We start from the raw sequence: 111,448 nt of genomic DNA on the forward strand, positions 1-111,448 counted from the left end.
ATGCAGAGTATGTTCTGTAATCGCAACAGAATTAAATTAAGATTTACAATAGAAAAATGCCTAGAAAATTTACAAATATTTGGTAATTAAGCATTATACTTTTAAATAATCCACAGGTCAAATAAGAAATCGTAAGAGAAGTTAGAAAATATTTAAAAAGGAATACAAATGAAAATACGGGGGAGTTGTGGCTGACGCCTGTAATCCCAAAAGCACTTTTGGGAGGTTGAGGCATGATGATAGCTTGAGGCCTAGAGTTTGAGACCAGCCTGGGCAATACAGTGAGATCCCATCTCAACAAAAAGTAAAAAGCTTAGCTGAGCATGGTGGCATTTGCCTGTAGTCCTAGCTACTCAGGAGGCTGAGGTGGAAGGATTGCTTGTGCCAGGAGGTCGAGGCTGTCATGAGCTATGATCACGTCACTACACAGCAAGACCCTGTTTCTAAGGGGGGAAAAGGGGAAAAGACAACAAACAAATTTTGGGGGTCAGGTAAAACTAAAATATTTATATTAGAAAAAAAAGAAAGGTCTAAAATCAATTATTTAAGCTTCCAGTTTAAGAAGATAGCAAAAAAAGAAAAAGTATTAAGATGAGCATAGAAATCAACAAAATAGAAAATGGACAATCTTATATACATAAATCAATAAAATTAAAAGTTGGTTCTTTGAAAAGATCAATAAAGTTGGTAAAATTCTAGCTGAATGATGAGAGGGAAGTGGGTGGAGAGAACACAAATTACCAGCGTCAGGGATGAAAGAGAGAACATTACATATTACAAGGCCATTAAAAGGATGACAGAATAACCTAAAAAACAATGTACCAATAATTTTGACAACATAGATAAAATAGAAAAAAGCTTTGAAGGACAGAACCTACTAAAACTGTGTAAAATAAAATAGAACATTCAAAAAACTCTTTTTCAATTACAAAATTTAATTTATCTCCCTTTCTTTTTGAGACAGGATCTTTCTCTGTTGCCCCAGCTGGATTGCTGTGGCATGACCACAGCTCACTGCAGCCTTCACCTCCTGGGCCCAAGTGATCATCCTGCCTCAGCCTCCCCCAAGTAGCTGCATTTGCCACCATGCCCATTTAAGTGTTTTTGATTTTGTAGAGACAGGGTCTTGCTATGTTGCGCAGACTGGTCTTAAACTCCTCATGCCTCGGCCTCCTAAAGTGTTGGCATTACAGGCATGAGCCACTGCTCCTAGCAAAAAGTTTAATTTCCAATTAAGACCCCCCACAGAGAAAATTCTAGGCTCAAGCACTGAAGAATAAATGATACCAATTCTACACAAACTCTTTCAGAAAAGGCATGCAGAGGAAACACTTCTCAACTAATTTTATAAAATCAGATTATGCCTGAGGCTAGGTGTGGTGGCTCATGCCTGTAATCCCAGTACTTTGGGAGGTCAAGGCGGGAGGATCATTTGAGGTCAGGAGTTCGAGACCAGCCTGGCCAACATGGTGAAACCCTGTCTCTGCTAAAAATACAAAAATTAGCCATGTACACAACTGTAATCCTGGCTACTCGGGAGGCTGAGGCAGGAGAATCACTTGATTCTGGGAGGCAGAGGTTGCAGTGAGCCAAGATGGTGCCACTGCACTCCAGCCTGGGTGACAGAGCCAGACTCCATCTCAAAAAAAAAGAAAAAAAAAAAAAAAATATATATATATATATATCTGATACCTAAACCAGAGCAGTTTGTAATTATGCTTAATGACATAATTAGAAAGAAAAATATGAACCAATATCTTACCTGTACATAGTTGCAAAAATCATCAGCAAATATTACCAAATCAAATCCATTAATATGTAAGAAGGATAATATACTACGACCAAGTCAGACATATAACAGAAATACAAGGTTATTTTAACATTTGAAAATCAAACAATGAAATCTTCATATTAATCAAATAAAAAAGAACTACTCTATGATTATCTAAATAGATGCAGAAAAGTCATTTGATAAAATCCAACATCTAATCATGATAAGAATTCAACAAACTGGAATAGAAGGAAACTTCCACAATCTGAAAAGGGCATCTACAAAAACCTACAGCTATTAGTGCTGAAAGACCAAATGCTTTTCTTTAATATCAGGAGGACAAAAAAGATGGGGACTCTCATGACATTTATTCAACACTGTGCTTGAGGTCCTATCCTGTGAAAATAGGGAAGAAAAATAAATAGGAAGCACACAGGTTGGAAAGAAAGAAATAAAACTGTGTTGATACACAGATAACATGTAGAAAATACTAATCAACCTACAAAAAAGCTACTAGAACTATAAAGAGATGTTACAGGTTCAATTGTGCTCCCTCCATTCCCCTAATGTATATGTTGAACTCCTAGTCCCTAGTATTTCAGAATGTGACTTTATTTGGGGATAGGGTCTTTACAGAGTTAAAATGAGGTCATTAGGTTGGGCCCTAATCCACTATTTCTGGAGTCCTTATAAAAAGGGGACATTATGAAATAGACATGCATACAGGGAGAATGCCATGTGAATGTGAAGATGGCCACCTGCAAACCAGGGAGAGAGGCCTAGAGCAGATCTTTCCCTCATAGCCCTGACAGGGAACCAGTCCTCCCAAAACCTAGATTCTTTTTTTTCCCCCACAGAGATGAAGTCTCACTCTGTTAGCCAGCCTGGAGTGCAGTGGCATAATCTCGGCTCACTGCAACCTCCACCTCCTGGGTTCAAGTGATTCTCATGCCTCAGCTTCCTGAGTAGCTGGGATTACAGGCGCCTGCCACCACACCCGGCTAATTTTTGTATTTTTAATATAGACGGGGTTTCACTATGTTGGCCAGGCTGGTCTTGAACTCCTGACCTCAGGTGATCTGCCTGCCTTGGCCTCCCAAAGTGCTGGGATTATAGGAGTGAGCCATTGTGCCCAGCCCCAGAACCTAGATTCTGCACTTTTAGCCTCCAGAACTGTGCGACAAGACATTTCTGTTGTTTATACAACAACCCTATCAATGAATACAAGAGAGTTTAGCAAGCTTAAAAGATAGAAGGTCATTTTACAAAAATAGATTTCTATTTACAAGCCACAAAATGCTGAAAAGTGAAATTAGAAAACCCACTTACAATGGCAAGCAAAAACATGAAATACTTAAGGATGAATATAACAAAATATATATGTACACTGAAAATTACAAAACAATGCTAAGAGAAGTGTTTTTTTTTTTTTTTTTTTTTGAAGAGTTTTCTCTACAGGCTTGAGCCACCGCGCCCGGCCAAGAGAAGTGTTATTCAGAAGACTTAAATAATGGAAGAGATGTATGTTGTCTGGGTCAGAAGGCACAATATTCTTAAATTCTCCAAATTGATCCATAGATTCAAAGTAATCCCTGTCAAAATCCCAGGAGGCTTTTAGGAAAATTAATATTCTCATTTTATTCTGAATTTTTATGAAAAGTAAGGGCTCTAGAATAGACAATACAATTTTGAAGAAGATCATCATTGGAAAGACTTACATTACCCAATTTCGTGACTTATCATTAAGCTACAGTGATGAACACAGTGTGATACAGATGTAAAGATACGACATATAGATCAGTGGAACAGAATACAAAGGCAAAAGTAGATCTATATTTATATGGTCAATTAATTTCAACAAAGATGCTGAGGTAATTCAGTGGGGAAAGGATAATTTTTGTAACAAATGGTGTCAGAACAACTAGATCTCTGTATGGGAAAATATATAAACTTTAACTTTTATTTCACACCATACACAAAAATTTACTCAAATAGATCATAGACTTAAATGTAAAAGTTCAAATTATAAAACTTCCAGGAGAAAATATGAGAGAAAGTCTTTCCAAACTAGGCAAAAGTGAAGATTTATGTCTTAGATAAGACACACAAAAAGCATGACGCATGAGAGAGAAAAGTGAATCATTAGAGTCCATCAAAATTAAGTTTGTGTTTTATGAAAGACATCACTGAGAAATTGAAAAGACAAGCAATAGACTGGGAGAAAATTTTTGTAAAACATATATGTGATATAGGCCTTGTATCCAGATATATGAGAAATCATAGAAGATAACAACTCAGTAAAAATATAGGAAAAGATTTTAAGACACTTTACAAAAGAAAATCTATAACCAGCCAATAAGCACATCAGAAGATGTTCAACATCATTAGTCATCAGAGAAATAAAACTAAGTTCACTGTGAGATAACATTCACATCAATTAGATTGGCATAAATTGAAAAGACAGACACACCATGTGTTGGCGGGGATGTGGATCAGCTAGAACACTCATACATCATGGGAATGTAAGATATTGAAAAGGATTTTGGACATGTCTCAAAAGTTAAATATCCACTTACTATTTGTTGTTTTTTTTGTTTTGTTTTGTTTTGTTTTTGAGATGGAGTCTCACTCTTTTTTGCACAGGCTGGGATGCAGTGGTGCAATCTTGGCTCACTGCAACCTCTGCCTACCAGGTTCAAGTGATTCTCCTGCCTCAGACTACGGAGTAGCTGGGATTACAGGTGCGCCCTACCATGCTGGGCTAATTTTTCTATTTTTAGTAGAGATGGGGTTTCACCATGTTGGCCAGGCTGGTCTTGAACTCCTGACCTCAAGTGATCTGCCTGCCTCGGCCTTCCAAAGTGTTGAGATTACATGTGTGAGCCACCACACCTGGCCCCCACTTACTTATTTGACCCAGCTATTTCACTTTATGTGTTTCCCAGGATAAATGAAACCTATGTCAATGCAAAGACTTGCACATAAAAGTCCATAGAAGCTTTATTCATAAAAGCTTCAAGCTGGAAACAACATGAATACAAATCAACAAGTGAACAGATAAACCAATTTATATCCATGCAAAGAAATACTACTAAGAAATTAAAAAAACACAGTTATGTGCAACAACAAGGATGTGTCTCTAAAATATTATGCTGAGTAAAAGAAACAGATATAAGGCCAGGCGTGGTGGCTCACGCCTGTAATCCCAGCACTTTGGGAGGCCAAGGCAGGCGGATCACGAGGTCAGGAGATCAAGACCATGCTGGCTAACACGGTGAAACCCCATCTCTACTAAAAATACAAAAAAATCAGCCGGGTGTGGTGGCGGGCGCCTGTAGTACCAGCTACTAGGGAGGCTGAGGCAGGAGAATGGCGTGAACCCGGGAGGCGGAGCTTGCAGGGAGCCTAGATTGTGCCACTGCACTCTAGCCTGGGCGACAGAGTGAGACTCTGTCTCAAAAAAAAAGAAAGAAAAAAGAAACAGACATAAAAGAGTACACACTGTAATTCCACTTCTATGAAACTCTAGGAAAATATGAATTTAATGTATTAGTGAAAGAAAACAGATCAATGATTGCTTGTGTCTGGGAGTTTTTGGGGTGCATAACTGGAAAGGAGTATAAAGATACTTGTCAAGAAATGTTTATATCCTTATTTTGGTGGTATTAATAGAGGCGGATATATTTGTCAAAATGTATTGCACTGTACACTTAAAATGAGTGTATTTTATTTTATGTAACTTCTATCTTTTTAAAGTTTTTTTTTTTTTTGAGACCTAGTCTTGCTCTGTCGCCCAAGCTGGAGTGCAGTGGTGCGATCTCGGCTCACTGCAACCTTTGCCTCCCGGATTCAAGCAATTCTCCTATCTTGCCCTCCCGAGGAGCCTGGACTACAGGCATGTGCCACCACACCCGGCTGATTTTATTTTTAGTAGAGATGGGGTTTCACCATGTTAGCCAGCATGGTCTTGATCTCCTGACCTCGTGATCCGCCTGCCTTGGCCTCCCAAAGTGCTGGGATTACAGGCGTGAGCCACCGCGCCTGGCCCTAAAGGTTTTTTTTTTTTTTAAAGATACAGATTTTCGGCCAGGTGCGGTGGCTCACGTCTGTAATCTCAGCACTTTGAGAGGCTGAGGTGGGCAGATCATGAAGTCAAGAGATAGAGACCATCCTGGCCAACATGGTGAAACCCTGTCTCTACTAAAAATACAAAAATTAGCTGGGTGTGGTGGTGTGCGCCTGAAGTCCCAGCTACTCAGGAGGCTGAGGCAGGAGAATCGCTTGAACCCAGGAGGCGGAGGTTGCAGTGAGCCGAGATTTGCCATTGCACTCCAGCCTGGCGACAGAGCAAGACTCTGTCTCAAAAAAAAAAAAAAAAAAGAATAAAGATTTTCAGGTCAGGCACGGTGGTTCACAACTGTAATCCCAGCACTTTGGGGGCTGAGGTGGGTGGATCACTTGAGGTCAGGAGTTCGAGACCAGCCTGGCCAACATGGTGAAACCTCGTTTCTACTAAAAATACAAAAATTAGCTGGGTTTGGTCGTGCGTGCCTGTAATCTCAGCTGCTCCAGTGGCTGAGGCAGGAGAATCGCTTGAACCTGGGAGACAGAGGTTGCAGTGAGCCGAGATTGTGCTACTGCACTCCAGCCTGGGCGACAAAGCCAGACTCCGTCTCAAGGAAAAAAAAAAAAATTTCAGAACAGATAAAAAATAAAATCGTGTAATTATCAAATATTTACAGTTCTAATAAGCTGAAAAATGAAAAATAAACTGCTGCTTAAAATAATAGATTATATTGTCTTCATGATGTAGCTATAGAGACGGCTCTCATTTATTGAAAGTATTCGTGGGTTTTTTTGGAGAAAAATAATTGATGAAAAGTAGTATCGCAACTTATTTAATCAAATCTAAAAAGGAAATGGAATGTGAGGAGAGATATGATGATTCCTTCAGGGGATCATGAGATTGAGAAAATATTTCTTTTTAAAGGGAAATATTTGAGCAGTTTAAGTGCTACTAGGAAGACTTAGGAAGGTAGAAGCAGTTAAAGATTCTTGTTTACAAGTGCATAACTGGGAGAGTGAAGTTCCTGAGAAGGAAGTTGCCTCAAAACACAGTATGACTGTTCAGTTTTAGGAGTAGTCAGAAAGACATTTCCCATGGTTGTAACAGGAAGAAAGGAGGTAAGAATGGGTATAGATGTTCGCGCATTTGTAGATTTGGGTCTCAGAAAGTTGAAGGTGTTCCTGTCAGAAATCTTATGTTTTCTGTGAACTAGAAAATAAGGTCATCTTCTGAGAGTAAGAATGGAGATGTTTGTTGGAGGAGATTACAGAAATCCTGAAACTGGGAGAAAGGGCTGGGGAGCAGCACTGAGGCCCAGTTAGACGTCCTACATTTAAAGTATTTGCACAGTGCTGGGATTTTTTTCCAGCCCCATTCTGCAGCAATAGCGCATCAAGGGATGATATGGACATTTGCACACATACAAGTTTGGGAGATAGAACAAGAGGCAAGGGAGTTGAGGAGACTGGCAAAAGAGTGATTTCAGTGATGAACCTGCAGTTTAATCTGTAGAAAAGACGGGAAGACTCAAAGACACAGGCAGAATATCGAGGTAGTGGATGAACAGTCCAGAGAGAGTAGACTGGCTCACTGAGGGAAGGGACTTAAAAAGAGGAGCAGAGAGCCAAAAAGGGACTCTTAGAGGACATCTGTGTTTGGTTGGACGGGATCTTCCCCCTACAAAACAAGCAAACCGGGGGAAAAATAAAGGGAGGGGAAGGGAAGCATAAAATTGAAGTCAGAGAAATATCACAGGAGTTACTAGAATAGTATCCATCCTATTTCCCTTGTTCAAGAAGTGAATGTATTTCTTTATTGTTCATTGTAGAAAAATGAAGCACAAGACTTGACTATACAGTGGCCACTCAATAGATACCTGCTGAAGAATGACTGAACGAATAGTAAATGCAAATTTCTTATTCAAACCTTAAAAAAATCCTCTATTATCTGTCTTTCTAGCTGTTTATTTTTCCTTAAGCAGCCCATACATAGTTGAATAATTACTCTGGGAAGCAATGGAATTGTAATTTGTGTTGAAGCCAGACACAATTTGGTTCAAATTCTAAAACTACCGGACACACTAGACTGATCATGGCAATGTCTGACAAAAGTTTTCCTCCCCTACCTGCTCTCTCCCCTCCCTTTGGGGATTAGAAGGTAGAAGGTAGTAAGAACAAGGCCTTTCCCCAAATAGCAGTTTTATCTCCCAAGATGATCTGGATTTTAAATTACTATGTGCAAAGTTACTAGGGATGCAAAAATGAATTAAAACAGATTTTACTGTAAAGGAATTTTTGAGTCTGATGGGGGAGTCAGACGTAGACATAAATACAAGACAAGACATGGCGAAAATCCTAAACATGAAGTTTGCAAGTTCTAGGAAAGGTCTAGGAAATAATTATCTCTAAGGAGTGGGTGGGATTAGGGAGGTTTTATAAAAAAAAGTGACACTTGAATTGGGTACTGCAGGAACAGTCTAATGAAAGGTAAAGGCAGGGGGCTGGAAAGTTTGGTACATATCGAGGAAGACAACAGCACTAGAGATCTATTACTTTAACAATTAATTGTTTTGCTTCTGCCTTTAGAAGCTTATTTATAGTTTAATAGGGAAATAAAACGAGTATATAACATACATAGAAAACTAGTGGGCTTCACGAAAAGCATTACACCCCGTTTTGAAGATTCTTCTGAATTTTAAATTCTGATGCAGTGTCCTCCCCCCACACCTTAATCCCGGAAAATAAGTGTTCAGAATCACCTCTTAGAAATATGATCCATAAAGGACAGCATTTAAGAGCGACATCCTGCATTGCCTAGATTCAATTTCAAATTACTGTACTTAGCTTCTATGAGCCTGTTAACTTTTTAATAAAATGAGGATAATACTTCTCTCAAAGAATTGTTAAGAATGACAGCGGATAAAGAACGACACTGGATAAAGAATGCATGACAAACACAGCACCTAGATACTATGTCCTAAATTTACGTTTAATAAATAAGTAGATTGGTATGTGCAGTTTAAAAGAGGTTTCACCAGGCAGCACCAGTTCCCCTGGCTGTAGGCGATAGACCACGCCTTCCTAATCAGCGGGCGCATTCCCTGACTTTTGGGGAAATAGCGGTCCAAAACCGCGTCTAGCATTAGCAAAAGCACGTGGTCTCCGTCTCCCAGCAACAAAAAAAGAACAGTAACTCCGGCGCAGGCACCTCCAGTAGAGGGCTTGTTTTTAAAATCCATCCGAAAGGGCCAATCAGAGGCGGCAATCTGAGTGCGCAGGCGCGGATTGGTCCGCAGCTACTTACAGTGACCAATAGGCGTGGAGGTAAGTTTGGTTGAGACCAGAAGCGGGCGAATTGGCCACCGGTGGCGGCTGCGGGCAGTTTGAATTAGACTCTGGGCTCCAGCCCGCGGAAGCCGCGCCAGAACTGTACTCTCGGAGAGGCTGTTTTCCCGTCCCCGATAGCAAGGTGAGCGTCCTGACTGGGTCCGGATCCTGGCCCTGGCGGCGGACGGTAGGCGGCGGGCGGCGTGGGGTGCCGCTGGCTTTTTGCCGGCGGGTACTGGGCGGGGAGGCCCCTGGGATCACTCTCCCGGCCCTGTAGGCGCCGGGGACCGCCCCCTCCCACCCGACGGAACTGGAGAATCGGCCCCGGGATGTGGTTCGTAGGGGTGTCGGCGCCCCTCTGCTCGGGTTCAAACTGGTCTCGGATTAGTGTCCCAGACCCTAGTCGGTCACGGACTCACACTTTAGGGGATCATTTTCTTCCTCCGTAAAAGAATTGGAGATGACTAGGTATTTCCAAGCCGTCTTCCCAGTCCCGTAACCAACCTTACTGAAATTCGGGCCCTGGTCCTTTGTTTTATTGAGTAGATGTAAGCTTGGGTTTTGATCTGGTTGGCGACGTGGGGTGCCTATGGTTAGTTACGCGAGCATTTCTCTTCCCCTCTCTTCTTCCTCCCGTCCACATTTTTTTTTTTTTTTTTTAAATAGAGATAGGCCTTCCTATGTTGCCTAGGCTGGTCTGGAACCCCTGGGCTCAAGGGATCCTCCCGCTTTGGCCTCTGTTAAGTGCCAGGATTACAAGCGTGAGCCACTACGCCCGGCCCTCCCTTCCGCATTTATTTGGACGCGCCTGTGTGCCTGGCTCTGCTGTGTAATGAGGACCCAGAAATAAAAGGCATGGGTCGTGCCCTTGAGGAGCCTGATCTAGAGGAGAAGGCAGGGTTATCATTCTCAGACCCAGCCTTGGTACAGTGCTCAGGGACTCTGGCTTTTTCGAGGAGGTGGGGAATTCTGACAACGGGAAAGCGGTGGTGGAGGTGGGGCAGGAGGAGGTCACACAAGAGCTTCCTTGGGGACTAAGGGACTGGGTAGTTCGGGCATGAAGAGTGCCCTCCACCTATTTAAGATAGAAAGATACAGCATTTTCTGGAAAGGACAATAGTCCTGCAAATCCTCCGTGCAGGAACCTTCATCCGGGGCTTTTCTTCACTCCCCACCTCGATTCCCTGTTCCTCAAAAGTAAACTTCTGAGGTTTATTTTTTTGTTGTTCTTTTGCCCCAGTGGCCCAATACAGGTGGCTGATAGCTGATGCCTTAGTGGGCCAAAATCTGCTCTGATAACAGTTAGCTTGGTCTACATCTATATTGCTCTCTCTCTTAGACTTTGGAATGGAAAAGCATTCAGCTTGCCAGTCTTCTTTATGTTTATTCCCCTCATTTTCTAATCGTCTTTCTAAATTGCTCCTTTTTATATTCTGTTGGCTATGGCATCTTGATGTATGATTTCAGTGGCTGGCTGAATTGTTTAGGGCAATTACAGTTGTGTATCTCTGGGTACAGTTCTCTGACTCCTGACAAACTAGATTGGAATGGAGGATATTGAGACAGGGTCAGTTGTCCTTTGTTGGTTGAGAGGCATGTGACTCCTTTCAGTAGTTTTGGGATAAATGGGAGTGGAATATAAGATGCTGTGTTCCAAGAACTGAGACCAAAAAAAAAACAAAAAACAAAAAACTGGTAGCAAAACACAGCTTTCCAAGCTTCGATATCCAACTTATATGTTGTCTAAGACCTTTGCTTCTCCCTCTTCATTTTTTTTATTGTTCTTAGTACTTTCATGAACTGCTTATTGTTTTGCTAAAAAGGTTCCTTGATAAAATCGATTGAAAAAAGCCATTAAAATGGCCATTAACTTTATTTAGTAAAAAACAAATTCTCAAACTCTTGCCTAAGTAACTGGAAAATGAATGATTTTTCTTTTTGTTTATGTTCTGAAGGCTAAAATAAAGGATAGTTGCCATATTTTCTTCCAGCTTATTTCTATTTCCTAAGATGTGGCTGAGAAGGAGCCCATATTTCAGGTACCATAGGCTGAAATATACAAGTGAAAAAGTGTTTTTAAAAAGTATCTAATAGCTAACATATATGGAAAGCTTACCAGGAAAGCTTACTGTTTCTAAGGCCTTAGGAAGTCACCATCATTATTATCCTCATTTTACAAACAAGGGAAACAAGGCATAGAGCAGCTAAATAACTTGCCCAAGGTCATACATCTTGTAAGTGCCTGAGCTAGAAGAATCCACTTTCAATCACTAAGGTTGTACTGTATATGTCTTTCCTGGTCAGTGTCTGTCTGGAGCCTGACTTTGCCACCTTTTGGAATGATTCTAGTACTAATATGGCATTCACTCTTCATACATGCATGCATTCATTATTAAAAAATGATAACTGCTTGGAAGGAGATGGGCTACCTGTGCTGTGAGTAACTATGATGGGAAACTATGACCGGGTCGGGAATCTCAGAAAAGTTTCCTAGAGGAAGAGGGACAAAGTATGAGTGGTAATTAATGATGTGAAGAAGGAAAGAGAAGTATTTGCAGAATATCTTGTCATGCATTTTCTTTGTTTATAGGACCTATTTCACCTGAAAACCTTACGGCAAAATATTATTTTTTTCTTAGCTTTTATTTTTGGTTCAGGGGTACACATGCAGGTTTGTTATATAGGTAGACTCATGTCAGGGGTGATTGTTGTATGGATTATTTTGTTGCCCAGGTACTAAGCCTAATACTCACAGTTATTTTTTCTGCTGCTCTTCCTCTTCCAACTCTCCACCCTCAAGGAGGCCTCAGTGTCTGTTGTTCACTTCTTGGTGTTCATTTGGTTTTCTGTTCTTGCATTAGTTTGCTAAGGATAATTGCCTCTAATTCCATCTATGTTCCTGCAAAAAACATGATCTCATTCTTTTTTATGGCTGCATAGTATTCCATGGTATATATGTACTACATTTTGTTTATCCAATCTGTTATTGATGGGCATTTAGGTTGATTCCATGTCTTTGTTATTGTGAACAGTGCTGCAGTGAACATTTGTGTGTGCGTGTGCTTTTTTTTTTTTTTTTTGGTAGATACGGGATTTCGCCATGTTGCTCAGGCTGGTCTTGAACTCCTGAGCTCAAGTTATCCACCTGTCTTGGCCTCCCAAAGTGTTGGGATTACAGGCATGAGCCACTGTGCCTGGCCATGCATGTGTCTTTATGTTGAATGATTTATATTCCTCTGGGTATATACCCAGGATTGAGATCACTGGGTTGAATGGTAGTTGTTTTTAGCTCTTTGAGGAATTGCCGTACTGCTTTCCACAATGGTTGAGCTAATTTACACTCCCACCAACAGTGTGTAAGTGTTCCCTTTGCAACTTGGCCAGCATCTGTTATTTTTTTAACTTTTTAATCATAGCCATTCTGACTGGTGTGAGATGGTATTTCATTGTGGTTTTGATTTGCATTTCTCTAGTGATCAGTATACTGAGCTTTTTTTCATATGCTTGTTAGCCACATGTATATATATTTTTTTTTTTTGGAAAAGTGTCTGTTCACGTCCTTTGCCCAGTTTTTAATGGGGTTGTTGTTTTTCTCTTGTCAATTTGTTTAAGTTCCTTATAGATGCTGGATATTAGACCTTTATCAGATGTGTAGTTTGTAAATATTTTCTCCCATTCTGTAGGTTGTCTGTTTACTCTGTTGAGTTTCTTTTGCTGTGCAGAAGCTCTTCATTTTAATTAGATCCCATTTGTCAATTTTTGCTTTTGTTTTGATTGCTCTTGTCATCTTTGTCATGAAATCTTTGCCCATTCCTGTGTCCAGGATAGTATTGCCTAGGTTGTCTTCTGTGGTTTTTATAGTTTGGGGTTTTACACATTTAAGTCTTTAATCCATCTTGAATTAATTTTTGTATATGGTGTAAGGAAGGGGTCTAGTTTCATTCTTCTGCATATGACTAGCCAGCTATCTCATCATTTATTGAATAGGGAATCCTTTCCCCATTGTTTGTTTTTGTCAGCTTTGTCAAATATCATATGGTTGTAGGTGTGCGGCTTATTTCTGGGCTCTCTATTGTGTTCCATTGGTCTATGTGTCTGTTTTTGTACCAGTACCATGCTGTTTTGGTTACTTTAGCCCTGTAGTATAGTTTGAAGTAGGGTAATGTGATGCTGTCAGCTTTGTTCTTTTTGCTTAGGCTTGCTTTGGCTATTTGGGCTTGTTTTTGGTTCCATATCAGTTTTAAAATAGTTTTTTCTAGTTCTGTGAACAAGTCTTTGGTAATTTGATAGGAATAGCATTGAATCTGCAAATTGCTTTGGGCAGTATGCCCATTTCAATGATATTGATTCTTCATATTCATGAGCATGGGATGTTTTTCCATTTGTGTCATCTCTGATTTCTTCGAGCAGTGTTTTCTATTTTTTTTGAGATGGAGTTTCACTCTTTGTTGCCCAGGCCGGAGTGCAGTGGTGCGATCTTGGCTCACTAAAACCTCTGCCTGCCAAGTTCAAGCAATTCTGCTGTCTCAGCCTCCCAAGTAGCTGGTATTACAGGTGCCCGCCACCACACCCGGCTAATTTTTGTATTTTTAGTAGAGATGGGGTTTCACCATGTTGGCCAGGCTGGTCTCGAACTCCTGACCTCAGGTGATCTGCCCCCCGCACCGGCCTCCCAAAGTGCTGGGATTACAGGCGTAAGCCACCAGGCCCAGCCTTCTAATTCTTATTGTACAGATCTTTCACCTCCCTGGTTAGCTGTATTTCTAGGTGATTTATTCATATTGTGGCAATTGTGAATGAGATTGCATTTTTGATTTGGATCTTGCCTTGGCTGTTGTTGGTGTATAGGAATGCTAGTGATTTTTGTATATTGATTTTCGTATCCTGAGAGTTGGCCGAAGTTGTTTATCAAGTGAAGGAGTTTTTGGGCCAAGACTATGGCGTTTTCTAGATGTAGGATCACATTGTCTGCAAATAGGGGTAGTTTGACTTCCTCTCTTCCTATTTGGATGTCTTTTATTTCTTCTTCTTGCCTGGTTGCTCTGGCCAGGACTTCCAATACTATGTTGAATAGGAGTAGTGGAAGAGGGCATTCTTGCCTTGTGTGCCAGTTTTCAAGGGGAATGCTTTCAGCTTTTGCCCATTCAGTATGATGTTGGCTGTGGGTTTGTCATAGTTGGCTCTTATTATTTTGAGGTATGTTCCTTCAATACCTAATTTATTGAGAGTTTTTAACGTGAAGGGATGTTGAATTTTTAATGAAAGCTTTTCTGCATGAGATAATAATGTCACTTTTGTCTTTAGTTATGCTTATGTGATGAATCATATTTATTGATTTCCATATGTTGAACCAACCGTGAATCCTGGTGATGAAGCCTACTTGATTATGGTGGATTAGCTTTTTGATGTGTTGCTGGACTTGGTTTGCAAGTATATTGTTGAGGAATTTTGCATCGTTGTTGATCAAGGATATTGGCTTGAAGTTTTCTTTTTTTGTTGGGTCTCTGCCAGGTTTTGGTATCAGGATGATGCTCGCCTCATAGAATGAGCTGAGGAGGAGTCCCTCCTCAATTTTTTGGAAACTGGGGATGCAGACAAAGTACCCTGTACACCCAGCAGTAATCCCATAGGAGAAGGCAGAGGCCCCAGGCCATTTAATTAGCAGCAAGGTGATTATGTGGTACGTCTTTTCACAGTTGAGTTAGATGTACTCCACCAGTTATGATGGGAATCAATTTAAATATACTTTCTTGATCCCAGAAATTCAAGTATGTGGACAGGATGTTACACATGGTAGGATGATTTGTTATAGCACAACTAACATATTTCAAATGGACAAAAAATTAGTATAATTTACAGTATCTTAAGATAAATTTCCTTTGAATGGGAGCTTCCTTTCCAGTCCTTTGAGGTCTACAAGACATATCTAGAAAATTTACTACTATGGAAGATGAAGACTGTTTAAATCGAATGGGGGGCGGGAAGGGGAAGGGCCTATGGTTTTTCTTTTTGATTAACTGCTGTAACCCTGTCCTTCAGGCAGCTGAAGGAGTTTCATATTTTCTTTAGACATCGTTAGGCACCAAAGCTCTTGCAGGACAACTTTGATGCTACATGAATTCTGCCATTTTGTTAGCACTGATATGGCTCTTTGGTCCACCAGTCCATTAGAACTATTAACCCTATTTATGTTAATTTTTGTTAAAAATCTTACAAAGGCAGGGTGCTTCTGGGCATTTAGGCTACATTCTATTTTAAGGCTGTATACTTGACTTTCACAAATCGTTCTTTGAGGCTCAATTATCATCCCTGTCCATCTTGTGCCAGGTCTTCATCATCTTCTACACCCCAGCTAACTATGCCATCTCCTACCCCTCTCTGGCCTTCTTCGAGTTCTTCCAACAGCTGGAAACTTCGAGAGACTTTTACTCCTGATCCCATAGTGACTGCCATCTTGCATTGCTGTTGCCCCATGTTTTGTATAATGAAAAAACTGAGCAATAGAAAGCAGGTAGTGATATAAGAAGTCAACACTGAGAAATGAGAAAAACAGAAAGCAAAGGGAAACCAAGCAGGACAGTATGTACTTCAAAATCAATTACTGGTTGCCACCTTTCAGAGGATGGAGAAGATAGATATTATACTTTGCTATCTTTTGAAATGTGGTCTTGAAACTTGATTCTTAGGGGTGGTTAGACAGATGCATTAATTTCTGAGACTTTGTTTCCTTTTGCTATGGTAAGACCAACAGTCTGGTTATTCTTTTCAGTTTATTTACAAATGTTGGAGTAATAAAGAAGGCAGAACAAAATGAGCTGGGCTTTGGAAGAATGGAAAGAAGGCCTGCCTACAAGAGCTCTTCAGAAAATTCAAGAGCTTGAAGGACAGCTTGACAAACTGAAGAAGGAAAAGCAGCAAAGGCAGTTTCAGCTTGACAGTCTCGAGGCTGTGCTGCAGAAGCAAAAACAGAAGGTACCCCTAAAGCACTCATTATTGCCACAGAACTGCTGGTATTTAAAACTGTTCACTCATTTTTGGATTAATTATTTCATCTTCTTTACATTTAGGGAAAAATGATTTTGCTATCTTCAGGTGGTAATTCCTCTCCCCTCCCCCACCCCCGTCCCAGGCCCCAGTCCCCTTCTTTTTTTTTTTTTTTTTTTAAGTCATTTTTATTTTAATTGCTTTTAATTTTCTCCATTTCTGTCCTCATTTCTGCTTACCTGCTAATATTTAGGGCTACTGAGTTCCATTTCAACTTCCATGTGGGACCATGAATTGGGGATTGCTTTTGCACTGCATAGCAACAAGGCAAAAGGTGTCTGCTCCTAATCTGGGGACAGTATTAGAGCATTTTGCGGTTAAATGGATGTGGCTTTCTTAGACTGGGCTTTTTACCTTGGTATTCCTTAACCTTTTCAGGTCTAGTAAATGAAAACTAAACAGTACTTTTTAAAAATTACCTCTCTATTAGCCAACTAAATAGTGATACAGTCATTGCTTCTAAAAGGATTTTGCTTGTGGGAGAATTTTCTGGTTTCTAACAATAACTGGTTTTAGCAACCAAACTTGAAAATGAATTGTTAAGGGAGATTTATAGGATTTATTTCCTATTTTTTAATTTTTGAAGGGATAGTAAAGACTCCCTTTCTAGGATGGGTATGTCTGGCCAAAGATGATATAGTTCATGACTTCAAAGAAGTTTCCTTTCTATTGGCTTCAAAGTGTGATCATCTGAAATTTCTGTGTTCATATGGCTTATTGCAGCTGTGTCTCAGGAATCTAGTAGTCAATGTTAGACTCAGGTTTACCAATAATACTTGGTAAATTCACGAAATAAGGGAGTTATTGTCTTCTGAACAATCCTCATTAGGTTGAAAATGAAAAAACTGAGGGTACAAACCTGAAAAGGGAGAATCAAAGATTGATGGAAATATGTGAAAGTCTGGAGAAAACTAAGCAGAAGATTTCTCATGAACTTCAAGTCAAGGAGTCACAAGTGAATTTCCAGGAAGGACAGCTGAATTCAGGCAAAAAACAAATAGAAAAACTGGAACAGGAACTTAAAAGGTAATATTTTGGGATGGTAGTTATAGGGATGATGTTTGTATGTATTAATCAGATGCATTTGTCTTTTCCTTTAACAATATAATTATACTTTGCAATTTTTTTCCTGGTGGAATAAGTAATGATTCGGTCTCTGTACTGTAACTTGAAAGAGTGGAAGATTAAAAACAAACAAACAGTGATTTGGTTTTATTATTGCATAGCTCAGTATGATAGAAATTTATCAAGTGTTTGCTCCATTACTCATGCATTCATTCAGTATATGTTTATTAGGCTGTACCATGATTCAGACACTGTTGGTCACTGGGTAATACAATAATAAATAGTACTATCATACTATCAAGTTATTTGATAGTATGATAATACTAGTTACGTAGCATTAATTGATAGTATGATAGTACTTGTTAAAATAAAACTATCGACAGTTGTTACTGAAAAGATGGAAATTAGTTGGAGCATACTGATGGCTCGTGTTTTCTCTGGGTGGAAAAGTTGCTGTAGAGAATGAGAGGGAGAACTAGGGAATTATAAAAGGATGGAATAGCATGCAGGGCCCAGTTGAGATTGGAGACAGAATATAAGCAGGCCCAATCTACAAGGTTGCGTGATAATTTTAAAAATGTTTCCTTTTGGCTGGGCGAGGTGGCTCATGCTTGTAATCCCAGCACTTTAGGAGGCCGAGGCAAGTGGATTACCTGAGGTCAGGAGTTTGAGACCAGCATGGCCAACATGGTGAAACCCCCTCTCTACTAAAAATACAAAAATTAGCCAGATGTAGTGGCGGGCGCCTCTAATCATAGCTACTCAGGAGGCTGAGGCAGGAGAATTGCTTGAACCTGGGAGGTGGAAGTTGCAGTGAGCCAAGTTCGTGCCATATCCTCATAGCACATTTGGCTTTAAAATATTCTTATTATCTAATAGACTACAAAAACTACATGGTTTTAAAATTTTCATTGCTAACTTTCAAATCCATTGCAGAAACTCATTTTTTCCATCAGTTGCCACTGATTAGGTTTCTTGAAGGTCTCCAACAAGTGAGGTTGAACCATTTGGAATGTTTGTTAAAACTGGAGATTGACAATCTCATATAGTTCAACCTAGTAGAAAATGCTTTTAGCTTTGTAGTGCTTTTTTGGTGATGGTGCTTGTGTTTTTCTTCTTAGGGGGAAGGAGAAAAAATGGTTTATGAAAATAATAGCAGGGTATACTTTTGTTTGAGTAATAAATAACTTTGTTTAAAATGAAAGGATAGGGAAAAGAGAATAAGATACGAATTTAAAGTGGAAAAGAAACACTGGTTTTGCAAGGTTCTTCAAAATTCATCTCGAATCAGCGATTTGTGACACCTTTGCTAATCTGTAGACCTGCAATGTCCAATATGGTAGTCACTGGCTACGTGTGGCAATTATGATGTACTTGAAATGTGGCGGGTGCAAATTGAGATGAGCTGTAAGTATACAATGGGTGCCAAATTCTGAAAATTTAGTATGAAAAAATGTAAAATACTAGTAACTTTCCTATTAATTACAAGTTGAGAGTATCTTGAAAATAGCAAGTTAAATTAAATATTAATTTTACTTATTTCTTGGTGCTTTTTAAATACTAATGGAACATTTCCATTGGACCTTGCTGTTTCCCACTGTAAGCTCAGATATGGTGGTTTGATTTGCTGAGAAGTCATTTTTAGCTCATACATTGCCTCTTCTCAGATTGAATTTGGAGCTAGATGGAGCTAAGGGCTTGCTTGCTTGCTTGCTTGCTTGCTTTCCTTCCTTCCTTCCTTCCTTCCTTCCTTCCTTCCTTCTTTCCTTCCTTCCTTCCTTCCTTCCTTCCTTCCTTCCTTCCTTCCTTCCTTCTCTCTCTCTTTCTCTCTTCCTTTCTTTTTCTTTCTCTTTTTTCTTTTTGACAAAGTCTTGCTCTGTTGCCCAGGCTGCAGTGCAGTGCTGTGGTGCAATTTCAGCTCACTGCGACCTCTGCCTCCTGGGTTCAAGCGATTCTCCTGCCTCAGCCTCCCAAGTAGCTGGGACTACAGGTGCACACCACCATGCCTGGCTAATTTTTGTATTTTTAGTAGAGAGGGGTTTTCGCCAAGTTGGCCAGGCTGATCTCAAACTCCTGACCTCAGGTTATCTGCCCGCCTTGGTCTCCCAAAGTGCTGGGATTACAGGCATGAGCCACTGGGCCCGGCATTACTTTCTTTACTTCTGTTTTAAGTAATATGTCATGGCAAAGAGACTGTGCATACTGTTAGCCATTCTAAAAGAGTGTTCATTTTATTTTTTATGTTAAACTAAAGTCAGAGACATTAGAGAGTTGGAAGAATTGAGCCCTCTTTTAATGTGGGTTTTTTGGTTTTGAAAGGTGTTCAGAGCTTACTTGCATGATAGTTCTGGATACCTTTATACAGGGTATACATATATACAATATATAACTTATGTTTCCCATTTCTTGTAACTATTTCCAGCCATATCTTTTCTAGATGCATTATATTGATTTAATTTTTATATCTGTGTTTTAAAAATGTCATATAATATATGATCCGTATAACAAGTCTATGTTTTTGAAATAACTGACTATCCTAAGTAATGTCATCTGTTCTCATGATTTGAGCCCATGCTTCAATGACACCACTTTCTTCCCGTGTTTCTGAAGTTCTAGGTTCTTTTATATCCCTGTCTTTGGCTTAGAATATGAAATTTGCTTGGAATATATTCTAATCCTCCAACTCTTCTTTGCTGTCTGTATTAGTCTGTTCTCACACTGCTATAAAGAACTGCCTGAGATCGGGTAAATTATAAAGGAAAGAGGTTTGATTGACTCACAGTTCCACAGGGCTTTTCTTTTCTGCTGGGAAGCTTACAATCATAGTGGAAGGGGAAGCAAACACACCCTTCTTCACATGGTGGCAGGAAGGAGAAGAATGAGAACCAAGCATAGGAGGAAGCCCCTTATAAAACCATCAGATCTTGTGAGAACTCACTATCACGAGAATAGCATGGGAAAACTGCCCCCATGATTCAATCACCTCTCACCAGGTCCCCCCACCCCACCACACATGGGGATTATGGGAACTATAATTCAAGATGAGATTTGGATGGGAACACAGCCAAACCATATCACTGTCATAGTGATTATTATAGATCTTCCTTATAGCCTTTATAACGTTGTACTTATTGGTTTATATTTCTGTTTCTTTTACTAGACTGAGTTCCTTTGAAGACACAGGACTGTGTTTATGTCTGGCACATAAGTTAGACCTTATTAAATGCCTGTTGGATAAATGAAATGGTTAAGAATTCTTAGTGGATGGGTTTCTTTGTAAGTTTATTACTCTCTGGGAATGTAAGGCATTGGTATTCTGTAGCCTTTGCTCTAACTGATTTGTCTGCCTCTTGGGTCCTTTTCTAACAGGTGTAAATCTGAGCTTGAAAGAAGCCAACAAGCTGCGCAGTCTGCAGATGTCTCTCTGAATCCATGCAATACACCACAAAAAATTTTTACAACTCCACTAACACCAAGTCAATATTATAGTGGTAATGCATTTTTTTCCTTGGTATAGACAGCTTTTTGTTTAGCTTGAGATTTTAATTCTGCAAAATAAATGAATTAATTCAACTTTGAATTAAACTTTTAATGTATATGTTTAAAAACTGCAGCCACTTGTTACATATCCATTTGCATATCTGTTGAATTATGTTGAGCTACTGGATTGAGCTTTTAAGCTTTTTACTTTATCCTTCTGTAGTATATTTTCAAAGAAATTCAATTTCAGGATATTTAAAACACTTATGTTTTTATGTGTATTGATATGAGTAATTCGATCAATAGTTTGATCTATTTCCCTAAACAAAATGTTGTTTCTACTAAGATACTCATTTCTAGACTATCAAAATCATTGTTGATCTGTGAATTCCTTCATGGAATCAATGATTGAAAGAAAACTGTATTTGATTGTCTGTTTCTAGGTTCCAAGTATGAAGATCTAAAAGAAAAATATAATAAAGAGGTTGAAGAACGAAAAAGATTAGAGGCAGAGGTTAAAGCCTTGCGGGCTAAAGTAAGTTAATTATAGGCCCTATAATAGAGTATGCAGTTATAGAATACTTTGATGTAGAATAGAACAAAGTTAGAGAAAAATCTGTTTTACATAGAGCTGGCCTTTTTTGTGTGTGTGTGTGTGTGCTGAGAAAAGATTTTGGGCTCAGTGGAGGTGATTATTTTTTAGTTTTAAAAAAAGGGTGGAGTGAGTAAAATAGAGTTGGGAGGTTAGTTCATCCCTAAATATTAAATGTTCATATAATGTCCACTTAATTATTTCCCTATGAAGACCTAGTGATCAGGGCTATTCTTGGAGACAGTGGGGCCAGAGAATTAGTCGTGATGCTCCCTGCCTGGCTTTATCACCTGGAGGCAGTTGCTTCCTGTATAGTCCTTTTGACCTATTGAATTTTACCTCTACCATTTTTGTTCACATGTTATTTGCTGAAAACAGTTTCCAGTTTGGCACTTACTGGTGGCTTTCCACTAAACATAAGGACTTGACGAGATGGCACAATTCAGCAAGCCCTTTAAGGCTGAATTTATAAGTAGGTACCTTAAATACTGAGAATGCAGAAGTACCTCTGGCTTAGAGCTTTAACAATTTTTATTCTTTTCATGACTTTAACCCTCATTTTGATGTCATTAGGATTCTGATATGTGGCAAAAGCATTGCTTATCAAGATGAATAAAAATTAAGTACTCATTCTCCAGTTTGTCCTAGAAATATCATGTGCTTTGTCATCCAGTTCAGTCATTTGTATCAATTCTTCCCTTGACATTGATTCCTAGAGATATTTTATGAAAATTTGAGTCTCTAGTAAACATTAACCCTCTTCCTATGGCAGAAAAAGTGCTTGCTGTAAAAATCTAATGCTGCATTCACCTCCATGTCTTGATATTTGTCAGAATGGAGGCAGAGAGAAGCATAGAAAGAACAATGCAAAGCGGTAGATCATCCACGAATGTATATTATATAATATTAAACACTTGATGTGACTTTTTTTGGGTTAGTGATATGGTGGAATGTGAGATTTTTGAAAGAGTTCTTTAGTCTGATGTTTAACTTTGATTCTCTTGGGCAAAGCTATAGGGGGAGGTAACCAAGGACAGGCAAAGAAAAGCCAGCTTTGGAATTCAGAATGAAAGTGAATACTCACATATGTTTAATGGGTTCTAAGAAGGATGCAGAATAAATACTAAGACTTAGCCTATTTTGAATAGGTTGGGCATGAGATGGTGGTAGCTTATTCCTTCAATGCTAAGAAGTCAAGCATTAGAACATTCCATCACTGGGTATTAGACTTATGGTTTACTTGATTGATGAATGTTCTTTCTTGGTATGCAGTTTAACTGTTAACTTCTTGGGATTATGGCTTTATATTCTATCTGAAAATAAATAGCCTTGAGTATATAAGATCTTTAAAGGGCTCTAAAGAGATTCTGTTTCTACAGAAAGCAAGCCAGACTCTTCCACAAACCACCATGAATCACCGTGACATTGCCCGGCATCAGGCTTCATCGTCTGTGTTCTCGTGGCAGCAAGAGAAGACCCCAAGTCATCTTTCATCTAATTCTCAAAAAACTCCAATTAGGAGAGATTTCTCTGCATCTTACTTTTCTGGGGAACAAGAGGTGACTCCAAGTCGATCAATTTTGCAAATAGGGAAAAGAGATGCTAATAGCAGTTTCTTTGACAATTCTAGCAGTCCTCATCTTTTGGATCAATTAAAAGCGCAGAATCAAGGTAACATTGAGCTAAGTTAAGTTTAAATTCACTTTGCTTGAGGTAATTTCACAGGTGATTCCAGATATTTTTAATCCCATAAAGAGCTCATGTGTTTTGTTAGGCACGTCGGTGTTCAACATCGTAGACTGGTTATGTGAAATATACTGTCTTTTCAATAATGATAAGAGGCATCATAGTGTTGGAATGTACTTTTATTTGTATTGAAAAGCTGGTGCCTGGAAGCCTCTAAAGTAGGTTGAGAGGCTTTGACTTATCTTTCCAGAAGCAGGGCAAGTGGGTTGGTTACAGTTTACACTCCTCATGCTTCTCATCTGGCTCCTTTTGTGACCCACAGAACCAGGCTGTGGTCTGACCAGCTTTGGCCAGAGGTTGTGTGTGTGTCTGCAGAACAGCTTTGCTGTGCCCTGCCAGGTTGTCCATATGGGAGCAAACCTGTAACCTTGGCTGCTGTGCCACGCTGCAGCTGACAGCCAAGGGTACCAGGTGGTGTTTTGGAATCTACTCTGTAGAAGATGATAATTTCCAGTGCTGTGATATATTGAAAATCACTGTCAGTGTTCACTGGTGAGGGCTGTCACCTAGCCAATGCCATTGGAACCAATGTTGTGCGTATGTGGGAAAAAAGTGGAAAAAAATCATTGTTAATTTTGGCAGTATGGGAGGTTCACACTGTCTTGATGTTTACTGGAGGTAAAACTACCAGAGAATATAGGAGGGTGAACTTTTCACTGCTTAGCACTGATTTGCATTGATATGGGCACAAAGCAAATATAGTTTGCTGTTGTGTAAAACCAAATGGTAATTTTAACAAAGGATGTCATATGTGATGTACTTTTCACAGTCTCAATAAGAAGATAGCGTTTCTGATTTTAGAAAAGCATTTCCCCCACCAAGTTTCTTTGTTAAAATGTAAGAAAATCTGTTTCTCCTGCTTTCTATAGAGTATTTGAATGCAAATGACAATAGAAACTAACTATTGAAATTCAATCCAATTAAAGTAGCTTCTATGTTTAGTGTAAATATTTGTTTCGTCAGAGATTTCAGAAAAGAATAAAACAAATGATAAGTTACGTACATTTTGGGAAGGATATATATGAATTGGAGTGTGATTTTTATTTGTGGCTTAAGAGCTAAGAAGCAAGATTAATGAGTTGGAACTACGCCTGCAAGGACAAGACAAAGAAATGAAAGGCCAAGTGAATAAGTTTCAAGAACTCCAACTCCAACTGGAGAAAGCAAAAGTGGAATTAATTGAAAAAGAGAAAGTTTTGAACAAATGTAGGGATGAACTAGTGAGAACAACAGCACAATACGACCAGGCGTCAACCAAGGTACTTGACTTTTCGTGAATTACTGGAGAAATCTTCATCTTTTCATATAATTATTTAGAAAGAGTATTTTATACATAAGTTTATGAAATAAATGTCAGTAGTGTTCTTTGTTAATATATGTTAGGCACTCTTGATGCAATTGAACTAGAAAGCTGTTTTGAGTTGGGCAGATCCAGGATCAAGCCTGGTGCCGCACTTTCCCAGCTGAGTGATGCTGGGCAAGTCACTGATCTCTTTTATGTTGCAGGAGGTAATAGGGAATAAAGAAAATGTATATACAGCATCTAGCATGATGTGTGCCACATTAGAATAGGTACTTAATGGCACTTTAAAGGAGTTTTAGGACATTTGATAGGATTTAATAAATCTGCTCTTGGGATTATATATATATATATGTATATAGTTGGTCCATTGTACCCATGAGTTCTGCATTCATGGATTCAACCAACTATGGATTCAACCAACTATTTAGGGAAAAAAAAGGCCAGGCACCCGTGGTTTACACCTGAATCCCTTCACTTTGGGAGGCTGAGACACATGGATCACTTGAGGTTAGGAAATCAAGACCAGCTAGCCCACATGACAAAACCTTGTCTCTACTACAAATACAAAAATTAGCCAGGTGTGGTGGTGCACACCTGTAATCCCAACTACTTGGGAGTCTGAGACACAAGAATTGTTTGAAACTGGGAGGCAAAGGTTGCAGTGAGGAGAGATTGTGCCACTGCACTCCAGCCTGGGCGACAGGGTGAGATTCTGTCTCAAAGAATGGCTTTGTCTGTACTGATCATATACAGAGCTTTTTTTCCTTGTCATTATTTCCTAAACAAATACATTATTACAAATATTTACATAGCATATACATAGTATTAGGTATCATAAGTAATCTAGAGATGATTTAAAGTGTGTGGGAGGATGTGCATAGGTTATATGCAAACACTATACCATTTTATATCAGGGAGTTGAGCATCCTCAGATTTTGGTATCTGCAGGGAGTCCTGGAACCAGTCCTTCATGGATTCTGAGGGAATGACTGTACACCCACCACCGAATCTTCTTAAGACTCCAACGGAGGCCAAGCTTCTTAGCCTGTTATTTTGTTGTTGTTGTTATTCTTGTTGTTGCTTTGGTCCCAGCCTACCTCTCTAGCCAGTCTTTTCTTCTTCTCTTTTTTCTATTACTCATTCATTTACTGACTCATTTCACAAGCATGTATTGATATTTGTGCCTGCTATATATTAGGCACTGTTCCAGACCTGGGGCTGGAACCGTGATAAATAGACAAAAATCTCCAGATCTGGGGCTGGAACAGTGATAAATTGACAAAAATCATTGCCTTGGGGAGCTTCATCTTAATAGAGGGAGGCAGAAAATAACAATAGTAACATAGTATGGTATGTGGTAATAAGTATTGTAGAGAAAAATGAATTATCTTCTAAGACCAACCATGAGGATTTGGTGTTGTTTACTGACCCTACCCTTTCTCTGGGTCCAATGTTTTCCTTATATTTGCCTTTCTGCTTGAAATGTCCTTCTTTCCAGGTCTGGCTCTTTATAGCTTTCTCATTCTTGTGAGCCTCTTCCCTCATCTCTTAATGCAGTAAGATATTTTCTCCTGGCATCCCCCTTATGACTTTTTTATTACTGTTATTTGTGTTCTAGCCCTGTGGTTCCCACACTTGGCTAATTTCCAGTATCACAGAGAACCTTGAAAATTTAATTCTGTTAGATTAGATCTATGTTTGGGTGGGGCTAAGGAATTGACTTTTAATAAACTCTTTAGGTATTTCTGAGGCTTTAGGTAAAAACCATTGTAGTAGACATACTTCTATTATTTGCTTTCTTGGGGCAGGTTCTTTCATTTGTTTACTTAAAACTTTTATTTTAAGATAATTGTAGATTCATATGCAGTTGTACAAAATAATAGCTTGTTAATGTGGTGGGTTACACTGATTGATTTTCACACATTTGAATGAGCCTTGCATATTTGGAATAAACCCTAATTTCTTACGGTGTATAATTTAAAAAAAAATATTTCTGAATTTTTTTTTGCTAATAACTTATTAAGGATTTTTTGTGTCTATATTCATGAAGGATATTGGTTGGCTTTCTTTTTTTCCCCTGCCATCTTTGTTTGATATTTGTATCAGGGTATCCTAGTTTCACAAATTAGAGAGTGTTCCTTCCTCTTCAGTTGTCTGAAAGAGATTGTGTAGAATTTTTTTTTTCTTTCTTTATATATTCAGTAGAATTCTCTAGTGAAATCATTTGAATCTGGAGATTTCTGGGAGTTTTAAAATACAAATTCAATTTTTAAAATAGTTACAGAACTATTAAAATTATCCATTTCATATTGGGGGAATTAGAATAGTTTGTATTTTCATCTTAGTTGTCAACTTTATACATATAGAGTTATTCACTGTATTATTCTTTTGATATTTGTAGTGATATTCCTTGTTCATTTCTGATGTTGGTAATTTGTGTCTTCTCTCTATCTCTTTGTCAGTCTTGCTAGAGATTTGTCAGTTTCGTTGACCTTTACTGATCTTTCCAAATAATCAGCCCATTGGTTCATTGATTTTTTTTTTCTCTGTTTTCAATTTCATTGATTGCTGCTTGCTTTAGGTTTATATTGCTCAAAAAAAATGTCATTAGAACCTGTTGGTTGATGATGTTGTTGAGTTTGTTAATATACTTGCTGATTTTCTGTTTAGTTGTTCAATTCATTGTTGAGAGAGGATGTTGAAGTCCCCACCTATAACTGTGATTTGTCTGTTTCTCCTTTGATTTCTTCCAGTTTTTGCTTCACATATTTTGCAGCTCTGTTGGTGAATGCATATACATTTGGGATTGCTACGTCTTGGTGGATTGACCCTTTTATCACTATTTAGTGTCCATGGTAATTTTCTTTATTCTGAAGTCTACTTTGTCTGTTATTAATATAGCCACTCCAGCTTTCCTTTGACTGTTAGCATGATGTATTTCTTCCTCTTTACTTTCAACCTATTTTGTTATATTGAGGTGACTTTCATGTAGACAACATATAATTGGGCCATGTTTTTCAATATACTTTTTCACTATCTGTCTTTTTTTTTGAGACGGAGTCTGGCTCTGTCACCCAGGCTGGAGTGCAGAGGCGTAATCTCAGCTCACTGCAATCTCTGCCTCCCAGATTCAAGTGATTCTCCTGCCTCAGCCTCCTGAGTAGGAGTAGCTGGGACTACAGGCACCCGCCACCGCGCCCGGCTAATTTTTGTATTTTTAGTAGAGATGGGGTTTCACCATGTTGGCCAGGCTGGTCTTGAACTCCTGACCTCAGGTGATCCACCTGCCTCGGCCTCCCAAAGTGTTGGGATTACAGGCATGAGCCACTGCACCCGTCCTCCACTGTCTATCTTTTAATGGGTATATTTAGGCTATTTATACTTAATGTGATTATTGATATATTATGACCTAAGTCTGCCATTTTATTTTTTGTTTTCCGTTTCTTTCTGCTGTTTCATTTGTTTTCTTTTTTTTTTTTCCTGCCTTTGTGGGTTGCTTGAACATTTTTTAAAAATCCATTTTGCTTTGTCTATATATTTTTCAGTGAATCTCTTTGTAGAGCTTATAGTGATTGTTCTAGATATTACATTATTTATACACATTTTATCACAGTCTATTGGTGTCTTCATTTCACTAGTTGTAGTGAATTTTACAGACTGTTTTCTTCCTTTTCATCCTTTTACCCTCCCTCATTTATAATAGAATTGTCTTAAATGTTTTCTGTACATACATTTAGAACTACATTTTGCTTCAACTCTTAAACATATTTTAAAAAGCTGAGGAAGAGAAGGAAAGCCTATTATATTTGTGTGTGTGTGTGTATGTATACGTGTGTGTGTGTGTATGTATACGTGTGTGTGTGTGTGTGTATATATATATATATATATAAAATCATTGCTAAGCTTGTTCTTCCTTCCCTCCTAGATTTCCTTCCAGTTTCCTTTATTTCCTTTGTTTAGAGAACTTTTAGCCCTTCTTTTAGGGTAAGTCTGTTGGCCACAAATCCTTAATTTTCCTTTATTTGAGAATGTCTTGATTTTCTTTTCATTCCTGAAGGTTATTCTATTGGGTATAGGATTCTGTGTTGACAGTCCTTTTTTCCCAGTGCCATAGTGTTTTTCTTCAGGTCCTGAGCTCCTTAGTCAGTCTGCCTTCTCTCCACCTTTCAAACTTCTTTGTTTTACTATAATGTCCAGGGTTTTTATTTGTTCTAGTTAGGAGGAATAGGGAAAAGTGTGATTATTCCATCTTCCTGGAAGTAAAAATCAGGTTCGTTTTTGTATATTCTCCTAGTGCAGTGCCTTATACGGAGAAATTCTGGAAAAAGATTGATTAGATATATAAAGGAACAATGGCGCTTCAGTGGAACTATGACCACCTTTGATCCATACATTTAATATATTCATGCAGTCTCACTATGTAATAGTAATTTGGTCTTTTAAGTTAGAAGGACTTGGATTTGAACCTGGCTCTGCCCCATCTCAGTTTTATTGCTTTTTGAGTTATTTAATGAACTTCTGAGCCCCAGTTGTCTAATCAATAAAATTGTATTAATAATGCCTGTGTCATAGGTTGTTGTAAAGATTGAGATAATTTTTGTAAAGGCTTTAGCATAGTACCTGGCACATGGTGAACTTATAATAATATTAGCTGTTATTATCATGGCTTATTTTCAAGTTCCTAGTTAATTAAGCTAATTTTCAGTTGCATTTCTGCCAAGCTAGGCCTTCCTGTGTGTAAGAATTACATTTCTCATTTTACACTTTACTTCTTTGGTTTTGGAGTGACAAATTCACCAAATCCTTGTTCTGTCTGACACATATAATGAAGTTTCTTTGCATAAAATAATGAATTAATATTTTTGACTAGGATAGTGCTGAGAATACAGCTCTGGCTTTCTATTAGAGTCTTCCCTCCAGGTTCTTGTTTTTTGTTTTGAGACACGGTCTCACTCTGTCATCCAGGCTGGAGTGCAGTGGTGTGATCCTGGCTCACTACAACCTCTGCTTCCTGGGCTCCTTCCACCTCAGCCTTCCTAGTAGCTGGGGCTGTAGGCGCCTGCCACCACACACCTGGCTAATTTTTGTATTTTTAGTAGAGTTGGGCTTCACCATGTTGCCCAAGTTGGTATTGAACTCCTGGGCTCGAGCAGTTTGCCCACCTCAGCCTCCCAAAGTGCTGAGATTACAGGTGTGAGACATTGCACCCAACCCCCTCAGGCTCTTTTTTTTTTTTTTTTTTTTTGAGATGGAGTTTCGCTCTTGTTGCCCAGGCTGGAGTGCAATGGCGCGATCTCGGCTCACTGCAACCTCCGCCTCCTGGGTTCAAGTGATTCTCCTGTCTCAGCCTCCTGGGTAGCTGGGATTACAGGTGCATGCCACCACGCCCAGCTAATTTTTTTGTATTTTTAGTAGAGACAAGGTTTCACCATGTTGGTCAGGCTGGTCTCAAACTCCTGACCTCAAGTGATCCGCCCGACTTGGCCTCCCAAAGTGTTTGGATTACAGGTGTAAGCCACTGTGCCCGGCCCCTCCAGGTTCTTAATACTTGTTTGTTCTGTGCTTTTTGGGTTCCTTTTTTCCATTGAGCTAGAAATCCATGTAACTGAAAATTCAGTCTACTCTTTTCTGTCTTGTCCCTAAGGATAGTATGTCCTTGTCAAATGTGTAACTGAAATAAAATTATGCTATGTTTATGCAGTTTCCAGATCTAACATTAGACTTAGCTGTTAAATAAAATGGAATTACTGTAACAAAAATAAATACCGTGTTCTTAAGTGAACATATGCTGTTTTTAGAGTGTCTTTTCCAAGTATTTACAAATTGTGAGATACAAGGCTTGAATTCATGGAGAAACAGAGTGTTGAGCTGGCAGCAGACCTGGAATTCAGCACCCACAGTTCACAGATAAAAAGGTCCGGAGTGAGTGCCCAGGGTCGTGTGCTACATATTTTCAAGGACTTGAGCTCTGGGCACTACTTTACAGTATTATGGAGCATTCATGACACCTAGTGGTCAGATACTCTTATATGAATTAGGTATCACTGATAATAGAATGTTGTTTAAAAATTTTTTAATAAAATGTAAGTACCTTCTAAAGACTCTTTCAACCTGCTGTGTTTAGTAGAAAAGGATTCTTGATTCGAGGACCCTTCTGGTGGACTGCATTACAGTTTGAAGGAGTGCCAGTAGAGGGCGCCACGGGTTCATTCATTTACTCCGTGCAAGGTTTTTTTTTTTTTTTTTTTCCTGAGATTTGTTAAACTTTGAACCATCATTTGAGCAGTGACTTTTTGTTTCGTTTTGTTTTGAGACAGAATCTCGCTCTAATTGCCCAGGCTGGAGTGCAGTGGCACGATCTTAGCTCACTGCAATCCCTGCCTCCTGGGTTTAAGCAATTCTTCTGCCTCAGCCTCCTGAGGAACTGGGATTACAGGCCTGCGGCACCACACCCGGCTAATTTTTGTATTTTTAGTAGAGATGGGGTTTCATCATGTTGCCTCGGCTGGTCTCGAACTCCTGACCTCAAGTGATCTGTCCACGTCGGCCTCGCACAGTGCTGGGATTACAAGTGTGAGCCACCGCGCCTGGCCTGAGCAGTGACTTTTGTCTGAGTTGTTTGCTGTTGTATCCCCAATGCCTAGAACAGTGTGTGACATGTATAGTGGGCTCTCAATCAATATTTGTTAAATTCATATTTATTTTTGTTATAAATAATCTCCGTAATGCTTCTCTTTGGGCCTTTGAAAATTTAAGGACAATAAAGATAATGACAAGAATGTCATTGAACATCTGGCCCAAAATTTTAACCTTTTGAGTTTGGTCTTTTTAAAGTTCTGATATATGCAAAGTCATTTAGTCATGAATGACCAGCGTGGCCCCTTTCTTCTTCGGTTAGTTAATAGTTGGTGATTGACTGGTCACCAGGATTTTTGAGTGAATTCTTTGTAGCGATTGAGTATTACATAGTGTTTTCTTTTCCTCCAAATTCTCAGTTACATTTCTAATATTTCTCATAATTTTAAATCAGACTTTGGAGAATCTACTTTACTAGAGCTGTCTGCCAACTTGGGACACATTTCTTTTGTAGTGGAGAACTCTTCCCCACCAAGATGAAGTTGTCTTTTTATTCCCTGGTCTTTTATAGAGTTGTTTTGTAGGGCAGTTTAAGGATTCGAGCCCATGGGGAATGTATAGAGGAATGGCTTTCAACACTTAAAGAGTTAAAACCATTTTGTTCCAATCTAATTTTAGAGGAGCATCCTAAATTTTCATGTAATTCATGTCTTAAAAATTACTTAAGGGATATCTGGCTTTGTGAAAAGGGAATGGAATATTCTCTGTGCTGCTTATGGCAGCATGATTAAAAACCAGTTGTGGTACTCTCTGGAGTCCTGTGAACCTCCTGAAATTTAAAGTGGCATAGTTTGGAACATTGTGGAAAGAAGCATTTTAATATTTAAAATTTCCCACAAAATCCATTATGCTTGAAACACACTATCATATGAGGGTAATGGGCACCCTCTGATGATTTTACAGCTTTTAAATTACATAGGCTAACACCGTTGCATTTTAACCTCTCATTTCCATGCAACAAAATGTTAGATGAGTCGTTAGACATGCTGATCTTTTTTTTCATGGCACAAATTAGGAAGTATTTATTTAAGTGGGCTAATGCTTTACATCCTTCCTAATAGTTCCTAAACATAAATTGTGGCTAAAATAATTATAGCAGTTTTTCTAAAACACAAAATATTTGTTCATTTACGTGAGTAGTATTTATTTTGTCTTGAACATTTTTATTCGTTATTAGTATACTGCATTGGAACAAAAACTGAAAAAATTGACAGAAGATTTGAGTTGTCAGCGACAAAATGCAGAAAGTGCCAGATGTTCCCTGGAACAGAAAATTAAGGAAAAAGAAAAGGAGTTTCAAGAGGTAAGGTAAATGGATTCATGAGGTGTTTGTCTGAGAAGCTTTTTATGGGCTTTTCATAGTTTGATCACTTGGAAAGGGGAGTTGTTATCACAATTTGGGAAATTCTATTAGGGGGAAATGCTTTGTGAGCTAAAGGTCACCTTATTTTCTTTCACATCTTCACTTTTGTGCTTTTTTTAAATCTTTCAGTTTTTGATTAGAGAAGGGAATTAGTATTCAGAATACATCCATGTTTTCTGATTTGTTTGAGATTTGATATTCAGTAGGAAAGGATCACTTTTCTTCTTTTGGACATTTTCTGTGCTGTGAAGGAAATTGTATTACATTTTCCAGTAGGCTTTAACATTTTTTTTCTTTCACTCTATTTCCTTTATAACTCCAGTTTTTTTTTTTTTTTTTTGAGACGGAGTCTCGCAGTGTTACCGAGGCTGGAGTGCAATGGCACAATCTTGGCTCCCTGCAACCTCTGCCTCCCAGGTTCCAGCAATTCTCCTGCCTTAGCCTCTCGAGGAGCTGGGATTACAGGCATGCACCCACACCTAATTTTTGTGTTTTTAGTAGAGATGGGGTTTCACCATGTTGGCTAGGCTGGTCTCGAACTCCCGACCTCAGGTGATCTACCCACCTTGGCCTCCCAAAGTGCTGGGATTACAGGCGTGAGCCACCATGCCTGGCCAACTCCAGTTGTTTTTAAACCTGTGGGTTGGCAAATAAATTAGGAGGGTAGTTGATGTGGTGGGGAAAGCGGTTGGCAGAAGAGTGAGGGTGGAAGGTGCCCTTCCATAAGTATCTGCCAATTTGGTTCTTTCAGGTGATTTAGCCTGAAAAAGTACCATACGGATTAAGAGTCTATAGATTTTAAATAAGAATGCCTGGAAATGTTAGCTGGTGTCTTTCTGTGGTTATTAAAGTTAATGGGTAGCATATATTTCCTGTCCTTCTACATTTAAGCCTATTTAAAGTGGTATACAGTTTTTTGTGTTTTAAACGCCGTTTTTGAGTATGTTTGGTTTCTTAGTTGAGCTTTGACTGTTGTAGTTCAGTTCTTCTCTCTTGCCCCCATCCTTCAAAGTAGAGGTAATTAATTTAAGACTGAAGATGAGGTGGAAAACAGGCTAGTTTCCACGTGGTCAACTGGTAGAGTCCTTCCCCTTTCCCTCAGAGACCTGGATTTGATGCCTGGGCCCAGCATGGAGCATCGAGGCTGACTATGTTCATTGTTAAGCAGACAGTTGGCTCAGCTCCCTGCTGTCTGCTGTGCTCTCTGTGCAGTCACCCGTTAGGATGCTCATGCCTCACCCTGGAGTCTCCCTAGTGAACCATCATCAGGCTGATGCACCTGCCCTTTGTTTTTCAGGAGCTCTCCCGTCAACAGCGTTCTTTCCAAACACTGGACCAGGAGTGCATCCAGATGAAGGCCAGACTCACCCAGGAGTTACAGCAAGCCAAGAATATGCACAATGTCCTTCAGGCTGAACTGGATAAAGTAGGGGCCGTGTCTCTCTCTCTCTCCTCAGTCATCCCTTCTTGTTCCTTGTACCTGTTACTTCTCTACCATAACTGACATATGATACTTTCAAAGAAAAAGCGCTCCACCTTCACTTTCCCTATCCAAGTGGAGAATGTACAGAACCATTCTGGCTCTAGGTTTCCTCATCTAGAGAAACAGTGGGGGTGAGTTAGGGTTTCAGATCCGAAAGTCTATGGAGGTCTCTCATATTCTGTTGGTTCTTGGTTCCATGACCAGGTGGGAGCTGTCCCAAGTAATTTATGCCCCCAAGTAGTTAAAGCACTGAAAATTATAATCACTTTACTTATTTAAGACTCACTCCCAAAGTGGTCTCATCCAGTTTTGTGGCTTTACATATCATCTATGTGATGATGACTCTGCCCAGCCTGGATGTCTATTCTGGACTTCAGATGTGTGGGTGTGTGCTTGACAGTCCACTCGCATGTCTAAAGGCACTTCGTAGTAACATGATAAGAATTGAACTCTAGGTTAGTTTTTCTTTTTCAAAACTACTCCTCCCTTAGGCTTCTTTACCCTGCTAACTTGCACTTCCATTCCCCACATTGCTGGGACCAAAACCTCCATGTCACTACTATTCTTCTTTTTCTCTTACACTTGAAACTGCTGACTCTACTGATGGATACTTAGGTTATCAACATTTTCTTATTCCCTGTGGCACTGTTGGTAACATCACGGGGCAGGTATCTGTGTATGTGTGCTGATGTTTCTGTAGGTCAGATTTCTGCATGTGAAATTGATAGCCTAAAGAACATATGCATCCCAATATTTGTGTTTTTTGTTTGTTTTGTTTTTTGAGATGGAGTCTCCATCTCACCCACTCGGCTCACTGCAACCTCATCCTCCCGGATTTGAGTGATTCTCCTGCCTCAGCCTCCCGAGTGGCTGGGATTACAGGCACCTGCCACCAAGCCTGGCTGATTTTTGTATTTTTAGTAGAGACGAGGTTTCACCAGGTTGGCCAGGCTGGCCTCAAACTCCTAACCTCAGGTGATCTGCCCATCTTGACCTCCCAAAGTGCTGGGGTTACAGGCGTGAGCCGCCCTGCCTGGCCAGCATCCTAACTTTTGACAATTACTGCCAAATTGCCCTGCATAAAAGCTGTAGCAGTTACTCTCCTACTAGGTACAAGAGAGGGCCTGTTTCCTTTCATCCTTGCTAATTGGAGGTAGTCTCGGTTTTTAAAATTTTTGCCAATCAAGGAGTGAAAAATACTGTCATATCATTGTTTTAATTCACACTTCCTTGATTACCATTGAAGCTATCTCTTTCAATAGCCATTTGTATTTTTTGTATAACGTTTTCTGTTTCTACCCATTGCCCTTTTGTTCAATCATAGAGCGCTGTATATGTTGTATTACAGATATACTGTCTTTTATTCTGTTATATATATTGAAAGTGTGTTCTCTTAGCCTGTTTCTTATCTTAACTTTTTTTCCTTTTGGTTATTTATTAATACCTAGCTGTTTTATTTTTTGTGGTTAAATCTTTTTCCTTTGTGGTCTCCTTGCCACACCCAGCCTCTTTCATCTCCTATATGCTGCCGCTGAGTGACGTTGCAAGGTCACATTATGGTATTTTAAGACATACTTAGCTGTGATGTATGCTGTATCTCAGCCAAAATAAATGGCATCCATTTTTATATTCCATGACCATTTTATTGTTTAAGAATACATGATTAATGAAAAAGTAAAGAATATAAAAATGAAACTTGGTCTCTTTTTCTTTTTGTAGGTCACATCAGTAAAGCAACAGCTAGAAAAAAATTTGGAAGAGTTTAAGCAGAAGTTGTGCAGAGCTGAACAGGCGTTCCAGGCGAGTCAGATCAAGGAGAATGAGCTGAGGAGAAGCATGGAGGTAAGGGAGGAGGATGCTGAATTTTCTCCACTTATGTACAGGACCAAGTGCAAGGGGAAAAGAAAATTCCTATTCCATTCGTCAGTTGCTTATCATGACTCTGTGCCTTTTTCTTTTCTATTTGCCAGAAGTATTACAGAATGTTCTGTATATAACCCATGACAGAATATGATTGCTTATTTTTCTACTCTCTATTCTGTATATAATTACTAATATGCATCTAGCAATTATAGCCTATCTAGAAATATGTGTCTACAACATGACTTGTATTAAGAATATGTGTACTCCTTCCTTAAAGATTATTTTAGACCCCTGGGGAGGTGGAAAGATGGGAAAGGAAGGAAGGGATTTTTTAAATGGAAAGAAATTGGAAGTATCATCTAAATCCCTTTTCTAAGTGTTGGCATTTGTGTCTTTCAATATTAAAAACACGTGGAAAGTCATAGATTTAAATAAAAGTAGTGACAGATGAAGAGTTTCTAGATTAAAAATTCTTATAAAAACATCAAGCAATTGTCAATTATATGACTCTGGCTTCAAAAGCGGACACTGACCTTAATGTTCAGCCTGTGCATGCCCTGGTTGACGGTGTCTTTGGAGACTTTGTTTCGTCCACAAAGTGGTGGATGAGGGTTCCTGAATGGCATGGATACCCTGATGGGATTTTATGCATACATACTTCAATTTGGCTTCTCTCTGAATTTATTTAGTGGCCTGGATTTTATTTTAAAGGGCTTAATTAAGAACCATTCAGTGACATTAATAGACTGAAATAATTTGAAGAGAGCCATAAATCAACATTGTAATTTTAAGAAGAGGAACAACACAAGAATCGTAGAAATTTCTTCTCCATCAAACCCCACAGGAAAGAATGTTTTTCTGTTTATTCTTTAAATGTTCCATGGTCACTTTTTAGGCTGTAAAGATTAAGAAAACTTTCTCCATAAAGAACAGTTATTTGTTCAGGTGAGGAAAGTCTAAATGTATTTATCCCCACCGCTTTGCAGAGTGTATCATGATGGTAAAATCAGAACATCTGTCAGTAGCAGACAGGCGATTGTTAAATCAGCTAACCCCAAAGGGGCAATACTGCTGGAGATAGGGGGCTGCAGCTCCAGCCACCAAAGTGGAAGAAAACTTCAAATCAGATGATAGTTTCATCAGCAAACGTTTTCAAATGGAAGTGTTTGTTTCAGCAAAACAAATGTTTGCCTTTTGGCCAGTGGGGACCAACCAACAGATGCTTCTGCTAACGTTTCCACAGGCAGACTGGCATCGAACTCTTCCCTCTGTGAGCTTCCCTTTCAGCCAGGAACTCTCCCGCGACTCCACTGGCTGCCTGGTGGAAACATTTTGTAAAAGCAATCATCTGGTTAAGAGAGTCCAAACACTTTAAAAACTGCCTGCTTGGCCAAGTCGCAGTAGTGGGCTGGACATTGTCTTGCAGGTGTTTCTGAAGACTCGTTCATCCCCACAAGGTCTGGTCTGTGAGCTGTAGCACTGTCCTCAGTTAACCCTAGCCTGTACTGAGGTGCATGCATCACATTTCACTGGTATTTCATTGATGTCTGTGTCAAATGAGGGCATCTATGTGAAAGTGTCTAGCACAGGGCCTGGGGATGAAGTTAATATTTGTCTTAATTTATGGTTATGTTTATGTATGTGTCATCTTTTGAGGGCGATAGCAAGATTTCAAAGAGTTTGGCTGGCTCTTGTGTTTTGCTTTGGGATTGGGACCAGATAACTGATGAACCCAGTTAGAGTGGTGATGTAACTCAGTGGGAAAATGGCAGTGGCTTTAGAGTGAGCGAGATCTGAAATTGCGTTGCTTTTCTGCCACCCACCGCGATGTGACCTTGAGACGATGGCTTACCCTTTCTCGGTCTGACTTTCCTCATCTGCATATAGGGACAAATCATTCTCCTCCCTTTTCAAGGCTGTATTCTTGGTTAAGTTAAATATTGCATGTAAAGTGCTTAGCCCAGTGCCCAGCACATAAGTGCTCAGTCAGTTATTGCAGTCCACCACCTGCCCATTGCTTGGTCTTCATCACTGCCATGACCTTTTGATGTGAGCATTGTTTGCTGTCACCTACAGGCACAGAAAGTGTGATCAGGGGATAGTGCACTTGAGATTTCTCATATTTATAATTTTGCCTGTTCTATTACTGTGTCACTCTGGGTATCTTTCTGTGTCTAATTATAAGTAAGCACTAACAAATTTAGGATGCTTATAGGTTTTGGATGCCGAAATAATGTGACAGTTGTACTGAAATTTTCCTTGTCCATGTTTAGTAAACATGCTGCTCACAATGAGAAATGATCAGTACTGGAAATGTGATTTAATGGCCCAATCAAGGGTAAAGTTAACATTTAGTATCGAAGTGAATGGAGGGTTTAGATAAGCTGCTCGTCCACTATCCAGTGCCAGCCCCATAGCATTGGGGTTAGGCAATAAAATACCATCGTTTGATAGTCAAGATGAGGGAACACTTGCCTGGGGACCTTTCCAAGCATAGGGATCTGTCTTACACTAGGTCCTCTAAGGAGCTGGCTCTGGCAAGCAAGAGAGATGAGGAGGAAAGGGAAAAACACATTCTTTGCATCCATCCCTTATCCAAGTATATAGGCTTCGCCCAGCAGGGGACGTATTAAGCTATATTCATGGATGGGATCATGAAATGCCACACAGTAGCTGAAATTTGTTTTGTCTGGCCCTAGGAAATGATGCCTCCCTTGCTGCTCCTAAAGCGAAGTTGATCTGGGTGGAATTGCTTGCTAAGCTCTAATGCTGGCTTGTGGTTATAGGGATTTTTGTTGTGCTTTTCCAGCGTAGTACCCGATTTTGCAAATCATGTGAGGATGCAAGAGATGCCTAGGAAAATATATCTTTGTATGCTTAACTCATTGTTGATAATGAGATACCCAATCAAGTCTTAAGTGGCTGTAGCCTCGTGGAAAACTAATTGCTGATGGATGGCAGCTTGCACATCCATTTTCAGATGTTCATTTTCTAAATTCTGGCCTTTTAAAATTCTTGGGTTGGTCATAGCCATAGCATTATAAGCCTGCTGGGTCCCAGGATTGGCTGAACATTTCTTCGTTAGAAACAAATATTTACGGAGCTAATGCCAGAATAGAGAAAGTCATGTTAATCTTTCCATTGAGCTTACTATTCATTTAAATGTCTCCAGTTATGGACAGACATGGATCGAGACCAACAAACACATAAACATAAAATTCCCCCTCTTTCCCTGGTGCCCCCTCTCTCTTCTTTTTTCCTTCCTTCCTATTGGGACACACCTAGTTTTGCACAGTGTCTTTCCAACTTTCTTGTCAAGCCTCCAGATGCAGGTGTCATTTGATTTGATTAAAATTTTTTTTTTCTAGAGTAAGAAAATATTTTTTCGTTTGCAAAATAAAAATGCTAAGTCGACCCAGGTAATTACATTCTAGTTCCTCTTCTATGTTGACCTCATTCAGCTGATCTTAGCATTGATTACAGAGATCTGGCTACTGTTAAATTTTGGGAAAAAATACTACTAATAATGCTACATTGCCCCTGTCAAAGTGCTTTAAGATGTTTGTCCTTTCACATCTGTGATCTCATTTGAGGGGTGATTATTCTGAGTCTGAAGAACAAACCAGTCATTATAGGTTCCATAGTTTAATGATGCTAATTTAAATCAATAACATTGTTGCACATTAATGATCGTGCTTTGCAAAATTTAATGCTGACTAGTGTGAATGTTAGCCTATCAATCTTGAGATCGGTTGGAGCTGCCCTTTAGTTCTGATTGATATCTTAATTCGATAGAGTGTCAGTTCAGCAGCAGGGAAGCAGGATCAGGACACGGTAGATGGGAGTATAATAACTACAACAGGTTCTGTCTTATTTTAATGATGAAATGAACGCATATACATGAACAGGGCAGCTGCCAGCAAGTTTTCAAGTACTTTCTACTAGCCAGATTCTCCCTCTTCTTGAATTTGGCTTTGCTACATCGGTACCCATCTGCTGTTAGTAACCAGACTGATAATTGAAGGCAGCCTTCCAACACAGTATTGCCACAGCCATCTGTTTTCTAACAGTGCAGTAGGGTTTTGGAGGATGGGTCTTAATTGTTTCTTTAAGATTCAGAATTTTTCCTCTACTTCACAAAGGGGTAATTTTGGTAGGTTTGAAATGAAGTTTAGAAAAAAGTTAGCTTTATATGATTTTTCCCCGCTTAAGGATGTGAGGTGCTTGGTTCTCTCAGTTTGTAATGATGTATGCCAATTCCCTGTGGTCCAAAGGGTGGCATACAGTATAGGTTGAGATACTTGTTTGTTATGTGAGTCTTATGTGGTTAATAAGCAATAAAGTTTTTCTTTGGCACGTAAATATTGCTTGCTTTTAAGATTCAGAACATATAGGCCTCCCTAGGTAGTAGAATGGAACTACACATGTACCTATGTTACTTTATTGCATGCTGTTGCGTGGATATCTCTTCAATCAGATGCCCAAAGAACCTGTTTTCACTGTGAAAGCTCAGAAGCTAGAATTAATTCTTCCTCTGTGTTCCAGCCCTCTGATTTCCCATAGCACACTCAATGTCTCTTTAGTATTTAGGATATCCTATTGTGTATTAAATGATTAGTATCACATCTTCCCCCACTGGAGGATGTCTGCCCCAAGGACAGAGACTCTCTTATTTATATTTGCATTTTTTGTAATGCACATTCCAGTATCTTGAATATTGTTGGTTTTCTTGATAAGCATTTATTGAAGGTAATTTTTCCCACAAAATCATTCCTGTAACAGCAAACCTTAAGATGGTTTTGCAATGAAAAGTAAACATTTGTGCTGAGATTTTTTTTTTTTTTTTTTTTTGGTTTATTAACAAATCAAATGTTTGCAAAGGTATATTTGGCCATTCAGGTGTGATAGGAACTTGGAGGTTTTGTCTTGAGGATCTTGTAGATAGGATTTTCTTTTTGAGCTTACTTTTTAATAGGCATATGAACAATGAGAAAGTTCAATGAAACTTCTTGAAAGAAAAAAATTATCTTCAGATTTGGGTTTGATGCTGTTGTCTTCTGTTCATAACATTATTTAAGTAAGAATGTCTGACTTCATTAGGTACTCAGACGGGGAAGTTGTGATTCTTTCCCTAGTGAGATACACAAACAGTTCTGCTAGGGACCTTTATTAAGGCAGAAGTCATAACTTACTTGAGCATTCGTTTTGGCTATAACCAATTAAATGTGTGTTTTAGGAAATGAAGAAGGAAAACAACCTCCTTAAGAGTCAGTCTGAGCAAAAGGCCAGAGAAGTCTGCCACCTGGAGGCAGAACTCAAGAACATCAAACAGTGTTTAAATCAGAGCCAGAATTTTGCAGAAGAAATGAAAGGTAAGTAAACTTAGTGTTTTAGAGTTAACTTTCTAAGCTACTATTCCCGTGAGAGGGGATGGATGGCATTAACATATTAGAGAAACTCTTTGGATTTTTTTTTCATATATTCCCTCAAAAGGATGTGCACAGTTGATGTGGAAGAGTTTTCCCTCTTCTAGTTTTTAGTTTCCAGAGTGAGAGTGGGACTTTTTTTAATTGGAACATATTGAGTCCCAAATGCCTGATGCTCAGCACTTTGAAACCAGAAGGGTAAATATTTTCCACACAAAGCTAAATTGTCAGTGCTGTCTCTCACCCCCGAGTGCTATTCTCTGTGTCTCAAGTGTGCTTGTTAGTTACATCCAGACAGCTCATCTCCTGACTCATTACCATTTCCCTTATAATGGAAAAGCCCTATATTAAATGCATGTTTTCCAAGCTCCTAATGACCATTGTTTTTTGATGACTTACTTGACTGAATGATTTTATTTTCTTATTTTAAAGCCAAAGAATTCTGCTCTACACATCAAATGAATCCACTCTTGGTTTCATATTTGTATGTTTGTGCCGGATGTCTTCTACATACCCTTATTTTCTCACCTGGGGTGTTTGCATATCTAGGATTTCTTTGAACTCTGTCCTGTGGAATGTGTGTCACACTTCTCTGTGACTATTTTCTTTTTAAAACTCCAATCTTGGTGTGGTGGCGGGCGCCTGTAGTCCCAGCTACTCGGCAGGCTGAGGCAGGAGAATGGCGTGAACCCGGGAGGCAGAGATCACGCCACTGCACTCCAGCCGGGGTGACAGAGCGAGACTCCATCTCAAAAAAATAAAACAAAAACCCAATCTCCCCAAGACAGCTTTTAGTTTTTCCACAGCAGCAGATAGAAATGTCAGTCTTCAGCTTTCTTGAAGGGAAACTGTAAGAAAAGGAACAGTTGGGGCATTTTTCAATGTTGATCACCCAGGTGATTGTTTGAGTTGCTCACAGCAAAGTGGGATAAAGCCCTTGTGGTGCTGTCTACATAAGCCCTCAACTATAAGTAGGTAGATTGAGATTGGCAGCTTAGAAGTTCGTACTGCTTTCCACTTGATATGATGTCTGAGATTGTAATACATGTTACCTTTATCATCTACTGTGGAGGTTCTCAACTTTCAATCTCCCCTAACATACTTGAGCAACTTGAAGCCTTCCCATCACTGTTTAATGAAAACATCGTGGTTATTCCCAACCAGGAGGGGCCAGTACGTATAGATGAGTCATTGGGCAGAAGACAGGAGGGTAACGGAGTTTGAAGAAGCTTCCAAATGACTGTCACATTCATAGACACTGCCACCCTTACAATGAGGGGCTGGGATGGGGGTGATAATGTTCCTCAGGAATATTCACATATAGGCCTTGAGAATTACTGATATATGGCATCATTTGCTCTTTTCTACTTAAGTCTAATCCTGTGGATGTTTTGGCTAAAATGGTGAAGTACTTATTTACTTTTCTGAGACATCAGAATTATTCTACAATGAAGTGGGATGTTCCCATTTCAGTGCTGTTCTTGTCCCAGTTTTCTCTCTTGGAATAAATGTTTGAAAAGATGGTAAAAATACACCCATATATAAACACATACAAAGAAAAGAAACAGTGCTTAGGAAAATCATCCCTTGGTATTTTATTCAATAACATGTTCTTAAGCTGCTAGAAAGAAGATGAACAAATGTGTTACTCTCCTTAAGATGACCATTGTTCTCATTGTTTTTATATAAGATAATTACCAAGTGATCCACTTTCTAGGAGGTACCCAGGCAATAATGCCAGTTTTTCCAGGGCTTGAGTAGTTGTTAGTTTGTTTGGATTTTGCCGGGGGTGGGGAGGGGTTAGCATTTCTGTAGAATAAACATTTATTACAAACATTGACAACTTTTATTTATTTATTTTTAAATAGCGAAGAATACCTCTCAGGAAACCATGTTAAGAGATCTTCAAGAAAAAATAAATCAGCAAGAAAACTCCTTGACTTTAGAGAAACTGAAGCTTGCTGTGGCTGATCTGGAAAAGCAGCGAGATTGTTCTCAAGACCTTTTGAAGAAAAGAGAACATCACATTGAACAACTTAATGATAAGTTAAGCAAGACAGAGAAAGAGTCCAAAGCCTTGCTGAGTGCTTTGGAGTTAAAAAAGAAAGAATATGAAGAATTGAAAGAAGAGAAAACTCTGTTTTCTTGTTGGAAAAGTGAAAATGAAAAACTTTTAACTCAGATGGAATCAGAAAAGGAAAACTTGCAGAGTAAAATTAATCACTTGGAAACTTGTCTGAAGACACAGCAAATAAAAAGTCATGAATACAATGAGAGAGTAAGAACGCTAGAGATGGACAGAGAAAACCTAAGTGTCGAGATCAGAAACCTTCACAACGTGATAGACAGTAAGTCAGTGGAGGTAGAGACCCAGAAACTAGCTTATGTGGAGCTACAGCAGAAAGCTGAGTTCTCAGATCAGAAACATCAGAAGGAAATAGAAAATATGTGTTTGAAGACTTCTCAGCTTACTGGGCAAGTTGAAGATCTAGAACACAAGCTTCAGTTACTGTCAAATGAAATAATGGACAAAGACCGGTGTTACCAAGACTTGCATGCCGAATATGAGAGCCTCAGGGATCTGCTAAAATTCAAAGATGCTTCTCTGGTGACAAATGAAGATCATCAGAGAAGTCTTTTGGCTTTTGATCAGCAGCCTGCCATGCATAATTCTTTTGCAAATGTAATTGGAGAACAAGGAAGCATGCCTTCAGAGAGGAGTGAATGTCATTTAGAAGCAGACCAAAGTCCAAAAAATTCTGTCATCCTGCAAAATAGAGTTGATTCACTTGAATTTTCATTAGAGTCTCAAAAACAGATGAACTCAGACCTGCAAAAGCAGTGTGAAGAGTTGGTGCAAATCAAAGGAGAAATAGAAGAAAATCTCATGAAAGCAGAACAGATGCATCAAAGTTTTGTGGCTGAAACAAGTCAGCGCATTAGTAAATTACAGGAAGACACTTCTGCTCACCAGAATGTTGTTGCTGAAACCTTAAGTGCCCTTGAGAACAAGGAAAAAGAGCTGCAACTTTTAAATGATAAGTTAGAAACTGAGCAGGCAGAGATTCAAGAATTAAAAAAGAGCAACCATCTACTTGAAGACTCTCTAAAGGAGCTACAACTTTTATCTGAAACCCTAAGCTTGGAGAAGAAAGAAATGAGTTCCATCATTTCTCTAAATAAAAGAGAAATTGAAGAGCTGACCCAAGAGAATGGGAGTCTCAAGGAAATTAATGCATCCTTAAATCAAGAGAAGATGAACTTAATCCAGAAAAGTGAGAGTTTTGCAAACTATATAGATGAAAGGGAGAAAAGCATTTCAGAGTTATCTGATCAGTACAAGCAAGAAAAACTTATTTTACTACAAAGATGTGAAGAAACCGGAAATGCATATGAGGATCTTAGTCAAAAATACAAAGCAGCACAAGAAAAGAACTCTAAATTAGAATGCTTGCTAAATGAATGCACTAGTCTTTGTGAAAATAGAAAAAATGAGTTGGAACAGCTAAAGGAAGCATTTGCAAAGGAACACCAAGAATTCTTAACAAAATTAGCATTTGCTGAAGAAAGAAATCAGAATCTGATGCTAGAGTTGGAGACAGTGCAGCAAGCTCTGAGATCTGAGATGACAGATAACCAAAACAATTCTAAGAGCGAGGCTGATGGTTTAAAGCAAGAAATCATGACTTTAAAGGAAGAACAAAACAAAATGCAAAAGGAAGTTAATGACTTATTACAAGAGAATGAACAGCTGATGAAGGTAATGGAGACTAAACATGAATGTCAAAATCTAGAATCAGAACCAATTAGGAACTCTGTGAAAGAAAGAGAGAGTGAGAGAAATCAATGTAATTTTAAACCTCAGATGGATCTTGAAGTTAAAGAAATTTCTCTAGAGAGTTATAATGCGCATTTGGTGCAATTAGAAGCTATGCTAAGAAATATGGAATTAAAACTTCAGGAAAGTGAGAAGGAGAAGGAGTGCCTGCAGCATGAATTACAGACAATTAGAGGAGATCTCGAAACCAGCAATTTGCAAGACATGCAGTCACAAGAAATTAGTGGCCTTAAAGACTGTGAAATAGATGCAGAAGAAAAGTACATTTCAGTGCTTCATGAGTTGTCAACAAGTCAAAACGACAATGCACACCTTCGGTGCCCTCTGCAAACAGCAATGAACAAGCTGAATGAGCTAGAGAAAATATGTGAAATACTGCAGGCTGAAAAGTGTGAACTAGTAACTGAGCTGAATGATTCAAGGTCAGAATGTATCACAGCAACTAGGAAAATGGCAGAAGAGGTAGGGAAACTAGTAAATGAAGTTAAAATATTAAATGATGACAGTGGTCTTCTCCATGGTGAGTTAGTGGAAGACATATCAGGAGGTGAATTTGGTGAACAACCAAATGAACAGCACCCTGTGTCTTTGGCTCCATTGGATGAGAGTAATTCCTACGAGCACTTGACATTGTCAAACAAAGAAGTTCAAATGCACTTTGCCGAGTTGCAAGAGAAATTCTCATCTTTACAAAGTGAACACAAAATTTTACATGATCAGCACTGTCAGATGAGCTCTAAAATGTCAGAGCTGCAGACCTATTTTGACTCATTAAAGGCCGAAAATTTGGTCTTGTCAACGAATCTGAGAAACTTTCAAGGTGACTTGCTGAAGGAGATGCAGCTGGGCTTGGAGGAGGGGCTCGTTCCATCCCTGTCATCCTCTTGTGTGCCTGACAGCTCTAGTCTTAGCAGTTTGGGAGACTCCTCCTTTTACAAAGCTCTTTTAGAACAGACAGGAGAAATGTCTCTTTTGAGTAATTTAGAAGGGGCTATTTCAGCAAACCAGTGCAGTGTAGATGAAGTATTTTGCAGCAGTCTGGAGGAGGAGAATCTGACCAAGAAAGAAACCCCTTCGGCCCCAGCGAAGGGTGTTGAAGAGCGTGAGTGCCTCTGTGAGGTGTACCGGCAGTCCCTCGAGAAGCTAGAAGAGAAAATGGAAAGTCAAGGGATTATGAAAAATAAGGAAATTCAAGAGCTCGAACAGTTATTAAGTTCTGAAAGGCAAGAGCTTGACTGCCTTAGGAAGCAGTATTTGTCAGAAAATGAACAGTGGCAACAGAAGCTGACAAGCGTGACTCTGGAGATGGAGTCCAAGTTGGCGGCAGAAAAGAAACAGACGGAACAACTGTCACTTGAGCTGGAAGTAGCACGACTCCAGCTACAAGGTCTGGACTTAAGTTCTCGGTCTTTGCTTGGCATCGACACAGAAGATGTAAGTACCTGGGATTTAAATGCCATTTCTTGGTTTACATGACTAGTAGACACTCAGTAAATGTTTGTCTAATTGAAATGTACATTAAACCTAAGTTAAAATATTTTTAGGGTTCAAGGAAATAAAATATACCAAAATGTTTTCAAAACAAACCAGAACTTGAGGAAAATGAGTAAACTTTATTTGAGGAATAAATTTCTATAGGGATTAGATTTACATAGCATTATACAGAATATTACTAAAGATGTTTTTAAAGTCTGGAGAAAATTATATTATGGAGTCAAAGTCTTTAGAATGTGTGTTTCCACCCTTTGTGCATTCATAAAGTATACTTAAATAAGAACTTACAAATGGTAATATGATGTACATTTTTAATCTCTTGCACTTTTCAGATTATTTTTGATGTTATGGCATTATCGTCATGAAACTAAATACAGGAGATTCTTTATGTATTACTAAACAGTTTTCTCTCTAACAATTTACTGTGGTACAAAAATATGATTTGGTATAAGTCATTTAAAAGGACTTTTAAAAAATTGAATACATATTTGTTTAATTGCTTGTAACTTTGTCCTTTCTAGCCTGCTAGCTTAATTAATAATGCTATATAGTGTATGCATGTCGCTTGATTTCTTCTGTCTATCTCTGTGAGGTAGAGAAGGCAGGTCATGGTGAGGTGATGGCAGGTGTAGGCACAACAGCAGATCCCCAGTTTACAGATGAGAGGAAAGTGAGGCTCAAATATGTAATTTATCCAATAATGTACAGTAAGTGCTGGATTGGGGATTAAGTCCTTGGACTGGGAATCTGGTTATGAAACTTTACTGCCTTCTTAAAGAATATCATAAATACTAAAGGTGGAAGCTGAGCATTTTGTTAGCCTCTTATTTAATAATTACAAAGAGATTTCATATTTAGGCTACCTGAATATTCTTAGCAAGGAAAAAATATGAAATTTAAATACATTACAAATTGTAATTGAGCTGAAGGGTTTGTCTTCCAGATAAATGCCTAACCCCAGTGTCTTGCCCATAGGGGCCACTTATTGAATGTATAATTATGTTGAGCATTTGAATGAAGAGAGGAAGACGTAGTGGGAAATACACCACTTTAAGAGATGTGTTTAGCAGAGGCCACGCATCAATTTCTAAAAAGTAATAACTAAGTCTATTCTATTTTGATTCTTTTTGAAAAATAAAATGCATGCTTGTTATGTATTATAATTACAGGCTATTCAAGGCCGAAATGAGAGCTGTGACATATCAAAAGAACATACTTCAGAAACTACAGAAGGAACACCAAAGCATGATGTTCATCAGATTTGTGATAAAGATGCTCAGCAGGACCTCAATCTAGACATTGAGAAAATAACTGAGACTGGTGCAGTGAAACTCACAGGAGAGTGCTCTGGGGAACAGTCCCCAGACACCAATTATGAGCCTCCAGGGGAAGACAAAACCCAGGGCTCTTCAGAATGCATTTCTGAATTGTCATTTTCTGGTCCTAATGCTTTGGTACCTATGGATTTCCTGGGGAATCAGGAAAATATCCAAAATCTTCAACTGCGGGTAAAAGAGACATCAAATGAGCATTTGAGATTACTTCATGTGATAGAGGACCGTGACAGAAAAGTTGAAAGTTTGCTAAATGAAATGAAAGAATTAGACTCAAAACTCCATTTACAGGAGGTACAACTAATGACCAAAATTGAAGCATGCATAGAATTGGAAAAAATAGTTGGGGAACTTAAGAAAGAAAACTCAGATTTAAGTGAAAAATTGGAATATTTTTCTTGTAATAACCAGGAGTTACTCCAGAGAGTAGAAACTTCTGAAGGCCTCAATTCTAATTTAGAAATGCGTGCAGATAAATCATCACATGAAGTTATTGAAGATAATGTAGCCAAGGTGAATGACAGCTGGAAAGAGAGATTTCTTGATGTGGAAAATGAGCTGAGGAGGATCAGATCTGAGAAAGCTAACATTGAGCATCAAGCCCTCTCCCTGGAGGCTGACTTAGAGGTCGTTCAAACAGAGAAGCTATGTTTAGAAAAAGACAATGAAAATAAGCAGAAGGTTATTGTCTGCCTTGAAGAAGAACTCTCAGTGGTCACAAGTGAGAGAAACCAGCTTCGTGGAGAATTAGATACTATGTCAAAAAAAACCATGGAACTGGATCAGTTGTCTGAAAAAATGAAGGAGAAAACACAAGAGCTTGAGTCTCATCAAAGTGAGTGTCTCCATTGCATTCAGGTGGCGGAGGCAGAGGTGAAGGAAAAGGCAGAGCTCCTTCAGACTTTGTCCTCTGATGTGAGTGAGCTGTTAAAAGATAAAACTCATCTCCAGGAAAAGCTGCAGAGTTTGGAAAAGGACTCACAGTCACTGTCTTTGACAAAATGTGAGCTGGAAAACCAAATTGCACAACTGAATAAAGAGAAAGAATTGCTTGTCAAGGAATCTGAAAGCCTGCAGGCCAGACTGAGTGAATCAGATTATGAAAAGCTGAACGTCTCCAAGGCCTTGGAGGCTGCACTGGTGGAGAAAGGTGAGTTTGCATTGAGGCTGAGCTCAACGCAGGAGGAAGTGCATCAGCTGAGAAGAGGCATCGAGAAACTGAGAGTTCGCATTGAGGCCGATGAAAAGAAGCAGCTGCTCGTCGCAGAGAAACTGAAAGAACGCGAGCGGGAGAATGATTCACTTAAGGATAAAGTTGAGAACCTTGAAAGGGAATTGCAGATGTCAGAAGAAAACCAGGAGCTAGTGATTCTTGATGCCGAGAATTCCAAAGCAGAAGTAGAGACTCTAAAAACACAAATAGAAGAGATGGCCAGAAGCCTGAAAGTTTTCGAATTAGACCTTGTCACGTTAAGGTCTGAAAAAGAAAATCTGACAAAACAAATACAAGAAAAACAAGGTCAGGTGTCAGAACTAGATAGGTTACTCTCTTCATTTAAAAGTCTGTTAGAAGAAAAGGAGCAAGCAGAGATACAGATCAAAGAAGAATCTAAAACTGCAGTGGAGATGCTTCAGAATCAGTTAAAGGAGCTAAATGAGGCAGTAGCAGCCTTGTGTGGTGACCAAGAAATTATGAAGGCCACAGAACACAGTCTAGACCCACCAATAGAGGAAGAGCATCAGCTGAGAAATAGCATTGAAAAGCTGAGAGCCCGCCTAGAAGCTGATGAAAAGAAGCAGCTCTGTGTCTTAGAACAACTGAAGGAAAGTGAGCATCATGCAGATTTACTTAAGGGTAGAGTGGAGAACCTTGAAAGAGAGTTAGAGATAGCCAGGACAAACCAAGAGCATGCAGCTCTTGAGGCAGAGAATTCCAAAGGAGAGGTAGAGACCCTAAAAGCAAAAATAGAAGGGATGACCCAAAGTCTGAGAGATGTGGAATTAGATCTTGTTACTATAAGGTCAGAAAAAGAAAATCTGACAAATGAATTACAAAGAGAGCAAGAGCGAATATCTGAATTAGAAATAATAAATTCGTCATTTGAAAATATTTTGCAAGAAAAAGAGCAAGAGAAAGTACAGATGAAAGAAAAATCAAGCACTGCCATGGAGATGCTTCAAACACAATTAAAAGAGCTCAATGAGAGAGTGGCAGCCCTGCATAATGACCAAGAGGCCTGTAAGGCCAAAGAGCAGAATCTTAGTAGTCAAGTAGAGTGTCTTGAACTTGAGAAGGCTCAGTTGCTACAAGGCCGTGATGAGGCCAAAAATAATTATATTGTTTTGCAATCTTCAGTGAATGGCCTCATTCAAGAAGTAGAAGACGGCAAGCAGAAACTAGAGAAGAAGGATGAAGAAATCAGTAGACTAAAAAATCAAATTCAAGACCAAGAGCACCTCGTCTCTAAACTGTCCCAGGTGGAAGGAGAGCACCAACTTTGGAAGGAGCAAAACTTGGAACTGAGAAATCTGACAGTGGAATTGGAGCAGAAGATCCAAGTACTACAATCCAAAAATGCCTCTTTGCAGGACACATTAGAAGTGCTGCAGAGTTCTTACAAGAATCTAGAGAATGAGCTTGAATTGACAAAAATGGACAAAATGTCCTTTGTTGAAAAAGTAAGTGACTATATCTGTTTATGTTTAAATATGTAGTCATGAGGCAGGAAACCGTATTTTCTTCTAGACACTGTGAATTATATTTACTTCTAGACAGTGTCTGCTATATTGGACCAAACTTTGTAAAGGCTTTATGTTTACTGGGTCTTGAATTGCAGAAACACTGAGTTGGCTCTGGCAGTAGTGACTATTCTGGCTGATTCTTTGGGGCATGTTCATGGATTGGACCAGGTTTTTAATGTGGCACCTACATATGGGCAAAGCTTTGGTTTTTGCACAGTTCCTTGTTCTAATTATATTTCCTTTTCTTAGAGTACATCAAAATAGTGGCCTCCCCATATCCAGTTGAGACTCACTGCTATAGAGAGTATAACAGACATTATCTAGGATCAGAAAGGATCTGCCTGCCTTACTGTGTCTTTTTTGCCTTTAGGACAAAGCACTTTTAAAGATACTGATAGATTTATAACCAACAGAGCACTCATGGCTTCTAGGGTGTGTTTTGGGGATTTCGTGCTTTCAGTCCCTCTTTTATACCTTCTCTTTGTGCGGTCTTCTATTGTATTGGTTGATGATTAAAGGGAAGATCTGCCATCAAGAGGCTCAATTATTAAAGAAAAATTAAGTTTTGGCCCAGTGAGCTTAGTGATCTAGGACAGTGATTTTGTCACACTTAATTTTTGCTGAACAAATATTAAAGAAAAAAAGGAGTATTCACAAAATGCAATTCATCTCCGCCCTGTATTTTCTAAGAATTTTGGCGTTTTATATACCTTGCAAGAGATGGCAGTCAGTATAGAGATGATGAGACAAACCATACCAAGCTGTTTCACTTCAAGGGGCAAATGCAAACAATAGCTTTTTAACTGTTTTTCACTAATCGTAAGCATGTTTATTGCAGATTAGTATGGCACTGGGGGATTAGTAGAGATCCAAGAACTGATAAGATACTGCCTGATATGATAATCTCTGATGTTTAAGTTTAATTCAAATTAATACCTTTGTGAAAGATTTTAAGACTTAGGGATATTATCTTCCCTTGTCATTCCTTCCCTTATTGCTATTCTTCTGTTCAATCTTTTCTGGGAAGAAAAGGTAAGCTTACTGGTAGGTTTTGTGAATGTTGAGTTGAGTGGATTAGTAAAGGGGGGATTAGCCAGCTTTCATTTTATGATTGAAGGCTAAAATAAATGGCATGAATATGCTGTATCAGAGTGATCAATCTGATCAAAACAGACCACCAAAAAGCAGATTCTAATGAAAGATGAAATTTCAGGTAAACACAATGACTGCAAAGGAAACTGAGCTGCAGAGGGAAATGCATGAGATGGCACAGAAAACAGCAGAGCTGCAAGAAGAACTCAGTGGAGAGAAAAATAGGCTAACTGGAGAGTTACAGCTGCTGTTGGAAGAAATAAAGAGCAGCAAAGTAAGTTTCTTTGTGACAAATGTTATTATGATCTGTTAATTCATTGTGCACACTCTCCTTATTGGTTTCTGTAAGACCTTCTGTTGTTTACCTAACTTATTTTTAGCTCTTGAAAAAAATAACCCTGTGCTTATGTCATAATCAGATTTGTAGTAATCTCTACCATCCAGCACTATCATGAGCCCACAAGGAGTCGTGAGAAGCCTCTGAACACATGAAAATGTCTGTCTCAGAGCCCAAATACGTTTTCATAGAAGAGGACCCTTGTACCACATTAACGCACAACAGAAGTAGATCTCATGCCGCTTTCAGCAAGTTTATCTGCCTTCCTAGCTTGCCACAGATTACAGGGCTGGAATGTTGCTAGAAACACATTCATTAATCTGCTAAGAACTAACAAAGTAACAGGACTAAAGTCACAGTTTTAGGCAGGGTTAATGTGGCCCCTCTATAGCACTTGGGCTGCCACTGCCCACTGCCATTTCCATAGTAGATATTACTAATTCATACCCTCCCCTTTTCCTGAGTCTCCTAACACTGTGTCCTGGGTAGCTGCTACCATGCAGGGAGAGCTGGCAGATGAAATGAAACCTGTTTGTCATACCTGATTAAATTATAAACGTCCCTATAGCTGTTTAGTCCTCATGCAACTTCATCCCTGAGTAGTATTTAAAGAACAGCAAAATAAGATAGTCATGATTGCAACCCTGAATAATCAAGAAATTTGAAATGATATATGTAATATTCTGTATAAAGAGTTGGAGAAATTTGTTCTTTTCTTTAAATATAGTATTTATGAAAATGGAAAGGTTTTGGCATTGAATCTCAGGAATGGACTCAGACAATATTCTGGCCATACTGCATGGAAGAAGTTCCTCTGAATGATATTTGTGTATTGCGTCTGCTGAAATCTCTTTTGGTGTTGAGTAGCTTGGGAGTCTCCCAAGTGCGTCATTATTGTATTTCATGTATAGGCACTACTGAGAGGAGTAGTTTGGCCTCAGGCCCCTACATATGAGTGTGTTAGTTTGCATTGGCTTTATTCATTCATTTATTCGTTCTGTAAATAATAAGTGCTTAGTAAGGTCGGGGATAGACTGTTGAACCATACCTATCCTGTGTTTCCTGCACTCATGCAGCTTACAGTCTAGACACATAATAAATCATGAAATAGGCAACATGTAACAATCATAAGCGGATACATACTATAAAGGAAACAAATAATATTCTTTGCTCTGGAATAATTGGGATGTGGGGGTGTCAGGGTAGGAAACAACCTAATTTAGATAGGGTGGTCCGCAGATTTAGATAGGGTGGTCAGCAGATGTCACCTGCAAGAGGACGAGTCAGCGATGCAACGACCAGGCAGAGCGGGGGAGACTTCTAGGTCTAGAGAGCAGTGTGGTCAAAGCTCTGGGACTAGAAAGATCTTTGTATTTTTTTTAGAAATTGAAAGGAAGCCATTATGGCTGGAGCCAGATGGAAAATGACATGCACAAAGATTGGAGGGGTAGGAAGGGTATGGAGGGAGTAGGAAAGGTTTGGGGTGGGAATATTCACTTGGCTAGTTCAACATATAGGGAGTATTTAGAAATTATGGGAATGGTAGAAAATGATGGAGAAGAGAAGGCGGCTCAGGGCCTAGCCTGGAGGAACTCCAGCACACAAGGTGAGATGGAGGAAGAAGAGCCAGCAAAGAAAACAGAGAGAAGGCTTGATGAGGCAAACACCCAGGGGGGTCTCATGTTCTGGAAATCAAGAGGAAGGAATGTCTCAAGAAGGAGGGAGTGGCTGGGTATAGTGGCTCACGCCTGTAATCCCAGCATTTTGGGAGGCCGAGGTGGGCTGATAACTTGAGTCCAGAAGTTCAAGACCAGCCTGGGCAACATGGCAAAACTCTGTTTCTACAAAAAAACAATAAAATTAGCCAGACATGGTGGCACATACTTGGGAGGCTGAGGTGGGGGATCACCTGAGCCCTGGAGATTGAGGCTGCAGTGAGTCATGATTGTGCTACTGCACTCCAGCCTGGGCAACACAGTGAGACCCTGTCTCAAGAAAACTAAGCCAAACCAACCAACCAACCAACCAAACAACAACAACAACAACAACAACAATAGCAACAACAATAATAACAAAAAACAAAAGGAAGGAAGGAGTGGTCAGCAGCCCCAGATACTACTTAGAGGTCAATTGAGATGAGCTCATAAGAGTGTGCCTTTAATTTGCAGCATGGAGGTTGATGATGCCATGAAAAGCTTTTTTAGGAAGAGCAGGGACGAATTGATTGGAGCAGGTTAAAGAATTGAAGATGAGGAAGTAGACACTACACATACAGAAACACATACAGAGATAGCTACTCAGGGTCAGGCATGGAGAAGACAAATGCTTCCAGGGTTAGAGTTTGGCCAGTTCTTCACAGTGAAGGGACGGGGCAAAAGATTGGAGGGCATTTGGAAGGAAGTTCTTATAGTGACAGAACTGGAGTCTAAGCTGGTCAAGGAAGAAAATGCAAGTCCGGAGGGGATTTGATGTGAAGATGGTAGTGGTTCTGTTGATGAGGTCAGAAATTATTGCAATGGAAGTACTTTAATAAACAAGGTTGGAAGCATAGGAAGGTGTAGTCCCACAGTGGTTTAGTTGAATTCAAGGTTTCAGAGTTTCTGTGGTCTCTGGATATGACCTGGCGAGGTGGTTGGGCTGGAGCAGAGGAAAGTGTCGTTGGAGGTGAAGTCACAATTAAAAGTGAATACATTGCTAAGGATTATAGCACTATTCTGTACAGATTTTATCTTGCCCATAAACAATTTTTTTCCACACAGTACTCATTATTTCCTAAAAATATTTCCAGGTTCTTAATTATGAGGAAGTGGTATTATGATTTTATTATTTTTCTGTTTAGGATCAATTGAAGGAGCTCATGCTAGAAAATAGTGAATTGAAGAAGAGCCTCGATTGCATGCACAAAGACCAGTTGGAAAAGGAAGGGAAAGTGAGAGAGGAAATAGCTGAATATCAGCTACGGCTTCATGAAGCTGAAAAACACCAGGCTTTGCTTTTGGACACAAACAAACAGGTGAAATATGGGGTTTGGTTACTGGGGGAGCTGGAGAGTGTATTTTGATCATGGTAAGGCTTTTTTTTTTTTTTCCAAAAAAAAAATCAATATTCTGGGTTATTACTATGCTATATAATCTTATAAAAGGTCTCACATTAACTTCACGATCTTTTCCCCAGGTCCCTCTCTTATTTTATCAGTTGATTTTTTTGTTGTTGTTTTTTGAGACGGGGTCTCTCTCTGTCGCCCAGGCTGGAGTGCAGTGGCACGATCTCGGCTCACTGCAAGCTCCGTCTCCCGGGTTTGCACCATTCTCCTACCTCAGCCTCCCGAGTAGCTGGGACTTCAGGTGCCCGCCACCATGCCTGGTTAATTTTTTGTATTTTTAGTAGAGACGGGGTTTCCCTGTGTTAGCCAGGATGGTCTCGATCTCCTGACCTTGTGATCTGCCCACCTTGGCCTCCCAAAGTGCTGGGATTACAGGCGTGAGCCACCGCGCCTGGCCCAGTTGATTTTTTAAAAAGGTGTATTTCCGTTTTGGAGTAGAATAATAGGAGAGTTGCAAAGTCGAAATAGTCCTTGGAAAGGCAGGGGTTTTTTTTGTTTTTGTTTTTCTTTTCTTTTTTTTTTTTGAAACTGAGTCTCACTCTGTCACCCAGGCTAGAGTGCAGTGGCACAATCTTGGCTCACTGCAGCCTCTGCCTCCTGGGTTCAAGCAATTCTCCTGTCTCAGCCTCCCGAGTAGCTGGGATTATAGGCGCCTGCCACCACGCCAGCTAATTTTTGTACTTTTAGTAGAGACGGGGTTTCACCATGTTGGCCAGGATGGTCTTGAACTCCTGACCTCGTGATCTGCTCACCTCGGCCTCCCAAAGTGCTGGGATTACAGGTGTGAGCCACTGCGCTCAGCCGTTTTTTGTTTTTCTTACAATTTTTTTTTAGCTGTGCCTCCTGGCTAAAGGAACATTTTGTTTTTTTTGTTTGTTTGTTTTGCTCTAGTATGAAGTAGAAATCCAGACATACCGAGAGAAATTGACTTCTAAAGAAGAATGTCTCAGCTCACAGAAGTTGGAGATGGACCTTTTAAAGTCTAGTAAAGAAGAGCTCAGTAATTCATTGACAGCTACTACTCAGGTTTTGGAAGAACTGAAGAAAACCAAGGTATATTCACTTTAATTTGCTTCATGATTTCGAATGGTTTATACAGGTGGTAGTGATTTTAATGGTATAGCATTAAATGTTTTCATTTTCATTTTATGAAAATAGTAGTCAAAAATGATGTCATTCATCAGTTCTCTGCTGAGTTATCTTTAAAAAAAATCAGTGGGTCATCTACAGTCTCATAGCTTGAGTAAGCTATCCGTTGCCTCATGCATCCTCTCAAACTAGAGGATATTAAAGACTTCTTGAGATAGATTTGAAGATCCAGCCACACAGCAGATGAGGGCAGGCCTCTTAAGCTATAGAAAACAGTCTGACAGGCAATTCCAAAGTCTTGAATGAGCTGTCTTCAACTTCACTGTCACCATACTCACTCTCCTGTGGCTTATGGGGAGATCAAAGTGTGGCAGAGCACCTTGGTCAGGCAGATGAGTGTGGATATTTTCCTCTTCCTCTTCACGCAAGGATCATAGAACTTTTTTTTTTTTTTTTTTTAGGAACAATAAAGGTGAACCCTAGTCTCAGGATTGCTAGTCTCAAGATGGTATTACTGTAATTTTACTTGGAAAAGGAGGTGTTTTCATTCTTACAGATATTTTTCATAAGATAAATACCCACAGTGTGTAATAATGAACCTGGATAATAAATATCTTCCAGCAAATATTTTACTTAGAAGATGATTATATTTTTAAAATTTTGACATTAATTGAATATATACAAACAGAAAACTAGGTATAAATTTATTATGTTTATGGCTCTTATACAACTATCAAGGTAAAGGAAATTTACCAATTAAATACAAGTAGTAAAATTCAAAATCACAATAATTAATAATGTTCTGCTGCTACGAAATGAGATGTTGGGTTTAATAATAGAAAGAAGTAGCACTGTTGAAATAGAATTAAATGGGTCTTGAATTCATTTGTGATTGGAATCAGAAGTAGCGAGTTCTGAAAGGGTAAGGTTTACTGCAGCTTTACTAATAAATAATTTCAAGATGAAATATACAAAGATGAGATCCAAGCTCTAACATCTACTTGCAACATGAGTGTGGTACTGGGTTCTTTTCCATCCCCCATCCTCATTCCCCCTCCTCCTCCTGCTGCCGTTTGGTCTTCCTTTGGAAATTCATGATGCCATATCAGATGGTTTTAGAATTCTGCATTTTAATAATATAATCATATGCCATATATAATATCCCAGTGGGATCTACTATAATACTGCATAATCAAATTCATATTTCTGCAGTAAAATGTATGGATACTGTCACCAGGCAGGATAAATAGAGACTATACATACCGGGCCAGGTGTGGTGACTCATGCCTAGAATCCCAGCACTTTGGGGAGGCCAAGCCAGGAGGATCACTGGAGGCCAGGAATTTGCGACCAGCCTGGGCAACATAGTGAGACCTCATCTCTTAAAAAAAAAAAAAATAGTTGCTTGTGATGGCACGTACCTATAGTCCCAGCTATGCAGGAGGCTGAAGTGGGAGGATTGTTTGAGCCCAGGAGGTCACACAGTGAGCCATGATGGTGCCACCGCATTCCAGTCTGGGTGACAGAGGGAGATCCTGTCTTAAAAATAAATTAATTAATTAATAAAGACATAAACACCTTTATATCTGTTCAGGTTGGGTTTTGCCTCTAAATCATTTTCATAGCTCTTTTTTTTGATTTGGGAATTGTGAATAAGAATGTGAACTTGTACTACTGAGAAGTGTATGAGGACACAATTCTCCCGTCATTCTGTTGTCTTTCTACTCGAGCCACAATGAAATTTAAATTTGTATAGTGAGCTATAATATCATTTGGCTTTCACTTGGTATGGCTAAAATAAATACCAAGGCAGGTATTGAAACTGTAACAGTGTGATTACAAATGGGAACACAATTCTGTCATTGAGAATTTTGGACTCATCAAGAATATGTTCCTTGTCTCCCTGCCCAGTAATCCAGTGTGATTCCCACTGGATAAATACAGACATAGTGGGCACTTAATAGACATCTCAGGAACCATAGTTTATACTTGTGATACTAAGAAAGAGAATGGCAAAACCACATTTTCAACTGGGGGGACTTAGGAAACTGAGTAGAGAAAGTGAATGGTTTTGTGCATCTTTAGATGTTTTGTATTGAATCTAATAATTCTTAAATTTACAATATATGAATCTTATGTCTCATAATTATTTTTCCATATGCTTATCAAAAGAAATTCAAGGTTTTAAATGGAATTACTTTTATTTTGTAGATGGATAATCTAAAATATGTAAATCAGTTGAAGAAGGAAAATGAACGTGCCCAGGGGAAAATGAAGTTGTTGATCAAATCCTGTAAACAGCTGGAAGAGGAAAAGGAGATATTGCAGAAAGAACTCTCTCAACTTCAAGCTGCACAGGAGAAGCAGAAAACAGGTGGGTGTTAACTGAGGCACATCAGCTAGCCAGAACTCTTTTCCAACAGTGAAATAACACATGGTGTGTGTGCATAGGAACTATTTTTAGTGCTGTGTTCTATTACTGAGTGCTGATTTTTTACCATTAATCCATTTTCCAATTTCTGAATTTTGTGCTTATCTTGGGATCATTATAGGACTCAGAATGAAGCCTTTTTTTCATTTTTGAGACAGGGTCTTGCTGTGTCACCCAGGTGGGAGTGCAGTGGTGCCATTATGGCTCATTGCAGCCTCGACCTCCAAGCGATCCTCCCACCTCAGCCTCCCAAGTAGCTGGAACAACAGACAGCCGCCACCACGCCCGACTAATTTTTGTATTTTTTGTAGAGACAAGGTTTTGCCATGTTGCCCAGGCAGGTCTTGAATTTCTGAGCTCAATCAATCTGTCCACCTCGGCCTCCCAAAGTGCTGGGATTATAGGCAGGAGCCACCATGCCTGGCCTGAATGAAGCCATTTTGAAATAGAATTATCGCATCTTCTGTTCTATAAAACATGGAAAAAAACTGGTGGTACCTTTTGCTAATGAGCCATTCTAAGAAGAGTTTTTTATGTTGATGTCCAGTTACGTGGTTTCTTTGTCAATAGATTGGCATCAGAATTGGCTTTGGTAATTTATAAGTAGCTGATTCTGGTTATCCTCAGTCCATTCGTATGGGTCAATTAAAGGGAACAGGTGAGGGTTGGAGGCATATTTTTAGTTGTGCAGGCAAAATAGAAAAGGAAAGAAATGATAACTCTCCTTGTCACTTTTATCCACTTATGCCCCTGGAGTGGCATGTGCTTACTGTGTGGATGATGACAAGCATAATCTGACTGGCTTCTCTGGTCTGTAGTGTGGCAGGGTGTGGGTCAACAGTCTTCCCTGTTGGAAACAGTGCTCAGGGTAGATTGGGGCTTCAGGGGATTTTTCTAATGGATTTAATACATCCATGGCAGCTGCAAGTTGACCAAGATTCCCACATTTATAGTGTTCCCCCAAACCTTGTTCATCAGACCCTCCATTGCTTTCAAATGCTTTCAGAGTGTTTTTTTGGATTTGCCTGGTCATCTGTTAGAATCTTGTCTCCCAAAGCCATACAACAGAAGCTTCATAATCTTTACTGACTTCTGTTCATCCACTTATGGTAGACAGAATGGACTGGGGAAAATAAGGATGTAAAAAATGAACTTATTTGGTTGCATATAAGTGGCACTACAAGAACGTTTAATGAGTTGTCTGAAATACAAGTTTGAGATTTTGGTGGATTTTATTTAAGCTGTCCCAATGAATGTCACGGGACTAGAATATCTACCTTGATCTGATATGATACCTCCCAAACAAGAGTTGTTTGAACTATAAGAACATATACAGATATATCTCCCCCACCTCTTCAAAAAAATCAAAGAAAGAACACGTCTAAGATTATCTGCTTCACGATGCCTGTCGTTAACTAGAGAAGCATCAAGTTGCACATGATGTGTTGCTTTACTTTGGATAGGTACTGTTATGGATACCAAGGTTGATGAATTAACGACTGAGATCAAAGAACTGAAAGAAACTCTTGAAGAAAAAACCAAGGAGGCAGATGAATACTTGGATAAGTACTGTTCCTTGCTTATAAGCCATGAAAAGTTAGAGAAAGCTAAAGAGATGTTAGAGACAAAAGTGGCCCATCTCTGTTCACAGCAATCTAAACAAGATTCCCGAGGGTCTCCTTTGCTAGATCCGGTTGTTCCAGGACCATCTCCAATCCCTTCTGTTACTGACAAGAGGTTATCATCTGGCCAAAATAAAGCTTCAGGCAAGAGGCAAAGATCCAGTGGAATATGGGAGAATGGTAGAGAGCCAACACCTTCTACCCCAGAGACCTTTTCTAAAAAAAGCAAGAAAGCAGTCATGAGTGGTATTCACCCTGCAGAAGACACGGAAGGTACTGAGTTTGAGCCAGAGGGACTTCCAGAAGTTGTAAAGAAAGGTATGCCTGATTTAAAAACAAAATTATTTGTGTTCTTTTGAAATTCCATATAATGGTTCACATATAGGAAGACAAAAGTATTTGCTTTTTTACATTATTGTGCAATAATCTCATTGGTGTTCATAAACAGTAGTCTGCTTTTAAATGGATGAGGCACATATTTTCCTCTAGGATCTAATTACTTGTGTCACATTAACAAAAGAGCTGGTAGATTGGAAAAATGACTGTCTAAAATCTGTTTAGAATTTGTTATTTGAATGCTGAAAAAAATCATTAAATCAAGGACGCCCATCAGGGTTTCCTACCCTTTGGTCATGTCTGACCTAGCTAGCAGGTGAGCTGGAAGGTGCACCCCGTGATGCTGGCCCCCTCGCTGGAGCCACTGACTACACTTTGTTTTGTTTTTGTTTTGTTGCTTTAAACTTGGTTTTCCCCCAGGTCTGGCCAAAGGACTGGTACCATTCTAGGAACTGTTTGTTACTGGTTCCTGACTGAAGCAATGTATTGTAATTAAGTAGGAATTTAGAAATTTTCATAGCAACTTGATATTTTTGTAACATCCAAGCACATATCATGTTTTCTATTGATTTGTTCTCATTATACTATACAAAAATATTATTCCACGGCAGATTGGAAATTCTTCGACCCCCTCCGCCCCCAAATACCAAAACTGATTCTTTGCCGTAGATGGTTTGAAAAGCATTGTTCTGAGTAACTCTAGCCCAAAAATAGTTATCTATCTTTCACTGGTAATTTTTATATGTAGTTAAAGTGTGAAAAACAAAAACAAATGCTGCTTTAGTTAGCCCTGAATGCAATTCTGGAGTGTGTGTTGATACACTAACTCTTAGTATCCCTGGGATTGACTTTCTTTTCTGGGTCATCAAAAGTCATGTCACTTCCTTCTGTGGAAAGAGACAACGCGAGTGAGTGTGAAATCACCTTTAGAAAGGTCAGTTTCTCTTCTCCCACCTACATGAGAGTGCTGGCCTGAAGTAGCTGTTACCATTTTACATTTTCCCCCTTCCCCTTTCTTTTTTTTTTTTTTTAATCTTTTATTTTTCCATTATACCCTCCTTTTTTCCCCAACCCAATTTTACAATAAGGCCTGCTGGCATTCTTTAGATCTTAGAAAAATGCAAAATAAAACATCCACATAGAAGATAGAAGCAGAAAAAATTTTTTCTGTGTAGTGTTATTTTCCTCTTCTTCTCCCATTGTTGTTTTCTGTGTTTCTAATAAGAGAAAACCTGTTATTTGATTCAATTTAGTGACTCCCAGGGCAACTGTGAAGTGTAATCCATTGACCACAGGGGCTAGGACAAAGTATTTTTTGGAGTTTGCATTATCCTTGTTAAAACCACCTAATGAATATCTTTTCCACTGTAGATAGAATTGGACCTAGCAGTGCTGACAGTTATTGTTTTTGCCCTTAGGGTTTGCTGACATCCCAACAGGAAAGACTAGCCCATATATCCTGCGAAGAACAACCATGGCAACTCGGACCAGCCCCCGCCTGGCTGCACAGAAGTTAGCGCTATCCCCACTGAGTCTCGGCAAAGAAAATCTTGCAGAGTCCTCCAAACCAACAGCTGGTGGCAGCAGATCACAAAAGGTAAACTACTGTCAACATCCATCTACTGTTTGAGACCCAGAAAATTGCAGTATTACCTGGGTGAGGATCGGACACTGCACCCCCTGATTCAGGAGCCCTTTCAAAAAGGCTGACCTTGTGGTGTAAGTCAGTCAGTAGTGAGCAAGTGACCAGGTGAGCATTACAGTATCAGGGTACATGATCTCATCCTTGAGTCAGCAGGCCACTTATATGTAGTTTGATGGAAAATGGCATTGTTACATCAAAACTCAGTGGATTTCTAAGAAAGTTTCAGGCGTTACTGATGAAGGATTTGAAGAGGTAATTTTCCTTTTCACCACTGGTATTAGTCATTGTTTGTTTCAAACTTTATTCTCACTTATCTGCCCCCAGCTGCTAATTCTTTATTGTTTTTATTAATCCTTTACTTTCTTAAAAAAAAAAGCACATATTTCAATAGATATCTAAGGAAAGGAACTCTGTTTATGGATTTCTCTATTTTGATTATTGAGGATACAACAGGATCTTAGTGACCTCAGTGTACCCTACAACATCCCAGAAAATGTTATGTAGAGCATAGAGAATATTTGCTTAACAGATCTTTATTCCTGTTACTGTGATCCATACCAGCAGCTACCATTTAAGTATGCAAAGTATATGCATTTTATTTATCTTTCTCATTTTATTGAACTCTCACAGTAAGTGGTATTATGAAAGAGTGAAGAACGTGAGACTCATAAAGATTTAACCTCCCAGTGTGAACCCCTACTTCCTCTCAACTCCACAGTCTTGATCTTTCTACGATACCAGTGTTTCTCAGACTGGGGACTAGGGGGATATTTTTGGAAGTTGCTGGAATAGCTTCAAAGAATTTGAACAGTCTGTGATTTTACCTTGATTGCTCACTTGTCAGAGTTTGATCAAGTATGCGAGCTGATAACCTTGAACCAGAAAACAAAGCTTTGAAAGTGTAATAACCCCTATTTGTGTAATGTGATAATTCATAAGTGAGCAAGCACATTCTTAGGATTTGGGATGCCAAATATGAACACATTGGTGGTTACACGTGGGTGATCTAAAGAGTACAATATATTTAGATTTCTTAATCTAAACATCACAACAACAGATTTGCAAATTTGTTTCTGTTGATGTATAAGAGCTATAAGCATTAAGGAGTTAATACTTAGTAATAAATTCGTTCATAATATACATTATAATAAAATTTTTATTCAAGTATGAAGAAGAATGATCTGAGATTTTCTTTCACTGAAGTGGACCCATTTGTTACTCTTATTAGAAATATTCTATCATTTTGTGCAAATTTTTCTCCCCTCCCCTACCAAATTCTCTCTCACTCACATTTGGATTTAACTTTTGCATGCAGCCAACAACAAAATACTGAAGTATATACTGGAGAATATATATTTAATATACCGAGTATACTGACTTTCCAATGAACATGAAAACAGCTTCTCTTTTAAGCAACTAGTGCCCCTAAACAGTGGAGCAACCAAGCTTGTCCAAAGCTGTCAACTATAAGATATCCACTGGATACTGAATACAGGAGGAGTCAGGTTTAGGGTCCTGATATGGGCCATACCATTTTCTTAGAACGGTGACTGGGAGCCACCCTTTCCCAAACCTCAGTAAAAAGTAACATCCATTCCTGTTTGTCTCACACTTATGGAGATAAAATGAAGTATTTGTCTGACTCTCTTAGAACAGAAAACCATGACATATAGCTGGTACTCTATGCCTCCAACTGTCTTTAGGCAGCTCACTTTATTGTAATCTCTTGTTTAAATATCTGTCTTCTGATTTGCAACCTGAGTTCTGTGAGGTTACTGATTACATCTATAGTTTATGTCTAATGCAGTGTCTGACATTCAACAAATATTCACTGAATGAATGGAACTGTGAATGTCCTGAAGTGATTGCATTAATAGATGTTTATAAAGGCATGCTAGGAAATGGTCTTATGAAATCACCGCGAGTCATTTTTCTTCTGTTGCGAAGAACTGATGGTAAAAGCAGTTTGCATGTGGCGTTCAGACTTACTATCTAGGAAAAAGAGCTTTTCTCGCTAGGGGGCCTGCTCTCCTCACTGCTGTTGAATCTGCTGAGTAGGGAGTAGTAACCATGGTTTCTGCAGATTTTGTTCAGTGCATTAGCTACATGCTGTTCAGTAGGCACCAGCAGTTATGAATTGCTAAGCAATTTTGTGCACTTGCAAATGTGGGGGGAACTTTTGAGAGCAGTTATAGGAGAATTCATGATTAGATTCAAACTCTTAAAAACCTAGCCCATTAATTTTTAATTTAATTCAGCATTTTCTGAGTTGCCCTGTAAAATGCTTGCTGCCTCATCGGTTAAGCATATTACATCACTTAGTTTTAAAAATCTAGAACGAGGTATTATTTCCCAAAGCAATTGCTTAGAAACTCAGGGTTGTGAGTTCTCCTTTGAGGTGACTGGCTGGGTTATGAGAGACAGTTTCCTAGGTCATTTAGCAAGACCTTTAGTGACGTCTGACAAGTTCAAAGGGGAAAAAACGGGCAAAATGCCCATTAGGTAAGGATCATTCTCTATTATGTCACTGGGATGGATACGCTCACGAACCCCTTGTTTGTTGGGAACAAGGGAGACAGCGCTTGTACACCTGATCTCCTGAACCTGGGCTTTGTGATCAGTTCCAGAAGACCGGCCAGTAAGCTGTAGAGCCCGTCGTGGATGGTGATGTTGGTTTTGTGGGGGTCTCGCATTTTTTCCTACTTGTGAGGGTCATTTTCACTGAACTGTCTGCATATTTGCCCTCTCCCTATTGCTACTGCAGAATCATTTATAAGACAATTAGGGTATGCATGCACTATTTTTTTTTCCTCCCCTGTGTTACTCTAGGAGGATGTACTATCTTAATAGATTAAATACTTGGTGAATTTGACTTTGTCTGGTTATAGACCATTCTGAAGCTAACCAACAGGAGGGTCAAATCCACAGTTTAAATTCTGATCACAACTACAGTGCCCTCAATTCAGTATCAGAAATTGAGTCTAGAGGGGAGAAGCCAAAAAGAGTGGACGTTAGCCATTTGATTGGGATAAAGAGTCTTACAGGCTTAAACTTTCTATTTCCTACGGGCTATCTGTCTCTTTCTCTCTTTTTAAATGGCAAACCTAAAGATTTGTTTCTTGTACATCTGGTGGGTTTCGGGGAAACCTTGTCTTTGGAATCACTATTTCTCTTTAAAAAAAAAAAAAAAAAAGTACCAGCAAAACTCTGTTTTATTTTTTTCCTTCAACTTTCCATGGATGGTAATTTTCCATTAAGTCCTGACCTTCCAAGGCTGCGTCTTTTCAGTGTCCTGGACACACTCTGAGGGAGAAGTGAGCTTTCCTGGGATTTGATCTGTTGGCCAGATTTACTATGTTTCATGTAATGAAAAGTATTTAACTGCCATTTTCAAGTATTTCACATGCTTCCTATGGAAAGAATATAAATGGGAAAATAATTTCCATTCCCTTTTCTTCTTGCATCAGAAGGAGATCCCTGGAAGTCAGTTGCTCAGGGAGTGTCTGTCACATAGTTACTTCTCAGCATCTGTGCTGGACACGGATCCTTGTGTCCATTATGCAAGAGGTCCTTCTCCTTTCTCTTTGAAAGATCTTCCTACTTGAATCTTCCACCCTTGCCTTTAACTTTGGTTAGGTGAAGCTTTCCTATACTTCATTTTTCTTGCTCTTTTTTCTCTTTTTTGAGTGTGTATCTTTTTTCACTAGTATATAAATTTCAATTTTTTTTTTTTTTTTAAATCTTGCTCTGTCCCCCAGGCTGGAGTGCAATGGCACTATCACGGCTCACTGCAGCCTCAAACTCCTGGGCTCAGGCGATCCTCCTGCGTCAGCCTCCTGAGTAGCTGGGACTATAGATGTGAGCCGCTAAGCCTGACCCAATTTCAAAAAATCTTCACTCACAGGTTACCTTACTCTCTCATCTACTTAAAGTCTCAAATTTTCTGAGATAACTCTTTCCTTTAAAAGGCAGGATTTTTGAGAGGGGATTTATTCTCTCTGGACTTTATTGTTAGATAGCTGCCCTTCTGCTCTAGTCCAAATTCAATATGGAAACAGCCAGCTGTAAAGGGAGAATGATTAAAATATCCTGAACAGGTTCTTGGTCATTTTAAAATTTTCCACCCTGTGGAGGTAGTATTACTCATTTGGGTTATACTTGTTTTAAACAACAGGAATGGCTAGTTAGGACAACAGAGGCAAGTTTTTCACTTAGAAATTCACTGGACGTGTACCATGTGGTCAAGCGTGTTGTGGGCTCTAGGGATATATAGGTAAATAGGGCATAGTCTTTGCCATCAGAGGTGCCAAGGGACGTCTGATGACTGGTTAGAGGTTGTACCTGGTATCCTCCTAAGTTCTCTGTTAGGTGGGGCCTGTTCTGAGGGAAGAGGAAATACTACAATTATATATAACTCCTAGAGAAGAAGAACTTAATTTAAAACTTAGTGACATAGTGCTTTATTTTTCATGTTGTGGAAATGTGAATGTGATTGAACCTCTAACAGAGATGTTTGTGTTACAGGTCAAAGTTGCTCAGCAGAGCCCAGTGGATTCAGGCACCATCCTCCGAGAACCCACCACGAAATCTCTCCCGGTCAGTAATCTTCCTGAGAGATGTCCGACTGACAGCCCCAGAGAGGGTCTGAGGGTCAAGCGAGGCCGACTCGCCCCCAGCCCCAAAGCTGGACTGGAGGCCAAGGGCAGTGAGAACTGTAAGATCCAGTGAAGGCACTTTGTGTGTCAGTACCCCTGGGAGGTGCCAGTCATTGAATAGATAAGGCTCTGCCTACAGGACTTCTCTTTAGTCAGGGCGTGCTTTTTCAGTGAGGAGAAAACAATTCCTTAGAAGTCTTAAATATATTTTACTCTTTAGATCTCCCATGTGTAAGTATTGAAAAAGTTTGGAAGCACTGATCACCTATTAGCATTGACATTCCTCTACTGTAATGTAAATAGTATAAAGCTGTGTATGTAAAGCTTTTTGGTAACATGTTACAATGAAAATGACAAGCACTATATAACAATCTGTTTTTATGTGGATTTTACACTAAAAAATGCAAAACACTTTTTATACTTCTATTTAACAGTCTAGGAAAATGTAGACTTTTGCTTTATGATATTCTTCTATCTGTAGTATTAGGCATGGAATAGTTTTGGATCAGGAATTTCTCAGAGCTGAGTAAAATGATGGAAAAGCATGTTATGTGTTTTTAAGGAAAACGTGCACACATAGACATGTAGGAGTGTTTATCTTTCTCTTGCAATCTGTTTTAGACATCTTTGCTTATGTAACCTGTACATATGTGTGTGTGGGTATGTGTTTGTTTCCAATTAGGGCTGCAGGCTTCCTAGAGGTGTGCTATACCATGTGTCTGTCATTGTGCTTTTTTCTGTTTTTAGACCAATTTTTTACAGTTCTTTGGTAAGCATTGTCATATCTGGTGTTGTATTAACATGTGGCCTTTGTTTTCTAATAAAATAGTCACCTTCGTTTTCTGTAAGAATGACTCCTAAGTGTAAAGGTATTACAAATATTGGTACTATTTCTTGCTAATTACAACAGCCTCTTATACAAGTAAAAATGCTTGATCAAATGATACAGATCTTTAAACAAATGATCCTAGCATATTTAGTTGTATTAAAAGACACAATTTGGAATATGGGTCATAAGGAGTATATGGGAATATAAGACATGCCAGCCCAGTGCCTCCTACATTCTGTGTCCCCATTAAACCACATCATCAAGGATACAGGTATGTGGTATTTCCCAGCTCACTTATTGATGATAATATAGTTTTGAAAGCATGCAGGCATTATGAGCCATGTCAGATCCAAAAACATTTGAACAAGTTCTTACATCCTTGAATCAGGGCAAAAAAATTTCCCAGGGCATGCGCTAGTAAAAGATCATTTGTTCTTGGCTTTCAGTCCAAATTGATGCACAAATTCCAATAAGCACCATCATTTATATTTAAAAGTTGTCTTTTGCAAGGTGGCCTCTGTTGTTGGATAATGCTTCAATGATATTAAGCTACTTAGTATTCATCAGCTGAAAGTGATATCCTGAGTTTCCTCTTGTTTCTTCAGTTGCTTGGGGTTGAGGTCTGGTGCAATGTCCTTATCGTAAATCATCCCAGGGCTGCCATGTGCTCAAGGGCATGACCCCGAGCAGACATTGTTGGGATCAGGCCATCAGCTTTATTGGCTGTCTCCAGCGATTGGAAGATTCCACTGAGTAGGCTTTGCTGGGTAGCGTCGTGGATCCTTGAAAGCATCTCTTCGTATTTTCCTAGGTATTGCCATAGCTGCTGCTCTTATTACTTGGATACTTGTTTTTTTGTTTATTTGTTTTTTTGTTTGTTTGTTTTTGAGACGGAGTCTTGCTCTGTCGTCCAGGCTGGAGTGCAGTGGCATGATCTCGGCTCACTGCAACCTCCGCTTCCTAGGTTCAAGCCATTCTCCTGCCTCAGCCTCCCAGGTAGCTGGGACTGCAGGCATGTGCCACCATGCCTGGCAATTTTTTTTGTATTTTTAGTAGAGATGGGGTTTCACCATGCTGGCCAGGCTGGTCTCGATCAGTTTTATAACTGTAGAGACTTGTTCAAAATCTTGTAAGTGGACAGCCAGGACATTATTCTTTTCCTCAAGCTAACAATCCTTGTTCTGCTATGAGCTGAGCTGCATATGGGATGGAAGTAAACATGCTACCGTTCCAACTTTCAGGTACCTTATAAACCAGTTGAGTCATGAGTAAGATCCCCACTGACAAATCATATGGGAAAATGAATCAAGTTCAGAGATCTGGGAATCAGATTCTCATCTATACAATGAGGAGCTTGGTTGAGATGATTCTTTTACCATAAATATTGTATAAGAGCTGAAAAGGACCTTTGTGTTATTGGGAGTTGCTGGCAGTCTAAGGGGACTGCATCTTCAATAAGAAAGAAATAAAAACCAAAATTTAAATGTAGCCTGATTTCTATTTCTCGAGACACTCCTCCCCTCACCCTCTCACTTGCCTTCTTTGAGATTCATTTGTGATTTTTCTCATTTGATCCCAGTTTATTTATTTTGTTGGAACTACTAAATTTTCACAGATTTGTTTGCACCTGGGAAGAAGTCAGGGCACTTCTTTCTGGGGGCCCCTAACTCAAGGAGGGGAGACCTCTTCCACTTTCCAACTGGTTTGAGTCTGCAAAAGTTTCTAACTTCTCTTAGCATGGCTCAACACCAATTGTTAGTTTAGAATTTCCAAGTTCTTCCAGAATCCTTCAGGCTATGGGCAGTATGTCATGAAAGAAATTTAAATAGTAAATAAACTGATGAGTTCTCCTAAGCCATAGGTTTATTGCACCACAGTTGGAAGTTGCACTGATCATTAGCATGTTTTTCATATTTCTCTTCTGTAGTTAAGGAGGGGGATACAATTATTTTTGGAGAGGATAGTAAGTACCTAAAATTAACTACCACTTGGTAGTTGAGAGTTATGTGCTTTCCCGCTTCTGTTCGTGTAAGCTGACTTCTCTTTGAAGGAAAAGGGTTTGTATGCTAATTCACTGACTGAGGAGAGAATAGAGCCTTGAGTGCTTCAGAAGAGCCTGGCTATTCTCACCTGAAAAGTCTGAGGACCTGAAGCTGCCATCCTACTTGCAGGCCCAGCTATGTATCTAATGCTACTACTCACTTTGGCTTTGGCTCAGCTGCTTAAAATACTGGATGGAAAGTCTTACATTTTACAAGATATTTTCATGTGTGCTGAAACTTTCACCTTTGTGAGGTAAGAGAGAGGTCAAACTTCTCACTCACAGGCCTGGGGAGATCTTGCTTAATGATAATTGTGTCTCCCCATAACCTTGCAAAATGAAAATTATCCTTATCAAACAGAAGATAAAATAGGCTCAGCGTATTTGGCCCAGGAAGTAGAGTTGAGTTTCGACCTCAGCTTTCAAATACAAAGCCCATTCTCTTTCTTGTTTGTCCTGTAGCTTCTCTGGAAGCAGGCTTTTCCAGAATAATTCTGATAGTATAGATTTTCAGATGATATTAAGTAGCTTTTCCACTTTCTATGTGCAATGGCAATGAAGATATCTAGGCTGTCTGCATCTGATTTGGGTTACCTTATATTTAATTTCAAAAATGTAAAATGGGACTAGCTATACATTTTAACTCCTAAATGGTGTCTACTAACTAAAAGTTGTCTGCTAACTGAATGCATAAGCATTATTTGTGTAGAGGTAAATCCTTTCAAAGAGTCTTTTTTGCAATTCAACAAAGAAACCCTATTAAAAAGTGGGCATGAACAGACACTTCTCAAAAGAAGACATGCAAGTGACCAACAAACATGAAAAATTGCTCAACATGACTAATCATCAGAGAAATACAAATCAAAACCACAATAAGACACCATCTCACACCAGTCAGAATGGGTATTATTAAAACATCAGAAATTAACATGCTGGCAAGGCTGTGGTGAAAAGGGAATGCCTATAGAGTGATGGTGGGAATACAAATTAATTCAGCCACTCAGGAAAGCGGTTTGGAGATTTCTCAAAGAACTTAAAATAGAACTACCATTCTACCCAGCAATCCCATTACTGGGTATATACCCAAAGGCAAATAAGTCATTCTGCCAAAAAGACACATGCACTCCTATGTTCGTCACAGCACTATTCACAATAGCAAAGATATGGAATCAACCTAGGTGCCCATCAATAGTGGACTGGATAAAGAAAATGTGCTACATATACCCCCTGGAATACTATGATGCCATAAATAAGAAATCATGTACTTTGCAGCAACATGGATACAACTGGAGGCCATTATCCTAAGCAGATTAACTCAGGAAACCAAATACCACAGGTTCTCACTTGTAAGTTGGAGCTAAATATTGGGTACATGTGGACATAAAGATGGGAACAATAGACACTGAGGACTACTAGATGAGGGAAGGAGGAAGGGGGTACCTAGAGTTGAGAAACTATTGGGTACTATGCTCACTACTTTGATGACGGGATCGATCATACCCCAAACCTCAGCATTATGAGATATACCCATGTAACAAACCTGCACATGTACTGCCTGTATCTAAAAAGTGGATGTTACATATTAAAAAAAGTTTGGTTTGGAAAACCAAATGCAAAATATTTCAAATACAAACGTTTAGTATAATGTAGACATTAAAAGTGAAAGGTGTCAGAATGCCTTGGGGTCCCATTTGACCTTGGACAAATTACTTAATTCTCTGTGCCTCAGTTTCTTTTTTTTTCTTTTTTTTTTTTTTTTTGAGACAGAGTCTTGCTTTGTCACCCAGGCTGGAGTGCAGTAGTATAATCTTGGCTCACTGCAACCTCCACCTCCTATGTTCAAGCAATTCTCCTGCCTCAGCCTCCTGAGTAGCTGGGATTACAGGCACCCACCACCACGCCAGGCTAATTTTTGTATTTTTAGAAGAGACGGGGTTTCACCATGTTGGCCAGGCTGGTCTTGAACTCCTGGCCTCAGCTGATCCCCCTGCCTTGGCCTACCAAAGTGCTGGGATTACAGGCATGAGCCACCATGCCCAGCCTCAGTTTCTTTATTGTTAAAATTGGATATAAATAATAATACCTCTTGGAGTTGTCATGATGATTAGTTAATTTGTTAATACTTTACACTTGTGATTTTACACTCAATAGAATGTTGGTTATTCTGTATAATTACACATAATTTCTTTCAGGTCAAGTTCCGATCTGAAATCTTCACTAATGTCAATACCATAATGCTTATTTTGCAAATGAGTTTAATCATTATAGATTTGCACATATCATTCAATTATTGATCTTGCAAATGAATCATTTACGGGTTTTTAGTTTTTGTTTGCTTGGGTCATTAAAAATATCTAAACAAAACAATCACTACAATTTTATTTACAAATGGGTTGTGCTCCTGAAGTATAAATATAAATTAGTTGTTTGGAACTCAGAATACATTTCCTTGTAGAAACAACATTGTAAGTTGTGCCTAAGTTTAAGCCCAGGAAGCCAAGTTAGCTCTTACTATGTTAACATGACAATTAAGTTTATTTCAACCATATGGAACCTTCATTGATATCATTGTTTCTTTGGAAAAGTGTATTTTAAGGATGAAGTTGCCATAAACTCAATTTTTTACTCCTCAACTGTCTTCCCAATGTATCCCACTCTTCTGTTTCCATTTCGTGGTATTGGACAGGAATGATTTAGCAGTCTCAGGATGGAGAAATCGAGATGTAGAGTCCTGTCCACCACATTTCTAGAACAGCAGCTGCTCCCAGGCTGAAAGGGAAAGTGATAGTTTTTATGCTGCAGGCAATGCCAGTTTTATGTAATGTTGGTGTATTTGTGTGTGTAAATTTAAGTGGTTTGTTAAACTACTTAACATTTTTGATGTTTTAGAAAATTACAAGGAAATACATATCCCCAAGCTTCGTACACGTTTGTTGACTTGCAAGTTGACTTCCAGCCCCCAAAATTTCCACCAGCCTCCATCCCCTCAATTCAAAGATGGTGGCAGATGAATAAGATTACTATACTTTGTTATTCTTCCTTTTCTAGGATGCCTTGAGGATGACCCAGAGAATAATGTATAAAAATACCCCATTTGCCAAACCAAATGCTTGAAGTTTCAAATGCTTTATCTCATTTGATATTTAATAATGCTGTCAAGTGGGTCCTGATTTAAGAAGGGACCCAGTGAAGTTGTTAAGTTTGTGTCAAAACAAAACTGAGAGTTCTAGTCTTGGACCGCAGCACAAGGTCCTTCATATATGACCGTACAACTTCCCAGTAGAGAGTAAAGGGATTTGATCTAGGAAGAAAACTACCAGCCTGGCAGGTTCTTTTCAGAACCCAATTCTGAGCTCAACAGGGGAAGTTTCCTTCTATTAGGGCTTAGGTCAACTCCGTGCCAAAGGAAAATTTGCTTCATTTAACCTTTTGATTTGGCATCCAGGTTCCTAGCAAAAATTACACTTTTGTAATAATAAGAAATTTCACTTCTCCTACTTTTGTTTTCTCCAACACTGCTTTTGCAAGAGTGTGGAAAAATGAGCAGCTTTCTATAGTTACAGACTTTCTAGAGAAACATTAGGATATTTCTGAGTTTTAAATGTGAGCAGATCCTCTTGGTGTTGAAATCACAGCTGTGTTATCTAAAGAGCATTTGCTGGCCGCATGCCCACTCCCTCCTGCTAGACCCTGACTCCTTGGGCAGTTCACATGAGGGTGTTATTTGTCCTGGATACCATCTGTTTGTTGTTTTAACGGTCATCTTCTTGGATTTAGACCAGCAGAGGGTCATGAGGGTGCCCTGTGTTCACCCACAATGCTTTGTTCCCTCCGTGCTATTTATGCACAGCCTACATTGTATGCCTACACAGAGGCATGGTGGTCACTTTCCTTGGAACCATAAACAGGTAGGGAAGGAAAGAAGTGCTAATGCTCTGGTTTGTAAACAGGTGTACTGAGTGTGGAGATGATTTTCCTTCCAAAAAAGCCAAGACTTGACCATATCCGTGAGCTACATCTTGGCTCTGCCCAACTAGTTTTTTCAGAGGCTAGACATTCAACCTATGAGACCATCAGAGACTCAATCCATATAGAAACAGCAGATGTTCATGGACTTGCATATAGCCTGTTTTAATGCTAGGACAAATAAATGGAGGATACCCATCATTCCTAGAATTTAAAACAAGTTCTTATTGAACAAGTTCTTATTGAAATTTATTGCAAATTCTGCCTACCAGTCTGTTCATATGAAAACCAGAAGCCCAAGTTACATCCTAAATCTTGTTCCAACATGTGTAGCAAAATTAGATTATTTCCCCCTTGAGATTGTCATAAACTCATTTAAGAAGAGAATATGTTGGTTTGGAAACATCTCATACTGATTTCCCAAATCTGGTGTAGATTGCAGTCAATGAAGAGATGTCTTTTAAACCAAGTTCAACTATTTTTTAATTGTCCCCAGACAGACATTTTTTTGTTGCTGTGTCAGAGATGGTGATTGCCTATCTAACGATCACTTCTGCTTTCCTTCTTGTCAATAGAACCCCACTATTGGGTTGGGCAGCAGTTTGCTCAGAGAATATGGACCCATTCCCAGGAAGCCAATTATGGTGATCCCATTGTCTTTTGCCAGTTATTGGTTATGATAACCACCCTACAGTGACTAATTTTGAGACTAGAAATGAGGCATTTCCAAGACACTGAGGATGCTAGGTCAGAAAGATGGGAAGAAACTGGGTCCTCAATTACTTTGCTAAGCTTCTGAACCAACCTTGGACTTGTCATGTCAGAAAATGAAAAATTATTTTCTAAAGCAACTTCCAGTAGGAAATCATGTTACTTCACCCACGAACTTCCTGATTGAATTGCAAATCCTGTTTTCAGATTTTTTGTTAGTCAACATCTACTCTCTTTACCTTTTCTTTGGGTTTGGCCTGCTACTGAACAAGAGAGCACTTGAAAACCCAGTTGCTTAATGAGCTTAATTTCTCCAAGTCTGTCCTGAAAAGCAATTCTACTTAGATTGGTACAAGGCACCTGTCTGAAACCTAATTTTACCCTCTGAAATGGACTGAGTTACATAGAGCAATAGATGAAGGAAGTATAAAATTTTCCAATGCCTCTTGATTCAAACTTGATTCAAACTAGGCGATTCATTCTGCCTATTGTGATTTTCCTGAACATCACATAATTTAAATTATAATCACTAAAAATCCAAAATCAAATGACTTTTGGAGTGTTCATACTTCTATTATAACAATATGGTTTAATTATCTAGGTTTTTCTTATCACTTTGAAGATGAAGCAATTGAGATCCTAAGTGGGAAATAGTTTTTTTCTACACCCCATACCATGTCCTAAAACCTATATGCCAGCTGCCCAGAATGGTGCTTTTTAAGAAATAGAACATATGGCCAGTCAGTGTGAATACTTACTTGCACATTTTCTTTTCTAGAAATGATCATTTGTGGCATTGGAAGGAGTAATAAGTTTTGATGACATTAAGAAAATTGGATCTTGAGTTCCCTGCAGGTGGAATAGCTCTCTACTCTGCCCTGCCTTTAAGACCAGGGGATATACTAGTCCCTACTAGTAGGGAAACCACGATCAGATTGCCAGCTTGGAGAGATATGTGTGCACATATTAATGGGATAGTCATGAAGACTGACACATAAAGTATGAATGCCCAGTGTTTATAGTGGCAGCATCACAGAACCTTTCCTTCCCTCACCAGGCTTTTCCCCTAGCCAAAGCCCATGCTAAAAGTCAGCCTCTTTATGCATCCCAGGGCTTCTTTTTAGTAGTTTTCAAACACAGCAATGTGTGCCTTTTACACAATTTGGGCTTTACATTTTTAAAAAATATCTTTGGATAAAGCCTGTCAGAATTTTAAGATCTCCTCTTTCTTTTTTTTTTTTTTTTAACTTTTGTTTTAGTTCAAGAGTATGTGTGCAGGTTTGTTATGCAGGTAAATTGCATGGTGCGGGGATGGGATTTGGCGTACAGATTATTTTGTCACCCAGGTAATAAGCATAATACCTAATAGGCAATTTTTTGATCCTCACCCACTTCCCACCCTACATCCTCAAGTAGGCCCTGATGTCTATTGTTCCCTTCTTTGTGTCCATGTGTACTCAATGTTTAGCTCCCACTTATAAGTCAGAACATGTGCTATTTGGTTTTCTGTTCCTGTATTAGTTGGCTTATGGCTTCCAGCTCTATCCATGTTGCTGCAAAGAACATGATTTAGTTTGTTTTTATGACTGTGTAGTATTCCATGGTGTATATGTACCACGTTTTCTTTATCCAGTCCACCATTCATGGGCATGCAAGTTGATTCCATAACACCTCCTTTTTTCTTCCCCCAGACTCCTTCCCTTTATGCATAGAACTTACTTGAATTAGATTCAATTTATGAAAACCAGAGGAAAATCAGAGGATGAATATTGACCTTTCCATTTGATTGCTTAGTATGCCCTTTAAATAACAGTGGATGGGCCCTATTTATTTTAGAAATAAATAACCACTTGACAGAAAGATTAGGCTTAGGAGAGACATTTAACAGTAAGGTATTAAAGGGTTGCACCCCACTGAAGATCAAGTTGAAATACAAATGAAGAGTCTCTGCAGTGTTCATTTGAAAAGCAAAGTATCTTTTTGGTCAATATTATAGCAACAGAGAACTCAGAAAATAGAAAAAAGTATTGTTTATCAACCCACCCCAACTCAAAAAATTATGATTTTTATCTGTAATATCAATAGTGAGAACAGGGTCTTCTCATGTAACTTTTCATGACACATCCATAGAGAAAGGTCTTTACCGTATGTTTTTTTTTTTTTTTTTTTTTTTTTCCTGATGAAATTGGATTTATCCCAGAAATGCAAACTTGGCTTATCACAAACAAACAAAACAAAAAACCTACTGAGAATTCACCTAATAAATTATAACAGAAACCCCATATGATCATTTTAGCAGGTACTAAAAAAGCATTTGATAAGTTTCAGTGCTCACTTATAGTAAAAACTTCTAGCAGACTAGAAATAGAAAGGAAATTTATTTACCTCATAAAGAAATCAAAACTCTATAATAACGACAAAAATACATCAAAAGCATTTTTTTAAAAAATCAGATATAGGGGTTGAAAAAAAAAACCTTTCCATCAAAAAGTGGGCAAAGGATATGAACAGACACTTCTCAAAAGAAGACATTTATGCAGCCAACAGACACATGAAAAAATGCTCATCATCACTGGCCATCAGAGAAAAGCAAATCAAAACCACAATGAGATACCATCTTACACCAGTTAGAATGGCAATCATTAAAAAGTCAGGAAACAACAGGTGCTGGAGAGGATGTGGAGAAATGGGAACGCTTTTACACTGTTGGTGGGACTGTAAACTAGTTCAACCATTGTAGAAGACAGTGTGGCGATTCCTCAGGGATCTAGAACTAAAAATACCATTTGACCCAGCCATCCTATTACTGGGTATATACCCAAAGGATTATAAAATATTCTGCTATAAGGACACATGCACACATATGTTTATTGTGGCACTATTCACAATAGCAAAGACTTGGAACCAACCCAAATGTCCAACAATGATAGACTGGATTAAGAAAATGTGGCACATATACACCATGGAATACTATGCAGCCATAAAAAGTGATGAGTTCATGTCCTTTGTAGAGACATGGATGAAACTGGAAACCATCATTCTCAGCAAACTATCGCAAGGACGAAAAACCAAACACCACATGTTCTTACTCATAGGTGGGAATTGAACAATGAGAACACATGGACACAGGAAGGGGAACATCACACACTGGGGCCTATTGTGGGGTGGGGGAAGGGGGGAGGGATAGCATTAGGAGATATACCTAATGCTAAATGACGAGTTAAAGGGTGCAGCACACCAACATGGCACATGTATACATATGTAACAAACCTGCATGTTGTGCACATGTACCCTAGAACTTAAAGTATAATAATAATAATTAAAAAGAAAGAAAAAAAAACTTTATAAATCACAGTTGATACAATTATTTACATAGAATCCAAAAGAATTTACATTCAAATTACTAGAATAAGTAAGGGCTTGGCAATGTTGGTGGATATAAGATCAATATATAAAAACTAACTTCAAGGCTGGGCGTGGTGGCTCATGCCTGTAATCCCAGCACTTTGGGGGGCTGAGGCAGGCAGATCACTTGAGGTCAGGAGTTTGAGACCAGCCTGACCAACATGATGAAACCCCATCTATACTAAAAATACAAAAATTAGCCGGTCATGGTGGTGTGCGCCTGTAATCCCAGCTACTTGGGAGGCTGAGGCAGGAGAATCTCCTGAACCCAGGAGGCGGAGGTTGCAGTGAGCCGAGATCGTGCCACTGCACTCCAGCCTGGGAGACAGAGTGAGATTCCATCTCAAAAAAACAAACAAACAAACAAACAAACAAAAAAACAAAAAAAACCCCCAAAACTACAAGATCTTTACCACATGGCCTATTGAGATAGCTGTTTACCAGGGTTTCCTCTGAGCTTTGTTTATTGTTACTTTTTTAATGTCTGAAAAAGATGAACATTTTAAAGAAGTCTTTGTTTTCCAGTTTTCTGTATTAAATTCCCACTTTAACTGGTTTCTCATCTCCAAAATAAAATAAAACTGATTAAGGTAAATAAGCCAGGGATTTTTTTTTTTTAAAGATTGATCTGCTTTGATACCGTATCCATTTCACAAGTGACTGAGAATCAATGAATGGTGGTCATAATCTTCGAATGGTGGTAATCTATGAATGATAATCTATGAATGGTGATGGGTCAGGAAGAGCTGAGAGATGATCAGTGAGGAAAGAAACAAAACAAAAAACAAGGCGGGAAAGAGGAGCACTGAGCAGATGGGAAGAGGAGGCACAGTGTGGGTAAGAAAGGAATGCAAGGTTGGGGTGAGATATGCCTATCCCAAATAAAGGATCATTTGCTCTGTTCCAGTTTCAGCTCAAGAACTGGAAGTTTGATGTCTTGTGGAGAATTGCTAATTGCAGACTGGGAAGGGAAGACTTTGGACCTCAATCTAATAGCTATTTCCTGTTAAGGCCCTTATTTTACCACTACGGACACGTGGAGGCCACTACCTCACTCTCCTTGGATTTCTTTCTACTCTCATCTATTTTCCGGGCACAGAAAAAAAAACCCTCAGCTTATTTAAAGAGGTTAGCTTTGAACTGAAAATCAGATTAATTCAACCCAAACTCTAACCTAATAGTTTTAGCTTCTGCCACCACATTTTTGACCAGCGATGTTCTCCAGTATTGACTTGGACTAGTTTAGATTCTTCCACCCTAGTGCTACTTAATTTTCTGAAATAAGTTTATCTATTACCTTCTTCATTCAGTCTTTATTCTATCCAATTTTCCATAGGCTAGGAAACAACTAGGAGGAAAGTCAAAAGATGCAGATAATCCCTAAAGGACCAAGAAAAATGACCTGTAATCACCTTAAAATAGAATGTATTATTTCTCTCTTTAACCTTCAAAGACTTCCTCATCTAATTTTCCTATTTCCATATCCCTTCTCTGCTACTTTTCTGGGCAGAATTCTTCTGAATTACCTTTGATTTCACTCTTCTATCTCCACAACCTGCTTTACAATTACATTATTCCTTATTTAAATGTTCAAAGAGATATTTTGTATCAATGCTTATGTAAGCGACTGCTAGTTGTTCCCAATAGTTATTCTTCCTCCTCCTCCCTTCTCCTCCTCCTCCTCCTCCCTTCTCCTCCTCCTCCTCCTCCCTTCTCCTCCTCCTCCTCCCTTCTCCTCCCTCCTTCCTCCTCGCTTCTCCTCCCTCCTTCCTCCTCCCCCTCCCCCTCCACCTCCTCCTTCTCCTTCTCCTTCTCCTTCTCCTTCTCCTTCTCCTTCTCCTTCTGCTTCTGCTTGTTCTTCTTCTTCCCCCTTCATCAGCAGAACTCCACTCTCTGTCTGAGCATATTACTGCCTTTATGAAAAATTTTTCTCGGCCTCCTTTGCAGATACATAAGCTCATGTGATTAACTTCTGACCAACAATATATAAGCAAAATTGTCTTTTGGGACTCCTGGGAAATCTTAAAGAGAGGGGACATGGCTTTCTTCTGTTTGTCATCCTTTGTGCTTCTAATATATGGATATGGTGACTAGAACTTTGACTTAAGCCAGGAGAAAGAGAGCTGCACTCTACATGTGGGAGAGCAGAGAAATAGAAGGAGGGTGGATCCCAGGTGGCTTTGTGGAGCCCTGGACCTTCTAACTGTGGACTAAATTTCTTTCTTGTTTGAAGACTATTTTGTTTTCTTTTCAGAAGCCAAAACTAATCCTCACTAATACAAAGATTCATAATTGCTTAAGTGATGCTGAAAATTAAAATCTTCATATGATTGTGGCAGTTACCTATGAGATCCACTCTATGGGAATCAAACATTCATTAGAAAATAAAGCTAGAGGCAGGGAAGGCAAATTTCATATAAAAGTTGGACTCTAGAACTTGGTAACTTTCTGTGTACCCCCTTTTCCCTTCTCTGAGAAACCCCTCTCAGTTTATTCTCTGCAGCCTGGAGGGCTACAGTCATTCAGGAACTGGCTCTTGTGTCAACAGGGTGGCGGCTCAGCTATGAAGGCCATCTGAATGTAACATTTGGACCCTGGTTCTCTGCTGCTGTCTGTTCTGCTCCCTTTTCTCTTTCCCTTGGCCTGGACCTATGACTCATCTGTTCCTGACCAGGCTGACTTATTTGTTGTTGAACCCAAGTATGGCTTTAACTTTCTACCAAAGAAAGCAAACTAACTAAAAACAAAACTTCTCCACATACATATTCATTGTAGGCAAATTAAAAATATTTTTTTAAATGTAGGAATAAAAGAATTCACCCATTATTCCAACATTTAGTCATGACTCCAGTCATTAAACACCAGTTTAATCTCTTTATTCTATATATTGATGCATATAGAATATTGATATTGTAAATATGAATTCTCCTTTTGATTTTTATTGTGCATGTAATGAGTGTTCAACAGAGAAAATTTGAGAAATATAGAAAAATAAACACAAAAAGTGATCTCATCATTTATCATTAAGAGATGGCCTCATTTTCCCTCCGCTCTTCACCTCCCTCCTCCAATTGACTAAATGGCCCTTCTGTTCACTCTGTGTCTTAAGCTAGGAATCTAGAAGACATCATTGGTTGCTTTTCTGCCTTATATCCCATATACAAGCAATCACTAAAGATTGTTGATTCTATTCTCTAAAATTCTCTTTATTCCATTTTCATGACCATTGACCACCCTAGTATAAGCCACTTGAATTGCTCACCACACCAGCTTTTTAACGGATCTGCCTGTATCCCTTGGCTTGCTGTCGTCTTGCATGCCCTCTCTCCCCCATCTAACCAGCTCCATCCATTCTTTTTTTTTTTTTTTTTTTTTTTGAGACATAGTCTCGCTTTGTAACCCAGTCTGGAGTGATGTGACACGATCTCAGCTCCTTGCAATCTTCGCCTCCTGAGTTCAAGCAATTCTCCTGCCTCAGCCTTCCGAGTAGCTGGGATTATAGGCATGTAGCACCACACCCAGATAATTTTTGTAATTTTAGTAGAGACTGGGTTTCACTGTGTTGCCCAGGCTGGTCTCGAACTCCTGATCTCAGGTGATCCGCCTACCTTGGCCTCCCAAAGTGCTGAGATTACAGGCACGAGCCACTGTACCCAGCCTCTCCTCCTCTTCTCCTTCTTCTTCTTCCTCTTCTTCTTCTTCTTCTTCTTCTTCTTCTTCTTCTTCTTCTTCTTCTTCTTTCTCTTCCTCTCTGGCACAATACTGGCTTATACTTAGTCCAAGACCAATGTACACCTGGTGGCAGTTACTTAAGTTTCAGACATGCTATAAAACACAGCAAGCATCACTACTTGCATTACTCATTCTCTATTTACCGTGCATTGTCTTAAATTTGTATTGCTTATCCTGTCACATCCATTGTCACTAAATGGAACATACCCTAAAATTTTTTGTAGATTTGGTCATCCCTAGCACACTACCCTGCATGGAGAAAGCTTTGATAAATAGTTATTGATCACTCTATAGCTGAACAATTAATTTTGAAAAACTGAACCGTAATTGCTCAAAGTCTAGATATAGATTTTTTTTTTTCCAATTGGAAAATCAAGAATGTAATTGTGGTCTTTTAGATTTTTATAAAAAGAAGAAAACTCCAGAGTTACATGAGTTTTATTTTTAAAGCAGCAGTAACCATGATCACCTCTCAAAACACTATATTTTACTTAAACTTAGAACAAACACTTACTGTAACCTAATTAGATGATTTATGCTTCCCTAATCTACTCATTTCTATTCCTGCATTCAAACTATTTCTAACATTCCTTGGACTCTTCCTGATTCCAAGTCCTACCTAATCCCGTAATGCCCAATGTAAGTATTGCTTTTTTGGTATAGCCTTCTCCAACCACCTCCTTGGTTATCACTTTCTCCTGGGATGATACAGTGGCCTCCCATTTGGTTTTCAGTTTAAGCACAACAGTGTAACAGATGCTGTATTTCTCTGTATATTTCTACCTCCTCATCATTTCTTTGGGGACAGTAGAGTGTCCTACATGTTTTTATACTCCCAGTTCAAGTGTAGGGACCAGTCTATAAATATTTACTGATGATTATTACCTGGATGACAGTTGTTTCTCTCTTTTACCTGGACACAAGAAGCATGAGAAATTGACAAAGATGTACTGACTTCCCAGCCTTAGCCCTGGCTGGTAGCAAGAGCTACCTTACAGGATTTGTTTTTGTTAAAGTCAGACTAAATACATCTTAAACAACCACGTCTTTTTCCATAGCTGCTTCAATTGATGGATTGGGCGAACATCTCACAGAAAATTCTCTGTGATTAATCTTGTCCCAGAATCCACAGAGTTATTCTCATTATCTCTTGGATAGAGAGAAAGGTACACAGACAAGCACTTTCCTTCCACTTGTTAGATAGCCATTGTTTACTTGCCACTTATTTACAAATAAGTAAACCACTTGTTTACTTGCCACTCAGAACAACTAATTCTCACCTTTTCTTTCAGATAAGTTCAAATGGTATATAGTTCAAGGATCGAATCACAGAAAGGTCAAGAAATTGATGCCCAGGGAGTTGCATGTATTTCATCTTTTCTCTTTTAATAAGATTATCTTATATGACTTTGTAAGTACAATAGGACCTAATATATCCATTCCTCGTAAATGTTGGATTTGTGAAAATGTGTGATATACTCTAGACAGATTACCATCTGTTTTTGCGTTATCTGGTAAGAACATGTTTTCCAAATGAATTAAAAATGATAAATAAGATCAAGAGGAATGCTTATCACATTAACTTTTAAAGTTTATTTTTATTTTTTAAGATCCCATCTTTGCTTTAAATTTTTTTCCTAAGCTAGGCATGGTGGCTCGTGCCTGTAATCCAGGACTCTGGGAGGCCAAGATGGGAGAATTGCTTGAGGCCAGAACCTGGAGACCATCCTGGGAAACATAGTGAGACCACTACCTCTAAAAAAAATTTAACTGGGCCTGGTGGTACACACCTGTAGTCTCAGCTACTCAGGAGGCTGAGGTGGGAGGGTTGCTTGAGCCCAGGAGTTCGAGGCTGCACTGAGCTCTGAGATTGTGCCATTTGCACTCCAGCTGGGAGACAGAATGAGACCCTGTCTAAAAGAAAAAATAAGGGTTTCCTCTTTCATCTACGGTAGTTTATAAAACCTATTTTCTCTGCTTCAGACCACCCCTTCTATCCTTGTTTTGTGAAAGAAACCATGTTTCTGTTTTGTGATTTGGCTCTTGGCTTTCTCAGTAATAAGCACTTGAGGGATACTGGAAAGTTAGAAGAAGGAACTAGCTCCTTCTTGTTTGCTGCCAGTCAGCATCACCCTCAGCCTCTCTTCTTCACTCTGGCAGTGGCAGTCTATTTCAGTAGCAGCATCTGGATTTAGTTTACAATTTTCCCAACAATCACCAGCCTCATTGTATTCCCTTACAGAACCAGCAACAGTGAAGTCCTTCTTCCAAGTTTTTGCTTTTTTTATTTTTTTACCCCGAGATGGAGTCTAGCTTTGTCACCCAGGCTGGAGTGCAGTGGCATGATCTCGGCTCACTGCAACCTCTGCCTCCTGGGTTTAAGCGATTCTCCTGCCTCAGCCTCCTGAAAAGCTGGGATTACAGGCATGTGCCATTATGCCCAGCTAATTTTTGTATTTTTAGTAGAGATGGGGTTTCACCATGTTGGCCAGGCTGGTCTTGAGCTCCTGACCTCAAGTAATCCGCCCACCTCTGCCTCCCAAAGTGTTGGGATTACAGGTGCGAGGCACAGCACCCAGCCTAGTTTTTGCTTTTTAATAATTTTTACCCCTTCCGTTTGTTCCTTTGGACTTAAGAGTGTAGTAGCTGCTTAGTGTGGTTGCAAGTTTGGGAATCCTCTGTGGGTTTTTTTGCATTTTCCATTCTTCAATGTTCCATTAACAATTCTTTATATTAAATTCACTTTGTTTAAACAACTAGTAGCATTTCTGTCTCTTGACTGGACTGTGACTGATACAGATCATATAGGTTGTCTTATGTACTTGAAGGTTTATATATATATTAATATATATTTTTCTGTCTCTCATATATACGAGTATATGAGACAGACTCTTATTCTGTCACTAAGGCTGGAGTGCAGTGGTATAATCACAGCTCACTGCAGCCTCAACCTCCCAGGCTCAAGCGATCCTCCCACCTCAGCCTCCCAAGTAGCTAGGACTATAGGCACGTACCACTATGCCCAACTATTTTTCTTTTATTTTTTGTAGAGACAGAGTCTCTACAAAATGTTGCTCAGGCTGGCCTTGAACCCCTGGGCTCAAGGGATCCTCCTGCCTTGGCCTCCCAAAGTGCTGAGATTACAGGTGTTAGCCATTGTGCCTCGCCTAAAAATATTTTAAATAAATCCTTTAATCCATATATTTCACCTTTTCAAATTTCCACTAAATATATCTGAATTAGTGCCATGTTGTAGAAATCATTATTTCCCTCTCTATAATCACCTACTTACTGGCTTGATGCTAATAGTGTACCTCAAGACTTAAAAATAATCCAAAAATTTCCATTTCCAGCTAGTAAAAATTGCTATTGTTCTGTGTTGCCCTGTCCCCCCGACCCTAGAGAGAGGGTGACTTGGCATAGGAATATCCAAGTCAGCCCCACTCTTGTGACATTTCCAAATCACAGGAGGGAGCAGTACAGGCCACTGAGATTCATCACTCCCAGGAAGCAGATGACCCTGGGCCTTTCTTATTCCTGCCAGTGGGGAGAAGTAGCCCCAGGGAGAGCAATAGAATTGACTTAAATATTCCTTTCAATGTGGCTCAGCATGAGGGTGAATGGATTTCAAGGATAGAAGCTTTGGCTTGAAGTTGGCTATTCTGAGGTCAGAAGAAAATTTCTCCCTTGAGAAGTCTGTGCTCTGTGCTCAGAGGTGGTATTTGTGGCTCTTACACATTTGATAGCTACTTTTGCTCCTCTATCAGATTTTCCCCCTCATTGTGGGCTGGTAAGCATGAATTCATTCATAGTAAGTTTAATAGCATTTACTAAGAAGTGAAGGCACAGCTGAGTTACAGAAGGGAGAAAATGCAACGTTTATTAAGTGTCTTCTATGTGATACAAGAGCTGGGGGCTTTCTTGACAGTAATTCTGTGAAGTAATGGTTTGATCTCTATTTTGCAGATGACGGAACTGAAGTTCTTCGAGTTAATTAACTGAAAGCCATCCCTCTACTCAAGGATAGACATGTTCCTTAATACGGGCCTATGCTTCTTTAAATCCCGCATTCTGCCCTCTGTATCATACTTGTGCATGTTGACAGGGAAAATAACTGGCTTTAACAATTTGTGAAGGTTCTTCTAGTCAGAAAATTATTTGGAATACTGAAGAAAAGAAAAAACATGGGCATTGTGTTAGAGATCCACAGTCTAATGGTCCACCCATTTTTCTAAATAAATTTCACTCTTTTGGAACAGTTTTAGACTTATAGAAAAATTGAGAAGCTAGAACAAAAAATTCCCACATACCCTACCCCATAGCCAGTTTCGCCTATTGTTAACATCTTATATTAGTATGACACATTTGTTAAAGTTAATGAGAACACTCTTGATACATTTTTATTAACTAAAATCCATAGTTTACCCAGATTTCCTTGGATTTTTACCTAATGTCCCTTTTCTGCTCCAGCATACCTTCCAGGACACCATGTACATTTAGTCATGATGGCTCCTTAGGCTCCTCTTGGCAGTGACAGTTTCTCAGACTTTCCTTGTTTTTGATGACTTTGACAGTTTGACAGTTTTGAGGAGTGCTCGTCAGGCATTTTGTAGGACGTCTCTTTACTGAAATTTACCTGATTTTTTTTTCATGATTAGAATGGATTTATAGATTTCTGGGAAGAAGATCACAGAGGTTAAGTGACATTTTCATCACATGATACCAACGGCACACATACTATCAACATGACTTGTGACTGCTGATATTGACATTGATCACCTGGCTAAGGTAGTGCTTGTTAGGTTTCTCCGTTGTAAAGCTGCTTCCCCGGCCCCTTTCTGTAGCTTGCTCTTTGGAAGGAAGTCAGTATGTGCAGCCCACACTTAAGGAGTGGGGAATTTTGTTCTTGCTCCTAGAGGGTGGGGTATCTAAATAAATTATTTGGAATTCTTCTGCATGGGAGACTTTTCTCTTCTTATTTATTAATGCATTCAACTATTTATTTATATTATTGTGGAACGATGGGTATTTCTTTCATCCTTTAGGTTTTAATCCGGTACCATTTTATTTTTTGCTTACATGATTCCAGCTTTGGACACTGGGAGCTCTTTCAGTTGGTCCCTGTGTCTCTTTAACAAACCCTTTATCAATGCCTTTTTTTTTCTTTGAGCACTTCCTTATTTTCTGGAACTTGTTTCTTGTTCCAGGCTCATCTTGTATATTCTGCACCTCTTATTGTAATTCTATAGTTTCATATATATATATATATATATATCAACAGAAAAAAAGAATTTGTGCTTTAGGAAAAGCGTCATGACATGGAATCTCCTCACCCACTAGTTCTACTTTTAGAAACAGTTTAGTAAGTCAACTGCTCTTTAGGAGTTTCAGAGATGGAAAGAGTAACAGACTTTTAACTGCGCAGTGTCTGACTGACAACACTGCATTTTTTCTTTGCCTATGGACACATTTTTTAATACTCACAAGAAGAAAAAAACATCGGCTTGAAGCTCTTTTGATTTCCTCTGAGGGATCCCCCCCTCTCTTCCTCGTTCATTGGCTGAAGGAGCACAGATGAATGTGAATGCTTATTAAATAATCACTTGTTACAAATAGCTGATTAGGATTTGGGCTATGTCAACAATTGTTGCTTGCCAGGCTCTTGGCAGAGTTCTGATCATGTTAGGTTTTGGGTAATCAATTTATTCTAATACAAACCATATTGGATGGTGGAGCTTTTATGCCTTTTTATTTCCTTTAAACAGCCTTCAGAAGCAAATGCTTATTATTTTGAAATGCAGCCAAATTCTGGCCACCACAGGAGTCCACTGTTAAGATGAAGCTCCTAACACATTAGATATTTTCTTGGCTTAGGCAGAAACACTTAAAAAATTGGACAGAAAACTGATGTTTTTGATTTTCTTTCCTATCTTCAGATTATTGGAGTTTCATTAGGAAACTGATAGTAACCTTTTATTTGATGAAACTCTGTCTATAATTAAACCTTCCTCTTCCTGCTTTATTTTGCCTACAGTTTAGGTAAATAAAAGATGCCCAAGAATTCAGTATTCAAATACAGTAAAAAGTAGCAACCGTGGGGTAGGGAAAAGTCCAGAAAAAGGGAAGAGGTCGGGGGGGTTTTCTGGGAAGATGTCAAGTAAAAATTGACAACCAGCGATGCAGTGAATTAGAAGGGTGATTGTGCTGAGACGCTGAGCGCTGAGCGTAAAAGTTGTTTAGGGCCCTCCATGGGACGGAGGTCTATAACAAAACCATGTTCTAAAGGTCACTTAAGAATAATGCCAACAAGACAAATATTTTGAGATTTATGGGATAGTAGAAGAACGACAGGACTTCAGATAAGCACCTATGGATAAGGGTCACAGGCATCTAAGGTTTAAGCAAAGATGACAAACTGAAATACCTGCAAGGAGTAGAGGTGACCTACCTGCAGAGATACTATTGATAACATCTAACAGCTGATGAGGCACCAACACTTCCCAATCAGAAACCTGGCCAATGGGTTCCCTGTGCCACTAGAATTTCTTCTTTATCTGCTGAATGTTAGGGGAGTCTGGAGGGTGCTCAGAGGTTGGGTCTGGAACAGTTGGCAAAGCAGAGATACATTTGGAGAGACACATTTAGGTAAACAAAAGATACCCAAAATTCAGTATTCAAATACAGTAAAAAGTGGCAATCATGGGGTAGGGAAAAGCCCAGAGAAAGGGAGGAGGCGGTGTTTCATTGTAGTACAATGCTGATTTACTGTATTAGTAGGGTTCTCTAGAGGGACAGAACTAATAGGATAGATGTATAATATATATGAAGGGAAATTTATTAAGGAATATTGACTCATACGATCACAAGCAGAAGTCCCACAATAGGCCATCTGCAAGCTGAGGAGCAAGGAAGCCAGTCTGAGTCCCAAAACCTCAAAAGTAAGGAAGCTGACAATGCAGGTTTCAGTCTGTGGCCAAACACCGGAGAGCCCCTTGCAAACCACTAGTGTAAGCCCAAGAGTCCAAAAGCTAAAGAACTTGGAGCCTGATTTTCGAGGGCAGAAAGCATTCACCACGGGAGAAAGATGAAGACTGGAAGACTCAGCAAGTGGGCTTCTCTCACCTTCTGTCTGCTTTATTTTGGCTGTGCTGGAAGTTGATTAGGTGGGTCTGCCTCTTCCAGTCCATTGACTCAAATGTTAATCTCCTTTGGCAAAACCCTCACAGACACATCCAGGACCAATACTTCACATCCTTCAATCCAATCAAGTTGATACTTAATATGAACCATCACATTTACGAACCATCTAAATTATTTCAATATTTTAACAACCTGTTTGACTAAATAGATGTGTGCTAGAGAGCTATCACTTTCCACACGGGTAAAGTGGGCTCTATGAGGAGACTATAGAGTGTGGTGCCGACTGTAGGAAGCTTGAGCAGCCTGCGCAGCCTGCACCCCTGAGTGCATTGGAGCTGGAGTCCAATGTATTTGCATGTGCATTGGAAATATCCTTTTTTTAAAACGACTCTTTAACCCTGTGCAGATGAAACAAAACACACATGCGGGATGGTCATGGGCATTTATCATTACGTGAGACTTCATATCCAGATTTCTATCTTAATAGCTAATGAATTTTAGCACCAATACTTCAAGTAAGAAACCTCAGGGTTTCTTTTAACCTTTTCATACATTTCTCCATTTCTTCATTTATTTATCCAACACTACTGAAGACTACTTCTTTTTCCTTACATTTCATCATTTATTTCCTAATACCTTTATTGTTAGGCTATCCATCTCCATCTCCCAATTAACTCTCAGAACAGTACCTACCCTTACTTTCCTGCACTTTGACATTATACAGTGATGCTTATTATTTTGCTTATTCTCAAAATTCATTTTTTTTGTATTTCCATTTAATAATTATTGGACAACTTCCATGCACAAGGCACCATGCTGGGTGCTGGTATAAAAAAAATTATAAGACAGCTTCTTATCGCCTTCAAGGAGCTTGCTGTCTAACTTGACTCAACTATCCATCGACAAAGTCTTATTGAGGTTCTGGTTGACATCGTCTTATTTAATGCTTAGAGATGCTGATTGAATGGTCTTCTCTCTCTCTCTTTGTTTACCCTCTTTCCTCATGCTACCATAGCGACTTCCTCGGCATCTCACATCAGGGGTATATTAGTCAGGGTTCTCCAGAGAAACAGAACGAATAGGATACAGAGAAATAGATACATGGGTAGATATATATATAAATATATAAGAAGATTTATTATGAGAATTGGTTTGCAGGATTGTGGAGCTCAAGAAGTCCCACAATATGCCATTTGTGGTCTGGAGACCCAGGAGAGATGGTGGCATAATTGTCTGAATCTGAGGCCTGAGAACCAGGAGAGTTGATGGTAGAATTCTTAGTCTGAGGCTGAAGGTTTGAGAATCACGAGCTGTGATGTTTGAAGGCAGGAGCAGATGCATGTCCCAGCTCAAGTAGAGAGAGAGCAAGAATTCATCCTTCCTCTGCCCTTTTGTTCTATTCAGGCCCTCAAGGTACTGGATGATGCCCAGCAAAAATCTTCTTTTACTCAGTTTACTGATTCAACCGATGATCTCCTCTGGAAACTTTCTCACAGACACACCCAGAAATAATGTTTTAACAGCAGTACAAAAAATAAACCATCCCAACGGCCTTGTTCTTGTTCTGTGTCTCATAGTCCTTATGAAGTCCCTGGACCATGTCATCTCCCAGTCCCTCCACACTCTCCCCCTTTCCTTTTGCGGCATTCAGACTTGCTTGCTCAATCCAAATTCCCTTTCCCTTGCTGAGCCCTCCTGCACCCTCAGATCTCCCACTTCACCAGGAAAACATTCATCAACCCAGTTCACTAAGGCCTATGGCTTTCTCTGAGTCTTTATAGCTGAGATCACACCTCATCTGGGGAGATCCGTGCCCTCTGCCCTTGGCTGGGACATACTGTTAACACGTTTCCTAAAGGATTAGGTGCAATGTGAAATGCCACATCCAATAAGGGAAGGACACTGCTTGACGAAAAGGAGCACCAGACTGACTTAGCAAAAGGAACTGGGGAAAAGGACAAAAGAGAGAAGGGTAAATGTACTTTTAATTATAATTTTTAAAAGCAAAGGCTTCCCTCTTCTAAACTTCTAAGAGGCTGTGAACAGTGGTGAGTCCTGAAGCAGCTCTGTGCAGGCCACACCGTAGAGATTGGTCTGTTTCACAGGTGGAAGAGAATGATGCCTTGGATTCCATTCAAGTTGCTTTTTCCTCAGTTTACTGCCAAACCTGTGCTAAGTCAAGCAGAGAAGACATGTGGTAAGGTTAGATGAGTGGATGCCATTCCTCAGTGTGTCTCTTTCCCAGATTTCTGTGGTCAAGGCTATTTACATGGAAATGAGGGTGTGCCAGGACCTCTGATCTGGTCCTGTTGCCTTTAAAGGATTAGAGTGAGAAAGCGGCCATGTCAATTTTCAGAGATTCACTTACTGCCATATAAAGAAATTACTGCCATACCAAATATTATGTATTGAATTTTGCCCCCCATCCCCCAAAGATATATTGAAGTCCTAACCCTGGTACCTTAGAATGTGACCTTACTTAGAAGTAGGGTCTTTACAGGAGCAACCAAGTTGAAATGAGGTCATTAGGATGGGCCCTAATCTAATAAAATGCTGTCCTTAGAGAAAGTTTGGACAGAGACAGACATGCAGAGAGGGAAGATGATATGATGATACACAGGCAGATGATGGTTATGGGAATGGAGTGATGCATCTACAATTCGAAGAATGCTAAGGATTGCTGACAAACACCAGAAGCTATGAGAGGCAAAGAATTTTCTAGAACCATCAGATGGAGCATGGCCCTGTCGACACTTTGATTTTGGACTTCTAGCCTCCAAAACTGTGAAGCAATACATTTATATTGTTTCAAGCTCCCAAGTGTTTTGGTACTTTGCTAAGGCAGTCATAGAAAACTAATACTCCTCCTTTACTTTGTCAACAGTCCCACAGCAGGCCTGCCTACAGCCTACCACAGGCCAACTAATACAAAGTAAGCTGCTTCTGATTAGAGAGTATATTGCAGACACATTTGCACACAAAATCAGTATTCAGCTATAGGCTGATAACACCTTCCATGTTACAATACAGATTCTAGATACAGTATAATGCCCTCTCTGCTATTCTAGAGCTGCACTGTCCAAAACACCATTAGCCACATGTGGGTGTCTAAAATGAAACTTCAAATTATTAAATTAAAAATTCTTAGACACATTAGCCCGATATCAGGTGCTCAATAGTCATGATGACTTGTTACCGTATTGGACACCACAGATGTAGAACATGTTCATCATTGCAGACAGTTCTGTTGGACAGTGCTGTTCTAGAGAACGAAATATTCTATTCAGTTGGTTGTTCTGGTTAACTGAGAAATACCACATATCCTTTGAAAAAAAGAAAGGAAAGAAAACAAAAAAGAAGCTGATACAGTTACCTCTAAAACTGTACTTTCATAAATCTGAAGGCATGTTATAGTTTTGAAATATTTTAGGGGTAGGAGTATGACTTTCAATACTCACTGTACTGACAGAGGGCCAGAATGTTGGCAAATGGAAAGCTGGGTTGATTGAATGCTATATAGCATTTTCTGTCTCAACTATGGCCCAAATACAAAATCTAACCACTCTGGGGAATAATTTAGGAACATTTAAAGTCATTAGAATCATTAGATCTGACTCAAGTGATGCAAAATAAACAACCCTCCCAGCCGGATTTGGAATCAGTTCTACTGCCTTCAAAGTCGAGGCTAAGTCCTCTGAGCTTGAATATATGACAAATGTTTTTCTTTGTTTGGCTATGTTTATTCCCACATCTATTTTTTTTTCAGTGTTTGTTTCACTGAAAATGATCTATAACAATCTATAATCCTAATTACTTATTGTCTCAGAGCCATAGGACTGTTAAGGACTGGGTAGTATAGTTTTTCTCTTTGCCTCCAGTCTGGAATTCAACTGAGCAGGCTGTCTATATATTGCTGTGTACTGATCCCCATCCTTCATGGAAACATAATCAGCTCCAGAGGATACCTAGTAGTTTGATATTACTAGCACCATTTTTCTTGCTCCCTCATTTTTCATAATGGAATTTTTACATTTTTTCCAGATCTTTGGGTCAGAGTGACATTTAGTTTGCCCCTCTGGCTTCTAGCTGCAATTTTCTTTGTCTGAGCTACACAGAGGGAGACAAAATATCCCTTTTTATTGTGGTTAGAGGTCTCACCAAGGAACAGTGGCAGGAATGTAGCTCTAAATTCTTAAATAACTGAGTGATAGTTTATAGACAGAGGAGACTTCAAAAATATTCTTCACTGACTTAACTTGAAGAAATTAACACACTCTTCTATTAAAAAATTTCTGTCTGTACGTAAGAGAAATGTAGTGTTCCAAGTTTTAAATAAATTGCTGGAGAAGGACCTTACCCCAACTTCTAAGCAAGGAGAGTCATCCTACTCAGTTTTATTGAGAACAGTGATTTGGATGTTTATTTCTTTTGTTCTACCAAAAAATGTTGTGTCAGTTGTGTTGCAAGAGATACAGAGCTGGCTGGGCTCTGATAAAACTTATTAGGATGGCATGATGAAGAGGAGGATATTCTCCTGGAGAAGCAGGCTGGGACTCTGTGAAGGCCTTGTTAATTCCCCAGAAAAACAGGTCAGTGGGACGCAGTGGGATTCTCACCTTCCAAGACCAGCAAGCCACTGATATGATTGGCAGATTATTATGTCAATTAAGAGTAAAGAGGAATAGATGAAACAAGAGAGAGAAATTGAATAAGAGAACATTTTCTATGTAGAGGGTAGAGATGTTTTGTTACATTTTCTAGCTGCTTCTCATCCTAGTCAGTCTGTCCTTCCCTTCAGTATAGAAGATACATGGCATTTCCCATTTTAAGAAATCAAAAAACAAAAATCTAAGCCAGAAGACCCTGAGCATTTTAGAAGAATAGCTAGTATGAAAAAACTTTCTAAATTACCAAAGAATAAACATACAGGATTTCTTTGAGTAGTGAGATTTGGTCGAAATCTTTGTTCAGATTTTATGCAAATCAATTTTGTTTCTTTTCTATCTAGGTTCTGGATATCTCACTATTCACTGAAGCTGGTTTACCATGGGCTGCTCTTCCTGTTATTATTGGGGCTTTTATTGCAATTTATAGATAATTCTTAATCTCTACTTCCAAATTCATAACTGCAGCCCAGATCTCTTTCTTGGACTTTAGATCCATGTATTCAATCCTACTCCACTTGGTGCCCCAATGGACAAGATTCCAGTTGCTTCCAGCATTCCAGTTGCTTAGCCCCAAAACCTTGGAGTCAATCTTGACTCTTGTTTTTCACATCACACATCTACCCAGTCAGGAAATTCTCTTTCAAAATATCTTCAGTCTGTCCACTTCTTACCTCTTCTACAGTTACCATTTGCCACCACCATCTCTCACTTTGGTTAGTATTAACGCTAGCCACTCAGCAGTTCTCTGCTTCCATCTTTACTCTTTATAGTTTCTTGACCTAGCAGTCAGAGTTTAGGAGCCATTGCAGAGTTTTTAGCAGAGGAGTGACATGATCAGACTTACTTTTTTTTTTTTTTTGAGATGGAGACTCACTCTTGTTGCCCAGGCTAGAGTGCAATGGCACAATCTCGGCTCACTGCAACCTCTGCCGCTCGGGTTCAAGTGATTCTCCTGCCTCAGCCTCCTGAGTAGCTGGGATTACAGGTGCCCACCACCATGCCTGGCTAATTTTTGTATTTTTTAGTAGAGACGGGGTTTCACCATGTTGGTCAGGCTGGTCTTGAACTCCTGACCTCAGGTGATCCACTCGCCTTGGCCTCCCAAAGTGCTGGGGTTACAGGCGTGAGCCGCCACACCCGGCCCAGACTTATGTTTTAAAACAACCTCCTTTTTAAAATATCACTGCTGTGGTTCGGAGATGGTGTGTTTGGTCCCACCTAGTCTCATGTTAAACTTTGATCCCCAGTGTTGGAGGTGGGGTCTGGTGGAAGGTGTTTGGATTGTGGGGATGGATCGCTCATGAATGGCTTGGTGCCATTCTCATGGGAGTGAATTCTCACTCTAGGTTCCCACAAGAATTGCTTGTTGAAAAGAGTCTGGTACCTCCTCTCTTCTCTCTCTGGGTTTCTCTCTCATATGATGACTGTCCCCCTTTGCCTTCTACCTTGAATGGAAGATTCCTGAGGCCCTCACCAGATGCAGATGCTAGCATCATGCTTCTTGTACAGCCTGCTGTGAGCCAAATAAACTCTGAGCCAAATGAACACCTTTTCTTTATAAATTACCCAGCCTCAGGTGTTCCCTTATAGCAATACAAGTGGACTGAGGCAATCACCCACTCGGTAAAGCCCACTATAAACACCTGATTTAAATGACAGGCTATCTTTCCTTAGCATTCTCAATGACATTAGCCTGATCAATTTTTCACAGTACTAATTGATTTTTCTTACAATATGTAATTCACCCATTTATCACGTTTATTGACTGTCTCTCATCCCCCACTCCTGCAGAATGTAAGCTATATGAAGGCAGACATTTCGTCTATTCACTGATATATTCCAAGTATTGGAATTATATGTGGCACACTGCAGGCAGTACATGAATATTTGTTGAATGATTTTAAAATATTTTCTTTGTAACCCATCCAAGAGTCTTCAAACATGTACAGTGAAGGCGACATTCTCCCCCTGCTTCTTAGAAATATTGACCAGGTGCTCTAGCTTTTCCATTTAGAGTTAGATAATAAAAGTCCTTGAGACAGTTTTTGTTACAGGGACAGAATTATTTCAGTGCTTTAAATGGCTCACTTCCATGTAATGACAGTCAAATTGAAAGTATTTCCCCCGTCCTAGCTTTTGAATCCTGTAATGAGGAGGAAGCACAAATGGCTTTGGCTCCACATCCCCTGCAACCTAGTTCTACTCCTCCAACCCAGCTCACTAGCCCTGGCTTCTGACTCCTTCAGAATTGGGAAGAAGGAATTAAGGAAATGCACAGTATTCAGAGATTGGTATTTTCATGATATGTTCTTAGTGTTCATGAGGCTTGGTAAATATAAATCCAGATCTTCCCCTTAGGATCCATTTTGCGGGTTTCTGAAAAACTGCTCATTGGGAACCTCCAATAACTAGTCCTGTGATGTGGGATGCGATTGGCCACTCAACACAAACTCTCAGTCTGTGGGCATCTGGCCTCCCACCCCACAAGTTTCTCTCTGGTAAATCTCTTGAGCAAGGTCTCTTTGAACATGGCTCCAGCCTGGCTCCCACAAGACCCACAAGACCCGTGGTTAGTGGGAACCTCTCCTCCATCCTTGCCTGTGTGAAAATGCAACTCTCCCTCAGGGCTGTCCACTTTCCCTGAATGCTGCCCCTTAGCCCCTTAGCCTGGCTGAGCCATGGCATCTCGCCTTTAGACTTTTCAGCTCAATCAGAGACCAGCCCATTGATTAGACCCCTAAACCTCTCACTAGATCTCAAAGTGTGGGGGTAAAACACCCCTCTTCTTCCCCTTGTGGGAGAAACAGGGCCAGAGAGGGGATGCAGAACATAATTACAGCTTCTCCAGAGAAATTCCTGCTCTTAAGTTTTTCAACTCCAACCCTGTTGGACTCCTGAGATAGGTGATGGACTAGGGATAGACAAATGGGTTGCTGAGTACCCTGTTTGCAAGTCTTGTGGAAATGCCTGGGACCTATTATTTTGTTGTCAGCCAATGGGAAGATCAAACAGAGGTAGAATGAATCATATTTTAGCACCCAGCTTACAAGTTTAAGATGTAAAGGTATGAGTTGAGGTTGTCAGGATATTCTCTAATTCTCCCCTGTTCCCACACGCTGCCCCATTCCGGGCTCAGAGCCTTCGTGTGGCTGGCTCCTCCTTCATTTCAGGTCTCAGCTTAGGTGTAGCTGTCCTCAGAGGCAATCTAGTTCCATGGCTCAAGCACAGGCTTTGGAGGTAGACAGATCACAATCAAATCTTGTCTCTTTCTCTTAGAGACTCTGTAATTTTGGAGAGGTACTCAATTTATCTCTGAGGCTCAGTTTATTTACGCAGGCATACCTCATTTTATTGTGCTTTTAGTATGCTTTGCAGACACTACGTTTTTATTTTTGTTTTTATAAATTGAAGGTTTTGTGTCAACCTTGCATCAAGCAAGTCTATTGGTGCCATTTTCCCAACACCATGTGTTCACTTCATGTCCCTGTGCCACATTTTGGTAATTTTTGCAATATTTCAAACTTCTTCATTACTACTATATCTGTCATGGTGACTTGTAATCAGTTATCTTTAATATTACTATTGTCATTTTTGGGGGTGTCACAAACTATGCCTATATAAGTTGGCAAACTTAAATGATGAATGCTGTGTTTGTTCCAACCTCTCCACCAACTGGCTATTTCCCTGTCTCTCTCTCTGTCCTGGGGCCTCTCTATTCCCTGACATCCAACAATGTTGGAGGTTGAGGTTATTGTTAGCATTTTTAAGTAGCAAAATATTTTTAAATTATTTACATTTTTTGGACATAATCCTATGGCACATTTAAGAGATGACAGTACAGAGTAAACATAACTTTATATGCCCAGGGATGGCAAAATATTCTGTGACCTGCTTTATTGTGATATTCTCTTTATTGTAATGATCTGTAACTGAACCTAAAATGTCTTCAAGGCATGCTTGTATTTAAAATGGAAACAATAGTAGTACCTATCTTACAGGGTTTTGTAAGCATTATATGATTTTGGATACATAGTAGTATTCCACACATCTTAAATTGTTGGAGACAGCTATCATTGTTACTACTAACACTAGTTAAAGCCATACACAAATAGTGGATAAGGACTCTATACTTTAGAGGTAAATTTTTAGAAATTCCATATAGAGTGTGTTTTTGTTTTTTGCAAGAAGTATAACCTCGTTAGAAGGAAAACCAAGAAAAACAGGAATCTCAGTTTCAATCCCTGCTTATTTCAAGTAATGTTTACTATGATTAGTTTCTAGTATGTAACATGAATCGGATTGTAAATGTGACGAATGATCTGAATCCCGATCATCCCTGAATGTACAGGCACATGAAGCACTTCCTCATGAAGGCACATAGAACTCTTAGCCCTGAAGGCGCCATGTAAGTCAAAGGTACTGGTGGTGTCTCAATGAAACCGACTGCAATAGCCTTCTCTGCATACAAAGAAATTTCTCAGTTTTTAATCTGGAAAACTTGAATACGAAATCCTCAGTAGCTGATTTACTGGGAAACTAAGTTTGAATTACTTTAGAGATGCAGATTTCTAGTTAGTTCTATGATGATTCGGATGACAAAGCTAGATTTCCATTTAGAAATTCTTTCATTTACATTTATTTCTAAGAATAACTTGTGTTATTCAACAAATACTCAGTGTATTTTAAGTGGCAGTCGGGGGAAAATACAGTTTACAAAGACATTCTACCTATAAGATTACATCTCTGTTCAGAATAGGCTCAGAGCACGTGGCCTAGGTGCTGCCATTAACAACTTCTTCTTATAATCAATCTCGATGATTAAATATTTTGAGAACATTTGCTTCGTCCATTTCTTGGGCAATTCTTTTTGATTATTGATATAGCTTGGATATTTATCCCTGCTCAAATCTCATGTTGAATTGTAATTCCCAGTGCTGGATGTGTGGCCTGGTGGGAGGTGTTTGGATCATGGGGGCGGATCCCTCATGGCTTGCTGCTGTCTTCATGATAGTGAGTTCTGTGAGATCTGATCATTTAAAAGTGTGTGGCACCTCCCCACAGCCCATCCGTTTTCTGTCTCTTTCTCTCTCCTGCTCTGGCCATGTGATATGCCTGCTTTCCCCTTCCACCATGATTGGAAGCTGGCTGAGGCCTCCCCAGAAGCAGATGCTGCCATGCTTCCTGTACAGTCTGCAGAACTGTGAGCCAATTAAACCTCTTTTCTTATAAATTACCCAGTCTCAGACTTTCTTTTTTTTATAGCAATGCAAGAATGGCCTAACATAATTATGTATAATTGATGTGATGTCATTTTTTTGTTTTCTCAAGGAAGCTAAATAATTAAGATAGATTTTAAACTTTTTTGGGGGTCAGTGTTTATGGATGTTCAAGTAATGCATTCAGCAGGATTCCAAATCTGTGGTTACTAGTTTGCTCATGACAATCACATGTTTCTGTTGCTGACCAGAAACCCAGGGTTATTATACTTTCTTTCATCTCCCCAGGCTGCACTTCTAAATTGTCAGCTGTAGAATGTCAGAGAAACTGTTCCAAATGTCAGGGAGCCCTGTGGCCTCATGCAGGTCAAGCCCCTGGGTTGCGTCTCCACCCTGCGACTGTTTCCTCTGTGACTTTCTTTCTGAATGTTTTCATTGAGAGTTCAGGCTATTGTTTGCTCGTCTCCTCACTCCTATTCTAGATTCAGAGAGCCAAAGCTTGGGAGATGGGGAATGTGGTAGAGAAAAGAGGCTTTTCTTTGCATTTCTCAGTACACTGAGATGCCTGGTTAGGGTGTTTGGGAGGAGACTTAGCACTCAGTCATCCTCCCAACAAGCCTTTCTTATCACCTTTCCTTATAATTAACCTTCCTCCTTTCATCCAAAAGCTTTTCTTCTTCTGTTACAGAGTCATGGTCTGATGCACCTGGACATTATAGACAAGCAGAGAGGGAATGGACCCGAGAGTGACCTGGCTAAATTAAAAGTGCTGCATCTAAGTGGGTGCAGGCTGTCGTCCACAGTAATGGTGCTATTTGGAGCTGTGTGTAGCTGCACTACTGCATCAGGTGACCTTATTCAGCATAATGGTACAACAGAAATTTAACTTGAAACAGGTTTATTGACTTGCTTTTAGTGTTGGCAACTAATGTTCTAATTAAGCCTCTAGGTTTTGCTTATGGAACACTTCTATTACATCAGAAATATAAAGTATTTTATTAGGAATTTCCTTTGAGAATGCATACAATCTGTCACAGTTGTCAAAAGCACAGTTTGTGGATTTAAAAGAGAATATAGATTAACAAATGGTGCTGGGAAAACTGGCTAGCCATATGTAGAAAGCTGAAACTGGATCCCTTCCTTACACCTTATACAAAAATTAATTCAAGATGGATTAAAGACTTACAGGTTAGACCTAAAACCATAAAAACCCTAGAAGAAAACCTAGGCAATACCATTCAGGACATAGGCATGGGCAAGGACTTCATGTCTAAAACACCAAAAGAAATGGCAACAAAAGCCAAAATTGACAAATGGGATCTAATTAAACTCAAGAGCTTCTTCACAGCAAAAGAAACTACCATCAGAGTGAACAGGCAACCTACAAAATGGGAGAAAATTTTCGCAACCTACTCCTCTGACAAAGGGCTAATATCCAGAATCTACAATGAACTCAAACAAATTTACAAGAAAAAAACAAACAACTCCATCAAAAAGTGGGCAAAGGATATGAACAGACACTTCTCAAAAGAAGACATTTATGCAGCCAAAAAACACATGAAAAAATGCTCATCATCACTGGCCATCAGAGAAATGCAAATCAAAACCATAATGAGATACCATCTCACACCAGTTAGAATGGCCATCATTAAAACGTCAGGAAACAACAGCTGCTGGAGAGGATGTGGAGAAACAGGAACACGTGTACACTGTTGGTGGGACTGTAAACTAGTTCAACCATTGTGGAAGTCAGTGTGGCGATTCCTCAGGGATCTAGAACTAGAAATACCATTTGACCCAGCCATCCCATTACTGGGTATATACCCAAAGGATTATAAATCATGCTGCTATAAAGACACATGCACACGTATGTTTATTGTGGCACTATTCACAATAGCAAAGACTTGGAACCAACCCAAATATCCAAAAACGATAGACTAGATTAAGAAAATGTGGCAAATATACACCATGGAATACTATGCAGCCATAAAAAATGATGAGTTCATGTCCTTTGTAGGGACATGGATGAAACTGGAAACCATCATTCTCAGTAAACTATCGCAAGGACAAAAAACCAAACACCGCATGTTCTCACTCATAGGCGGGAATTGAACAATGAGAACACATGGACACAGGAAGGGGAACATCACACTCCAGGGACTGTTGTGGGGTGGGGGGAGGGGGGAGGGACAGCATTAGGAGATATACCTAATGCTAAATGACGAGTTAATGGGTGCAGCACACCAACATGGCACATGGATACATATGTAACAAACCTGCACATTGTGCACATGTACCCTAAAACTTCAAGTATAATAATAATAAAAAAAGAAAAAAAAGAATATCAACATCACTCCTTGTCTCTTAGAGAAGCAGATAAGGTGCTTACTTGAATTAAAAACATTCAAATGAAGAAAAAAGTTCCATATGTTAGAAATAAAACTGGAAAATAATTATATATAGAAAAGTATTTTTGTAATCTTGAAGAGGAGAGAAGCCTTCCTAAGCAGATACAACACCAGAAATCATAAAGGAAAAACTTGCAGAATTGACTCTATAAAATTAATTTCTCATTTTTTTCCTTTTAATTGACCTTTTTAGTTTTAGATAATTGTAGATTCACTTGCAATTGTAACAAACAATACAGATATCCAGTTTCTACCAATGATAACATCTTGCAAAACTATAGTACAATATCGCAATGGAAATATTGACATTGATCCAGTCAAGACACAGAACATTTCTATCACCACAAGGAATCTTCAGTTAACTTTTTTATAATCACATCCACTTTCCTTCTGTCCGCTCTCCCTCCTTAAACCCTTGCAACTGGGCCGGGCGCAGAGGCTCACGCCTGTAGTCCCACCACTTTGGGAGGCAGAGATGGGTGGATCACGAGGTCAGGAGACAGAGACCATCCTGGCTAACACGGTGAAACCTCGTCTCTACTAAAAAAATACAAAAAAATTAGCCAAGTGTGGTGGCAGTGCCTGTAGTCCCAGCTACTCAGGAGGCCGAGGCAGGAGAATGGCGTGAACCCGGGAGGTGGAGCTTGCAGTGAGCCGAGATCGTGCCATTACACTCCAGCCTGGGTGACAGTGCGAGACCTCATCTCAAAACAAACAAACAAACAAACACCCCTTGCAACTATAAATATCTTCTCCATTTGTATAATTTTGTAATTTCAGTGATATAGAAATGGAATAATACAGTATGTAACCTTTCAGGATTTTTTTTTTTTTTTAAAGCAGGGTATTGCTAGGTTGCCCAGGCTGGACTTGAACTCCTAGGCTCAAGTGATCTTCCAGCCTCAGCCTACCTAGTAAGTGGAATTTTTTTTTTAAACTGAGCATAATTATCTGGACATTCATCTAGGATGTTGTGCCTATTGATAGTTTGTTCCTTTGGGTTCTGAGTAGTATTCCATGGTATAGATGTACCACAATTTGTTTAAGCATTCACTCCTCGAAGGACATCTGGGCTGTTTCCAGTTTTTGACTATTATAAATAAGGCTGTTGTAAGGATTCTTTTACAGGATTTTTGGACATAAGTTTTCATTTCTCTAGGATAAATGCCCAGGAGTGCAATTCCTGAGCCATACAGTAGTTCATATTTCAGTTTTTTTTAAAATAAAGAAACTGCCAGACAATTTTCCAGAGAGGCTGTAATATTTTATATTCCCACCAGCAATGTATGAGTGATCTAGTTTGCATTCTTGCCAACATTTGGTGTTGCCACTGTATTTTCACTTCAGCCATTCTGATAGATGTGTAGTGATGTCTCGTTGTGGTTTTAATTTGCATTTCTCTAGTGGCTAATGATGTTGTACATCTTTTCATGTACAGTCAAGCATCACTTAACACTGGGGATACATTCTGAGAAATGTGGCACTAGGTGATTTTTTTTTCTTTTTAGTTTTTGTGAATACATAGTAGGTATATACATTTATGGGATACATGAGATGTTTTGATACAGGAGTGTGATGTGAAATAATCACATCCTGGAGATGGGGTATCCATCCATCCATCCCCATAAATATAAAACAGTTATTCTTTCGGTTGCAAACAATGCAATCATAGTCTTTAAATTATTTAAAAATGTACAGTTATTATGGACTATAATCACTGTGTTTGTACTATCAAATAGTAGTCTTGTTCATTCTTTCTATTTTTTTGTACCCATTAACCGTCCTCACCTCTCCTCCATACCCCCACTACTCTTCTTAGCCTCTGGTAACCATTATTCTACTTTCTATGTCCATGAATTCAGTTGTTTTGATTTTTAGATCCCACAAATAAGTGAGAACATACAATATTTGTCTTTCTGTCCCTGGCTTATTTCTCTTAACATAATGATCTCCAGTTCCATCCAAGTTGATATGGTTTGGTCCCCATCCAAATCTCATCTTGAATTGTAGTTCCCATAATCCCCATGTGTTGTGGGAGGGATCAGGTGGTGGTTTCCCCCATCCTTGTGAGAGTTAGTTCTCACGAGATCTGATGGTTTTATAAGGAGCTTCTCCGACCCCTTCACTCTGCACTTCTCCTTGGTGCTGCCATGTGAAGAAGGATGCGTTCGCTTCTCCTTCCGCCGTGATTGTAAGTTTCCTGAGGCTTTGTAAGCCCTGCAGAACTGTGAGCCAATTAAACTTCTTCCCTTTGTAAATTACCCAGTCTTGGGAATGTCTTATTAGGAGCATGAGAATGGACTAATACACACGTTATTGCAAATGACTGGATCCCATTCTTTTTTATGGCGGCATAGTGCTCCATCTTGTGTATGTACATTTTCTTTATTCATTCATCTGCTGATGGACATTTAAGTTGGTTCCAAATCTCAGCTATTGTAAATAGTGCTGCAACAAACAGGAGTGCAGATATCTCTTTGATATACTGATTTCCTCTTTTTTGAATATATACCCAGCAGTGGGATTACTGGATAATATGGTAATTCAATTTTTAGTTTTTTGAGGAACCTCCAACAATTAGTGGTTGTACTAATTTACATTCCCATCAACAAGGTACAAGTGTTCCCTTTTCTCCACATTCTTGCCAGCATTTATTATTGCCTGACTTTTGGATATAAAACATTTTAACTGGGGTGAGATGGTATCTCATTGTAGTTTGATTTGCATTTCTATTGTGATCAATGACATTGAGCACCTTTTCATATGCTTGTTTGCCATTTGTATGTCTTCTTTTAATAAATGTCTATTCAAATCTTTTCCCCATTTTTTGATTGGGAAAAAGATTATTTTCTTATAGAGTTGTTTGAGTTCCATATATATTCTGGTTGTTAATCCCTTGTGAGAAGAATAGTTTGCAAATATTCCCTCCCATTCTGTGGGTTGTATCTTCACTGTGTTGATCATATCCTTTGCTGTGCAGAAGCTTTTTAACTTGATGTGATCCCATTTGACCATTTTTGCTTTGGTGGCCTGTGCTTGTGAGTTATTGCTCAAGAAATTTTAGCCCACATTAATGTCCTGGAGATTTTCCCCAATGTTTTCTTGTAGTAATTTCATAGCTTGAGGTCTTAGATTTAAGTCTTTAATCCATTTTGGTTTGATTTTTGCATATGTGAGAGCTAGGGTTCTAGCTTCATTTTTCTGCATGTATATATTCAGTTTTCCCAGCATCATTTATTGAAGATACTGTCTTTCCCCAGTGCATGTTCTTGGCACCTTCATTGAAAATAAGTTCCCTGTAGGTGTGTGGATTTGTTTCTGGGTCCTTTAATTCTGTTCCATTGGATTGTGTGTCTGTTTTTATGCCCATACCGTGCTGTTTTGGTTACTATAGCTCAGTAGCATAATTTGAAGTCAGGTAATGTGATTCCTCCAGTTTTCTTCTTTTTACTTAGAAAAGCTTTGGCCATCTGGGTCTTCTGTTGTTCTGTATAAATTTTAGGATTGTTTTTTCTATGAAGAATGTCATTGGTATTTTGATAGGGATTGCACTGAATCCGTACATTGCTTTGGGTTGTACAGACATTTTAACAATATTGATTCTTCCAAACCATGAACATGAAATATTTTTTAACTTTTTAATGTTCTCTTCAATTTCTTTCAATTGGTGTTTTATAGTTTTCATTATAGAGAGCTTTCACTTCTTTGTCATGTTCTAGATCTTAGAGGAAAGGCTTTCAGTTTCTCCCTACTCAATATATACTTGCTCTGGGTATGTCTTTTATGGCTTTTATTATGTTGAGGTATGTTTCTTCTATACCCAGTTTTTTGAGGGGTTTTTATCATGAAGGGATGTTGAATGTTATCAAATTCTTTTTCAGCATCAGTTGAAATGATCATATGGTTTTTATCATTCATTATTTTGATATGATGTATCACACTGATTGATTTGCATATGTTGAACCATCCTTGCATCCCAGGGATAAATCACACTTGGTCATAATGTATTGTTGAATTCAGTTTGCTAGTATTTTGTTGAGGATTTTGGCATCAATATTCATCAGAGATATTGGCCTGTAGTTTTTTTTAGTTTCTTTTCTTTCTTTCTCTCTTTCTTTCTTTCTTTCTTTCTTTCTTTCTTTCTTTCTTTCTTTCTTTCTTTCTTTCTTTCTTTCTTTTTCTTTCTTTCTTTCTGTCTTTCTCTCTCTTTCTTTCTCTTTCTCTCTTTCTTTCTTTCTTTATTTCTTATTTTTTTCGATGTGTCTTTTTCTGGTTTTGGTATCAGGGCAATACTGGTCTTGTGGAATGAGTTTGGAAGTATTCCCTTCACCTCTATTTTTCAGAATAGTTTGAGTAGGACTTGTATTAGTTCTTTAAATTTTTGGTAAAATTCTGCAGTGAAGCCATCAGGTCCTGGACTTTACTGGGAGACATTTTATTATGACTTAAACCTTGCTACTTGCTATTGTCTGTTCACTTTTGAATTTCTTCCTGGTTCAATCATAATAGGTTGTATGTGTCCAGGAATTTGTCCATTTTGTCTACATTTTCCATACTCACTACTAATGATCCTTTGAATTTCTGCAGTACCAGTTGTAATTTCTCCCGTTTCATTTCTGATTTTATTTGTTTGTATCTTCTCTCTTTTTTTCTTAGTCTGGCTAAAGATTTGTCAATTTTGTTTAACTTTTCAAAAAACTAACTTTTTGTTTCTTTGATCTTTTCTGTTTTTTATTTCAATTTCATTTATTTTTGCTCTGATCTTTATTATTTCTTTTCTTCTACTAATTTTGGGTTTGGTTTGCTCCTGCTTTTCTAGTTCTTTAAGATTCATTGTTAGATTGTTTATACAACGTTTTCCCTCTTTTTGATGTAGGCACTTGTAGCTATAAAATTCCCTCTTGCTAATGCTTTTGCTGTATTCCATAGGTATTGGGATGTTGTATTTTCATTATCATTTGCTTCAAGAAATTTTTCAATTTGGTTTTTAATTTATTCACTGACCCACTGATCATTCAGGAGCATATTGTTTAATTTCTTTGTATTTGTGTAGCTTCTAAAATTCCTCTCATTTTTAATTTCTGATTTAATTCTACTGTGGTCAGAGAAGATTCTTGATATTATTTCAGTTTTCTTGAGTGTTTTGAGACTTGTTTTGTGACCTAACATGTGGTCTGTCCTTGAGAATGATCCACGTGCTGAAGAAAAGAATGTATATTTTGCAGCTCTTGGATGAATGTTCTGCAAATATCTATTAAATCCATTTCTTTCCTAGTGCAGATTAAGTCTGATGTTTCTTTGCTGCTTTTCTGTCTGGAAGATCTGAAAGCAGGGTGTTGAAGTCTTCATCTATTATTGTATTAAGGCCTATCTCTCTCTTTAGTTCTAATGATATCTCGTTTATATATCTAGGTTCTCCAGTGTTGGGTGCACGTATATTTAAAATTGTTATATCCTTTTGCTGAATTGACTCCTTTATCATTCTATTGTGACCTTCTTGGTCTCATCTTACAGTTTTGTCTTGAAATCTATTTTGTATGATATAATATAGTGACTCCTGCTCTTTTTTTGGTTTCCGTTGGCACAAAATATCTTTTTGCACCCCTTTGTTTTCAGTCTATATGTGTCTTTATAGATGAAGTGTATTTTTGGTAGGCAACAGATTATGAGGTCTTTTAAAAAATATTCATTTAGCCACTCTATGTCTTTTGATTGGAGAGTTTAGTCCATCATATGGTTTGGCTGTGTCCCCACCCAAATCTCATATTGAATTGTAGTTTCCATAATCCCCACATATCATGGGAGGGACTCGGTGGAAGGTAATTGAATAATGGGGGTGGTTACCCCCATGCTGCTGTTCTTATGATAGTGAGTTCTCACGAGATCTGATGATAAGGATCTTTTCCCTCTTCACTCAGTACTTCTCCGTCCTGCTGCCATGTGAAGGAGGATGTATTTGCTTTTGATTCCCCTTCCTCCACGTGGAACTGTGAGTCAATTAAACCCCTTTCCTTTATAAATTACCCAGTCTTGGGTATTTCTTCATCGCAGGTTCCCAGGCCAATGGAGCTATGTTCCCAGGGGAATTATGGCTACCTCTGCTGAGTCATATAGGTCACCAGGGAAGTTGGGGAAAGCTGGCAGTCACAGGCCTCACCCCACTCCCACACAGCCTGTAGTCCTAAAGGCTGGTCTCACTCCCACTGTGGCCCCACAACAGTACCAAGTCTATTTCCAAGCAGCCGGTGACCAGGGCTGAGAACTTGCCTTAGAACGCCAGCCTACCCACTGAGAAAGCAAGCCAACTCAGTTTTTTGGCATCTGAGGGAGTTTGCAACAGCGATCCAGTTCCTTCAAAGGGTTTGTGGATTATCTCAGTTTTCCTGGTACGTTCCTGCAGCAGTTCTTGGAGCAAAAGTTCACGATGTGAGCCTCCACACGTTGCTCTGTCTGTCTGAGCATGAGCTACAAGCTAGTCCTGCCTCCTATCCACCATCTTAATCCTATGTCTAGACTGCCTTTCAAGTTTACTTAGAGACACAGAGAACTTTGACCCTGGGTGGCAAGGTTTGCAGACACTCAACTTCAGGCTGCTGGGATCTGCCATTCTCCTCTGGCTAGGGCTGGTTTAAATGCTCCCTCTGTGTGTGGCTTTAATTTTTGTCCAGGTTTTCTTCCTGCTCTAACCAGACAGCACTGAGTTCAATGCCTCACAATCACTGTGTTCTCCCTCCCTCAGCACACAGAGTTGCTGCCACCGGGGGTGGGAATGGGGTGGCATCCACGATTCAGGACTGTTTTTTCTATCCTTTCATTGCCTTTTTCAGTGCTATGAAGCTAAAACCAGGTACAATGAGTGCTCACTTGATTTTTGGTTCTTATGAGGGTGTTTTTTTTCAATGTAGATAGTTGTTAACTTGATGTCCTTGCAGGGGGTCGGAGGGTGGGGGGCAATCAATGGATCCTTCTTTTCTGCTATCTTTCTCTGCCTCTTGCTTCCCATTGGGTAATTGTGTCATTGTGTGAACACCACAGTGTGTACTTAAACAAACCTAGATGCTATAACCTACTATACCCCTAGGCTATGTGGCATAGCCTATTGCTTCTATACTACAAACCTGTACAGCATATTACTGCACTGAATATAGTAGGTAGCTATAATACATGGTATTTGTATATCTAAACATATTGAAATACAAAAATGATACAATAAAATATAGTATAAAAGATAAAAAATGGTACATCTATATGGGGCACTTACCATGAATACAGCTTGCAGGACTGGAAGTTGCTCTGGGTGAGTCAGTGAGTGAGTGGTGAGTGAATGTGGAGGCCTAGGACATTACTACACACTACTGTGGACTTTATAAACACTGTACATTTAGACTACTAAATTTATTAAAAATCTTTCTTCAATAATAAATTAACCATAGCTTGCTGTAGCTTTTTACTTTATAAAGTTTCAATTTTTTAAACTTTTTGACTCTTTTGTAATAATACTTAGCTTAAAACACAAACATATCATAGAGCTGTGTAAAAATATTTTTCTGTATATCTTTATTCTATAAGCTTTTTTCTACTTAATTTTTTTTAAATCTTTTGCTTTTTTTTTTTTTTGAGACAGAGTCTCGCTCTGTCGCCATGTTGGAGTGCAGTGGCGCAATCTCGGCTCACTGCAACCTCCACCTCCTGGGTTTACAAGCGATTCTCATGCTTCAGCCTCCTGAGTAGCCGGGATTACAGGTACGTGCCACCACACTCAGCTAATTCTTGTATTTTTAGTAGGTATGGGGTTTCGCCATATTGGCCAGGATGGTCTCAATCTCCTGACCTCCTGATCCACCTGCCTTGGCCTCCCAAAGTGCTGGGATTACAGGCATGAGCCACCGTGCCTGGCCAAATCTTTTGCTTTTTAAGAATTTTTTTTGTTGTTGAAAACTAAGACAGAAGGACAGACATCAGCCTAGGCCTATACAGGATCAGAATCATCCATGTCACTGTCTTCCACCTTCACACTTTCCCACTGGAAGGTCTTCAGGGGCAGCAACACACATGGAGTTGTCCTCTCCTGTGGTAACAATGCCTTCTTCTAGAATACCTCCCGAAGGACTTGCCTGAGGCTGTTTTACATTAACTTTTTGTTTTATAAGTAGGAAGAGTACACTCCAAAATAAAAATAAAAGGTATAGTAAATACATAAACCAGTAACACAGTCATCTGTTATCATTATCAAGTTTACATACTATAAAAATTGCATGTGCTATACTTTTATACACCTGGCAAGACAGCAGGTTTGTTTACACCAGCATCACCACAAACACGTGAGTAATGCATTGCATTATGAAGCTGTGATGGCTATGACTTACTAGGCCATAGGAATTTTTCAACTCCACTATAATCTTTTGAGACTGTGGTCATATGTGCAGTCTGTCATTGACTGAAACATTGTTATATGGTGCATGACTGTGCTTATTTGCTATCTGTATAGCTTTTTTGGTGAAATGTCACTTCAAGTCTTTTGCTCATGTTCTAATTGGATTGTTTGCTTTTTTTTAACAGATGAGTTTTGAGAGTTATATACATATTTCTACATAGAAGTTATTTGTTGGATATGTGATTTGAAAATATCTTCTCTCACTTTGCAGCTTGTCTTTTTTTATTTTCATTTTTAAAGAGGTGGGGTCTCTTTTTGTTGCCCAGGCTGGAATGCAATGGTGTGATCCTTCCATCTTAGCCTCCAAAGTAGCTGTGACTATGGGCACATGCCACTGCACCAAGCTAATTTTTAATTTTTTTGCAGAGACAGGGTTTCACTTTGTTGCCCAGGCTGGTCTTGAACTCCTGGTTTCAAGCCAACCCCAACTTCCCAAAGTGTTAGGATTACAGGTGTGTGCCACTGTACCTGGCCAGTTAGCTTGTCTTTTCATTCTTTTAACAAAAACTTTTGCAGAGGAAACATTTCTAATGTTGATGAAATCCGATGATCAATTTTTAAATTTAATAGATTAAAAATTTTGGGTCAGGTTTAAGAACTCTTTGATTAGCTCTAGATTCTGAAGATTTTTGTCCCATGATTCTTTTCTTAAAAGTATACAGTTTTACCTTCTGCATTTAAATCCATTACATCAATTTTGAGTAACTTTTTGTATAAGGTGTGAGACTTAGTTTGAGGTTGTTTTTTCTTTGTGGTGCGTGTATGAAGTTCAATTACTCCAACACCATTTGTTGAAAAGGCTCTTTCCTTCATTAAATTGGTATTGCATATTTGTCAAAAGTCAGTTGGACATATTTGTGTAGGTCTATTTTGGGGTTCTTTATTATGTTCCATTAATCTATGTATCTATCCCTCCACCAATACCACCACGCAGTTTTGACAACTTTTATAAATAAGTGTTGAAATCATCATGTAGACTGATTCCTCCTATTTTATCAATCCTTTACAAAATTGTTTTAGCTATTCTACTTCCTTTTTCTTTCCATCTAAATTTTAGAATAGTATCTTTTATGTCTACAAAAATCTTGCTGAGATTTTGAAGGGAATTGCTTTAAGCCAGTATATCAGTTGGGGTCTTTACTATGTTGGATCATCTAGTCTGTGAATATAGTATATCTTCTATTCATTTGTTTAGATATTCTTTGATTTCACTCATCAGCATTTTATAGTTTTCAGCATACATGTCCTGTACCTGTTTTGTCAGATTTACAGCTATATAGTTATTTTTTTCTTTAGGCTACTCTAAATGTTATTGCTTTCTAATGTTATTGTGCCTGCACTCTTTGCTAGTATATAGAAGTGATCATTTCTTATTTTTCTGCTTTCTTCAGATTTATTTTGATCTTCTTTTTCTAAGTTGTTGAAATGAGGGCTTGGATGATTTTTTAATTTTTTATTTTTTATTTTATTTTATTTTTTATTATACTTTAAGTTCTGGGATACATGTGCAGGATGTGCAGGTTTGTTACATAGGTATATACGTGCCATGGTGGTTTGCTGCACCCATCAACCTGTTATCTATATTAGGTATTTCTCCTAATGCTATCCCTCCCCTAGCCCCCCACGCCCCGACAGGACCTGGTGTAAGATGTTCCCCTCCCTGTGTCCATGTGTTCTCATTGTTCAGCTCCCACTTATGAGTGAGAACTTGCGGTGTTTGGTTTTTTGTTCCTGTGTTAGTTTGCTGAGAAGGATGGTTTCCAGCTACATCCATGTCCCTGCAAAGGACATGAGCTCATCTTTTGATGTCCTATGGCTGCATAGTATTCCATGATGTATGTGTGCCACATTTTCTTTATCCAGTCTATCACTGATGGTCATTTGGGTTGGTTCCAAGTCTTTGCTATCATGAACAGGGCTTGGATGATTGATTTGAGACTTTTCTTCTTTTCTAATGTATGCATTTAGTGCTATAAATTTCTCTCTGAGGACTGCTTTAGCTGTGATGCACAAATAT

General features: G+C 39.2%; 1 protein-coding gene and 1 pseudogene across 1 annotated transcript; one reads left to right on the top strand and one right to left on the bottom strand.

The window, feature by feature from the left end:
* The first annotated feature begins 9,178 nt into the window (after positions 1 to 9,178).
* CENPF (centromere protein F) lies at positions 9,179 to 69,199 on the top strand. Its single transcript, XM_032136695.2, has 20 exons — positions 9,179 to 9,305; positions 15,933 to 16,135; positions 17,037 to 17,233; positions 20,642 to 20,763; positions 21,196 to 21,287; positions 22,724 to 23,015; positions 24,147 to 24,349; positions 32,207 to 32,332; positions 33,690 to 33,818; positions 35,595 to 35,717; positions 40,975 to 41,110; positions 43,033 to 46,436; positions 47,666 to 50,509; positions 51,786 to 51,938; positions 54,841 to 55,014; positions 55,996 to 56,157; positions 58,405 to 58,567; positions 60,088 to 60,564; positions 62,001 to 62,179; positions 66,752 to 69,199. Exons 2-20 carry the CDS (start codon positions 15,974 to 15,976, stop codon positions 66,953 to 66,955), a joined length of 9,342 nt encoding a protein of 3,113 aa, XP_031992586.1. The 5' UTR covers positions 9,179 to 9,305; positions 15,933 to 15,973; the 3' UTR covers positions 66,956 to 69,199.
* LOC116457484 (ubiquitin-conjugating enzyme E2 variant 1-like) lies at positions 15,177 to 15,616 on the bottom strand (annotated as a pseudogene).
* Positions 69,200 to 111,448: the final 42,249 nt, after the last annotated feature.

The sequence above is a fragment of the Hylobates moloch genome, unplaced genomic scaffold (assembly GCF_009828535.3).
Source record: "Hylobates moloch isolate HMO894 unplaced genomic scaffold, HMol_V3 SCAFFOLD_18, whole genome shotgun sequence".
In the NCBI taxonomy this organism is placed as follows: Eukaryota; Metazoa; Chordata; class Mammalia; order Primates; family Hylobatidae; genus Hylobates; species Hylobates moloch.

Excerpts from the sequence above, each read along its gene's own strand:
- CENPF (XM_032136695.2), top strand. The coding sequence starts at position 15,974 with ATGAGCTGGGCTTTGGAAGAATGGAAAGAAGGCCTGCCTACAAGAGCT. Across the intron at positions 17,234-20,641 it reads CTGGAACAGGAACTTAAAAG|GTGTAAATCTGAGCTTGAAA; the intron begins GTAATATTTTGG and ends CTTTTCTAACAG. Across the intron at positions 58,568-60,087 it reads ACAGGAGAAGCAGAAAACAG|GTACTGTTATGGATACCAAG; the intron begins GTGGGTGTTAAC and ends TACTTTGGATAG.